This window comes from Vicia villosa, linkage group LG2, assembly GCF_029867415.1.
Source record: "Vicia villosa cultivar HV-30 ecotype Madison, WI linkage group LG2, Vvil1.0, whole genome shotgun sequence".
Classification (NCBI taxonomy): Eukaryota; Viridiplantae; Streptophyta; class Magnoliopsida; order Fabales; family Fabaceae; genus Vicia; species Vicia villosa.
Window position 1 is genome coordinate 218150830 of NC_081181.1, and position 144179 is coordinate 218295008.

The 144179-nt window shown below is 34.6% G+C and overlaps 12 protein-coding genes, 2 long non-coding RNA genes and 1 pseudogene across 17 annotated transcripts in view; 7 read left to right on the plus strand and 8 right to left on the minus strand.

Moving 5' to 3' along the window:
* The window catches only part of LOC131653929 (nuclear transcription factor Y subunit A-8-like), a 3445-nt gene extending 1809 nt beyond the window's left edge, over positions 1-1636 (minus strand). Inside the window, exons 1-2 of the mRNA XM_058924279.1 lie at positions 1503-1636; positions 265-542 (exon numbers count right to left, since the gene is read on the minus strand). Of these exons, the coding sequence (XP_058780262.1) occupies positions 265-511 (247 nt within the window). The 5' untranslated portion in view covers positions 512-542; positions 1503-1636. The remainder of the gene's footprint in view (positions 1-264; positions 543-1502) is intronic.
* A 3694-nt stretch (positions 1637-5330) lies between these two features.
* On the minus strand, positions 5331-14205 carry LOC131653930 (polyadenylate-binding protein-interacting protein 3-like). Of its 3 annotated transcripts, none has more exons than XM_058924280.1 (15): positions 14002-14205; positions 12656-12816; positions 12415-12576; positions 10455-10591; positions 10048-10238; positions 9055-9241; positions 8701-8937; positions 7866-7993; positions 7362-7425; positions 7208-7241; positions 6715-7004; positions 6478-6618; positions 6021-6116; positions 5884-5940; positions 5331-5619 (listed from the first exon to the last, which is right to left on the minus strand). In XM_058924280.1, the coding sequence occupies exons 2-15, from the start codon at positions 12786-12788 to the stop codon at positions 5590-5592; spliced, it is 1887 nt and encodes a 628-aa protein (XP_058780263.1). In that variant the 5' UTR covers positions 12789-12816; positions 14002-14205; the 3' UTR covers positions 5331-5589. The 3 variants fall into 3 exon arrangements, with proteins under 3 accessions (XP_058780263.1, XP_058780264.1, XP_058780265.1); XM_058924281.1 differs by having other exon boundaries at positions 9055-9232; positions 14002-14202; XM_058924282.1 differs by lacking the exons at positions 12415-12576; positions 12656-12816; positions 14002-14205 and adding an exon at positions 11805-12261.
* A 7696-nt stretch (positions 14206-21901) lies between these two features.
* On the minus strand, positions 21902-36755 carry LOC131653931 (uncharacterized). The gene is made up of 5 exons (XR_009299169.1): positions 36428-36755; positions 35083-35243; positions 25217-35003; positions 23874-24034; positions 21902-23794 (listed from the first exon to the last, which is right to left on the minus strand). It is a non-coding gene; the product is annotated as an uncharacterized LOC131653931 (long non-coding RNA).
* Positions 36756-42439: 5684 nt separating this feature from the next.
* Positions 42440-43352, plus strand: LOC131651346 (endochitinase EP3-like; annotated as a pseudogene).
* On the minus strand, positions 43234-48705 carry LOC131653933 (pentatricopeptide repeat-containing protein At2g13600-like). The gene is made up of 2 exons (XM_058924284.1): positions 48248-48705; positions 43234-48147 (listed from the first exon to the last, which is right to left on the minus strand). Exons 1-2 carry the CDS (start codon positions 48254-48256, stop codon positions 46690-46692), a joined length of 1467 nt encoding a protein of 488 aa, XP_058780267.1. The 5' UTR covers positions 48257-48705; the 3' UTR covers positions 43234-46689.
* A 10-nt stretch (positions 48706-48715) lies between these two features.
* LOC131653939 (uncharacterized) lies at positions 48716-49367 on the plus strand. Its single transcript, XR_009299170.1, has 2 exons — positions 48716-49082; positions 49185-49367. It is a non-coding gene; the product is annotated as an uncharacterized LOC131653939 (long non-coding RNA).
* Positions 49368-58826: 9459 nt separating this feature from the next.
* On the plus strand, positions 58827-60260 carry LOC131651347 (F-box/kelch-repeat protein At3g23880-like). Its single transcript, XM_058921011.1, has one exon. The coding sequence runs from the start codon at positions 58827-58829 to the stop codon at positions 60258-60260; it is 1434 nt and encodes a 477-aa protein (XP_058776994.1).
* Positions 58925-63849, plus strand: LOC131653932 (uncharacterized). Its single transcript, XM_058924283.1, has 2 exons — positions 58925-60262; positions 60528-63849. The coding sequence occupies exon 2, from the start codon at positions 61149-61151 to the stop codon at positions 63498-63500; it is 2352 nt and encodes a 783-aa protein (XP_058780266.1). The 5' UTR covers positions 58925-60262; positions 60528-61148; the 3' UTR covers positions 63501-63849.
* A 3889-nt stretch (positions 63850-67738) lies between these two features.
* LOC131653936 (endochitinase PR4-like) lies at positions 67739-68971 on the plus strand. Its single transcript, XM_058924286.1, has 2 exons — positions 67739-68364; positions 68471-68971. The coding sequence occupies exons 1-2, from the start codon at positions 67923-67925 to the stop codon at positions 68875-68877; spliced, it is 849 nt and encodes a 282-aa protein (XP_058780269.1). The 5' UTR covers positions 67739-67922; the 3' UTR covers positions 68878-68971.
* Positions 68972-70177: 1206 nt separating this feature from the next.
* LOC131653938 (uncharacterized) lies at positions 70178-71016 on the minus strand. The gene has a single exon (XM_058924288.1). The coding sequence runs from the start codon at positions 70857-70859 to the stop codon at positions 70356-70358; it is 504 nt and encodes a 167-aa protein (XP_058780271.1). The 5' UTR covers positions 70860-71016; the 3' UTR covers positions 70178-70355.
* A 394-nt stretch (positions 71017-71410) lies between these two features.
* On the plus strand, positions 71411-73348 carry LOC131653937 (protein THYLAKOID ASSEMBLY 8-like, chloroplastic). The gene is made up of 3 exons (XM_058924287.1): positions 71411-71934; positions 72040-72444; positions 72684-73348. Exons 1-3 carry the CDS (start codon positions 71584-71586, stop codon positions 72711-72713), a joined length of 786 nt encoding a protein of 261 aa, XP_058780270.1. The 5' UTR covers positions 71411-71583; the 3' UTR covers positions 72714-73348.
* A 408-nt stretch (positions 73349-73756) lies between these two features.
* Positions 73757-77988, minus strand: LOC131653934 (GTPase-activating protein GYP1-like). The gene is made up of 10 exons (XM_058924285.1): positions 77748-77988; positions 77319-77460; positions 77014-77206; positions 75835-75905; positions 75371-75508; positions 75186-75277; positions 74753-75024; positions 74464-74549; positions 74199-74300; positions 73757-74107 (listed from the first exon to the last, which is right to left on the minus strand). The coding sequence occupies exons 1-10, from the start codon at positions 77834-77836 to the stop codon at positions 73946-73948; spliced, it is 1347 nt and encodes a 448-aa protein (XP_058780268.1). The 5' UTR covers positions 77837-77988; the 3' UTR covers positions 73757-73945.
* A 7752-nt stretch (positions 77989-85740) lies between these two features.
* On the minus strand, positions 85741-89056 carry LOC131653940 (peroxisomal membrane protein 13-like). The gene is made up of 5 exons (XM_058924290.1): positions 88899-89056; positions 88404-88658; positions 87987-88309; positions 87351-87443; positions 85741-86286 (listed from the first exon to the last, which is right to left on the minus strand). Exons 1-5 carry the CDS (start codon positions 88921-88923, stop codon positions 86065-86067), a joined length of 918 nt encoding a protein of 305 aa, XP_058780273.1. The 5' UTR covers positions 88924-89056; the 3' UTR covers positions 85741-86064.
* Positions 89057-91201: 2145 nt separating this feature from the next.
* LOC131653941 (protein NLP9-like) lies at positions 91202-98301 on the minus strand. Of its 2 annotated transcripts, XM_058924292.1 has the most exons (6): positions 98026-98301; positions 96621-97650; positions 95412-95456; positions 94592-95338; positions 94218-94341; positions 91202-92831 (listed from the first exon to the last, which is right to left on the minus strand). In XM_058924292.1, the coding sequence occupies exons 2-6, from the start codon at positions 97542-97544 to the stop codon at positions 91867-91869; spliced, it is 2805 nt and encodes a 934-aa protein (XP_058780275.1). In that variant the 5' UTR covers positions 97545-97650; positions 98026-98301; the 3' UTR covers positions 91202-91866. The 2 variants fall into 2 exon arrangements, with proteins under 2 accessions (XP_058780275.1, XP_058780274.1); XM_058924291.1 differs by having other exon boundaries at positions 96621-98301.
* A 37069-nt stretch (positions 98302-135370) lies between these two features.
* Positions 135371-144074, plus strand: LOC131653942 (uncharacterized). Its single transcript, XM_058924293.1, has 12 exons — positions 135371-135564; positions 135803-135955; positions 136827-136925; positions 138333-138436; positions 139122-139906; positions 139989-140111; positions 140220-140308; positions 140388-140588; positions 141298-141738; positions 142483-142566; positions 142941-143195; positions 143331-144074. Exons 2-11 carry the CDS (start codon positions 135833-135835, stop codon positions 142980-142982), a joined length of 2091 nt encoding a protein of 696 aa, XP_058780276.1. The 5' UTR covers positions 135371-135564; positions 135803-135832; the 3' UTR covers positions 142983-143195; positions 143331-144074.
* Positions 144075-144179: the final 105 nt, after the last annotated feature.

Genomic DNA, 144179 nt, shown 5'->3' on the forward strand with positions numbered 1-144179 from the left:
TTGTTACTATTAGCATACAGAGCTACATAGACATGTTACCGATAATAATTTAAATAATATAAGTAATTAAATGTAACTACATGGGATGGTGTTGTGTCGGATACCAGACACACCTTTAATCTAAAGAGTCGATGCTACATAGAGATAGAGATGCATAGTACTACTTTGGCTTCAAAATTGGAGATATATACACCAAAAGCAGAACAAAATGGTAAACACTGGTTGACAAGAACGGAGTCACCTAATGAGTGTTTCAATTAATACCTGATTGTGATGAGTCAGTCGATTGAGTTGAAGATGAATCCAGTTCATGTAATTGAAAACTCAGTGCCTTACTCTTGTCAGGACATTTTTGTGGCAGAGCATCCATTTTGAAGCTCAAACTTTTGGACATGGATGCTTGTTGGACTTCGGGTTCAGAAGAAGTTCCCCATGACGGGCATCCGAAAACACGGTGTGAATTTGAATGAACAGAACATAGACCAGAGTCTTTCTCGCATAAACACTTCATTTTTTACCTCTTGGAACAACAATCCATTTACCTTTCAAATAAAATGAAAAATAGATATAAGAAACATGTATCCCGCTACAGCATTCTCACGGACTCATGTCAAATTGTCGTTGCATTATCAAAAATCAAAATATGAACTTTTCAAGAATTCAAATTAACATAAGCATACCGCATAAGGGAACATCATATCCATGTTACTAACCGGACAATAATGAAATAAAATTTGTATAAATAAGAACAAGGCCACTATACAAAAGCCCCTAATGTCTACAACCAGAGTTTATCACAAATGGATATAATTATTGTAAATCTCGGGTTGCCAAGTTCGATTCGTAATGATATAGAAAATCCCCTATGAATTAAATGTAAGGACTTCCATAGAGAATTATTCAAACAATGTATAAATTAACATTTCAACTCTTGAATCAACTTACCCTCATTTTTCCATACAAAAAAACTACATGCAGTACTTTAATCAAATGCCACATAGTGCACTTCAACAGCATCAATAATTCAATTGAAAAACAGAGTAAATTATCTATTTAATCAACATCAATCAAAAATTAAGTTGATAACTGCGTAGGGACATCAGATACAGAGACTGCGTCTCTCTGGCGTCTCTTTAGTTTCCTTGTCTTATTTGTATGTTTCCCTTTTCAATAGAGATGCAAAAAAGGTATAAAAGGAAGAAAAAGACAGTTTGAATAAACTAAAATTAAACATATAGAGTAGAATGAATGAAACCCTAAGGAAAAAGGAACTCTTTCCCAATTGAAGTTCAAAACTTTTGACACCTGAAATGGAAAGCTTTCTATAAATGTTAAATTCCCAGAATATACAAACAGAACAAATAAATAACCTATTGTATCAAATCAAGCATCAGCATATATAGAAATCATGCAACAAAAAAGAAGTATTAAAATCAGTTCAATAAGATTAAGGTAAATAATAGAAAGAAGGGAGAAAAGAAAGTTGAAGTGAAAAGAGACACCTTGGAAATTTGGTGGATTTAGGAGAAGTTGTGGGAAGAGATGAAACTTGAAAAAGAATAGATGAAAATTGTAATCTTAATAAGAAAAATGGAAAGAAAAAAGTGATGACTCATAGATTGACATAAGAGTGGTGGGACACTACTACTAATACTACAGTTTACATCACTCCAATGTTTTTTTTTATCTATACATAAAATAAAATAATAGTAATAATTAAAAATAAAATATGGTTAATATATTTTTTTTCTATTCGCACCGGTTTCGAACCACCATAGATGGATCACTAATCCGGCTCGTGTGTAGAGGCATGCGCACTGGCGAATCGAACTCGATATTCCCCGAGTACGTCCTTGGACGGGGCTCCTTGTCAATGGAGCTCAACCGCTTAATTAAAATATGGTTAATATTATTTATGGGAAATGCTAACAATAAAAGTTAAATAACTTTGATTGATAATTATGCAGAAATATCATATCATATCACACCGATTCAAATTTGGGATATTTTATTTATGTTGTAAAACGTGAGTTCAAAACTGCAACATCGTACACAACATTAAATTGTAGGGTATAGATTCGAACTCGTCTATGCTGCAGAACGCGAGTTCAAATTTGCAATATCGTACACAACATTAAATTATAGAGTATAGATTCAAACCCGCGACATCTCATTTAAGCGATTTTAAATCTGTGACATTTCATTTTATTTATTAATTTTGAGGGAAATTTCAACTATTAAGAACTTGATAGATATAAAATCCAACGATTGTTTGTGAATGTTTCCCGTTGTACTGGTCTCTTGGCTTTAGTGCTAAGTCTTGACAATGACAAAAACAATGTACACCGCACCACTAATGCACCAACTACACTCAACTTCCACCTTCCAACCATTTTATACTCTTTCAAATATTTATCATAATTAATTTTACATTAACGTGTTTAAAAATTGATCTCATCATTTAAAAATAGTAGTATATTCTATTTATATTCTATTTTTGAAAATATTTATACTTTTTAGATTTTTCGAATAACTAATATGTCTGATATATATAATGTTCAGGTATATTTATTATTTAATTTATTTAAAAAATAATTTTTTACTATAAATAAAATTAAAAAAATAATACTCTCTCCATTCTTTTTTATAAGTAAATTTTATTTTTTAGATTAATTTAATAAATAATATATTTAATCTATAGTCCAAATATATTATTTATTAAATGAACTTAAAAACATAAAATTTACTTGTATAAAAGAATGGAGATAGTGGTATTTACTTAATAAAATATTATTATTTTTATTAAAAAATATTTTAAATGAAAAACGTGAATGAAAAGGAATCTTGTTTTGTCACATTATAGAATCTGGTCTTATAAAACCTTTTTTTTTTTCTTGTGAAATGCATGACATTTTTGTTGTTTTGTGATGCGTGTTTTTATTTTTCTTTGGTGTTTGATTTTAATATAAACAATAATTGAAGTGATTGAACACTGATGCTCATGTTTCCACCTGGTATCAAATCCTACGGCTACTTATAACAATGATATATGACTACGTTTGCACTGTGTGTTTGATGTGAATGAGAAATTATGACTCATTCTCTTTGACAAAAAAAATACTCCAACTTATAATCTATTCCAAAAATAGATTAAGACAATTGAATTCTTAATTCAACATTTATTATATTAAATATTAAGTGTAAATGTCTTTCGGAATATTAGTTTGCACATGTATGACAAATCAATTCTTCAAAAAGGGACAAATTAGTCTCTTTTCTTTGTATTTTCTTTGTATCTTTGTTTGGTTCTTTTGCATCTTTGCTGCAACTGAATGTAGAAAGACTAAAATGTCTTCTTTTAGTTTAGTTCTATGAATCACAGAAACGTTAAACACGATCCCAACACTAAAACTCGATAATAATTTGAAAAAAAATTAATAAATTAAACTTATTCACTAATTTGAAAAAATTAATAAATTAAACTTATTCACAAGTGTTTGTGTAAGTGATCAACACCAACACAGACACGTCTTTTTTTCAAATGTGTCAGTGTCAAGTTTAGTTTCTATTTTTTTTAAATCAATTAGATTATCTAAAATTTCTATTTGAATGTATTGATAAGGTAAGGACTACGTAGTCCCTTAATTCTGTGACATAACACATAATTAACAGGGTGCCGTGGTGGACAAAAACATAAATAATCCATTATTTAGATGAGGGTTGAATTAAGGACTTTCAGCCAATGTTTTAAAAATCAGACCGGACCGGCCGGTCAGACCGGTTGAACCGGGAACCGGCCAGGTAATCAGTCTGGTTCGATTGTTGGATCGTATATGTTATTGAACCGGTGTGAACCGGTCAAAACCGGTGTAAACCGGTAAAACCAGAAAAATCGGTGATTTTCAAAAACCGGTGGTTTAAATGCATTTTTAATTTTTATTTTATTTTAAAAACTTAAAACAACATCATTTTAATTATTTTAATGAAAAATAAAAATAGAAAATAAAAATAGAAAATAAAATAAAAAATAAAAAAAGAAAATAAAAATAAAAATAAAGATTTTCGGATGTGATTAATTTTGTTGCACATGATTTTGATATTGGAGAAGGAGATACCAACATTAAAATAATTTTTTTTCTTTGAAATTAAATTTAGTAGACAATGAAGTTACTTTATTATAATTTATTTAATTAGATTATTTTGCAATTAAATTTTGTTTGCAGGTATATAATTTGTAATTTTTTACTATTTTATTATGTGTGATACTTATGATTAAAATTTGAATTTAAACTATGAACTTGTGAATTTATTTAGGATATGATATTTTTTAAAAATTTAAGTATCGGTTATATTTTGTAGAGATTGAAACATCATGTTCGACATGTTTTATACCTATATAATTTTGTTATAAGTTATAACGACCGGTCTGTTCAACCAAGTTATCCGATTTAATCTGGTTTAGTCATACGGTTCGACCAGTGACCTAGTACCCTCACCGGTTTGATGTTCGGTCCGGTTTTTAAAACACTGTTTCAGCAGCCATATTAGCTTATGGATGATAGACATGATTCATCAAATTTATTTGGAGGAAGCTCTTAGTCCTCGACTGAATTCCAACCATGATCATTCAAAGTTGACACACTGAACAAACACTTAAAAACAATAACATCGTTTAATTGAAGCTCTACCGCTCCAAGTTTATAACCTAGGCTAACTGCAAGCCTTCATAGGCACTCCAAAGTTCAGGTGCATTAGATGAACGCAAATAACTAGGCAAAACCACATAACATATTCCAAATTACTCTTTCACGCTCAGCCGGGGCATCAACCCCTGTCCTGTCAGAATTGACCTGCATCCATCCATCCAATCGCAGGAGGAAGCCAGCTACCTAACAGACACCTCCATAGGTCTATTCACACGAAGATTCAGGTTTCTCATTCCTAGAATATTAATAGTGGCACACTGCATGATAACCGACAAAAGGTTGGATCGTGAACCTCCTTGCCGCGCCACAACAAAAACAATCGCATATGGAGGCTCAAATTGGCATCCGATGAAAATTATTGGCCTCTCAGATCAATTACGAGAAATTGAAAGAAACCCATAAATGTTGCCTACAAAGAAGTTTGCTCTCACATTGGATGAAACTAAATGCCTCCAAACATACAACACAATCTCTCATAACACAAAGGATACTTCAAAAACTGTGTGATTAAAACGGCAATTACCAGCAATTAAACTGATACGGACAGTAGCAAACAAACATGCTCAAGTACAAGATGGACAGTAGCAAACAAACATGCTCAAGTACAAGACGAACAAGTAGAGATAAAAAGAAAATGTTGCATGGTATTAGGGAATAGAAAAGGTGCGGGGATAAATTTGAGTTGCGCTGTTACACAGATCAAAACCTGAAACCCCAAAAGATGTATGGGCTCACACAAGGTCATAAAACTATATCTCACAATGGACCATTTGAAATCTTCCCATGAGTTGTAGATATCTTCATTTATAACTGTTCAGGACATCCACTTAGTTTATTCTTTTTGAGCAAGGAGTTGATTTGCAAATAACAGTCAGTCAAGTCTTCAGTAATCACGTCCATTGTATGGCATTTCCTGCAAAATACCAATTTGAGAAAGATCCAGTTCCCAGAATATTAAGCATATGCCTCCTCCCAAAAGCATACAATTAATTGCATTTAGAATTGTTAAATTCCAGTTGAGGTGCCTAATTGACAAATAGTCATGTTTCACCAGAGTGATTTATGATAAGAAAGAATGCATCATGCATGATATATCAACATGGAACATTATGCATCAAGTTACTGAGATGGCTGATTTTATCATTTATGACAGTAGGGGTAAGATGAAAGCTCTTACAGGTAAGTAACTAGGCATGTATAAAGCTTGCATAGGATGACCATGAAGCTGTCCGTACTGCAATCAGATTGTAAGCAATTATTTGTAAAGCACCATTATTCTCATAACGAATAACGATTCTACAAGTGATTTCATACCTGCGGTGCATTTGGATGAAAATATGCTTGAGTTGGCATTTGGGAAACCTGTGAATTATACATGATAGGTTGTTGTCCGGTAAAAGTGGGTCCAGCCTGAAGGTCATATGCAAAAAGAGTGTGTGTGTGAGCAGTACCAAGGCAGAAAGGAAATCAAGTCAAACCCAACACATCTGCATAGTCTCGTTTGCAAACTACTTAACCAAATTTATAAATCACATCTCCAGAATATCAAATTAAAGTCCCCTATCCGCAAAACGGGGGATGAGTAGCCACCAGAAACTTATAATAAACTTAAGCACGTGACAGTAGTTATTGTGCTAGATGAGTTTGATACTAAGTCATAACTCTTTAGTCTAATGATGCAAGTCAAAATTAGCAGTAACACTTACGTAACTTCAATCCATAACTAAGCACTTCTACATATTCAATTCAATAAATACTCAGAATGACTTACCCCAATACTCATGGGCAGGCCTTGCATATTTGGTACAGTAGTTACATTAGGTTGAAAATAGAAGGAACTATCAGACACTGGAGTGGAAGGACGAGCAGGTGATGGAATAAAATTCTTTGCCGTAGGATTGGGCTTGAATTCCTTACAACATGAATAAGAAACAGGAGAAACTCAGACAATGGCAAATAATTTATAATGCAAGAATCAGCTAGTGAAATATTCCTTCTTGAACTGCACCTTTGCATTGGGATTCAAAGACGATTTTTCAGAAGACAGTGAACCAACAGATGAACTTGGAGATAAACCAGGACCAGAAGATGCTGCCACATCTCTCACAGAATCTGACCCAGATGATGCACCGACTCCGCGTGAATTTATATACTCTGTTCCTCCATTAGCTTTGCCATATGCTAAATCCCCGGGGGATTCCATCTTCTCATGAGATTTTGTTAAGATATGAGATGATGGGGCATAGGAGCTGGCATTAGGAGATAAGTCCTTCTTCAAGTAGAGTGATGTCTGTGAATCTGCACAAAAATTTGAGGAATACACATGATCGAAAAAGCAGACACAAAAATTAAGTCTCAACGCCGTTTAAAAGTACTGGAGTACTAACAGAAAACTTCTCAACTCCCTACATAAGTTAGGGAGTAGTTTCATATGCATCACTTCAGATGTAACATTTTAGAGCTGCTCAAATCTGAGGAAGCTGAAAGATTTTTTTACATACCCTCGTATTTAGACAGCTGAACATCCTCACATTGCTGCACCAATTAGAGAAGAAAATAAAAACAAGATTCAGTCATATTAGAAATACTATTAATCTCATGTGAGAAGTTTGTGTGGATAATAGTTTGTGCAGTAATGCTGAAACCTCAACTCACTAGATTTTCTTCCTTGGTGTTACCACTGGTTCCACGTAGATTTTGAACCGGGTTCTCCTGAAACCTGTAATGTTGTTGGATACTTGTGAAGATTTGTAATAAATTAAAGATGATACTAGTGTCCAAACGGGCACTGGCGAGCCCGTCTGTCCACTTTTTTAGTACGCACATGAGTAAAAATATAAATGGTATTTTTTGCTCAAATTTGATTCGTTTAAATTAATTAAGATAAAACAAATAAATGGTAGAAGATTATTGAAAGAAAAAATATATGTAAACTACTCTGAAAATGTTAGTGAGAGAAGTTAAAGTTTAAAATAAAAACTGAAAAGGGTATATTTGGGGAAAACTAGGCTACACCAAAATGGTGTTTTGCCTTTATATATAGTTATATAGTTATTGTTATAGATTTATGCTTGAAATGACATCTTTAGGAAAACAATACAAAGCATTAGTGGAAACAACTATTGATAAACAATCGTACAGAACAGATAAAGGTAACACCTGCTTTCCACATCCGAAGACGAGTAGCTTTTGGATGGGATTGCAGACGCAAACTGCTTAGCATGATCATAAGCACGCGTGCTGGTTAAATCTACACCAGTACTTGACTGAGATGACTGTTGGTGATCCTGCATACACAATATACACCAAGTATTGCAATAATGAGAAAGCAAAATAGCTACTTCTTTCTTAAGATGAGAGGAAAGAATGCAGAGAAGACAGCAAAAACTTGAAAAGAACATTGATATCAACATTTTCCTGGCCAAGGAAATATATATAGTTCTTAGTAGTATTTAGAAGTTAAATCTGCACGAATTTTAAAAGTATAAATTAAGACGCTTTGCCGGAATAGGAATATTAAAAATTGTGTAATATACAAAGTACTATATAGTTATATTGTATTAGTATTAGGAATAAGGCTAGGTTCCCATTGTAATGCCCAATTCTCTTCCCCTCCTCTAGAAGGCTAGGTCCTAACTGAATTCTGTTAGGCGTTGGTTACCATCAACCAACAATATATACCAAAGTATCAAACTAAAAATTAAAAAAAATTAATTAATTAGGCCAAACTCTAATATGGTTGGGCGTGAGGGGGTGTATTGGGAAGATCACAAGTCCCACCTGTGGTTAGACGTAGAGCCTCTAAAGTCTAAAGGATTTATATAGAGTGGCACGGGACCCCTCACCTTACAAGCCGGTTTTGTAAGGATGAGCTAGGCAAAACTCTAATAATTATAATCAAGAACTCCTACAAAGCACAATATGGTTGAGAAAATTACTGGGAATTACTAAATTCCAGCACTTTTGATGATTAAATAATGAAATGAGGATATACCATGGGAGAGGAAGTAGCCAGTGTATGAGCTCCATCATTGCCTTCTCCACAATTTATTTCACCAGACCTCTCATCGACTGAACCGAATTTACCACAAAAAGTCTCAGAATTGTATGAATCGATCAGTATATCTTCATTGTCCTCATATGTATCATCAACATGTTTACCCCTATAGACCGAAGAGAATCTTGTTTCTTCGTCAATATCAAAGTCTTCATCAAAGTGAAGACCTCTTTCCTGTTAAGAAAAATAATATAGTTAGCGATTTTTAAATACACAATTAAATCAAAAACTGCTGAAATTCACAAGTGCCAAAAAAAAAAGCAAGAACATGGGTACTTGAGCAACACTAACCTCAGCAAGATGAAGATCTCGAGTTTCCTCACCCTCGATTTCCCTTGCTATTCTTAAAGCCCGCACTTCTAATTCTCTTGTTTGTGGACCTTTTTCAAGCTTTGTTGTATAAAGTTCCTCATTGAATGTGCTTTTTACCCCGAACAGTGCCTTATTTGTTTCAAACTGGTCCCATCCCCTTAAAATGCTTAAAAAGAAAGGTTAAAGAAATTGCCTATGCAAAGCTAAATGGATATGCTGGGAAGAAATTGAAACATGAAAGTAAAAAAAGGAAAACCTGTACCTAACACAATGACAGTACTGAAGGGACAATTTCATATACTCAATCAAACCTCCCTCAATGATTATGGGTATGCCCCAATAAATAACCTTTTGATAAATCCCCAATAAAGAATCCTTAATTTCTATAAATGGTCATGGTCCTACAGCCTGAAAATATAAATGATGCAGCACAAGAAAGAAGTTGAATGCCCATCAAATGTCAGACAGATCTTTTGCTAAAATCAGGTTCCAAACACAAGAGTTTAGCGAATCACAACAGGTTGATTGGTCCCTAACAAGAAATATGGTTCCAAAAGTCACAAAGAAGAATTGGGAACGTATGCTTACACAGTTTGTGAAATTGATTGGTTTTATGGAGGCAAAAAGAAGAAAAGAACTACGCATAATATTACACAATATCTAGCCAGGCATTACTTTTTGTCATCTAATTTCCATTTGTCCATAATACCAAATATCAAGTCTTATTCATAACAATGGAGGAGAAATATCCTCAGTTTAGAAACAAAACGGTGTAAGACCAAGAGACCATTATGATATCAACCACTGGCATCTGGACTCTTATTCTAAAGAAAATTCCTAACATAGAATATAAAACATACATAGTATTGTTTCTCAATCTTCTAAACTCGAGAGAATAAAGGCAAGTTTAGGTGTTTCAAGAAAATAAATGATTTTATTGTTCATAAAATTTAATTCATTAAGAAAAATAACCTGTTCCACTGGCCATCAAAGATATTTTCCAGTTCAGGGCATTGTAGATCATCTTCATCAGGTACCCAGGGTTTTAGTTCTCTTCCTAGCTCAGCATGATGAGATTGAGATATCAATGAATCAACCATGATTTCCTGATATCTATCATGGTGAGGTTCACTAGGTAGGCCATCACTTGTAACAGCAACACCCTGCCATAATTGATAAACCAAAAGTATTATCAGGAAACAAGTGGCAATGTCTTACAAAAAATACTTCACTAACCGTAGAGCATAGATTAAACTTTCCAATACCATTGCCTACTATACGGAATTCAATAAAAATATTATGAGATTGCAAGCAGATATTTAACATGAGTAACTAGCAAAACTCCCGAATTAATAGCAAATACTTAAAAAGCGGCAAACCTGTGCTATAATTTGCACAAGTTCTTTGGCAGGTATAATTAAAATCTTTGAAGGAGCCTTGCTGATAAATTCTGCAGCAGGCTTCTGCCTTTGTGAAGAAGCGTCCTTTGTCAAGCGAGCCATTTTCAAAATGATTCCTAGAAAAGAGTATGATATACGAAGCATAGTAGGTCAAGTTCTCTATGATCAACAAATCAAATAGTGAAAATGGGAATAGTGATGTAGAACACAACATAGTCAATCCTAATCAAACAATAACTTCTAAAATAAAAACTCATTGAAAAATTCCCAAAATTAATTAATTATTAATTATCCTAAATAACATGTATATCCATTTTACAGTATATAACAGACACCAACACTTTGGGTTCTATGCAAGTCCAATGTCCAACACATTTTGATTTTCAACCCTTGTACAACACATTCCTTACATTATACTCCTTTCAGTGTCAAAATAAAAAACAATTAGCTCCAAACCAACACCTCGAGGACATGGCATGGACACCTAGCCGACACTTCCACTTGGCTAGACATGAAAATAGACATGGCTGGTACCAAAATTTTCAACAACAAAAAAGATGATGATCAATTAGCGGGTGAAAGACCCAATTAAATCCTTTTTAGCATTTTGGATGTATATGGATGGATTGAAGGTGCAAAACATAGTTCAATAGCTCATCACGGTTACAATATTTTTTGCAAAGAAATAGAATGTTCAAATTGAATAACTGGTGAGACTCATTATCATAGGAAAATTGCAATACTTAACAAGTCCTTTTGCTATGATGAAGAATATATAAATCTTGATTCTCAATTTAGATCTTTAATAAATAAGGTTCATATTTAATTTTATATGTATGCTACGGTATCCCTAGTGTTGTTAATATCGGATTGCAGAAAATATCGGATCACCAAAAACCCGATATGAGAAATATCGGATATCGTGACGGGCAAATAGCGGAAACCATAAAGGCGGTTAAAATAAATATTTATATATAAAATAAAACATGAAACACATATAAAAGCTACTAACATAAACAACTATTAAAAAAGTTTTGATGCTTCACCGCCACTTTCCATACTATAACAAATGTATAAAAACAGAGGGTTTAAGGACTTGAAAACAGAGAACCCAATGGAATGGAATGAAAAGAAACTAGTTTGAGAAAACTAGAAGAAATGAAACCAAAAAACAAAATTGAGAAGAAAACAGAAAAGAAATAAGAATTATCTGGACGAGATGAATGACCAGGAAGAATGAATGTGAAGAAAGAAAATAGTGAAGAGAAATTTATGGTGATGGACTATGACTCCTATTAGTCCTATATATAATCACACCAACTAATATACCTCTTCACATTCACTTCTATTTTCGAGACTACCAAGATTATGTTAATATCCATACAGCTCTCCACTTTATTACTCCCTCCATCTTACAATAGGTGTCCTCTTTGCAATTTTGAGACGGAGGGAGTATTACTTTACCTCTTCAAATTTTCACTTGATTAGTCTGCACCTCTTCACACTTCACAGCCTACTTACTAATTATTATTGGCCACCTCTCCACCTCTTCGTAGCCTACTTTTTCCTTCCACCTCTTCACATTCAATATTTCAATTATTTTTTAATATAACTTGTTAAAAAAAGATCAGAAAAATATAAATTCTGATATGAACTTCAAACCGGTATACCGGTATACTAGAAAACGGCCGAAATGCGGAGCGTCGCGAAATTGAAACGGAATATCGGATATCGTATCGGATAGGCAAATTCCGATATGAAAAACCGGTATATCGGCGATATAACCGATATTTAACAACAATTTCCTATATTTTGAATATTATAGGTGTCCACGCAATGTTTGTGCTACATAGTTCCCTCCAGATAGCTACGCGATAATACAAATAAATAGCTTTCAGAATCACCAAAACTACTAAGTACTAATAGAAAAAGAACATACCAAAATCTTTGTCTGTATTTGTTGCATGAAATATTCCAGAGTATATAGACCCATTTTTCACCTGGACCTCCACCTGCTGCCCAATTAGGCATGTTGTTAGATATACTAGTCGGTCATGTGAAGGACTTCCGTAACTATCACCTTTAATGCCATAAATCACACCTGTTATAACAAACAGAAAATATTAACATAGTGAATATTATGACAAATAAATAATAAATTATCCTGCTCCGAAGTTTACCTGTGCTTGCCAATCTGTTGGCATTTAATTTTTCAGATGGCATCTTATTCTCTAACTTAGCTGCACCTTCTCTGTCAGATTTACGACGGCCATATCCATTAGAGGATTTAGACTGCCCAGGTTGCAAATTCATCCTCACTTACAGCCCCTGCCCCTCAGATCTAGATAGAATACTTAGAATTTTAATTATAAATGTACTTTATATCAAATATGACAAAAGATAGAATGAAATAAACTCACAAGACTATAATCCCAAAGATTCTACTTAAGATTTCAAGAAAGAAAGCTATAAAATCAGACTAAGGACATTAGTTTTTAGGAGGAATTGCAGAATGGAAAGATTCCTGACTCCCTTCTGAATTCCTACTCATAATCCTAACATTGCCAAGCTATTTAATGTAGGATTATAGCATTCACTGAAATTTTCAGTTATTTCAAGCCCTTAATCATAAAGAAACAAATATCCGTAACTTGTATGATTGACTATATCAAAAAGCCTCTATGTTTTGACAAAAGTTAACTTAGACTCTTATGGTGTTGTTGACCATAGTAAATCTTATTTCCAGTTCCTCAAATCCAAATCCTCCTTTGAGAATCTATCATTTCTTTAAGGCAAAAAAAACCTACATTTGGATATAAGCCGTAATAGGACCAACAACCTTGAGTTCAAACAACAGTAAAAAATCACTAGAACAGGCTTTCGACACAGAGAGCAACCCAAATAACAGGCAACACAAAACCCTACTGAAAGGTGAGGTAAAATACAAATTTCCAAAAGAGTAGATGTAGCTATGAAGCACGGACATCAATCAAAAACACAACATCGATACTAATACGTCAACACCGATAATAATTTCAAGAAAAAAATAAATTAAACGTAATCATAAGTGTCGGTGTTGGTTTCAGACACTGACACACCTTTTTTCAGAGGTGCCGGTGCTACGTAGAGATGTAGTATTCAACATACAAGTCTATTCATAAATTATAACGCTCTAGGGATAATTTATGTTGGACTACAATTGGTGAACTCCATTACAGGATATTGCTAACTAAATCAAATCAATACCTACCTTTTAAGTCATTTGTAAACAAATTGTTAACTATTAAAGCTAGTACTTTTGCTGAATACGAAAACATGTTCGTAAGATTGCATATCATAAAGATTCAATGAAAGCTGAAATACATAAAACGATAGGGTTACAGTAACTGTAAGCGACTACAAGCCCTAGTTGGCGAAGAATGGTTCCATTCAGTTGTGCAATGTGAGTTAGGGTTTGAAAGGGAAAATCAAGCGAGGTGGATAAGTTCGAAGTGAGAGAGTAATTGGGAAAATCAAATTACCGAACCTTGGTTGAGAACGCAGTGGAGGTTGAAAAGATGAGTTGAAGATGAAACGTTTGGTTCGTTAGGGATTTGTTGATGATTGAAGTTGTGTTGCTTCGGTTGGTGACCGGAGAGGGAGGCGGTGAAAAAGTTTGAATATCTCCGGTGAGAGAGAGAGGTGGTGGTTTATCGGATTTTGAAGGGAGGTGCAAAACAAAAATAGCGCTGTAAGCATAAAACACTCAAAAAACCAACTAAGAGGTGATCTGGTGTGTGCGGGTCTACCATAGTATAGTGGTACTGAATTTGGACGGTTTGTTATAACGTAAATCACCACTTCATTCCTTGAAATGGTACGAGTCGCATTTATTTACACATGAAATTATTGAATTTTTTATCAATAAAATCCACTATTTAAAAAAAAAACTAAAATAACCCACATTTCAAATAATTTCCTAATATATTTCACTTTCAAAAAAAAAATCACTGAAGCATTGGTGTCAGGCGAATTGGCGCATGCACCTAAAATTAAAGAGGTGGCGTTAATTGAATTGACGCTTGTACCTGATGTTGTCAACTCAATTGTCGTTTGTGCGTAATTTTTAATAGGTGGTGTCAATTCAATTGGCTTGTGATTTTTTTAATAATGATTGATGGAATCAAAAATATTAATATTAAATTTATGATATGTTTACACACGAAAAAAAACACTAACGATGTTGATCTGGTTGGTTATTCCGGCCATCAGTTCCACACCCTCTAGGTATCCTAACCTGTGGCCCTAGTCCATATTGTTGATTCAATACTACAAAACACGCATACAACAACACTCAAGTTATCACGGTTCTTCCAAACACCGTGGTGACATCTTTAAACTAAGGCGCTAACACTTTTTTAACTAAAAATTGTTAGGATATAATAACAGTTCTTCTGTAAACCGTGGTGATACAATCAAGCTTTCACGGGTTCGAACCTCATCACCCTCAAATATTTTATTCCTTTAAGGTAAAGGCGTGCATTTGCTTTTTTACCTTAAGCTTTCACTACGATTCTTTCTTGTAACCGTTGTGAAATACTTTTCACTTAATAAAAATATAACACGCGGTTTATTTCGTTCATAACACAAAAGGATGTCCTAGAAAACGAGACGACCGCGATAGTAAAATCTTTATCCTCTTCGACTTATGATACATTACCATTATTTGTTTGTTGTTTACTTCTTGTTCGCTCTTGCCGTGTAATAGTACTGCTTTCTGAAAGTTCTTCGCTAGGGTTTATTTTTTCACATAATAACATTGTGATGTGTATTAGGTTGTTCTTATGCAGATTTTGTGACAATAACTTTGTGTAGTTACAAATTTATTATTGGGTTGTTTTTGGTTTTGGTGTTGTTAAAGGAAGTTAATGGCCACGAACACCGAGAGACAAGACATGCCAAGAGAACAAGGTATTCATAATGTTTATGTTCTTATGAATCTATATTGTTTATGTTTTAAATTTTGTGTATGAAGCATTTCCTTTATTTTTGTTTTGTTGCAACTGTGTTTTGATTTTATTCAAATTTAGTAGCATAGGATGAAACCTGATAGAATATTCATATAAGAATCATTAATCATTTAAGAAAATCCTAGATTAGATGTAACCTAAAGCTGAAAAATAAAAAACTGTAGAATAAAAATTTCATTAAATAAACTTACAAAAAGTTAGACCATGTAAAAACTAATAAAAAATTTCATTAAATAATTTTTTTATTAATCATATCTAAATTATTTGGCGGAGAGAATGTTTGACCAAGTATAATATGCTTCATCATCATCAGAATTGATGATGACTAGCTTTTTTACCATTCTTCTTATTGAATCCCTCTTCTTGAGAGCTCTCCTGAGTCTCAAAGGTTCGGTAGCAGGCTCTCTTTCAACGACTTGGACCTCTACAACCACATCAGCTTATGTTTTCTCGCATTGGATGAAGTACTCATTATGTGTTTTGGTTGTTCCTCTTCTCTTATTTCTTTGGATGGAGTTTCAGTAGAAGTACTCATTTTGATTCTTCTTCTTCTTTGATTTCTTTGGATGAAGTTCCTTTTGTATTTTGGTTCAAAGAGGTTTTCAACTTTTATATTGGTTCTTGATTCTTCCTTTTCTCTAATCTTTGAAAGTCTAAAAGCCAAAAGATTTACACGCATGTCAAGTTTCCTTCTAATTATTACTTCTTTAAATCTCCACGTTTTCTTCTCTTGGAAGTTGGAAAGATCTTCTTATGACTAGCTACATCGTGCTGTTGAATAATTACATCTCTTTGTTTTTTCAAATCTCTTTTTCCCTTCTTTGTTATTCCTTCAACTCCTTCTTATGCATAATTTGATGTAATAGAATTGTGTACATTGTAGGTTGATTGGTTCCTAATGAAATCGTGTCATTGATGTAATACAAGTTTTGATATTTAATTCACAAATTGGTGTATATTTTTAAAAGTAGAGAATTCTTTTTTTAAAACAACATATATTTTGACAACGATTATAAAAATTAATTGTGGTTGTATATTGAACTCCAGAATAATATAAACTCAAAAATATTGATGCTAAGAATCGAACCTGAGACCTTTAGGTATATCACAACGATTGAGTTAAATAACGTTGTGATATCGCGCACGCTTTCCAGTATACTAACGGTTCAAGGACCGTGATTGTAAGCAACACATTTACAACAACACTCTACATAATAACGTCAGGACCTGCGTGGTTAACTATATTTTCCAACTATTGTTAAGTGTCTTTTTCGTAGTAGTGATTCACCCCAAATGTTTGAGGATTTGAGGTCCCATGAACATCACCATAATGGGTTGGACCATTCAGTTAAGCCCAATAAGATGTCTCTATCCTAAATCATTTAGTTATTTAAGCGTTGCCCCGTTAAACATTAACATACAATGAAAATCCTAAACAACAATAATGTAGTAATTCTCTCATACTCACTCTCTCCGAAGACAATATCTGGAATCTTACAAAATACATCTCTCTTATTATTCTTAAATATTGTTCAATATAGTAATATGCTATAATTTGTGTCTATTCGGTTCAATTAAATTCATCAACTGAGCGATACATATGAGCAAGATTCACATCACGTCAAACATCATAGTAAAAAAACTTTACTTTTTCATTTTTTCTTTTCCTTTCCCGTAAATATCTCATAGTAATTAAGAGAAATTGAACACCTTATACTAACACTTTTATTCCCAAAATTAATTAAAGGTAACTTTTGTTTACAAAAAATGTCGTGGAATGCTAATATTTCTCCCATGCATAATCAACCCCTGAACCTGAATTTGGTTGCGATGATCATACTTTTATTCTTTAAGATTTTTATCGATGTTTTCCCTTTTAAAAAATAAAGTTCGGTGACGACTTCATTGCTTTAGAGCAATTACTTGCTCGAATATTTTTTCGTGCCCCATCACTATCACATACATGAGCTATGATTCTCTTATGATTAAAGCTTCCATGTTAATATTTATTGCAACTTCACTTTGCTATATTATATTTTTTACTTTATATTTTCTCTCTGTTATATATTTATTAACAATTTTAGAAATTAATTAATTAAAACTTACAAAAACAAAATTGAGAAATCTAACACTATTCATTTTAATGATATTCAAAATGCTTAAACATGTTATTTAAATTTATTTATACATTTTATTTAAAATATAGATAATTTAGAAAATTAAATATTTAAATGTGTTTCTCAATTTTTAATAAATATATGATATGAAATATTTTTTAAGTATCTCTCAATTTTTTAACAAATATATAATAGAGAAAAAATATGTATAAAATATATACAAATTTAAAATAATATTCATGAATATAATATTATTTTAAATGAAATATTTGCTTTGAATGTTCATGAATATATTTGCAATTTAAAATGTTGTACAATGAGCGCGACAATCCCTAATGGAGACATGATGTTAGAGACTTTAAGCTAGTTAGGGTATTGAGAGCTAACTCATGTGAGGTGAGAAACTACTATATAAGTGTGTTTCTTTGTGTTATTGGTTATTCTCCCCAACTCTTAGGTTGTGGTATTTATTAAGGTTTCCTTGGGTCTGGGCCAGAGAGAAATTACCCACACTCATTTGACTAAATACCTCTGGAGGAAGGAATTTGTCACTCCTTGGATTATGGAAGAGGTCATTATCCTTATTGACTTCCTCTTTGGAATTGTTGTAGCGAGACACGTCATACCCCACATATGTGGATAAATGAGTGAGAAAAGTAAGTCAGATAGGTGAAGCTCAATTGGACGCCCCAATATGGATACCCATGCGACTTCATGGCTCAATTTGGGCGGACTAAGACTTTGTAGAACAAATTTCCCCCGCGAGTGTGTTGGCATTTATTACCCCTTTGATGGACTATCATCTTTAAGGACCCCAATAAAATTATACTAATATATAATCCCTCAAGCTCGAGGGCTCGAAGAGGATGAAGTAATTTAATACAAGAAAAGGGTAATTTATTCTTGGGGGAAATTCTAAGTTAAGTACCTTAGACTAAACTTTGAGTCCCTCAAGCGAGACTTTAAGTTGAGTCCCTCTATAGAGACTTAAAGTTAAGTTCCTCAAGCGAGACTTTAAGTTGACTTCCTCTAGCGAGATTTTAAGTTGAGTCTCTCTAGCAAGACTTTAAGTTAATTCACTCAATCGAGACTTTAAGCTGAGTCCCTCAAGGGAGACTTTAGGTTGAGTCCCTTAATCGATACTTTAAGTTGTTTAAGTATGTCTTACTTTTATACCTTTGCCTTTGCGCTATTTGTTTCCCCTCCCTATATGAGGGTTTCTATAACATCGTTTCTCAAAGTTCCTTAACGATACTATTCACGACTTTGACAATATGTTTATTGATGAAAAGACTCATAATTTATGGCGATTAAACTTATTTCAAATTTCTTTATAATATTATTTTAAAATTTGAGGTGTATTCCTCGATATCGCATAGAGAAATTTGAATATGCTTTGGCAAGGATTCAAGTAGCAAGTTCCCTGATAAGACAACAAGGATCTTTTATTAAAGATTCCTAAATTGTATTGCCTTTTAGGGTGGCCTTAGTCATTACCTTGTGAAATCTATGCATGGGCGCCTCTTAAACGAAACTTGAAAAGTTAAGCCCTTTAGAGGACAGTTCTCTCAAGCATTTTTTAGGCGAGTTCAATTTTGTCTTTGTATCCTACACATTATTTATATTCACGTCTTTTGTAGGTCGGTTTGTATCCACGCCCCCTAAGGGTTTCTCTTTAATGCACATCTTTGTGCCTTTTGGCGATTTGTTACAAAAGGCTTAGTGGCTTTTCCGTTATTCATGGTTTAGGTGAGTTAGCATGTCACGGTGGGAATGATTCCCCGTTGGTGTTAAATGAGTGCTATTGAGGCAGAAAGGATTTTTCAGTGAAGGTCCATCGACATAATTACCCCGTAGGGCGACAATAATATTCAAGTGGAAGTTCAACAATGTATTTCCATATAGGATGACAAGAATTTTCTAGTAGAAGTCCAATAATATATAATGCCGTAGAATGGCAAATATTATTCACTAAAAATATAATAATATATTACCCCGTAGGGCGACAAGGATCTTCCTTTTTCCAACAATTATTTCTAGTTTTAACCGATCCTCTTCGGCATGTAGCTTTGCAAAAATTAAAATAAAACAAAAAAGGGGCACCTCATTTAAAAATCCTACCCACGCATGGCAAGAGAGTGACACCCCATTATTCAAAGAAGACTTAAATAGTTTTTTTTTTTTTAAATTACAAATAGCAGTGACAATAACTCACCTTATCTAACAATATGTGGATAGGTGTCAGCTTATAAAGCGGACGACTTTAAAGAAAGATTTAGGAGATGGAGTTCCTTTTGTATTTATAAGAAAGTTAAATGAGAAAAGGCCGGGTATATTTGGTTGGTAATTGTTTGGAGTTTGTGATTGTTTAGGAACATAATCATTTTCAAGAGTTTTGCGTGAAATACCCGAGACGTTGTTCGGAGTATCAAAACATTGGTTTGGAAGTGAGCGTTCATTGGAAATATTTCTCACGCCAATTGTCACTTTTATGAGTTTGACAAAAACTCTTTGTTTTAATTGGTGGACAATTTTCCCCCGCGATTTTGGCCGTTTCTTTGTGATCTTATTTTGAGAACTTTTGTTCTTTTAATATATCTTACTTACCAAAAAAAATCTAACAATAAAAATAATTAAATATAACATAACTTACGTCAACTTCCTGATCATGCCGATCTCACTTGATAAATTCATACTTTTGAAATTTATGTTAGCTCGTATTTTGATATCTCTGAAATAGTTTAACACATTTCAGCTCTTTGTAGATGACTTATTACCTTTTAACCCTTTGCATGCCTTTCCACTATGGAGAATTCAAGAAGCATTATAGAAACCGTAATTCAATTGCAAGATTGCAACGTAATCACCATCATATAAATACATGAGGTCTTTTTATCTATAATATAAGAAAATTAATGGTTGTGGAAAAGTTAAAAATACCCTTATATGGTTTTTTGCCAACACATTAAAATTGTGTTTTTTTGGTCTTTGCACCATAAATTCTTAATTTTATTATTAAAATAATACAACTCTTATATTTTATCAAACTTATCAAATCTCTCTCCATTCTCTATTTTTTTTCTCTTTATTAACTTTCTCACATCTTTCTTCCACAAAAAAAAAATTTATTATTGGTATATATTTTTTATATATAAAAAATGGTATTTATGATCGAAATATTTTTTAGTCAAAAATGATATACGGGAAAACTTTATTCAAAAAATCTATTATTGATCTAAATATCTTTGTGTACGAAAAGATAATATTGATCCAAATATTTTTGTAAATGATACTTAAATAAAAATAATATTTGTATACAGAAAAAATCTATTATTTACGAAAAATGGTATTTATGATCCAAATATTTTTTATTCAAAAATGATACACGGGAAAAAATCTATTATTGATCTAAATATTTTATTTACGAAATTTACTATTGATCTAAATATTTTATATACGAAATTTACTATTGATCCAAATATTTTTGTAAATGATACCTAAACAAAAATGAAGTTTGTATACGGAAAAAAAATCTATTATTGATCTTAATATTTTTATATACAAAAAATGTTATTTATGATCCAAATATTTTTTATTCAAAAATGGAATAGGCCAAAAAAATTATTATTGATCTAAATATTTTTACATACGGAAATTTGATATCGATCCAAATATTTTTGTAAATGACACCTAAACAAAATTAATATTTGTATATGAAAAAAATCTATTATTTATGAAAAATGATATTTATGATCCAAATATTTTTATTCCAAAATGATATACGAGAAAAAAATCTATTATTGATCTAAATATTTTTATATACAAGAAATGATATTTATGATCAAAAAATGGTATACGGAAAAAAAATCTATTATTGATCTAAATATTTTTTTATACGAAAATTTAATATTGATCCAAATATTTTTGTAAATGAAACCTAAATAAAAATAATATTTATATTATTATTTACAAAAAATGTTATTTATGATCCAAATATTTTTTATTAAAAAATGATATACGGGAAAAAATCTACTATTGATGTAAATATTTTTATATACGAAATTTACGATTGATCCAAAGATTTTTGTAAATGATACGTAAACAAAAATGAAGTCTGTATACGGGAAAAAATCTATTAATGACCTAAATATTTTTATATACGAGAAATTATATTTACGATCAAATATTTTTTATCCAAAAATGGTATACAGAAAAAAAATATATTATTGATCTAAATATTTTAATATACGAAAATTTAAAAATGATCCAAAATATATTTGTAAATGATACCTAAACAAAAATAATATTTGTATACGGAAAAAAAATCTATTATTTACGAAAAATTGTATTTATGACCTAAATATTTTTTATTCAAAAATGGTATACGAAAAAAAAAAACTATTATTGATCTAAATATTTTTATATACAAAATTTACTATTGATCCTAATGTTTTTGTAAATGATACTTAAACAAAAATGAAGTCTTTATACGAAAAAAAATCTATTATTGATCTAAATATTTTTATATACGAGAAATGGTATTGATGATTAGATATTTTTAATTCAAAAATAATATACGGGAAAAAATATATTATTGATCTAAATATTTTTATATACAATATAATCAATTATTTATCTAATTTTTTTTTAATATTTTTAATTAAAGTAAATGATGTATCCAAATTTACGTAACCGAACAGAACTCGTGCGTATGCACGGATTTGTTACTAGTTTTGACGGAAATTTCACTCCACATAAATACTAGAGGCTAAACATTTAAAAAGGAAAATGCCATTTTATTGGTATTTAATTTGCGTCTAAAATTAATTATAAATCCTTTCACAATAATCAGGTGGGAACATAGTACTCCTCATGAGTTGTAGTTTACAATTTATCGAAAAAGTTAATGACTTTTTTTCAATGTAAAATAAACATCACATGGTACCTTTATTATCCAAAGAAATGTGACTTTTTTCATGTAAAATAAACATCACATGGTACTTAGGTATTATAATAGGCATGCACAACTTTCATGTTGGTTGACATATTATTTTATTATTTTTTCCAAATTAAATAGTAGTTACATTATATAGGAACACTCTCATCATGTTAGTTTGTTTATTTATTTTATTTCTTTGTAAATCTTGATATCCGACCTTGCGACCGACTAATCTAAGAGGGATTAATCCCACCGTTCACTAGTGTAGCGGGGAAAATCTGAGATCGAAGCCATAGGATTGACTCGACTCAATATTTCGTTTGAAATCGCCACCACGCTTTATTTTTTCAAAGGAAAAGGGAAAAGAACGTAAAACCCAAAGTTTTGTTTTTAAAACAAGAAAGAGAACTCAGGTTCGGGTGTTGATTATACAAGGGGAAGGTTTAAAGCACCCCTCATATCTATGGTACTCCACAGGAACCTTTTTGAAAATTTGTGTCGTGTGTGCTAAAAAAAGGGTTTGTTTTATTTTTAAAATAAGCTCGGCAAGGCATTAAGCCTTGTGCCTACATACCTCCTCGGTGCAATGGAGAAGTCAGAGCTAATGTAGTTCCGCTTTAAAGGGAAAACAGTTTAAAACGAATAAACACTTTATCGTCGTTGGAGAGAAATACACAGCTATTGATCTTGAGCATGAGAACAAATAAGTTCTTTGCTTCGCAAATGAAAGAAGGGCTCCAACTCGGATAAAATCGACGAGTATGCCACTTGCTCTCTCACGCGGAAAAGATCTCATTATATCAATCAATTTCAAAATTGTGGGGTATAACCACTCGTTCCGACAATTAACAGTGTCTAAACTTTTGAAGAAAAAGCCACTAAGGGCAAAAAATATTTTAAAAAAAAAGGTTTGGAAAAGGTTTGCAAACATAAGAAGGTTTTGTAAAAAGGGAGAAGATTTTGAAAATTAAAGAAGGGGAGGAGATGAAGAGGCTATCCTATTGCGTAAAATAAAAGCTAAGGAAAGAAACGGTCTAACCGAAATAAGAAGCTTTCAGAATCACCAAAACTACTAATAGAAGAAGAACATACCAAAATCTTTGTCTGTATTTGTTGCATGAAATATTCCAGAGTATATAGACCCATTTTTCACCTGGACCTCCACATGCTGCCCAATTAGGCATGTTGTTAGATATACTAGTCGGTCATGTGAAGGACTTTCATAACTACCACCTTTAATGTCAGTAATCACAACTGTTATAACAAACAGAAAATATTAACATAGTGAATATCATAACAAATAAATAATAAATTATCCTGCTCAGAAGTTTACCTGTACTTGCAAATCTGTTGGCATTTAATTTTTCAGATGGCATCTTATTCTCTAACGCAGCTGCACCTTCTCTGTCAGATTTACGACGGCCATATCCATTAGAGGATTTAGACTGCCCAGGTTGCAAATTCATCCTCACTTACAGCCCCTGCCCCTCAGATCTAGATAGAATACTTAGAAATTTAATTATAAATGTACTTTATATCAAATATGACAAAAGATAGAATGAAATAAACTCACGAGACTATAATCCCAAAGATTCTACTCAAGATTTCAAGAAAGAAAGCTATAAAATCAAACTAAGGACATTAGTTTTTAGGAGGAATTGCAGAATGGAGAGATTCCTGACTCCATTCTGAATTCCTACTCATAATCCTAACAATGCCAAGCAATTTAATGTAGGATTATAGCATTCACTGAAATTTTCTGTTATTTCAAACCCTTAATCATAAAGAAACAGATATCTGTAACTTGTATGATTGACTATATCAAAAAGCCTCCATGTTTTGACAAAAGTTAACATAGATTCTTATGGTGTTGTTGACCATTGTAAATCTTATTTCCAGTTCCTCAAATCCAAATCCTCCTTTGAGAATCTATCATTTCTTTAAGGCAAAAAAAACCTACATTTGGATATAAGCCGTAATAGGACCAACAACCTTGAGTTCAAGCAACAGTAAAAAATCACTAGAACAGGCTTTCGACAGAGAGCAACCCAAATAACCAGCAACACAAAACCTTACTGAAAGGTGAGGTAAAATGCAAATTTCCAAAAGAGTAGATGAAGCTATGAAGCACGGACATCAATAAAAAACACAACACCGATACTAATACGTCGACACCGATAATAATTTGAAGAAAAAAATAAGTTAAACGTAATCAGAAGTGTCGGTGTTGGTTTCAGTCACTGACACGTCTTTTTTTCAGAGGTGCCGGTGCCGCGTAGAGATGTAGTATTCAACATACAAGTCTATTCATAAATTATAACGCTCTGGGGATAATTTATGTTGGACTACAATTGGTGAACTCCATTACAGGATATTGCTAACTAAATCAAATCAATACCTACCTTTTAAGTCATTTGTAAACAAATTGTTAACTATTAAAGCTAGTACTTTTGCTGAATACGAAAACATGTTCGTAAGATTGCATATCATAAAGATTCAATGAAAGCTGAAATACATAAAACGATAGGGTTACAGTAACTGTAAGCGACTACAAGCCCTAGTTGGCGAAGAATGGTTCCATTCTGTTGTGCAATGTGAGTTAGGGTTTGAAAGGGAAAATCAAGCGAGGTGGATAAGTTCGAAGTGAGAAAGTAATTGGAAATCAAATTATCGAACCTTGGTTGAGAACGCAGTGGAGGTTGAAAAGATGAGTTGAAGATCAAACGTTTGGTCCGTTAGGGATTGGTTGATGATTGAAGTATTGCTTCGGTTGGTGACCGGAGAGGGAGGCGGTGAAAAAGTTTGAATATCTCCGGTGAGAGAGAGAGGTGGTGGTTTATCGGATTTTGAAGGGAGGTGCAAAACAAAAATAGCGCTGTAAGCATAAAACACTCAAAAAACCAACTAAGAGGTGATCTGGTGTGTGCGGGTCTACCATAGTATAGTGGTACTGAATTTGGACGGTTTGTTATAACGTAAATCACCACTTCATTCCTTGAAATGGTACGAGTCGCATTTATTTACACATGAAATTATTGAATTTTTTATCAATAAAATCCACTATTTAAAAAAAAAACTAAAATAACCCACATTTCAAATAATTTCCTAATATATTTCACTTTCAAAAAAAAAATCACTGAAGCATTGGTGTCAGGCGAATTGGCGCATGCACCTAAAATTAAAGAGGTGGCGTTAATTGAATTGACGCTTGTACCTGATGTTGTCAACTCAATTGTCGTTTGTGCGTAATTTTTAATAGGTGGTGTCAATTCAATTGGCTTGTGATTTTTTTAATAATGATTGATGGAATCAAAAATATTAATATTAAATTTATGATATGTTTACACACGAAAAAAAAACACTAACGATGTTGATCTGGTTGGTTATTCCGGCCATCAGTTCCACACCCTCTAGGTATCCTAACCTGTGGCCCTAGTCCATATTGTTGATTCAATACTACAAAACACGCATACAACAACACTCAAGTTATCACGGTTCTTCCAAACACCGTGGTGACATCTTTAAACTAAGGCGCTAACACTTTTTTAACTAAAAATTGTTAGGATATAATAACAGTTCTTCTGTAAACCGTGGTGATACAATCAAGCTTTCACGGGTTCGAACCTCATCACCCTCAAATATTTTATTCCTTTAAGGTAAAGGCGTGCATTTGCTTTTTTACCTTAAGCTTTCACTACGATTCTTTCTTGTAACCGTTGTGAAATACTTTTCACTTAATAAAAATATAACACGCGGTTTATTTCGTTCATAACACAAAAGGATGTCCTAGAAAACGAGACGACCGCGATAGTAAAATCTTTATCCTCTTCGACTTATGATACATTACCATTATTTGTTTGTTGTTTACTTCTTGTTCGCTCTTGCCGTGTAATAGTACTGCTTTCTGAAAGTTCTTCGCTAGGGTTTATTTTTTCACATAATAACATTGTGATGTGTATTAGGTTGTTCTTATGCAGATTTTGTGACAATAACTTTGTGTAGTTACAAATTTATTATTGGGTTGTTTTTGGTTTTGGTGTTGTTAAAGGAAGTTAATGGCCACGAACACCGAGAGACAAGACATGCCAAGAGAACAAGGTATTCATAATGTTTATGTTCTTATGAATCTATATTGTTTATGTTTTAAATTTTGTGTATGAAGCATTTCCTTTATTTTTGTTTTGTTGCAACTGTGTTTTGATTTTATTCAAATTTAGTAGCATAGGATGAAACCTGATAGAATATTCATATAAGAATCATTAATCATTTAAGAAAATCCTAGATTAGATGTAACCTAAAGCTGAAAAATAAAAAACTGTAGAATAAAAATTTCATTAAATAAACTTACAAAAAGTTAGACCATGTAAAAACTAATAAAAAATTTCATTAAATAATTTTTTTATTAATCATATCTAAATTATTTGGCGGAGAGAATGTTTGACCAAGTATAATATGCTTCATCATCATCAGAATTGATGATGACTAGCTTTTTTACCATTCTTCTTATTGAATCCCTCTTCTTGAGAGCTCTCCTGAGTCTCAAAGGTTCGGTAGCAGGCTCTCTTTCAACGACTTGGACCTCTACAACCACATCAGCTTATGTTTTCTCGCATTGGATGAAGTACTCATTATGTGTTTTGGTTGTTCCTCTTCTCTTATTTCTTTGGATGGAGTTTCAGTAGAAGTACTCATTTTGATTCTTCTTCTTCTTTGATTTCTTTGGATGAAGTTCCTTTTGTATTTTGGTTCAAAGAGGTTTTCAACTTTTATATTGGTTCTTGATTCTTCCTTTTCTCTAATCTTTGAAAGTCTAAAAGCCAAAAGATTTACACGCATGTCAAGTTTCCTTCTAATTATTACTTCTTTAAATCTCCACGTTTTCTTCTCTTGGAAGTTGGAAAGATCTTCTTATGACTAGCTACATCGTGCTGTTGAATAATTACATCTCTTTGTTTTTTCAAATCTCTTTTTCCCTTCTTTGTTATTCCTTCAACTCCTTCTTATGCATAATTTGATGTAATAGAATTGTGTACATTGTAGGTTGATTGGTTCCTAATGAAATCGTGTCATTGATGTAATACAAGTTTTGATATTTAATTCACAAATTGGTGTATATTTTTAAAAGTAGAGAATTCTTTTTTTAAAACAACATATATTTTGACAACGATTATAAAAATTAATTGTGGTTGTATATTGAACTCCAGAATAATATAAACTCAAAAATATTGATGCTAAGAATCGAACCTGAGACCTTTAGGTATATCACAACGATTGAGTTAAATAACGTTGTGATATCGCGCACGCTTTCCAGTATACTAACGGTTCAAGGACCGTGATTGTAAGCAACACATTTACAACAACACTCTACATAATAACGTCAGGACCTGCGTGGTTAACTATATTTTCCAACTATTGTTAAGTGTCTTTTTCGTAGTAGTGATTCACCCCAAATGTTTGAGGATTTGAGGTCCCATGAACATCACCATAATGGGTTGGACCATTCAGTTAAGCCCAATAAGATGTCTCTATCCTAAATCATTTAGTTATTTAAGCGTTGCCCCGTTAAACATTAACATACAATGAAAATCCTAAACAACAATAATGTAGTAATTCTCTCATACTCACTCTCTCCGAAGACAATATCTGGAATCTTACAAAATACATCTCTCTTATTATTCTTAAATATTGTTCAATATAGTAATATGCTATAATTTGTGTCTATTCGGTTCAATTAAATTCATCAACTGAGCGATACATATGAGCAAGATTCACATCACGTCAAACATCATAGTAAAAAAACTTTACTTTTTCATTTTTTCTTTTCCTTTCCCGTAAATATCTCATAGTAATTAAGAGAAATTGAACACCTTATACTAACACTTTTATTCCCAAAATTAATTAAAGGTAACTTTTGTTTACAAAAAATGTCGTGGAATGCTAATATTTCTCCCATGCATAATCAACCCCTGAACCTGAATTTGGTTGCGATGATCATACTTTTATTCTTTAAGATTTTTATCGATGTTTTCCCTTTTAAAAAATAAAGTTCGGTGACGACTTCATTGCTTTAGAGCAATTACTTGCTCGAATATTTTTTCGTGCCCCATCACTATCACATACATGAGCTATGATTCTCTTATGATTAAAGCTTCCATGTTAATATTTATTGCAACTTCACTTTGCTATATTATATTTTTTACTTTATATTTTCTCTCTGTTATATATTTATTAACAATTTTAGAAATTAATTAATTAAAACTTACAAAAACAAAATTGAGAAATCTAACACTATTCATTTTAATGATATTCAAAATGCTTAAACATGTTATTTAAATTTATTTATACATTTTATTTAAAATATAGATAATTTAGAAAATTAAATATTTAAATGTGTTTCTCAATTTTTAATAAATATATGATATGAAATATTTTTTAAGTATCTCTCAATTTTTTAACAAATATATAATAGAGAAAAAATATGTATAAAATATATACAAATTTAAAATAATATTCATGAATATAATATTATTTTAAATGAAATATTTGCTTTGAATGTTCATGAATATATTTGCAATTTAAAATGTTGTACAATGAGCGCGACAATCCCTAATGGAGACATGATGTTAGAGACTTTAAGCTAGTTAGGGTATTGAGAGCTAACTCATGTGAGGTGAGAAACTACTATATAAGTGTGTTTCTTTGTGTTATTGGTTATTCTCCCCAACTCTTAGGTTGTGGTATTTATTAAGGTTTCCTTGGGTCTGGGCCAGAGAGAAATTACCCACACTCATTTGACTAAATACCTCTGGAGGAAGGAATTTGTCACTCCTTGGATTATGGAAGAGGTCATTATCCTTATTGACTTCCTCTTTGGAATTGTTGTAGCGAGACACGTCATACCCCACATATGTGGATAAATGAGTGAGAAAAGTAAGTCAGATAGGTGAAGCTCAATTGGACGCCCCAATATGGATACCCATGCGACTTCATGGCTCAATTTGGGCGGACTAAGACTTTGTAGAACAAATTTCCCCCGCGAGTGTGTTGGCATTTATTACCCCTTTGATGGACTATCATCTTTAAGGACCCCAATAAAATTATACTAATATATAATCCCTCAAGCTCGAGGGCTCGAAGAGGATGAAGTAATTTAATACAAGAAAAGGGTAATTTATTCTTGGGGGAAATTCTAAGTTAAGTACCTTAGACTAAACTTTGAGTCCCTCAAGCGAGACTTTAAGTTGAGTCCCTCTATAGAGACTTAAAGTTAAGTTCCTCAAGCGAGACTTTAAGTTGACTTCCTCTAGCGAGATTTTAAGTTGAGTCTCTCTAGCAAGACTTTAAGTTAATTCACTCAATCGAGACTTTAAGCTGAGTCCCTCAAGGGAGACTTTAGGTTGAGTCCCTTAATCGATACTTTAAGTTGTTTAAGTATGTCTTACTTTTATACCTTTGCCTTTGCGCTATTTGTTTCCCCTCCCTATATGAGGGTTTCTATAACATCGTTTCTCAAAGTTCCTTAACGATACTATTCACGACTTTGACAATATGTTTATTGATGAAAAGACTCATAATTTATGGCGATTAAACTTATTTCAAATTTCTTTATAATATTATTTTAAAATTTGAGGTGTATTCCTCGATATCGCATAGAGAAATTTGAATATGCTTTGGCAAGGATTCAAGTAGCAAGTTCCCTGATAAGACAACAAGGATCTTTTATTAAAGATTCCTAAATTGTATTGCCTTTTAGGGTGGCCTTAGTCATTACCTTGTGAAATCTATGCATGGGCGCCTCTTAAACGAAACTTGAAAAGTTAAGCCCTTTAGAGGACAGTTCTCTCAAGCATTTTTTAGGCGAGTTCAATTTTGTCTTTGTATCCTACACATTATTTATATTCACGTCTTTTGTAGGTCGGTTTGTATCCACGCCCCCTAAGGGTTTCTCTTTAATGCACATCTTTGTGCCTTTTGGCGATTTGTTACAAAAGGCTTAGTGGCTTTTCCGTTATTCATGGTTTAGGTGAGTTAGCATGTCACGGTGGGAATGATTCCCCGTTGGTGTTAAATGAGTGCTATTGAGGCAGAAAGGATTTTTCAGTGAAGGTCCATCGACATAATTACCCCGTAGGGCGACAATAATATTCAAGTGGAAGTTCAACAATGTATTTCCATATAGGATGACAAGAATTTTCTAGTAGAAGTCCAATAATATATAATGCCGTAGAATGGCAAATATTATTCACTAAAAATATAATAATATATTACCCCGTAGGGCGACAAGGATCTTCCTTTTTCCAACAATTATTTCTAGTTTTAACCGATCCTCTTCGGCATGTAGCTTTGCAAAAATTAAAATAAAACAAAAAAGGGGCACCTCATTTAAAAATCCTACCCACGCATGGCAAGAGAGTGACACCCCATTATTCAAAGAAGACTTAAATAGTTTTTTTTTTTAAATTACAAATAGCAGTGACAATAACTCACCTTATCTAACAATATGTGGATAGGTGTCAGCTTATAAAGCGGACGACTTTAAAGAAAGATTTAGGAGATGGAGTTCCTTTTGTATTTATAAGAAAGTTAAATGAGAAAAGGCCAGGTATATTTGGTTGGTAATTGTTTGGAGTTTGTGATTGTTTAGGAACATAATCATTTTCAAGAGTTTTGCGTGAAATACCCGAGACGTTGTTCGGAGTATCAAAACATTGGTTTGGAAGTGAGCGTTCATTGGAAATATTTCTCACGCCAATTGTCACTTTTATGAGTTTGACAAAAACTCTTTGTTTTAATTGGTGGACAATTTTCCCCCGCGATTTTGGCCGTTTCTTTGTGATCTTATTTTGAGAACTTTTGTTCTTTTAATATATCTTACTTACCAAAAAAAATCTAACAATAAAAATAATTAAATATAACATAACTTACGTCAACTTCCTGATCATGCCGATCTCACTTGATAAATTCATACTTTTGAAATTTATGTTAGCTCGTATTTTGATATCTCTGAAATAGTTTAACACATTTCAGCTCTTTGTAGATGACTTATTACCTTTTAACCCTTTGCATGCCTTTCCACTATGGAGAATTCAAGAAGCATTATAGAAACCGTAATTCAATTGCAAGATTGCAACGTAATCACCATCATATAAATACATGAGGTCTTTTTATCTATAATATAAGAAAATTAATGGTTGTGGAAAAGTTAAAAATACCCTTATATGGTTTTTTGCCAACACATTAAAATTGTGTTTTTTTGGTCTTTGCACCATAAATTCTTAATTTTATTATTAAAATAATACAACTCTTATATTTTATCAAACTTATCAAATCTCTCTCCATTCTCTATTTTTTTTCTCTTTATTAACTTTCTCACATCTTTCTTCCACAAAAAAAAATTTATTATTGGTATATATTTTTTATATATAAAAAATGGTATTTATGATCGAAATATTTTTTAGTCAAAAATGATATACGGGAAAACTTTATTCAAAAAATCTATTATTGATCTAAATATCTTTGTGTACGAAAAGATAATATTGATCCAAATATTTTTGTAAATGATACTTAAATAAAAATAATATTTGTATACAGAAAAAATCTATTATTTACGAAAAATGGTATTTATGATCCAAATATTTTTTATTCAAAAATGATACACGGGAAAAAATCTATTATTGATCTAAATATTTTATTTACGAAATTTACTATTGATCTAAATATTTTATATACGAAATTTACTATTGATCCAAATATTTTTGTAAATGATACCTAAACAAAAATGAAGTTTGTATACGGAAAAAAAATCTATTATTGATCTTAATATTTTTATATACAAAAAATGTTATTTATGATCCAAATATTTTTTATTCAAAAATGGAATAGGCCAAAAAAATTATTATTGATCTAAATATTTTTACATACGGAAATTTGATATCGATCCAAATATTTTTGTAAATGACACCTAAACAAAATTAATATTTGTATATGAAAAAAATCTATTATTTATGAAAAATGATATTTATGATCCAAATATTTTTATTCCAAAATGATATACGAGAAAAAAATCTATTATTGATCTAAATATTTTTATATACAAGAAATGATATTTATGATCAAAAAATGGTATACGGAAAAAAAATCTATTATTGATCTAAATATTTTTTTATACGAAAATTTAATATTGATCCAAATATTTTTGTAAATGAAACCTAAATAAAAATAATATTTATATTATTATTTACAAAAAATGTTATTTATGATCCAAATATTTTTTATTAAAAAATGATATACGAGAAAAAATCTACTATTGATGTAAATATTTTTATATACGAAATTTACGATTGATCCAAAGATTTTTGTAAATGATACGTAAACAAAAATGAAGTCTGTATACGGGAAAAAATCTATTAATGACCTAAATATTTTTATATACGAGAAATTATATTTACGATCAAATATTTTTTATCCAAAAATGGTATACAGAAAAAAATATATTATTGATCTAAATATTTTAATATACGAAAATTTAAAAATGATCCAAAATATATTTGTAAATGATACCTAAACAAAAATAATATTTGTATACGGAAAAAAAATCTATTATTTACAAAAAATTGTATTTATGACCTAAATATTTTTTATTCAAAAATGGTATACGGAAAAAAAAAACTATTATTGATCTAAATATTTTTATATACAAAATTTACTATTGATCCTAATGTTTTTGTAAATGATACTTAAACAAAAATGAAGTCTTTATACGAAAAAAAATCTATTATTGATCTAAATATTTTTATATACGAGAAATGGTATTGATGATTAGATATTTTTAATTCAAAAATAATATACGGGAAAAAATATATTATTGATCTAAATATTTTTATATACAATATAATCAATTATTTATCTAATTTTTTTTTAATATTTTTAATTAAAGTAAATGATGTATCCAAATTTACGTAACCGAACAGAACTCGTGCGTATGCACGGATTTGTTACTAGTTTTGACGGAAATTTCACTCCACATAAATACTAGAGGCTAAACATTTAAAAAGGAAAATGCCATTTTATTGGTATTTAATTTGCGTCTAAAATTAATTATAAATCCTTTCACAATAATCAGGTGGGAACATAGTACTCCTCATGAGTTGTAGTTTACAATTTATCGAAAAAGTTAATGACTTTTTTTCAATGTAAAATAAACATCACATGGTACCTTTATTATCCAAAGAAATGTGACTTTTTTCATGTAAAATAAACATCACATGGTACTTAGGTATTATAATAGGCATGCACAACTTTCATGTTGGTTGACATATTATTTTATTATTTTTTCCAAATTAAATAGTAGTTACATTATATAGGAACACTCTCATCATGTTAGTTTGTTTATTTATTTTATTTCTTTGTAAATCTTGATATCCGACCTTGCGACCGACTAATCTAAGAGGGATTAATCCCACCGTTCACTAGTGTAGCGGGGAAAATCTGAGATCGAAGCCATAGGATTGACTCGACTCAATATTTCGTTTGAAATCGCCACCACGCTTTATTTTTTCAAAGGAAAAGGGAAAAGAACGTAAAACCCAAAGTTTTGTTTTTAAAACAAGAAAGAGAACTCAGGTTCGGGTGTTGATTATACAAGGGGAAGGTTTAAAGCACCCCTCATATCTATGGTACTCCACAGGAACCTTTTTGAAAATTTGTGTCGTGTGTGGTAAAAAAAGGGTTTGTTTTATTTTTAAAATAAGCTCGGCAAGGCATTAAGCCTTGTGCCTACATACCTCCTCGGTGCAATGGAGAAGTCAGAGCTAATGTAGTTCCGCTTTAAAGGGAAAACAGTTTAAAACGAATAAACACTTTATCGTCGTTGGAGAGAAATACACAGCTATTAATCTTGAGCATGAGAACAAATAAGTTCTTTGTTTCGCAAATGAAAGAAGGGCTCCAACTCGGATAAAATCGACGAGTATGCCACTTGCTCTCTCACGCGGAAAAGATCTCATTATATCAATCAATTTCAAAATTGTGGGGTATAACCACTCGTTCCGACAATTAACAGTGTCTAAACTTTTGAAGAAAAAGCCACTAAGGGCAAAAGATATTTTAAAAAAAAAGGTTTGGAAAAGGTTTGCAAACATAAGAAGGTTTTGTAAAAAGGGAGAAGATTTTGAAAATTAAAGAAGGGGAGGAGATGAAGAGGCTATCCTATTGCGTAAAATAAAAGCTAAGGAAAGAAACGGTCTAACCGAAATAAGAAGCTTTCAGAATCACCAAAACTACTAATAGAAGAAGAACATACCAAAATCTTTGTCTGTATTTGTTGCATGAAATATTCCAGAGTATATAGACCCATTTTTCACCTGGACCTCCACATGCTGCCCAATTAGGCATGTTGTTAGATATACTAGTCGGTCATGTGAAGGACTTTCATAACTACCACCTTTAATGTCAGTAATCACAACTGTTATAACAAACAGAAAATATTAACATAGTGAATATCATAACAAATAAATAATAAATTATCCTGCTCAGAAGTTTACCTGTACTTGCAAATCTGTTGGCATTTAATTTTTCAGATGGCATCTTATTCTCTAACGCAGCTGCACCTTCTCTGTCAGATTTACGACGGCCATATCCATTAGAGGATTTAGACTGCCCAGGTTGCAAATTCATCCTCACTTACAGCCCCTGCCCCTCAGATCTAGATAGAATACTTAGAAATTTAATTATAAATGTACTTTATATCAAATATGACAAAAGATAGAATGAAATAAACTCACGAGACTATAATCCCAAAGATTCTACTCAAGATTTCAAGAAAGAAAGCTATAAAATCAAACTAAGGACATTAGTTTTTAGGAGGAATTGCAGAATGGAGAGATTCCTGACTCCATTCTGAATTCCTACTCATAATCCTAACAATGCCAAGCAATTTAATGTAGGATTATAGCATTCACTGAAATTTTCTGTTATTTCAAACCCTTAATCATAAAGAAACAGATATCTGTAACTTGTATGATTGACTATATCAAAAAGCCTCCATGTTTTGACAAAAGTTAACATAGATTCTTATGGTGTTGTTGACCATTGTAAATCTTATTTCCAGTTCCTCAAATCCAAATCCTCCTTTGAGAATCTATCATTTCTTTAAGGCAAAAAAAACCTACATTTGGATATAAGCCGTAATAGGACCAACAACCTTGAGTTCAAGCAACAGTAAAAAATCACTAGAACAGGCTTTCGACAGAGAGCAACCCAAATAACCAGCAACACAAAACCTTACTGAAAGGTGAGGTAAAATGCAAATTTCCAAAAGAGTAGATGAAGCTATGAAGCACGGACATCAATAAAAAACACAACACCGATACTAATACGTCGACACCGATAATAATTTGAAGAAAAAAATAAGTTAAACGTAATCAGAAGTGTCGGTGTTGGTTTCAGTCACTGACACGTCTTTTTTTCAGAGGTGCCGGTGCCGCGTAGAGATGTAGTATTCAACATACAAGTCTATTCATAAATTATAACGCTCTGGGGATAATTTATGTTGGACTACAATTGGTGAACTCCATTACAGGATATTGCTAACTAAATCAAATCAATACCTACCTTTTAAGTCATTTGTAAACAAATTGTTAACTATTAAAGCTAGTACTTTTGCTGAATACGAAAACATGTTCGTAAGATTGCATATCATAAAGATTCAATGAAAGCTGAAATACATAAAACGATAGGGTTACAGTAACTGTAAGCGACTACAAGCCCTAGTTGGCGAAGAATGGTTCCATTCAGTTGTGCAATGTGAGTTAGGGTTTGAAAGGGAAAATCAAGCGAGGTGGATAAGTTCGAAGTGAGAGAGTAATTGGGAAAATCAAATTACCGAACCTTGGTTGAGAACGCAGTGGAGGTTGAAAAGATGAGTTGAAGATGAAACGTTTGGTTCGTTAGGGATTTGTTGATGATTGAAGTTGTGTTGCTTCGGTTGGTGACCGGAGAGGGAGGCGGTGAAAAAGTTTGAATATCTCCGGTGAGAGAGAGAGGTGGTGGTTTATCGGATTTTGAAGGGAGGTGCAAAACAAAAATAGCGCTGTAAGCATAAAACACTCAAAAAACCAACTAAGAGGTGATCTGGTGTGTGCGGGTCTACCATAGTATAGTGGTACTGAATTTGGACGGTTTGTTATAACGTAAATCACCACTTCATTCCTTGAAATGGTACGAGTCGCATTTATTTACACATGGAATTATTGAATTTTTTATCAATAAAATCAACTATTTAAAAAAAAAAAAACTAAGATAACCCACATTTCAAATAATTTCCTAATATATTTCACTTTAAAAAAAAATCAGTGAAGCATTGGTGTTGGCAAATTGGCGCATGCACATAAAATTAAAGAGGTGGCGCTAATTGAATTGACGTTTGTATCTGATGTTGTCAACTCAATTGTCGTTTGGTCGTAATTTTTAATAGGCGGTGTCAATTCAATTGGCACTTGTTGTGATTTTTTTAATAATGATTGATGGAATCAAAAATATTAATATTAAAGAGTGCCCCAGGAGCACTCTTTAAGCATTCCTTATAAAGAAAAAATTCCTTAAATAAATGATTTATTTCAATATCCAATACATTGAATACATGTTATTTCAATAAAACAAACTATGATATTCTTTAAAAAAGTTCGTTATTTCCATTTGTAAAACATTAAATATAAGTATTACTTACCATTTCAAACTCTTAACAAGTGCCCCTGGGGCACTTGTTAGCATTTCCCTTAAATTTATGATATGTTAACACACGAAAATTAATTAAAAAAAAACACTAACGATGTTGATTGGGTTGGTTATACCAGCCATCAGTTCCACACCCTCCGATATCCTAACTTGTGGCCCTAGCCCATGTTGTTGATTCAATGCTCCAAAACGCGCATACAACAACACTCAACTCACTACGGTTCTTCTAAACACTGTGGTGACATCTTTAAACTAAGGCGCTAAAAATTGTTAGGATATAATAACAGTTCTTCTATAAATCGTGGTGATACAATCAAGCTTTCACGGGTTCGAACCTCATCACCCTCAAATATTTTATTCCTTTAAGGTAAAGGCGTACATTTGCTTTTTTACCTTAAGTTTTCACTACAATTGTTTTTTTAACCGTTGTGAAATACTTTTCACTTAATAAAAACATAACACACAATTTATTTCGTTCATAACACAAAAGAATGTCCTAGAAAACGAGACGACATCGATAGTAAAATCTTCATCCTCTTCGACTTATGATACATTACCATTATGTGTTTGTTGTTTACTTCTTGTTCGCTCTCGTTGTGTAATAGTAATGCTTTCTGAAAGTTCTTCGCTAGGATTTATTTTTTCACATAATAACATTGTGATGTGTATTGGGTTGTTCTTATGCAGATTTTGTGACTATAACTTTGTGTAGTTACAAATTCATTATTGGGTTGTTTTAGGTTTTAGTGTTGTTAAATGAAAGTTAATGACCACAGACACCGAGAGACAAGACATGCCTAGAGAACAAGGTATTCAGAATGTTTATGTTCTTATGAATCTATATTGTTTATGTTTTAAATTTTGTGTATGAAGCATTTCCTTTATTTTCGTTTTGTTGCAACTGTGTTTTGGTTTTATTCGAATTTAGTAACATAGGATGAAACCTGATAGATTATTCATATAAGAATCCTTAATCATTTAAGAAAGTCCTAGATTAGATGTAACCTAAAGCTGAAAAATAAAAAAACTGTAGAATAAAAATTTCATTAAATAAACTTACAAAAAGTTTGACCATGTAAAAACTAATAAAAATTTTCATTAAATAATTTTTTATTAATCATATCTAAATTATTTGGCGGAGAGAATGTTTGACTAAGTATAATATGCTTCATCATCATCAGAATTGATGATGACTAGCTTTTTTACCATTCTTCTTATTGAATTCCTCTTCTTGAGAGCTCTCTTGAGTCTTAAAAGTTTGGTAGCAGGTTCTCTTTCAACGACTTGGACCTCTACAGCCACATCAGCTTTTGTTTTCTCGAATTGGATGAAGTACTCATTATGTGTTTTGGTTGTTCCTCTTCTCTTATTTCTTTGGATGGAGTTTCAGCAGAAGTACTCATTTTGATTCTTCTTCTCTGATTTCTTTGGATGAAGTTCCTTTTGTGTTTTGGTTCAAAGAGGTTTTCAGCTTTTATATTGATTCTTCTGATTCTTCCTTTTCTCTAATCTTTGAAAGTCTAAAAGCCAAAAGATTTACATGCATGTCAAGTTTTCTTCTAATTATTACTTCTTTAAATCTCCACGTTTTCTTCTCTTGAAAGTTGGAAAGATCTTCTTATGACTAGCTACATCGTGCTGTTGAATAATTACATCTCTTTGTTTTTTCAAATTTCTTTTTCCCTTCTTTGATATTCCTTCAACTCCTTCTTATGCATAATTTTATGTAATAGAATTGTGTACATTGTAGCTTGATTGGTTCCTAATGGAATTGTGTCATTGATGTAATACCAGTTTTGATATTTAATTTCCAAATTAGTGTATATTTTTAAAAGCAGAGAATTCCTTTTTTTAAAACAACATATATTTTGACAACGGTTATAAAAACTAATTGTGGCTTTATATTGAACTCTAGAATAATATAAACTCAAAAATATCGATGCTAAGAATCGAACCCGAGACCTTTAGGTATATCACAACGGTTGAGTTAACTAACATTGTGATATCGCGCGCTTTCCAGTATACTAACGGTTCCAGGACCGTGATTGTAAGCAACACATTTGAGTGTTTTATGATTTAAGGTCCCATGAACATCACCATAATGGGTTGGACCATTCAGTTAAGTCCAATAAGATGTCTCTATCCTAAATCGTTTAGTTATTTAAGCGTTGTCCCGTTAAACATTAACATACAGTGAAAATCCTAAACAACAATGATGTAGTAATTCCCTCATACTCACTCTCTCCGAAGACAATATCTGAAATCTTAAAAGATACATCTCTCTTATTATTCTTAAATATTGATCAATATAGTAATATGCTATAATTTGTGTCTATCTGGTTCAATTAAATTCTTCAACTGAGCGATACATATGAGCAAGATTCACATCACGTTAAACATCATAATAAAAAACTTTTTTTTCATTTTTTCTTTTCCTTTCCTGTAAATATCTCATAGTAATTAAGAGAACTTGAACACCTTAGACTAACACTTTTATTCCCAAAATTAATTAAAGGTAACTTTTGTTTACAAAAAATGTCGTGGAATGCTAATATTTTTCCCATGCATAACCAATTCCTGAACCTGAATTTGATTGCGATGATCATATTTTTATTCTTTAAGATTTTTATCGATGTTTTCCCTTTTAAAAAATAAACTTCGATGACGACTTCATTGCCTTCGAGCGATTACTTGCTCGAATATTTTTTTCGTGCTGCATCACTATCACATACTCCCTCTGTCCAAAATTATAAGAGAAAATTACTTTTTAGATTCATTGAATAATTAATGTATTTGGTCTATATAAAGACCAGATACATTAATTCTTCAATGAATCTAAAAAGTGATTTTCTCTTATAATTTGGGACGGAGGGAGTACATGAGCTATGATTCTCTTATGATTAAAGCCTCCATGTTAATATTTATTACAACTTCACTTTGCTATATTATATTTGTTTCTTCATATTTTCTCTCTGTTATATATTTATTAAATTTTTTAGAAATTAATTAATTAAAACTTACAAAAATAAAAATTGAGAAATCTAACACTATTCATTTTAATGATATTCAAAATGCTTAAATATGTTATTTAAATTTATTTATACATTATTTAAAATATAGATAATTTAGAAAAGTAAATATTTAAATGATTTTCTCAATTTTTTAATAAATATATGATATGAAACATTTTTTTAAGTATCTCTCAATTTTTTTAACAAATATATAATAGAAAAAAATTATGTATAAAATATATACAAATTTAAAATAATATTCATGAATATAATATTATTTTAAATGAAATATTTGCTTTGAATTTCATGAATATATTTGTAATTTAAAATGTTGTACAATGAGCGCGACAATCCCTAATGGAGACATGATGTTAGAGACTTTAAGCTAGTTAGGGTATTGAGAGCTAGCTCATGTGAGGTGAGAAACTACTATATAAGTGTGTTTCTTTGTGTTATTGGTTATTCTCCCCAGCTCTTAGGTTGTGGTATTTATTAAGGTTTCCTTGGGCCTGGGCCAGAGAGAAATTACCTACACTCTTTTGAATAAATACCTCTGGAGGAAGGAATTTGTCATTCCTTGGATTATGGAAGAGGTTATTATCTTTATTGACTTCCTCTTTGAAATCGTTGTAGCGAGACACGTCATACCCCACATATGTGGATAAATGAGTGAGAAAAGTAAGTCAAATAGGTGAAGCTCAATCGGATGCCCCAATATGGATACCCACGTGATTTCATGGCTCAATTTGGGCGGCTTAAGACTTTGTATGACAACTTTCCCCCGCGAGTGTGTTGGTATTTATTACCCTTTTGATGGACTATCATCTTTAAGGACCCCAATAAAATTATACTAATATATAATCCCTCAAGCTAGAGGGCTCGAAGAGGATGAAGTAATTTTATATAAGAAAAGGGTAATTTATTCTTAGGGGAAATTCTAAGTTAAGTACCTTAGACTAAACTTTGAGTCCCTCAAGCGATACTTTAAGTTGAGTCCCTCTATAGAGACTTAAAGTTAAGTTACTCAAGCGAGACTTTAAGTTGAGTTCCTCTAGCAAGATTTTAAGTTGAGTCTCTCTAGTAAGACTTTAAGTTAATTCGCTCAAGCGAGACTTTAAGCTGAGTCCCTCAAGGGAGACTTTAGGTTGAGTCCCTCAATCGATACTTTAAGTTGTTTAAGTATGTCTTACTCTTATACCTTTGCCTTTGCGCTATCTGTTTCCCCTCCCTATATGAGGGTTTCTATAACGTCGTTTCTCAAAGTTCCTTAACGATACTATTCACGACTTTGACAATATGTTTATTGATGAAAAGACTCATAATTTGTGGCGATTAAACTTATTTCAAATTTCTTTATAATATTATTTTATTATTTGAGGTGTATTCCTCGATATCGCATAAAGAAATTTGAATATGCTTTGGCAAGGATTCAAGTAGCAAGTTGCCTGATAAGACAACAAGGATCTTTTTATTAAAGATCCCTAAATTGTATTGCCTTTTAGGGTGGCCTTAGTCGTTACCTTGTGAAATTTATGCATGGGCGCCTCTTAAACGAAACTTGAAAAGTTAAGTCCTTTAGAGGACGAGTCTCTCAAGCATTTTTTTTAGGCGAGTTCAATTTTGTCTTTGTATCCTGCACATTATTTATATTCACGTCTTTTGTAGGTCGGTTTGTATCCACGCCTCCTAAGGGTTTCTCTTTAATGCACATCTTTGTGCCTTTTGGTGATTTGTTACAAAAGGCTTAGTGGCTTTTCCGTTATTCATGGTTTAGGTGAGGTCGCATGTCATGGTGGGAATGATTCCCCGTTGGTGTTAAATGAGTGCCTATTGAGGTAGAAAGGATTTTTCAGTGAAGGTCCATCGACATAATTACCCCGTAGGGCGACAATAATGTTCAAGTGGAAGTCCAACAATGTATTTCCATGTAGGATGACAAGAATTTTCTAGTGGAAGTCCAATAATGTATTATCCCGTAGAATGGCAAATATCATTCACTAAAAATATAATAATATATTATCCCGTAGGGCGGCAAGGATCTTTCTATTTCCAACAATTACTTCAAGTTTTAACGGATCCTCTTCAGCATGTAACTTTGCAAAAAATCAAAATAAAACAAAAAAGTGGGCGCCTCATTTAAAAATCCTACTCACGCATGGCAAGGTGACACCCCATTATTCAAAGAAGACTTAAATAGTTTTTTTTTTTTAAATTACAAATAGCAGTGATAATAACTCACCTTATCTAACAATATGTGGATAGGTGTCAGCTTATAAAGCGAGCGACTTTAAAGAAAGTTTTAGGAGATGGAGTTACTTTTGTAATTATAAGAAAGTTAAATGAGAAAAGATCGGGTATGTTTGGTTGGCAATTGTTTGGAGTTTGTGATTGTTTAGGAACAGAATAATTTTCAAGAGTTTTGCGTGATTGTTTAGGAACAGAATCATTTTCAAGAGTTTTGCGTGGAATACCCGAGACGTTGTTCGGAGTATCAAAGTGTTGGTTTGGAAGTGTGCGTTCATTGGAAATATTTCTCATGTCAATTGTGTGACTTCACCGTAGAAGCTCCCATTTCTTAATCACATAATCTCTTTTTTCTTGGGTTATGCTTATAAACACACATAACATGTAAAATGTTGATCCAGTTTTTTGCAATATAGAAGAGATTGATGGTGCGTCAAAGGACTACTGTGATGAAACCAACACAGAGTACCCTTGTGTCCCTAACAAAGGTACTACGGTCGTGGACCGCTTCAATTAACTTGGAACTACAACTACGGACCAGCAGGAGAGGACAATGGCTTTGATGGATTGAACTCTCCTGAAACAGTGGCTAATGATCCTACAGTGTCCTTCAAGACAGCATTATGGTATTGGATGAATCATGTTCACTCTGTCATGATAGGCCAAGGCTTTGGTGCAACCATTAGGGCCATTAATGGTCCATCTGAATGTGATGGTGTAAACTCCGTGGCAGTTACGGCTCGTGTTGATTACTACAGGCAATATTGTAGTCAATTGGGTGTTGCACCTGGTGATAATCTTAGATGCTAAGCTACCTAGCAACACAACACATATATTTGATTTGATGATTCTATACGCAGTGTGAATAAATGATACCATGCATACACAGTTCAATTTTCCTTTTACAATATATTAAAATGATACCGCATATTAATTTGATCATTGTTATTGCTTTTCAGAATATACTCGTGAGTTCAATTTACTTCTAAGCAAAAGAGGAAAATATTAAGTATAATTTCGATGACAACTCGGCAATCTTAACTAAAAAACGAAAAATAGCCTAGCTAATAATACCAAGCGACAGTGTTTTACAAAATAACAGAATTCAAGCATGGTGTGTGAAGAAACAGAAAATATAATCAACGTACCATGCTTTTGGCCTCCACTGATCAATTTCCATCACGATCGTCTTGAATAGGATTCCAGTGTCTGTGCCAGAAGCGCTTCTTCTACCAGGAGGAGTCTGTCGTTTCTGCTCAGAGCAAACAACTAAACAATGAATGTCTAGCATAACATGTATCGGTTCAATTCATCGGCGGTGCTGGCTCCCCTTAACTTCTTATTTTCAGAATTTAGAAAGAAGGAAGAGCAATGACATGAGATAATCCAAGAATAAAAGCTAGGTTGACTCTACAATGCTACAAGTTGTTGGCACAATCTACACCATAATTTTACAAGTATATTGACATTATTTTAACAGCATTGATTACCTCCAAAATTTTCATTTCATGGCTTAATTAGGAGAACCCCCACACCCTAAAAAAATTTGCACCATTCTACATTAGTAATAAAATACCAGGTTTCCATCAAGTTTTTTTTCTTCGAATTAGTAGGACTAACACTGCCTGATATGTTATGTTCTCTACTCTCTAGTAGCAATGCAACCAAACTACACAAATGAACAATTGGTTCATTTCATACAAAGAAAAGAGTTATACATCATCACATAGAGGATAATGCATCCAAAATATCTTCAAATTCTAAACTATCTTAAAGTTTATAGAAAAATCATCATCATCATCATCATCATCATCATCATCATCATCATCATCATCATCATCACTCAATAAGTAAACATATGATTACTAATACTTAGAGATTAAAATGTTACATGGATGGAAAGCAGAACAAACCTAGGTACCTTCCTTTCAAGATCATCACCACACCACACCAAGAGCTTTTTGCTTCCAACTCTCACTCTGTTGCTTACTCAATCAATACAGCATTAAAATCCATATCCAATTAGTACTGAATAAATGAAATTTGTTAATATTTAAACTAATAATCCGTTTAATACTATGATTTTTTATAATATTTTTCTCAATCCTTAACCCTATACGTTACTAAAAAAGGCAATATATTAAAAAATACAGCATTAGAATTAGAATTTAATCATGCTGATAAACCTAGAAAAATAGAGAGAGCAACACCAAATGCATTTCAAATAAGAAAAAGAAGACGCATGGAAATCCACCAACAAGACTAGAAAAATTCATTAAAGAAGTATAACCACATCTTTTTCTTTCCCTACCATCATAATACTCCAAACTATTTTTTTCATCACAAAATTTGCCTCAATAGGATGAAGAACATGTTGAGGTTCCTTTGAAAAGGAAATCTCGAGCAAAGAAGGATCAAGAATATACGAAGCATAGCATGAAACTGTATGATGTGCAAATTAACCCTACTTCTGCCCAAGACATGGAAGATGATGTGGGGCCAATAAACACAACTTTCCCTGAATCAAACATCCTGAATGCACACTGTTGGAATTATAAAATATTGGAATTATAAATTTGTATTTAGGAGTCAATTCATGTACCTAGGAGTCTATGCCTAGAAAATTACATACATGTATCTAGGAACTAGCAACATCCTTGAAAATCTTATCTTGTATTTACTCTCTAGTGTGTATATAATCAAATTACTTGAGTGCATTAGGAACTCAAGCATTTTACCAAATATTCAATTCTCTACATGGTATCAGAGCCTCGTTTAAGATCCGGTGGGCCACCTTCTATGGTTTCCGCTATCGGGCCACCCACCATTTATTTCCGCGCTCCAGTTGTCTAGTCCTGGGCGTGAGGGGGTGTGTTAAGAGTCCCACATCGGACAATATATGGCCTGAACATGTCCTTATAAGTGGGGGCAATCCTCACCCTACAAGCCGGTTTTGTAGGATTGAGTTAGGCCTAACCACCAAGAAGAAATTTCAACATGTCCAACAAGAAAATGTCCTTGAACGTTGCACTTTGAATACTTGTGCCGTTTAGTCCAATTACTCCCACTACTCAAAGAAATACTCTCCTATTTAGCAAAAGCCTCCCTGAAAGTACAATTTTTAGTCTCTACCACCCATAACAGAAAAAACCTTCCTGATAGCATGATGTTTCGCCCTACATACACCTATCTCCCAGTCTTTCTTAACAGCGTATATATTATAAAGTTGACAATAGTATACAACCATATGCAAAATCATAATACATATTAAAGTTTCTGCATATCAGAGACACTTCAAGTGGCTCGAAGCATGAAACAGATTTTGTTTGCTAATGCGAGCTAATTCTTATTTTGCTAAAATATAATTATAGTAAATAGATGCTAGAAAAAGACATACCATGGTTTACAAAGGCTACTTTCCCAGTCAAATTATTTTTTCTGCCATCACTTGAGCTCCCTAAAGTGTCATCCTAAAGGGAACTTGAACTTGAACTACGACCAATCAGCTCCTTCTTCTATGGCGAGGCTTATAATATGGCCTTCTAAACTATTAACTTGCATAAAAATCTTTACAATCAATCACCTTGACAGAATTATATCCAAGTCAGATCTGTAAAATATCACAGATCCACAAAGCATGCTTTATTTAGGCAATATCTATGGTTCTCGGGAAGTAAAATTCAGCCATATTTTGTAAACAACTAATTATCAACAGTCATGCACTGATTAATGCCGTGAAAGTAATAGCTTTTTTCATCATAAATTAGAACATGCATTCCACGTGAAGTGAGTAAATCTATGCTTGAATATTGCTATCCCCTATTACATAGGGTGAAACTTCCATAATTCCAAAGTAAAGCTTTTTTAAATCTGCAGAGGTTTTATTTGAACGTTGATGGGTAACATACTAAAATCATCAACTGCAAAGACATGAACTTGGTTATCTACTGTTAAAGTTGTGGGATTTTAGGTAAAATACAAGTAAAAAATATTATCGACAATAGCTTGATATTGGCTTGATCCAAAAAAGCTAAATACTAATTCCTATTTATAGGGATACATAAACTCAGCCCTAAATCAAGAACAGATCATGATAATAATATGTACTAATATAAAATCTGATCCTAAGATATTTTTTAATATTCTAACATCTCCCTCTACCTATACCCAACTCCAGGCAGACTTTCCCTTAACCCTTTGTTGCATAAGGCTCCTAACTTCAGATACTTCGTTCCATAAACCTTTTCTTGCATAGATATGTGCTAGAGTTAAATATGGAGCTGCATTACACGGTTCCATCTTAATGAGCTGATTAGCAGCCTCTCTTCCAAGCTCTACATCTCCATAAATCTTACAGGCACTCAAAATGGAACTCCATATTATACAAGTAGGATCATAAGGCATTTCCTCCATTAAATCCCTCGCCTTCCTTAGATTACCATTTCTTGCATAAAGATCAATCAAGCAAGTATATTGATCTATATCAGGTGACAGCCCGTAATCTGTTCTCATTTTGTTGAAATATTCCTCCCCTTTGTCAATAAATCCTGCATGACTACAAGCTGTTAAGACAGCACTAAAGCAGACATGATCAGGAATCAACTTCTGCTCGGTTAATAAATAATCAAAAAATTCCAAAGCCTCTAAACCTCTTCCACATTGAGCATAACCCATGATCATGGATGTCAACAACACCGTACTCTTCCGAGAAGTTTGATCCAACACATGCCGAGCCTCATCAATGTCACCACCCTTTGAATACATATCAATCAAAGCACTGTCCACAAACACATTCTCAAAACCCATTTTAATGACCAGAGAGTGCACTTGTTTTCCTTCTACAAGCACTGCAAGACGGCTGCAAGCACTTAAAATCGAAGACACAGTATGATCAGTAGGACTCATATTTCTCCCTCGCATTTCCACAAATAGTTTCAGTGCATCTTCGCTATACAGATTTTGACAATATCCAGAGATCATAGTATTGTATATAACAGTATCCTTCTCACTCGTTTCATCAAATAATAACACAGCATCATCAATCCGTCCAAAACTCGCATAACAATCAACCAATGAACTAATCACAAAATTGCTAGTATCAAATCCTCCTTTGATGACATGAACATGAAGACTTGGACAACAATCAACGATTCCATTTTCCCCCACACACGCATTAACAACACTAGTCAAGGTAAAACAATTAGGCCTAATACGAGTTCCTAACATCTCTTTGAACAGCAAGAAAGCCTCTCTTCCTAATTTGTTTGCTGAAAATCCAACAATAAGTGAAGTCCATGATACTTGATCATGTACTTTCATGGCTCTAAATACCTTCCTTGCATCCACAATGCAACAACATTTTGCATAGAAATCAACAAGTGCAGTACTAAGGAACATATTATCTTCATATCCGGATCGAATCATATACGAGTGGATTTGTATGCCGAAATGCCAATTCATGGTTTTTGAACAAGAGCTAAGTGCATTACAAAGAACATACTCTGTTGGCTTTTCCATTAGTCTAGTCATTCTGCTTAATGAATCTAGTGGTTGGTAGGTACTTGCACTTTTAGAATGCTTTCTAATGTAATCATGTTTACAAACTTTGTAGAAGAGTTTCTGCATCAAAAAATCAGCAAATTTTTTTTTTTAAGATTATGCATAATTTTCATGGTTTAATCTAAAAGCTTTGAAATAGTGTGATGATTAAGCAATTTACCCTTATCATGAATTTGAGAAGGACCTGTATCAGGAGGAACTATATGAAAGTAGGTCGTCGGAGAAGGGGTTTGGCGGCGGCGGAGGGAGATTTGAGACAAGGTGTAGTAATCGATGCAAAAGCGTGTATTTTGAACAGCGGCGGTGGGAACAATGCCGTTCGCGGCGGAGCTGAGGGTGGAGCGGTTGAGGTATGGGAGGTGAGATAAAGATAATGTGTAGTAAGTGTATGATATTAGTGTGCGCGTTAAATAGATCTACATTGTCTACGTGGATACCTTCACCATCTTTCCTTATTCTAACTTCTGTTTTCATCACCACTTTTTATTGCATGCTTTGGAAAGACAAAATATTTTTTAAAACCAGTCTAAATAAAGTATCATCATTACTCTGCATAATGTTCTCACTTCTCATGATCAATGCATTTTATTTCAAAACTTTTTTTTTAATTTCTCTCTCCCAGTACCTTTCCATTTCTTTCTACCACTGCTCTATCCACTTTATTTCCTTCTTCCTATTTTCTTTCTTCCTCTTCTTTCTTCATCATCTTTTATTATATTTTCTCTCTTTCAAAATAATTTACAAAAATGGTTTACGAAAAAAATTGTTTATGAAAATGATTTATAAATATTTTGATTATTATTTCTTCTCCTTATTTCTATTTTTTCAGAAATGGTTAACATAAATTATTTCTTCCAAAAATTCTTGCAAACTTGAAGAAAAAATATTTTTATTGATGCATGGTTAATGATTGGTTTGACTCATTATTTTCTTGATTAATTTTTTAAATAGGTTTGTTGAGGAAGTAAGTGTTCGTCTTCTTCATCCGAATTCAGGTAAGATTTTTTTTATAAAAATTGTATATTTCGATTTTGTGATTGTCCTAACAATTTTATCCCCATTGACATGATAATTTTTGCTGTCTTACTTTGTAGCAGAGACTATTGGATAGAGGTTGAGGATGAGATTCTTGAAGAGTTGGAATTTTGGGTTAGATTTTTTGATTTTGTTAATTATATGTTGAAGGAATTTGTTAAGAAGGATGATTGTGTTTAAAATTTTGGTTAAAGTTCTTGATTTATCTGAGTTTGTAGATGAATGTGTTAGAAATATGATTGAAATTTTGGTTGTTGTTCTTGATGTTTCAGGAAATTTTTTTGAATGGGGATGAATGTAGCGTAAGAAAATTTGAGGGTAAAGAGGAAAGAAGGAAAGAGAGAGAAAGAAAATATGAAAGAATGAGATAAAATAGAATTGAAATCTAAGTTTAGGTGGGAAAGGATAAGAATGAAATCTTGGAACACCTATTAGGAGATGACACCAAGATGGAGAGATGAAATCCTATGAAAATTAAAGATAGTAGATATGACTAGAATCCTGAGCAATAAGTGGGAAACAGGATTTAGAACATGATGATGATATTAATAGCATCTATATCTAAAATATTAACAATTAATAAATATCTTTAATAAAAATTTATTATCATTTATCGTCATATATTTGGAAATGTTGAGCAAACAAATCATTATTTTTTAATATTTTATTTGTTTTATTAATTTTTTATTAATTGTCTTTTCCATTAATTTTTATAATTGTCAATTAATATCAAAAGACATAAAGAGTAAGTTTCAACTATATTTTTATAGTATTTAAAAAATATATATTATATACCTAGATTATTATCTTCTTTTCAAAGTTAAGACATTTAAAAAAATTTAATTTTTTATTCTACTATTTAGATCTACAAAATTATCATAAAAATTAATTTTTATTTTGCTAATTTTTGGGAGAGAGAAAAGACATCTATATAGAAAATAATTTTTGATGAGATCTCCATATTTAACTAAGTTTCTATAATATTTTTAAGAAAAATTCTTCATTTTCAAAAAAACATAAATATAATATACCTAAATTATTTATCTTTTATTTAAGTTAAGAACAAAACTATAATTTAATTTTTATAAACCAACTAAAAAATTGTTTATTTTTAATTTTTTTAATTTTTAGATTTTAAAAAACATTACCATAAAAAACATTAGCAGTTATCCAATTTATTCCAGTTGTTCGCACTGAGATAAGAAAGAGACATGAGATTGGCACATGAAAAAAAAAAGGAGAGAGAGACGTATGCATTTATATTGTTTAGAAACATTAATTTCAAATTATTATTTTTTAATTAATAGAAATAAATAAAAATGGTAATATGACGATAAAGTCTGAATGTTTGAAAAGATAATATCAATAGTTGCTAAATATTTTTTTTATTCTTTTCTTGGAAAGACAAATATAATCTAAAATATTAAAAATCTTCCATCTTAAAAAGACAAATATTTAGTTTCTATTTGCTTCTAATATTTGCTTTCTTCTATTTTTTTTATTACATTTCTTTAGCTTCTATTATTCACATATTTTATAATAAAATTGTAGTTTATATTAAAAAATCTTATTGATTTAAATGTTTTTACGAATATCAGACATTTTTCTATACATTTAATTATTATTTTTTTACAAGTATCAGACATTTTTCTATATATTTAGATTATTATTTTTTCACGGGTACCAGACATTTTTATAAATATTCTATTATTATTTTTTCACAGGTACCGAACATTTTTCTATATATTCAATTATTATTTTTTCATGGGTGCCAGACATTTTTCTAAACATTCAATTTTTTTTCACGGGTACCAGACATTTCTCTATACATTTAATTATTATTTTATCACGGGTGTAACACCCCAAATCTACCCAACAAATATTTAATAAAATCAGTGTGCGGAAATTCAATATACAATTGGGATGTCACATTCAACATAAAACAACAAACAACTTAATCGCATATATCATAGATACATAGCACATAACTCGGATGAACCGATAAAACCTGTTTACTCTTTTAAAAAATAAAACAACTTTTATTAATAATAATAATAATATCAATTATTCAACTTCACTTCGCATAATATTTTTATTAAACTAAAACAACTTCACCAACATCATATTACTTCATAAATTCCACTTAAAAGTTAACAACTTATAGTTATAACAACAATTAAAAGACAATCGTTCATCCCCCCACTAAGAATCATCACTATAATTTCTACTAATTAAATTAATCAATTCCAACGGTATAATATTCTAATTAATTTAAACCAATTTCTTCACTAATAATAATTATAATTCTTCTCAAATTAATCCTACTAAGGCTTAATCCCAACAACCAACATAAAACATCAACAGTCAAAAATCAAAACATATTTCTAAAACTCGTATAGCACGCGCCGCGAACCTCTCTTTGCGCCGCGAACACCACAGAAACCTTCAGTTCGCGCCGCGTCCAAACCTTGGCGCTTACCTGCGCTGACAGCATCTTCCAACAAAATTAAAACTCAATTTTCTTCCTTCGATTCCAGTACAATTCAATTTCGACCATCACAGGAACATAGCAATATTATAGTTATACTCCACCAACATCTAGCAATTTTCTACAACTAATTCCTCAATAATAATAATTAGGCTAAATTACAGTTTTGGTCCCCCTGTTTTAGGTTTTTCACGATTTTGGTCCCCCTATTTTCTTTTTAAACAGTTTTCGTCCCCCATCCCAATTTTGTCCATGAACAGTGCATGAACAGTACATGTCTGTACATGAACAGTTGCATCAAAATTGGGATGGGGGACCAAAATTGTTTAAAAAGAAAATAGGGGGACCAAAATCGTGGAAAACTCAAAACAGGGGGACCAAAACTGTAATTTAGCCTAATAATTATAAACCCTAGGTTAATTTCCCACAACCATTGATTGAACTTTTATAACTTTATTCACCAACGTCAATCAATTTCAACATTCAACAATACAATCACAACACACAAAACAGAGGCAATCATACAACCATAACCCCCACATATCATTCATCATAATCCCGTTTATAGAGCTAGAACCCCACCCTTACCTTAGATATGAGATTGCTCTACTATCCCGGTTGCCATAGCTTATGCCGCCGCTTCCAACTTTTCTCCGAAAATCTTTTCTAACAACGTGCAGAGACGCACCAAAAACATGTTCGGAAATCGCTTTGTCAGACGGACTTAAAATCATCAAAACGAAAATCGCTCCAGTCAGAAGTTACCTCTACGAGTCTGGAACGTTTTGTCAAAGAACCGCGATGATCCAACAGTTGGATTGGGAGAAACGTCCGTTTTACTAAGGTGTCTGCAGAAACTTGCTGCGAAAATTGGACTTCCTCTAGCTTTTCTCTTCCGTCATAACTCTCTTATTCACCTCTCCTCCAAACCCTATTCCTCTTTGTGTTATGATAGCTCTTCCTTCTTCCAATTCTAAATCCAACATAGTAAGATTATTTTATTTAATCACTTAAATAACTTAATTGGGCCTAAGTGACATACCCCCTCCTTACTTCGCAACAACTCAAATTAAACCCAAAGTTATTTTTAAGCTCATTAATAAAATAACACTTCAGCTTTATTTCACCAAATTAATCCGATTAACTACCATGCCAACTTAATAAAATTATTCCGACTTCGTCGATAAAATTCGAATTAAATACAAATAGTCCAATATTAATAATAGTATTATTTCTACTATTATTTCTTCAACGAAATCAACTTTATTAATTCTCCGACTAACCGAATAAAATCCGACTTTAACTTAATAATTCAAATACGCTTCCCAAAATAATACCTACAATTTTGATTAATCCACGAACTTTGATTAAATCCAATGATTAAATTCTTAAATAATTTAATTAACTAATTAATTAAATTCGGGGCGTTACAACGGGTACCGGACATTTTTTTAAATATTCAATTATTATTTTTTCACAGGTACTAGACATTTTTCTAAACATTAAATTATTATTTTTCACAAATACCGAAATTTTTCTATGCATTTACTTATTTTTTTTTCACAGGTACCATATATTTTTCTATACATTCAATTATTATTTTTTCACGGGTACCACACATTTTTCTATAAATTTAATTATTATTTTTTTCACATGTATTAAATATTTTTCAATTAAAAATATATATCTGAAATAAATGCGCGTCCCATATTAGAACCCGTGCGAACGCACGGGTTTGTTACTAGTTTCTTTTGAAAGAAAAACAACCTGGCTAAACGTACAAAAGAGAGAGAAAAATTAAAAAATTAGGGGAAAAACACCTCAATACTCTAAAATACTATTCGAAGATGTATTTTCGAAGGCATTTATATTCTAATTTTAAATATTCAGATATTCATCTATGAAATCACCATTTTTTAAATTTATTCATTTAAATGTTGGATTTAAAATGTCAAATTTTTTTCAGAGATGCATATTCGAAAAAATTCTTTTCAAAAAAAATTTGGGATATGGATTAGTTTGGATATGCATATCCGAAGTATTCTAATATTCCTTTTTTTTTTAATTTTATTTTCAAAAATATTGAATTTTTCGGATATACACATATCCAATAATTTCAAGATCAAAAATAAAGTTATTTTAGAAATTTCATTGCAGATTTGTAAAAGGGTATATGAGTGTAAAAAAAAATTCTCAAAAATTTAAAATTAAAGAGGTTTCTTAACTCATCCCATCGGATTTAAAAATATCTTAAGTAATTTTAAAAATATCATTAAAAAATTAGGAAATATATTTTTGATTGGCACCCTCTCAGTCTCACATACAACTTTTTTATGTTTGAAATAAGTTCTATTTTTCTAAAAATGCATTTTCAATTTTTAGTTTTATATATTCAGTAAATGTTTTGCTACTTATTTTATTTTTTGTGTGGGGTAAGTGATTCAAAACTCAATTATCTAGAAATAATTTGTTGTTTAGAAATAAATTAGTTAGAATTTTTGTATGATGAAAATATATATATTTATTTAAATTAAAAAATAGTTTTATTTAAAAATATGAAATTAATATTTTTTTTACAATTTTTCTCTGAAAATGAAGATAAAACTATTTTGATTTCTTTTTTAAAAAATAAATAAATTTGACGATAAAAGCTGGGGCCTTTAGTCCAACTTTAATTTCAGGGGTCATTTATATGGTGAATTACTTAATGGGAGGTCTATTAATTTTAAAACCTCTACACTACCAAATATGTGAGTCATAGTCAAGTTTTGAAGTTTCATATAGATTTGGTGGTCTCTTGTTAAACATTTGCTAGAATCGGAAATGTATTTTTGAAAATTTTCGGAAATGTATTTTTGGAATAAATTAAGTCGTAAAATAGGGTGTATCTAAAAAACAAAAACAAAAATTGTATGTGTATGGGTGCATTCCAAAAATGCATTTCTAATTTTTAGGAATATTTTTGAAATTTCGCGTGGTGCGCTAGAAAAGCATGAGTTAAGAAATTCTCAAAATTAAAAGGCACCGAAGGCCTGCTCCTAGAAAACAATGAAAGAAAGACATTTCTATCAAAACAACCGCTCTACTCTACGTAACACCATCTAATTGATAACTCGATTATAGCTCAAACCGTCATACCCACTCTCAAAACCACTAAACTACATTGGATCAGATCAGAAAAATTGATTCGCTAAAGGTTTAGACAAATGATAGAGTTCTGAAATCATTCAGAGAAGAAGAACGAGTTCAAGGTTGGCCTGTTGAGAAAATAATGTAAAGCCAAAAAAATATTTTCCCACCACCTTCACGTTTGTTTGTTGACAAATTAGAAAACAACTTATCATTACACACAGATCAGACGGTTCAAACCATTGCATCAAAATCATAACCAAATCTCCCCTAAATTTGACTTTAACTTCTAAAGATAAGAAAAACTCAAAAGGAATCTCATACTCACTAGGAAGATCCCATTGTACCCCTAACCACTTAAGGATTCTATATTATGCTCTAGAAGCTAAATTACAAGTAATAAAAAATATGAAGCAGATTCCAACCTAACCCCCGCATAAGATACAAAATATCCTTAGGGTCAACTATGACCTTCCGCTTGAACATGTTCTCACTAGAAGGGAGCTTATCCAGCAAAAGCAGCCAAAATAAGACCACCACCTTAAAGGGGGGCTAACCTACCCCAAATAAAAGGACACACCAAGTTGTTAGCGAGAGAGGCGAGGTTTGTTTGTGTTTTGTAAGCAAGCGCGTCAGAATAAATTCTATCTTTAAAATTATTTCAAATTCACATATCACTCTCCTCACTAAGTTGGAACTCTTGAAGGACTGAAAAAAAGTCGGATACCAAAGGTTCTTTATGAATGAAGAATGGTCTCCTTCATCAAAGGTGCCACGAGATCCTACCCTCAACCTATCTCCTTATCTCTCCCACATATTTCTCTAGAATTGGAGAGATGGGAAATAGCTTTTCACTACCAAAATTCAAGAAAATTGTGGGGGTTGATAAAGTAAAATTACGTCCGTTTGAACTTCCGTAATTTACGAAAATAGTAAATTTGACTGCCGCTAGGAATAAAATGGTGGTTTTATACTAACTGCCACACAAACCGTCGTAATATACAAAGTATAAAGTGTCAGTTTTATTTTGTAATTAACGACACTTTTAACTCACACAATCTTCACTATTTACCTTTAAAAATAGTAAAATGTGGTGTTTTTAACCGCCGCAATATACAGATTTTTCACACAAAAAAATTGATAACTTATCATTTGTTTTTAAAAATTGTTCTGGTAGAACACTTTTGATTACCTCCCGGAAGAAGATCCCGGCGAGGTCACATTGGAGTTTGTAGTGACTTGCTTTAGGGATTTGAGCAGCACATCTAATGCGAGCTCTATAAAATATGCGTCTTGCTTATTCCTCGATTAGGAGCCCTATTTATAGCTGCTGGAGTCATAATTGCTCTCATTGATGGAGATACCTTGGATTCCCTCCATAATGAGCGAACTGTTGTAACTCCCGCCGTTTTTGTTTTAAAGAGCCGTAAACCCCATAACGGCAGGGCTTTCTAGTCTGCGCTCGACGGTTAGGACCGGCCTGAATGGGATATTAAAGGTCCATCTGTAACGCCTTACATGCTGACTTGCAGGTACCATCTACGATTGGATGAGAAGTCCACATCCGAGTTAAGCGTCTGCTCCGTCCATGTGCTTTTGCCGAGTTGTGCCAATAGTCCCCTTGGGACCGCTATGCTTTTATTCATTAGGTGCCGACTTGCTGAGCCGGCCCAAAACTCCTCAAATATGTACAAGCCTACCAATCTAGAGTTCCGTAGGGACGAATATTTTGGTTCCCTAAAGGTTGGTCTTGGGCCGCCCTAGCAAATCGGAGAATTGTCCTTACTCAAGAGTCGAAATTGAGTTGGCGTGCGATTGTGGATTTTCAAGACCATTGAAGGGTTTATCTTTCCAACACGTGTTTAGTAATGATGGTTTTTATTGGGAAACGTGTATCAGTTCCATACCTTTATTAACTTCTTTAAACCTTAGTTTAGAGATTCTAAACGTTTCAAACTCTTCCATCTTCCTCACCAACTAGCATAATTGTTCCTCAAGCAAAGTCTTTCTCAGAAACAAACCTTTCTCCTCCTTCATCGTTCATTCTCCAAGTAAATTTTTATCACCTTTTTACTTGCTTTTCTTATATGCCGTGAAATATCCATTCTTTGGAAGAGCATACTTTGGTGTGGGGGGGGAAATGTTTCTGTACCCCTAACCCGTCTTTGTGAGAGATGGATCCTTTACTAAGGATCATGCATGGACTTTGTGGGGGGAGCGTGCGAACAAAAGAAGTTCGGTGACCCTTAACAAAATAGGAAAACTACGGGAGAAGTGCCACATTTCTTCCACTGACAGTGAAGAGGATGTTATTGTGGAAGCTTGCGAGGAAGGCAGAATGGTGGGCTCGTTTCCCTCTCAAGATGCAGAGGATGACTTTTTCTATTTCTACTTTGGATCGTGTCGCGCGCGGAAACGACACCCTTTCCAAAAAGAAAAGGTGTGTCCAGTGACTCCTATGGGGTTTCTCTTTGTTTTGAGAAAAGAATGCGTAACACGAACTTTTAATCTATCCTACGAATAGGAAGAGGAAAAAGATCTTAATAAACCCTAAGTTGGTTAGGTCCGGGGAGCACCTAGGAGAGATTCTAAGGATCGGGAGGTCGGTTATACAGAGAGAAGGTATTAGCAGCCTAAGTATCAGTAGTACTCTACGGGAGCGCTTATGTATTTTTATCCGGGGGTTGGTTGTGTTTATTGTTTATTGGGAAAGTTTCTCCTTTGTGATAGGAGAGAGTGAATTGATGAAAAGACAGGGAAACTGTCTATTTTTTTTTTGTTTGCTCGCAAAGATTCCTTGTGAATCTCATGCCTACATATCCCTAGTGGAAGTCAGAGCTTTTTGTAATTCGGGGAACTAATAGGGAAATGCCATGAATTTTTGTGTTTTGTTTAAAGCCCAAGATTGAAGCTGAAAGAGTTTGATCTCTAATGAGAAAGAGACAAGTCGTCATCTTAAAAGAGTGATATCTCTATTATTCCACCATAAACATTTTTGAAAAAACAACCATGCATTTTATTTATTTTTTTCAAAAAACCCGAATAAATATATACCTTTTTATTGGTTATTTAAAAATATCCAAAAAAAAATGTAAGCATTTTTACTTGTTATTTCGATTACCCATAAAGATTCATAAAAAACATGACTTTTTACCGTTTTTATCGAAATATAGTATGCGATAAAAATGCGTATTTTTCACCAAAAAACAGTATGAATGAAAAATTTTGATAAAAATTAATATTTATTGGTCATAAATGCAGTAATTTGCTCCGAAAAATATGTTAAAGTTTAGAGGTTTTCAAAAACTTCAAAATATTATAAAGAATTTGTGAAATGAAATTTTCATATATCCGTTAAAGTTTAGAGGTTTTCAAAAACTTCAGAATATTATAAGAGATTCATCATGTCATATAACTTTTTAAAAAATAACAGTGTGACTTGATATTTAACATGGTCGTGATTGATTGACAGTGTAAAAGTGTATATCCTTCTTTTCTCATATTATAATGAATTTATGAAATGAAATTTTCATTAGGATTAATATGATACATAATAAGAAATTTTGGGGTGCCGGATCAAGCTCTATAGGGGTGATATGATAAATTCTCGTTTCATTAAAAGTAAATAAATCATATCAATTTTGGTATTTATTTGGATTCTTAAAATTGGATTTATTTCTTTTTTTATCATTAATATTTAACATTTTCACCAAATCAAATAATAATAAATAGTTAATTAAAGCTGAAATTTTATTTCGTAGTCTAAAATCATGACTACTCTAATATTCTTTTTTTTATTTATTTGGTCAATAAAAACATTAAATAAAAAATCTCAAATATTATAATGACTTGACCAAAAAATTTATTGACCAAATCGAAACAAACAAATATTTTTAGTTGGCCAAAATATAGTTGTTTAACACATATATCAACCAAAAGTTTTGATCATGCTAATACGTATTCAATAAAATCCACTGAATCTATTTTTAGTGGTCAAAATATAAATTTTAAAACTTTAAATTTTACATAATAATCGAATTACAAAATAAATTGAACTAGTTGGTCAAAATATAAATTTTACATAATAATGGAATTACAAAATAAATTGAACGCAGCAGCCAATGTCACAAACCTAGTCTTAATTCTTAAGAAAAAGACTGAAAATGTTTACCGCATAAGATACGATTCTCAAGTAAAATTTACCTGCTTCTTACTTGTTAATCGGTCTGGATCGGTTTTGAGGCAAAAACTCATTCGTACCAGCGTCTCTCAAATGTCGCCCGGAGGCCTTCCTGAAGAACTTATCACAGAAGTCTTATCAGTCCTTCCTGTGAAATCTATTTTACGATTCAAATGCGTCTGCAAGCCATGGGAATTTCTCATCTCTGATCCTTTTTTCGTCGAAAAGCATCGTCATCAATCACAAAAACGAAACAAGCATCTCGCGCTGATCGTGTGCAGGCCTTTCACGCGTAGTGCTGAATATTATTATGACAGGGACTGTTCTGTCGTACCATTTCCCCTCAACAGATTACTACTTAATCCATCCATAACCATTCCCATCCTTCCTCATCACCGATTGCGATATAAGCGCTGTTTCCGAGTCATCGGTTCCATCAATGGATTGATCTGTTTGTTTAATTCTTATAGAACTCGCAGCGGTCCATATGGTCCGTATCATCGAAACACCTGGTTCCGTTTGTGGAACCCGGCCACCAAGACAATATCTCAAAAATTAGGCTCAATTATCCATCCCTCTATCCATCCATATTATTCTGGAGAAGATCGATCTAACTATCTCAGGTTTGCATTTGGTTATGATAAATCAACAGACACTTACAAAGTAGTGGCATTCTGTCCTAACGAGGTGAAAATTTTCAGTTTTGGTGATAATGTTTGGAAAACTATTCAATGTTTCCCTGTAATTCCTTTATATCATGTGGTTGTGGTTCGCCATCAACACCAGCGTGTCAACGAAGGTGTGTATTTGAGTGGCACTATTAATTGGTTGGCCATTTTAAATTGTGAATACTTTTGCACATACATCGAAGATCTAGATGTTCCAAAAATGGATCAATTTGTGATTATCTCGCTCAACCTGAACAAGGAGACATACCGTCGGTTGCTTCCCCCGTGTATAGAGGATGTCCCGTATATTTTGCCAACTATAAGTGTGTTGAGGGACCGTCTTTGTTTTTCCTACCATATTGAGACTACTCATTTTTCTATATGGATGATGATGGAATTCGGAGTCCAAGAGTCTTGGACTCAATTTCTTACTATTAGTTATGTGGATCTTCAAATTGATTATGAATCCCGTCGATATGGTTATGATTATCTACTCTATCCACTGTGCCTTTCTGAGGATGATGACACAATAATACTATCAAATAGTCACGAAGAGCAGGCCTTTCTCTATAATTGGAGAGAAAATAGAGTAGAGAAAACTAGAATTACCAACAGTGTATTGTGGATGTTTTCTCCTACCTATATCGAAAGCTTGGTTTCCACTGGTGGTTGAAAGTAAGTCCCTCTTCATTATTTTATTTGTTTGAAATCGTTGATCTCTTATAATACTAGACTATCTGTGTATTGCTTTTATGATGGCTTAGGCTATCATATTCATACTGTTAAATGATCATATGTTAGCTATTCTTTCATGTTTGATAATATTAATTCTATGATCTTTATTTCTCATAGGATGCAATTTTGAGAATTATGCATTCATATTTTCCATTGCTTTTAGATATTTCTCTAATGGGTACTATGGGTCCATTTTGAATCATAGGACGGAAACCCCAATTTCAAGCCCATTAGACGTTGTTGATGGTTGCATGCAATATGGTAAGAAGAAAGGGAAAAAAAAAAAGAGAGAAATATGCCGGAATTTATAGTCCTCTTGATGTTTCTTTTGAGACCTTTGCAGAAATTTAGTGAATTTGTCACTAACTATGTGTAAGGATGCAAAACTCTGTAATAGATATTCTTGCAGTTGCATAAGTTTAATTATATGTTTGTTTCTCACCCTTGTGTTTGATAGAGACCCGAGTATGAGTTAAATAGGAAAAAGAGCTATTATTGTAATAAAGAGTGTGGTGAGGTTATATGGTACATAATGAGTGGGGTAGGCTGCTTAGTTGGCAAGTTTGTTATGCCTCTTAGCAGTATATAGAGTGAGGTGAGGGAGTGTGGGGATTATCATGGAAGAATATAGTTTGTTATGAACAGTTGGCTTCAAGCCTCTGTAGGAGCTATGCTCTGTGGGCATTAGGATATTCATCCTCTTGCATTTACCTTTCCTCTTGCATTTACCTTTCAGTTTTAGAAATAATACACTATTTTTCATATTTGTGCATTTTAATCCATTTCTTATATATTCTCTAAGTTGCGGATTTTCGGGTTCGCAACAATGGTCCGACCTGCCGGATCCGACGGAGAGCCAGTGATATCTACGAAGGTGGTTCCTAGATTCGACGGAACAGAAGATGGTTATTGGTGGCTGATCCAATTAGATCGGTATTTTGAGGCTAACACTTGGCTTTGTGAAGGAAGAAAGGTGGGATGGGTGACTGCATTTGGGTTGTGTGGTAATGCTTTTACCTGGTGGCTTTCTTGGAAGAAAGGTAAACAGGATGTCACATGGCAGAATTTTGAAAGGGCTTTCATTATGAAATTCATCCCAGATCTGTGGGAGATGATGGATCCTGCAGAAGTTGAGGAGGAAGAAAACCATGATTATGTTTTGAATAAGACTGCAGAGAGCAATTCAATGCCAAAGGGTGCCGAGAATCAATCTGTGCTAGATGTGATGAACAACACTGGAGAAATTACGTCTTGCAATGAATTACGACCAAGGTTAACACCTCAGTCAGAAAAGATCGCAGAGATGGTAACGGAGAAGAAAGAAGTGAATGAGGTACAAAGAGGAAAGAATCAGGTGTTTGTGTTTAAGCCTCCTCTGTCGCCGGAACCGACGGACTTGGGTTCACCAATTAAGACTTTACTTGAACCAAAGCCACCTGAACTACTCCCGCTGGAATTAAGTCCGTCAGATTCGCGATACTCTGATCAACTCACGACAACACATCCACGGGGAGAACCGCCACCCAAACCCTCAGATGGGTCGATTCTGGTTGGAGGCATATGTGAGACAATTCTTCCTCAATCGGAATATTCAATCATAGTTCACCGTGTAATAACGATGAAGTCACTGCAGAACGAGTTAGAACGGGTGCGTGTAATAGAAGATCCGACCCGAATGAAAGAGGGAGATATAAGGGCAAATCTGTCATTTTGTAAGTTAGGTCAAGACTTAAACATAATGGGCCTGGTCCAATTAGATGAGGTCATATCACTACTGGGCCCAATTGCAATGGGTTGTAACCAAGGGAAATCCTATAGAATCTACACAAAGAGGCACATAACGCAGAAACCTGTGTATTTGGATTCCAATCCTCTGTTACGACAATCCAAACCACCGCCACTGCCAATTCTTCATGTTAAGAATGTAAAGTGGCTCACACCCAGTTTGGATTTGACAAGCGAGATGTTATTTTTGATGGGGGTACATATCATAAAAATAAAAAATGGTTATGTGTGTTGTTTTTCACACTTACAAAACGCAGAGCTAGTGACTAAGCAACGAGAAGGTTCGACTTCCGCTAAGCAGTATTTTCCCCAATCCATTGCTCCAAATATTAATCATGAAGGCAGTGGGATGAGCTCTCTTATTTTCACAAATGGGTTACAGAGGAGTCTCGGGAAGGAACTCGTAGAATTTTTGGGAAGAGGAGCATCATGGGTTCTAAAACTGAAGATTAGCAAGAAAGAGAAACAGAAGACTTATGTGGCTACAAGGACAAGGGCGATATCCAGGTATGAGAGTAGTAAATCAGTACATGTTGCTACAAGAAAAACACTTGATAATTTTGGTCAAAGTGCAAATGATGTCCCTTTGGAACTCGATGAACATGAGCCAGAATTTCTTCTTCTCATAAATGTAGAGTCTCCCTTCATGGAGAAGTCTCTAATAGCTGCAGACCATACACCTAAAAGGGTTAAGACTGATAAGAATATGCTTTCCTATAATATCCTGAGAATAAAATCATTGACCAACATATTACTTGATATTGAGAAGGAAATACAAGCATTGGGTGTTGAGCTAGTCTTAATTGACTCAATACTTGCAGCTTCAAGGAAAGAGACAAGTACACCTACTGATTGTGCTTTGATAAAGCCATCAAGACACCACATGTTTGGAAATGTAGCACTTGCAGTATGTTATGTTCTGGGTATTCATAGGTTTGCAATGGAACTAGATGGGTATGATCAAGGATTGGTAACAAGTACAAGGTCTATTATTGTGGTCAATTACATGGTGCCTAAACCAATTTTGGTCAGTATTGACCCACTTCAAGTTCTTGAGGCAATCAAAAGAATTTTGGGTTGTATATATCCTTTGGTTTCCAGAATTTTGTCTTATATGGGACCTGTTTTAAATAAATCTATAGAGAGGAATGATGGTTTTACAAGGGGGCCATTAGGTTTGGCAATTATGTCGTTGTATTACGTTGTACCGATCCGACAATGGGATCCAGGAGAGTTCAATTTTCCTATGGCAGCTACAACTTGTGACTACTGTTGGAACGGTTTGCTCAACTTTGTATTTGATAGAGGCAAGTTTGATGGATGCAAATTTCAACCTTGGGGACAAGGTTGTTTTGAAGGGGTGGGTATTGATAGAGACCCGAGTATGAGTTAAATAGGAAAAAGAGCTATTATTGTAATAAAGAGTGTGGTGAGGTTATATGGTAAATAATGAGTGGGGTAGGCTGCTTAGTTGGCAAGTTTGTTATGCCTCTTAGCAGTATATAGAGTGAGGTGAGGGAGTGTGGGGATTATTATGGAAGAATATAGTTTGTTATGAACAGTTGGCTTCAAGCCTCTGTAGGAGCTATGCTCTGTGGGCATTAGGATATTCATCCTCTTGCATTTACCTTTCCTCTTGCATTTACCTTTCAGTTTTAGAAATAATACACTATTTTTCATATTTGTGCATTTTAATCCATTTCTTCTATATTCTCTAAGTTGCGGATTTTCGGGTTCGCAACAGTGTTCTTCTGTGAATACTATAAGTTGAATAAGTTCATTTTGATGACAGTTTGATGCAGATTGTGTTGAAATTCAAAGAATGATATGCCAAAGTGTTATGTGCAAGTTTTCAAAATGTTGCAGAGTGGTAATTGTTTGTCTGCATTGAGATTACCACCACTTCACTTTTATCTTAAAGCTGTCTTCCTTGTTCTGCTCCATGTTAATCTCCAAACATAATATTACTTCTTATTATTCATATACTTTCCCTTATGCTTTGTTTGTATTGATGGAATTGGATGGAGCGGAGCGGAATGGAATGGAATAAAATGATATTCCGTTGTTTGGATAATTTAAAAATGGATGGAGCGGAGCGGAAAGGAGTGGTATGGATTCCATTCCATTCCATCACTTACCACCATATTCCTTCCCCTCCGATTTGGGCGGAATGAATAATTTGTCTTATTCTGTTCTAAAATTTCTAAACAATGAAATGGTACATTCGTTCCGCTCCGTTCCATTCCGCTCCGCTCCATTCCGCTCCGTTCATTTCGGGATATCCAAACACAGCCTTAGAGAAATTCCTTGAAGAAAGAACTTGGCAAATAATTTTAGAAAAGATGCACCTTGACAATCAAATGTTGTATCTACTGGAATACAATAAATACTTCAGACTTCAACCAAACACAAGTGCTTCCTACAACTTTAGTTAGCATGGACCACTTTTATGCCGTTGCGAATTTGCAACATTCACTCATTCGATTTTTTTAGGTCGTTAGATTAAAAAAATGTATAAAATTTTAAATTTTTTTTTTATTTAATACAAATTAAAAATTATATTTAAATTTAAATCGTTTAATCCAACTATTAGAAGTGTCGAGAATGCGTGAATGCAATAAATGGATAAAATTTTAAAATTTTAATATTTTTCATTTAATATAAATTAAAAATTATATTTAAATTTAAATCGTTTAATCCAACTATTAAAAGTGTCGAATGCGTGAATACAGCGAATTGTGACCGCAGTGAATCTGTTTTCAGTTTGCGTATGTTTTGCAACAAAGATTTTTCATCCATTGGTAGGTCTATTTCAACTCTAGGCATACTCCCCTAAACTATTATGTCCAATTTAGAAAGTCAAAAAGAGTATTTTTTATAAATAATTTCTATAGATGAATTACATACTAAAATTTCAAAAGGGATTGAGAAATAATCGTTGAAAAAAATAAAATAATTAAGAATAAATCAAAAAAAATTAGAATTTAAAATATTTATTTGAACTCTAGTTTTTCAAGTTATTTAAATTTTAAATTTTAAATTTTTTAATTTAATGAAAAATAAGATGTAATAAAGAAAAAGTTAATAAAAAATATTGATGATTTTAAGAAGAAAGAAAATGACTCAAGAAAGAGCTAAAATACCAAGTTGAAATTTATATTTTTGGGGTGTTTTTTTCACTTAAATTGATTAATTAAATTGTATTTGTGCTTGTATTAGTAACAACCACAACTTTATAAAATAGTTGAAGGATTTATTGAGCTTCTTATAGATTCAAAAGTAGTTGGTAAAAACATTTTGAATTCTGGACTAAGAAGTATAACTAGAATGTCATTGGTACATTAAATTCAACTGTTGCTCAAACTGAATTGGAAGGTGCAAGTTTATCATATTTATCGTAAGTCGAATACTTATGCATATGCACTTGCTAACATAGAGTGTGATCTTTCTACTACAATTTTTCTTCTTTTATTAATTAATTGATTGTATTAGAGTCTCTATTAATTGCTATATAATTTATTTTTTTCAAATTCGGCCCATTCAGCTTATCATATTTCTTCTTTAAGTCACCATCATTGTTTCATTATTTTAAATTTCATCAGGATTCTTCATCAATTCGATCATGTTAACATTTTCTCTCTTCTAAAATAATATCCAAATCATAAATTGAAAAATATATTACAATTAGAAGTTAACATTCCATTTTCGTGTTTTAAGAAGATTGGACACCACACAAAAACACATCTATTATCTTCTTAATACGTAGTCATAATAATCATGGTATAGGACTAACTATTAGAAGATTAGTTTGAAGAGACTTGTTTTGAAATTATCATACGACTCGATATAAGATCTAACCAATTCAAAATTTCAGCCCACAATTTCGATTGTTCAAGTCTAACAAATAGATAAACCTTTGTTAAGAAACTGCACACAAGAGCCAGACACCGCACTCATATCAGTCTTTGGAGTCAATTCAACGGTCTTTCGTATTACAAGACACATTTGTTGGGGTGATTAAAATGTAGTTTTTATATAGGCGCAATATTGCTCCACTTCAAAGCATGATTCATTCTATTCCTACAAATTACAAATCTCAGATCTCACTTAAATGTCGAAGCAATAACCTTGCAGACACACGTTCTCTCTATTTATTGGAGACTCCATTATCATGCCATATAGATTCCATGCTAAACTTTTTAAGTTGCTCTGCCCCTCTAGGATTTTGATTTTGCTACTTATCTTGTTTATTATCTTTTATCACTTAATGTTTTATTAATTGAGTTTCCTCTAAGTTCGATCGTTGTGTCTATATTGTGTCATATTATCTCAAATATCATTTACACCTAGGGCTGCCAAAATGTCCCTCAAAGATATTGTGTTGGAAAATCTTGTGTTTCTTATCCTTTAAATGTCACCACTTAATCGGTGGAGCCCCTTGTGGCTTCTTCTCTCCACTCTCATCTTGACTCTAACATCAATAACTAATACTTTATATTTAATAGTCAATATCTCTCTTAGTGTAACTTTACCGTCCAAACAAATATTCTTATTTTATTTCCTAATAAGAAATAAATCTATATGAGAATATGTTACCCACTCTTGAATATGATAAGATGCTCATATTTTTACTAAAACATGTATTAGCTATAATAAGACTAAAAGTTGACGAAAAATCTAGCACGAGTTTACCATCCACATTTTTACTTCCCAGAGATCATACCTCTCATGTACTCCCTCAAAGCCTCTCGATGCGCTCCCTGCATGCCTCATTAAGACCCCCTTTAAAAAATTGATCTCCTTAAGTATATCATGAACTAAACCTTCTAAAAAATTGATCTCCTTAAGTATATCATGAACTAAACCTTCTAATTCCTCTCAAATTTGAATTTTAAAATGTCCTCAACATGAGGTGCGTAAACACTAATAACAACAAATCTGTCTTGTTCGACTACTAATTTTAGGACTATGATCGATCTTCTACCCTTTTATAATAACTCTCACCCAATTTTTCGATCTAAATTTTCCATTGTACCAAAGCTTAAACCCCAAACTATGTAATTATTTTTCTTCACTCGTCCACTTAATTTCTCATAAGCATGTAAAATTGATCTTCCTCTTAATCATAGTGTCTATACTTTATGTTCTAAAATCTCACACTCAGTAACTACCTTCTTTACACACTCCCGGTCACAAAATTGTGGAAACTTTTGCTTATTTTTCATTGCAGTGTTCCTTTCTCTATTTAATTGATTAAAATTTTCATAAATCTCTTCAAATATATATATATATATATATATATATATATATATATATATATATATATATATATATATATATATATATATATATATATATATATATATATATATATATATATGAAACTCATTTAGTGAGATGCATGTCAATTTTATTATTTTATTAATAATAATAAACGAGTGTTATAAGCGTGTTTGATAACATCCCTCTAATTATGAAATAAGAGACTGTTGGTGCAAAAATGTTTGACTTTAGATTGATAGACATACTATGGAGAAGGAACCGTAATGTTTGACCATTTTAATAAACACAGCCGTGTTAACTTTTCTGCAAGTAAAACTAAAAGTCCATCCACTAAACATCCCACATGCTCTCTAGAAAAGGATTGGAATTTCAGTCTTTGACATGTTCAAACTCAAACGTCAACCACATAACTAAACAGTACGTAGCATTTCTTCATTGCAAATTCTCAACCACAACACCTACCAATCAATATAAATACAAAACCCTCCACCAGCTTATTAAATAACTTAAATTCACTCCCATTCCTCTCAAGATGATGAAAAACAAGTCATTAAACATATCAATAGCAACACTTGCTATTGCCTTTCTTATTGTGATTATAGTACCAAAAAATGTGAGTGCTCAAAACTGTGGGTGTGCTGAAGGGGTGTGTTGTAGCCAATATGGTTATTGTGGAAACACTGATGCATATTGTGGCACAGGGTGCCAAGAGGGTCCTTGTAAAGGAGGAAATATTCCACCTAGTACTCCTAGTCCTAGCAATGATGTTAATGTTGCTGACATTGTCACACCAGAGTTTTTCAATAGTATTATTGATCAAGCTGCCTCTAGTTGTGCAGGAAAGAGCTTCTACACAAGAGCTGCTTTTCTTGATGCACTCAATTCTTATAACCAGTTTGGTAGAGCTGGTTCTTCCGATGACTCCAAACGCGAGGTTGCAGCTGCTTTTGCACATTTTACACACGAAACTGGACGTAAGTATTCAATAAATTTCATGTTTCTTAAATCTTAATCACACATAATCTCTTTTTTTTTTAGTAATGTTTATGAACAGACATAACATGTGAAATGTTGATGCAGATTTTTGCTATATAGAAGAGATTGACGGTGCATCAAAGGACTACTGTGATGAAAACAACACAGAGTACCCATGTGTCCCTAACAAAGGATACTACGGTCGTGGACCAATTCAATTATCTTGGAACTACAACTACGGACCAGCCGGGAAGGACAATGGTTTTGACGGATTGAACTCTCCCGAAACAGTGGCTAATGATCCTACAGTGTCCTTCAAGACAGCTTTATGGTATTGGATGAAAAATGTTCACCGTGTTGTTAACCAGGGCTTTGGTGCAACCATTAGAGCCATTAATGGTAAACTTGAATGTGATGGTGCAAACCCCAACACAGTTAAGGCTCGTGTTGATTACTACACTCAGTATTGTAGTAAATTGGGTGTTGCTCCTGGTGATAATCTTACTTGCTAAGCTACCTAGCAATACAACACATACAGATTATATAGTACAGTATTTGATTTGATTTACGCAGTATGGATAAACGATACCATCTATACACACACAATTCAATTTCTCCTTTTACAATATATTAAAATGATATCATATATTAATTTGATTATTGTTATTGCTTTTCAGAATATACTTGTGAGTTCAATTTACTTTTAAACAAAAGAGGAGAATATTAAGTATAATTTGGATGACAACTCTACAATCTTAACTAAAAAACAAAAAAACCTAACTAATACCAAACAACAGTGTTTTACAAAATAACAGAGTTCAAGCATGGTGTGTGAAGGAAGAAACAGAAACATTAATCAAAATACCATACTTTTGGCCTCCGTTGATCTAGTTCCATCTCAATCGTCTCGAATAGGACTCCAGTGTCTGTGCCAAGAGTGCTTCTTCTACAAGGAAGAGTTTGTCGTTTCTGCTCAAAGCAAACAACTAAACACTGAATGCCTAGCATAACATGTATTCATTGGTGGAACTGGCTCCACTTAACTTTTCATTATCACAATGTAGAAAGAAGGAAGAGTAATGACATGACATAATCCAAGAATAAAAGCTAGGTTGACTCTACAATGCTACAGGTTGTTGGCACAATCTGCACCGTAATTTAATAAGTATATTGACATTATTTTAACAGCATTGATTGTTCCAACAACTAGAAGCTTGTTTTCTACTTGTGAAATTACGGAATGATATGACTTTGACATTGGTTGCAAGATATGAAAACCAAAAAACATACAGGAAAATTACCTCCAAAATTTTCATCTCATGCTTTAATTAGGCAACCATTTCTCAATTGATACATACCTTTGACTTTGAGATCCCATACATATATGTTAGGCGAACCCCACTTTGATTAGTCAAAAGTTATTCATAGTCAAACATATGGCAATATTCTGAACAAGATACAGAGGATGAGTTTTGGTGTATTTGACCAAGGTAACAAACCCTAAAAGAGTTTTTTTAGGGCTTATTACTTTCTGTCAAATAAAATACCATGTTTCTATCAAGTTTTTTTCTTCGAATTAGAAGGACGCTGCCTGATATCCCACAAATGGGAATTGACTACATAAATCAACTTTCGCCATAATATTCTATATAGGATCATGCTTCTAACAACCTAGCATTCACATCATTTTGTAGTTGATCCATATCACAGAAATTCAACAAAGTTTTACGCTGGCTGCCAACTGCCTTACACAATCCTCTCCTTTTATTCGGGCTTGGGACCGGCTATGCATAGCAAAACTAGCATAAAGGATATACAACATTTGGTCCATTCCATATATGAACTCCTCCAAGAAAAGAGTTATACAATACAACATTTGCAATTGCAAATTCACCTATTCTTATGCAATACACCACATAGAGGATGATGCAACCAAAACATCTTCAAATTCTAATCTATCTTAAAATACAGCAATAGAATTAGAATTGATTCATGCGGATAAACCTAGAAAAATAGAGAGAGCAACACCGAGCGAGTAAGCTCCAACGAAAGTCCCAACCAGTGCCGGACCAGGGTGAGCGACGGCACTGATTCCAACGATTCCGGCAACACCGACGGGAACTCGTAAGAGAAGCGCTTTGGTGGCGGAGGACACGACGGCGTCCGTGTAGAGGTAGCGAGCCCAATCCTTGAAGAGCGGGAGTCGGAGGACGTCGTTGCGGTCGTGATCGGGCGGGAGGACATGGCGGAGGGCGGAGTCAACTTGTGTCCGATCGGGAGGGGATGGGAGCCAGTTGCGGATGAGTGGATAGTGAGAATCGGAGAGGATGATGTGGATTTGATCGGAAGCGGTTTTGAGCTGGTAAGGTAAGACTCCTGGGAAAGTATGGTCTGTTAGAGAAAGAGATTGGGAGAAGACTGAGTCGCATGCTGAGTCAAATTGAGTCGAGTTTTGTAAAGTGTTGTTCACTCGCTTTGATGGTGATAACCCCATCTTTCTATCCGAGATTTCAACTCTATCGGATTGCTTCGATCGAAGAATCTGCAACTAGCTTTTTCTGGTGTTCATCAAAGGAGTATGTTTGATGATTACTATTATTTGAAGATTATTCCACTGGTGTATTTTTTTAAGGTTCCTAATTATTTTTAATTAAAATAAAAATAAAAGATATTTTATCATATATTATGCAATCTTAATATAAAGATGTGAAACGTTGAATGTATTTCTAAGAAGAGGAGTGCTAGCAACACTCTCTTTTCAACACTCTCTCCAACACTCACTTTCTTATTGGTTAGAACATATATGGGTCTCTCATATTGAAAATGGATCCCACATAAAGTGATAGGACCCACACATGTTTGAACCAATAAGAAGGTGAGTGTTGGAGAGAGTGTTAAAAAGAGAGTGTTGCTAGCATTTCTCTCTCTAAGAATTCTAAATGACTACTCCTACAAAGAAGATATTTTGTGAAAATATCTCCAATTTGATGACGCAAAATGACATGAAGTATGAAATCATCGAATTAAATTAAAAAAAATGTAAAACATTAATTCATGGGTACTACTGTAATACACATAGAGGGAGATAAAACTGAACCGGTTCAAAATTCTCCCCAAATCACCATTTTCATCGTTCTCCACCTTCTCCTTCTTCTTCAATCCTCTCCCCGAAATTTTCCCCCAATCTCTACCAATTTCTCTGTCTCTACATCTCCAAGATGATACTCAGAGCAACCGGTTCAATATTCCGAACAACAGAGCTTTTCCCAACCCCAATTTCAATCAGCAACAACAACAGAATCAATTACTATCACTTCCTTAACAACCATAGAAGAACCAAAGCAACAACAGTAGTTTGCGGTCTCCGTTCATACCAAAAAAGAAAGCCACCGTCAATGGTAATTTCAAAAGAAAGCGTTTCAGTAATTCACGCTCTCAAACTCGCCAAAAACTCCGACGAAAAACTCAACCAAGTTCTCAAGTCTAAACTCCTCCGACTCTTGAAGGCTGATGTCTTAGACGTTTTGGCTGAATTGCAAAGACAAAACCAACTCCATTTATCTCTCAAGGTAACAAACAACTTTCTGGTTAAGCACTTATAGAATAAGTGATTATTATTATTATTATTCGAATTGAAGTTAATTTTAGTTTTGTGTTTCATGATTGAAGTTTAGGTTTTTGAGTTTATTATTGGTGATGAGGAAGATAGGTGTGATGATACCTTGTTACTGTCTTTGTATTCTGACATGATATTGTTATTGGGGAAGAACAAGATGATTGAGATGGCGGAAGAGATGTTTGATCGGGTGGTGGAGAAGGGGTTGAAGCCGGATACGAGGTTGTTTAATGAGATGATTGGGGTTTATTTGCAAGTTGGTAATAAGGAGAAGGCGATGGAGGTTTTTGGAACGATGAAGGGTTCGGGTTCGGGGTGTTTGCCGGATGAATTGACTTTTACGATATTGATTAGGAGTTTGATGAAGAATGGAGAAAATGAGCTGGTTGAAAGTTTGAAGAAAGAGAGTTTTGACTATGTTAATGCACCTGGTAAATTTGTTCAGAAAGTCCAGCAGATACATGTGAGTTTCAAATTCAATGGTTTTTAGGGTGGGAATCGGTCGTGCCAACTAACAGGGACATACGGCCTATTCTACGCAGGCCTGTCTAGGTTAGGATAGGCATAGGTTTTAATATTTTATAGCAGGCCAAGCTTACAAGTCTAGCTTAGTCGAGCCTATTTCCACCTCTATGATATGCTATGCAACTATTGTTTTTTCTTTCTCTGGATTTAATTAGATGTGATTTCTGTTTATTTCAGGCAAAAAGACGTGTCAATCTGGTTGTGTAATTTCCTGCGTTGATGGGGGCTCTAGTGTACTGGTTTTATCGGAGATGCTGCGTTCAGTATTCTACACATTCGAGCTTTTCAATTCAACATTATTTTTGTGCAAATACTGTTAGTGGCAACTGTCAATTTGGTTGTAATGATGGCATATGCGAATGGGATAGGCACTAATGGTTTTAGAATGGTTAGGGTAGCCAAATTATATATAGTTGTGGGTTGTTGCAATGTTAGTGAGGGCTTTGGCTAATATGCATAAGGATTTATGATCTTGTTGAGAAAGTCATGGTAGATTTTTAGATGGTAGCATTAAGAGTAAAAGTTTTGCACTTATCAACTAAGCAAATCATTATTGACATTAAATCAGATAAGACTCTCAAATCAAGTATAATTTGACAGAACTGTCTATTAACTCCATTGGTTGTTAAAATCATACTAGATAGTGATGGATAGTTGAGGCCGGCCATGACCAAAAAGCCCTTGTGGCGCAATTTAGTTCAGCTTTGAGGATGTTATTGGATGGATTGAAATTACTCTTAAGATTTAATCGGTTTAAAGGGTCATTTTCAGTTTTTAGCTTGAATATCAGCCCTAACTTTGCTTCACCTTCCTCCCTCTCTTTCTGCACAGTCATCGTGTTCCTCCCTTTCAGCCGCCATTGCCGCCGCCCTCCCTCTTCAGTTGGTTTTCCCCCATCAACTCTGTTTCTTCCTCTCTCCCTCATGTTTCACTGCACTTTGTTTGTATTGCATCTGTTTTTATTTGTATTTCATCTATTTTTACTTTCTTCATTTTAAATTTACTGCAATCTGTTTCATTTTATCTCACCCTGTTTTTATTTCATATGCATTATTCACACTTTTGTTTTTATTTTCTTCTGTATTTCATGTGTATTAATACTTCTTTTTTTCTTTCTTTTTTTCAAAAAAATATCAAATTGCAGTCATCCTGCTATACAATATTTCACTTCTAGGATCGGCCACTCCGTGCCGCTATCCAGTATTGAATATTCTGATTGACATTGCTAGACATGAAAAAATAATAGCTTCTATCTCAAGTTTATTTTTACCTTTTCCTTTACAAGATATTACATTGCAAAACAAATGTAAAATCGGTTTTAGAAAAATAGAGATCATCTATAAGAAACAAGCATCACACACCAAAGGGGGAAAGAGTCTAATGGAATGAGGAAAAGACTGAAAATAGAAAAATTAAATACAGAAACTCAGAATTGACATTTAGGTAGCCAAATGGCTAGGAGAATTGTTGAACATGCTGTGCCACATAAACGCTCGAGAGAGTACCATCTCCAGCTCCTGATCAGTCCAGTTCTGAGTTGGAAGGTGTTGAAGGAACATTACTAACTCTTGAAAATCAAGCTTCTGAATTTCGTCTGACCACTGAAAAAGCAACGATAGAGATTAGAGAACATTTACTTCTCTACTGTATAAAAGAAATACTATGCAAAAGCATCATGTTATACAGACTCACCGTAAGAAGAAAACTCGCAAATATGTACACAAGGAAGTCTGGTAAGGCATCACCTTCGGCTAGATATGTGTCCCAAAGGCGCGTGACAAGTTGGAAGGGTAACTGAAAACATAAATCAGACATCAGACTTAAAAAGCGCAAAAGCTGTGTCAATTTTGTTTAGTCCATTATCCCTTGAAACTTAATATGCAGTCCCTATATTAATTATAGAGATGTTCTTCTGTAGAAATTTATTAAACTTTTAAGGAAAAAAATCAAAGCAAACCTCGCGGATTAGAAGACAGTTGAACCAGCGGAAAGCAAATTGAAGAAATTCCAGTCCCTGATTCTCCATATGGCTTGAGACAGGTTCTGGTGCAACTCAAAGTTTCAGTATCAGATTGTATACGGACATATACAGATAGTAATATATCGTATAATCGTGTAGTAATAACAAACAAAAAATTAGTTGGTTTGGTAAAACGAATGCCGATCCAAATCTCAATCCCAGATGCAAAAATAGGGTAATTAAGTTCACACTTGAAGAAAATAAATAGGCCTGAGAAAAAGGTTACCATCAATCCTCCTGACCAATTCCTTCAACTTAAAAACAAGCCTTTGAATTCCCGGTTGAGCAAATGTGTAATGGTCTTGCATACCATCAAGCAATTTCGACAAGCACCAATAGCAGTCAGCCTCTACATTAGAGATTTTATCTGAAGATAAATCGGACATTGTCCAAGTATCTATGCTTCCTTCTAAGTATTCAGATAGGAAAACAACAAAAAATGGCGTGACAAGGTCATTTATCCCCTGAACATATCCACTTGCTGGATGCCGAATGGCCCTGGCAGAAGATGAGGAAATCATGTAAGCAAAATAACCATGATAATAAAAACTTGCAATTTTTGCAAGCAAAAAAACCATCTTTTAACCTCAAAATTCACAACAAAGAATACTAGGATGAAAATAATAACAGGACCAAGAAACAGGTTATCTGTAAAATACCATGCGTAAAGAATACGCTCCAGTGATTTCTGAACTTGAGGTTGTTGGAAGAATGAAACATCAGGTACAGTTCTTGGACAATCAACGCCAATCTAAAAAAAATGTAAAAAAAAAAAAAAACATTACAAACAGAAGAATATGTTTTCGTAGACAATCAAGAGTGGCATGTGTATAATCAAGAATACCTGGCGAAGCATGCTGATTTCATCATCTGATCGTTCTGTATCAGGGATATCATAGTACTGAGAAACACAATCAAGATACTCGAGCCGCTTCCTTCTCAAAACTCCCTCCCTTCTATCTGAATTAGTTGGTGCATATCCCTGTTGTCAGTTCATCTTTAAATTTCAAGAAGAAAAGAAATTATCCATGGAAAAACATGGTGTTGACCTATTAGCTTAAAATGATTATCTATAGTGCCCCAAACCCTCATTTTTAATTTTCAAAATCCTCTGCATGGTCTTATTTCATAGCAATTTGTATATAAGCAGCATCAAATCTCCATGAAAGAATAATTCTGCAACCCACTTTTAATGATTTGTTTAGATATCACCAAAATATAACAAGAATACATATACCCTAATGAATTATAATCTGAACTCCAAAATCCATTGTATAGTGCTTCTATAAGATCATATAGCATGCTTACCAAGAGAACTCTCCACACTGTAGGACGCATATAATCTGGAACACCACTCCAAGCTAATTCACGCAATTTGTCTACATGATAGTTAAGGAAGAAAATTATTATGGTTTGCATAATCAGTTTGGCATTTGAAAACTGGAAAACTAAATAAATAGTATTGAGAGATAATTTGATAGAACACCATGGCCCAATGGATTTGATGGCTTAATCATTGGGCCCAAGTCACACACTTGCAGCATCTAGAAGGTTGAGTCAGTTAGGATATTCCCTGGTTTTTAGGGATTTTCTGTTATAAGCAGTATTGTCGATAGCGGATTGCGGTCCATGGCGGAGAGCCAAAATCCCGCCATACCAGTCGCTTTGTGAGGCCATTTCAGCAGATTATGGCGAGAAAACATATCAGCCAATATTTACCATTGTGGCGAGCCCAAAAACCGCCATGTATATCTGCCATAGCAGCCATAGCGCCGCAATTTGATAACACTTGTTATAAGAGAAAGGGGAGGGAAAAGAGTAGGCATTCAGAAAGTTTCTTAGAAAGTTGATAGGAGAGTTACTCTCTGGTTTAGGAGTTCATAGAACTCTGGTTTACATTTTGTGTTTCATCCACCATTGTAAGAGCTTCAAGCACAACCGTTTGCAGTAAATAATACAGTTTTTAACCTATTTTTTCTGGTTTCTATCATAATTTCTTTACAACATAAGCAAACATGAATTGTTAGAGGCTTAACCACTTGACAATCGGCAATATTTTGGACAAAAATCAAGAGAATGAGAATGAAAGATACTCAAGTAGTAAACTTCACTTTAGTGTGTTATGGCTTCTTGTTGTGATAGGAGCATTATGTCTGATTATGCTAAAGCAGTAAATGGTGAGACAGGTACATAAATTTGTACACAGTGACTACTAATTAACAGCAAACCTAAGTTCATAGAAAAATCTACAACTAAAAAACTGGGAGAGAAAGTTATTTATAATAGCAATGTTTCAGTTTTTCTTACAACTTAAGTTGAACCCTGCATCGTATAACAGTATGTATGTTTATCTGGACATACAGCTCAGAATTACATATGACCAATATGATACTTTCATAATTGGAAGTAGTCATTTGGGAAAAACGAATAATTAGTCAATAAAGTTATATAAAAAAAAATATAGAAATACAGAAGTTAAAACTATACCTAATATAACCACTGTTCCAGAAAGCGCCTTTGTGAACTTCATAACTCTTGCAGAATCAGTAGCTCTAGCACCCATGGAAGTTTTCCGTACTTGTACCTCCTCAGACGGATTCTCTACATGCGAGGTCGAAGTTTTTGATTTACTATCAACAGTAATACCACCAAATGATTTGCTTCCGCTTCGAACTTCCTCCTGTGTTAATAGTAGAACTCACACTTGATGATGTGCTACCAATCAGTCTTATAGAAGACATACAAAACAAGACATATCATAAATAACCACAAAATATGAATACAAAATTCACCTCTACTGTCTCAATTGCGCGATTACTTGTACCGGCATCACTATAACTCCTTTGGAAAGTCGGCGAGCATAAGCTTGAATTATCGATCGGATCCCTCGGGCTCAATAATATTTTCCCAGGAATACTACGACCCTTGAGTAACCTTAACAAAAAAAGAACATATCAAACATATAAATCTATAAACCATAAACCAAACAAATTGTTCACAATACTAGGAAGAAGCTATTCAATTTGAATACATGAAAATTAGGGTTAGTAATCAGACACAGACAAATTATTCAAATTATTCAAAATCATTGATCTTAATGTTTAAATAATCAACAATTGAAGATCAACAAACAAATCGAGTAGTGTAATTGTGAAGATCATGAATTTTCCTGAAATGCTGATGATTTAAGAGGAATTGGGAGAGAAAAGAAAAGAACATACCCTTGAACATTTCTGAGGGTTTGGTTGAAACGAGAATCGAGGATTCCTATGGTAGTGTCTTTGTTGTTGTTGTTATCGTTGTTCTTCATGGTTGATCTGTAGTTAAAAGTGAGAGTGTTGTTGAATTGAGAGCTTAGAAGTGATGAGTAGTGAATGAGTGTAGCAAGCAAGGAACATCATCGACACTCAACCAACCAAAATAACATCCTTTCTTTAACTCAACCAAAGCTCTCTTTCATTTTTATTTTACTACCTTTTTGCTTTTGTTTAAGGTTTTTTCTTTTTTCTTGATTAAATCATTTTAGAAATTATCTATATTATTATAATATTATTGTGTTTTGTTTTAATTTAATTCATTGTTACAATTTTATAATAATTTTCGATTGGGTGTTATTGTTATAATTTTATTTTGTATATCAAAGGAGGAGGACATGAACACATTGTGGATAAATATTCATTAGCAAGAGGGTTAAAGGCAATTATAGATGGATTGTGAAATTTCCTAATAATGTGTTTGGAAATATCTTTTAGTACAAAAGAGGGTTAAAGGCACAAAGAATACGATAGAAAAATATATTGAGGGAATCTAACACGATATTTAAATCATTCGATTAAAATTAGCAAGAATGAGAAACTCAATGTTGTTTATAGTAAGGTTATAGTTAGTTATCTAATCTGCACAACAATTTTCTTGTAAAATAAGGTTGAATTTGATGTGTCTCTTACTTAGATTCTTCCTTATAATTATATGGATTATGGTTGGAAAATTGTACTCATTGCTCACCTCTTAGTTGACCATATTTATTAGAATTTTAGAGTCGTTATCGACTACTAGATTTGTAATTCTTTCTTGTCAAGCTAACTAAATCCCATGATTCATTTCTCACATCTCCACAGTTAGAGCATCACATATACTGTTTTCTGTGCATAACCCCTAAACTAGTTTTCGATAGAGTTCCTAAACAAACATCTGCTTCTAACGGTAGACGTAATCTTCTGTATGCACCATTACAACTGAGCTTTATCCAATTGCTTTCTAGACGATACTATTGAACATGCTCAAAGGGGTTGTAACGTGAAAGTTTTTGTCCTTTTAGACTCAACTGGATTGTCAAATGATGACACTCTCACAAGGTACGCCTTTGGTCAAGTACTTTTTCACTCAATAACAAACAAAAACTTGATCATAACCATGACTTCAAATAAACCATGTAATACCTTTTTATCATGCCATTGTTCATGACTTTTTTGCATGTTTAAATAATCAATAAGTCAGAAGACGAGAGGAAAAATATTAAGAGAATCTAACATGATCTTTAAATTATTCGACTAAGATTAAGAAGAATGAGAAATCAGTTGTTGTTCAAAGTAAGATTATAGTTGGCTATCTAATCTACACAACAATTTTCTTCTTGTAAAATATGATTGAATTTGATATGCCACTTAATCCATCCTTCTAATTCTACGGTGTATGGGTGGAACTTCTGTGCTCAAACACTAAGCCAGAGATTTTATACAAATTCTAAACAAAGTGTTTATAATTACAACAAGATGTATGTGATATACAATCAAAGGTACAAATAATACAGCCCGCGCAGAGACCTTAGTTCTTGAGATTTCTAAGATATACAAATGTAAGAATCTTCTCACCAATATGTGTAGACACAACAACTATGTACAGAAGTTAAAAGTGCAAAACAATTCTTATTCTTGTTGTGTCTTCTTGTTGCATTATCTTGTTACTTCCTTTTTGAATCTTCAGATCCTTATATGAGAGAACAAAAGAGATGCTAGAAGTTACTTGCACAAGTGTCTTTGCTAAAGAAATAGTTTTCAAGAGAGAGACTTTGGAGTTTGTACTATGAGGATCTTCATCTTTTGGGTAATCTCTTTATTTTTTCTGTCTTTCTTAAGTAAGATTGTCCATAGGCATTGAGTGGTTGACCGAAGAAATCATTTCACTCAGTCTTGAGTCTTGTGCTAAAACGTCTAGTTGACTTTCTCCATAATTTCAATATTCGGATAAGATGGCACTGCTTTTGCACAGAGTACAGTAAGTGACTGCTTGTACCTGTGTTTCCAACAAGGCGCTTGAAGCTCAATTTGAATATCAGATTCTGAGTCTGTTTTGGCGCCAAGGTTTTATTTGAAATCCAGATTTTGATCATTTGGAATCTAAATTTTATACTTCTTCTATACAAGCTAATTAACTAGATACACTTTAAACCCTCGGTTCCTACCCCATTGTAATGCGGGTAGAACCTACGCAACCCCTTAAACTTTGCATCATAATCAACAACATTCATGTTTCCTTGCTTCAGCTCAAGGAACTTGATTTCCTTCTTGCTACGAACATCAGCGGGAAAGTTCTTCTCAAGGAATTCATTCTTGAAGTTCTCCCTAGTGACCTAAGTACCTGCAACTTCGATCCTCTGACGAGCATTGTCCTACCAATACTCTACTTCCTTAGTCAGCATGTGGTTACCAAATACGACCTTTTGTGTAACACCCCGACTTTACATTATAATTTAATTATTTAGCTTAATTGAGCGATTATATGTGTGTCTTGCTGGAATTATAGTTATTATTTACTTATTCTAGATTATTATGTTATTTTTGTGTTTTCTGGGGTTTAAGGATATTTTGATAAATTAATAAATAATAGAAATTTATAGCATTTGAGGATTGAAGATGTAGAACCTAACTTGTTCCACCACTGTCCTTTTGACAAGATCTAAAAGAGATAGCTGTGTAAGAGGCTAAACGCAAACACAACCAGCAACACAATGAAGTTCTAGAAGAACAAATTAGCTAAACATAACTAAGAAGAATATACAATAACAAATATCGAATACAGAATATGAAGAAATACATGATAAATAAAAATATGCAATTTGACATGCAACTATACAACAAAACACAATTATGTGATCAAAACTTCTATGAATGTGTGGAAGATTTAAATAATGCATGAAACAAACACAATAAGGGTCTGTTTGATACGCAGAGACATGACATGATATAAAACAAGATAAATATAAGATATGATACATATAGGATAAGATTTATCCTATCATATGTTTGGTTCACACAGGATACCAAATATAATATATATATAAATGTTAGATGAGCAAAATAAAAGTATGTATATATAATATGTAAATGACAAAATTACCTTAGCAAAAAAATATATTTAATTTAATAAAAAATAAAATTAGTATTCATATTTTTAAAATTATAATTATTATTTTATTTCTAAATATTCTAATTTATTAAGTTTTAATTTTTATATTATATAAAGCTAAAAATTACCCTTATGACAATCATACATGTTTTTTAAAAATTATTTATTAATATTTTTAATTTAATATCAAATTAATCTTTATTTATATTTTGTCATATTTAATTTTTGATTTTAAATTATATTTTATACGGGTAAATTAGTTAATTATTTTCTTATCATATTCTTCCGGATTCTAACCCAGCTCATATTCAGGATAACAATTTGAACTACTGAGGCAGGATAGGATAAGTTACATGATTAACTTATCATATTTTGTTGTGTCATCAAACACTAGATTGAGATAAGATATGATACATATATCATATCCTGTCTCTTATCTTGTGCACAAAACGGGCCCTAAATCTCCAACAATATACATTTAAAAAGATATTAAATACAACAGATGAACAAGCATACAACAACTAATGAATGGATGAATCAATCTCAAAATTTTCCAATGCACACATCCAAAATCTCAAAAGTTCAAGTTTTCAAAAATCTTTTGGCATTTTACTTTTGACGCGACTTGAATCACTCTCAATTATGATTCTTGTTCCACAAAATCAATTAATTGACTTAAAGCATAATGTTCATACTCAAACATAAACAATTTGAATTATGCATGCTAAAATATTGATCCAAAACACATTCCTCAAAATGCACAATTGAAGAGGAGACTCAAATATAAGACTACATACAAAGTAAAGCTTAAAGGACAAATAACAAAACCACAAAGAGATATCCTCATTAATGTATCAGAGACATGCAACTTCATTTATTAATTAGATAAGGTAAATAGTATAAGTTAGTCAATGCATTTAAACAACATAAATTGGAAGAATAATTGGAAAAAAAATTGAAAACATCATAGTTCTTATACATATACCCCCCGATCATTTAACACTAAATTTACTTGTAGTTTTTTACCTCCAATATTGATTTGTGAGTATCCAATCTCTCTAACTAAACCAATTACATTTGCTGAAATAGTGTATAAAAACAATAGTTATAAGAAAAGTTAAAACGACATGTAAGAAACTGGAAAAAAAAGAACATGGACATTAAAAAGTTGACCTATTAATTGATTTTTCTTCCACTTCCTGATAAAATTTCACTAAAAAATTGATAGATTTTGAAGGAAATACATGCTTGTTCATATTTCCAATAATATTTATGTTCAGGGGATGAAAAGCATGTGATTCAGCTAGAATTTACAATGGTGTATGTCCCATTGACATTGAATTAAATGATTTCTTATACATAGTAGGAACAATGACATGAATATGAGTCCCTATAATAAGAGGATGAGGTTGTACCGGTTGACCAGGTTCTTGTTGTCGATGATGATGCTACTCCTACAGATACAGAGGTCACAACTCGTGCTTCTACAGAGGCATTTGTTCACACGGATGGAGCATTTCCTGGAGGACCTAGTGATCGATCTGTACTCATAGGCTATGTTGACCATGTCGCATACAAAATATGATTGAGAGAGATATATATGTTGCAAAATATTTATTATGGTTCGGAGATGTGTTGAAAATTTACTGATATTTTTTTTAACTTTGTTTCCTACAAGAGCGTCTGCCGCTGAAAGTCACATCTCACGGGTCGAAGCTAAAGAAATTTCCCCTGAGTCTGATGTTTGCGTATGTCAGGCGTATTGTTTTTTATTTCAGTCTTCTAGAGTTCGCTCATTGCTTATTGACCATGCTCGACGCCATCCTTTTGTCTGCTTTTGTTGAGCGGTGGAACTCAGAGACATCTTCATTTCATCTTTCATTTAGGGAGATAACTATCACTTTGATGATGTCTCCTCGTTGTTTCATCTCCCCATTGACGGTATATTCTTTATTGGTCCTACTATTAACCAGACGAAAGTGTTACTCCAGGTTGCAGAGGATCTGTAAGTCCCTAAATATGTCATGCTAGCAGAGTTTGATGCTAACAGTAGACTTCACCTTCAAATGTCTTGGTTGCGGGACAAGTACCAAGAGCTTGTGGAGGCAGAGAGGTATGAGACTGCCGCTAGGACGTACATGCTACATCTGATGGCACGTACTCTCTTTGCGGATAAGTCAGGTGTTTACGTTGATGTTTGATACATGTGGTTGTTCGGTAGCTTAGATACTCCATGGTAGGTTTTAGGAGTAGCCGCCTTGACCATGCTATATAAGACACTTGAAGTTGTGATTGTGCTTGAGACCAGACAACTTACTAGTTATTTGAGTCTATTCCAGGTATACTAACATTTGTTAATTATTTTTATTTAATTATTTCTTGTGACATTAATTAGTTTTTATTTCTCCAGTGCTAGATATATGAGCATTTCCCCATAATCTGTGATAGGAGAGTGCAGTATGTCGTAGCAGACACTCCACGGGCGAAGAGATGGAAGGTAGGCAGGCAGTTCTGGATGGTGTTGCAGAGTATAGGAGGGGATTGGATGCTCTGAAGGTAGATGATATCGTCTGAACGCCATACACTACTCACCGGGCTCATCGTGCATTCGACGATACTGCATTATATTTAGGGCATTTGAGGTGGGAGACCTCGGTGGCTAGAAACTTTCCTCAGAGGTGTCTCCGAAAGTATGGTTATGTCTAGCGCATCCCTCGACCAATTCCGAAGGTTCTAAAATGAGGCATTAATAGATAGTTTCAAAGCCACATCATCAGCTCTTCTCGTGACATTATATCTAAGGCATTGAGCGTTCAGCACCCTTCGCAGCGTGAGGATGGATACCTGGAGTGGTATCTCACTATATCACATCCTCGCCTCATACCACATGCTGCAGGCTCTTCAGATACTGGAGAGCCTTCTGTTGCTAGGGTTTTTGATGCTGAGATGCCGGTTGACGACATGCCTCCACTACCACCTCTACCAGGCTCAAATGATCAGGAGCTTCTCCAGATGATCATCGTTATTGTGGATAACCTCATGGATTTGGTAAACTCGAATGATGAATTTTTTACAGGATTATCATGTGGAGCACACGTGGTCCGTGGAGGCCTATTTAGATTTTTGATTTGATAGTTGTATCATTTGTATATTTTATGACTCAGACTATTTCTCACACTACTTTTATTGCATAATCGTTTGGCGATTACATATTTCGATTTGAAGATGAACATAACATAAGACAGTACGTCAATCATAAATTAAAAATAACTAAACATGAAAACATAGATACTACCATATGATTTTGGATGTTTCATTATCTCAATTATGTCATCGACAAATCTTAAAATCTGCACATCAAACTCGATCGACCCCTTAGTTATCCTACGGCGAAATGATTTCCACATTGCCGTTACATCTTCATCGGTCTTCAATTCAATCAAATTGTATTTCACCCTTCCATTACCATCAATCCAATCTTCACGAAACTCGATTTTTTTTCACCATTCTGTTATCGGTATCAGACAACAATTCATTCCACTTATCTATCAAGCTAGCAAGAGATGATGCGCCATGTAGAAACTTGAACTCAACAGGAGGATTGTTTATGTTGAAATACACTTCTGCCTTGATCAAAAATTGAGAAAGATGCATTTTTTGAGATGTCTTTCTCTATAACATATACCCCTATTTATACAACTTTGGATTCATTCTAAACCACACAAAAATATCGGTGAAATCACAGTCCTAAAAAATTGTCGACAAAATCCTGATCGGTTAAAAATTTGGATTCAATACATTTCCGAAATTTCACCTTTCAACTAAATTTCTAGTACATAATGCAAGATTTTAAAATTTTCAAAAAAAAAAAGTGTAGAGTACCAAAAATTTCAAATGAATTACTGAAAATTTTATTGATAACCGAAAATTTTCAACATAATACCAAAAATTTTGTTTGGAAATATTGTTTTTCAAGAAAGAGGTATTTTGGTGTTAAGAAAAATTGGAGTGTGTGAGATATAATTTTGGGAGTGATAATTTGAATCCTCCCAAACCTGGCAGCAAGGTTACCTTAACCTTAACATGAACCATCTCGAAAACTGGTATGCATATTATGATATTCTGATTATAGAGCTGAATAGAGTTTACAAGACAGTCCTAATCTCTCAATCGAGTTCTCAATGAGCAATATCCCCTACACTACACAACGATGCATCCATCTAGAACCACCGTGAACAACACATCTGCCAGTTAACCTTGGCGCAATCCAACCACTAATACAGCCACAAACCACCCGTTTCCACCTTGCACCACCACCGAAACTCAACTTCTAACCTTGAAATGCCATTCTCATCCTTCTCCATTGAAAATTGCCCACACCATACTTTCTACTATTATATGCAACAATTACGATCATTTCAGAGTTTGAAGAATGCATATCTCATTATTTCTTCAAACTTCAATTAAACCCGCAAGTGCGGGTCAATTTCACAAATAATGAATGTCCAACACAAGATTGATGAAAATAATCTAAAGGGAAAAAGAGCTTAAAAACAAGATGAAAGAAAGAACACATTCAACAAAGAAGGGGGAAACAAGCAGTTATTTCGTCTAGCCATAACCAACAATTTGCAACCCAACTCGTGTTACAACTCTTTCACATTGGTTTGCCCCTAAAACTGGCTGAACTTTTTATTTCCCAGGGACTGGCAATGGATCTTGCCTAGGTTTAAATCACCTCAAAAAGTTAAATAACTTTACAAATAATAATAAGATTGCATAAATGGACTACATATAAGAAAGAGCAGATTTAAAGAAATGGAATTTAAGGTCCGAAAAAACATAGGCAGGCATGCAAGATTACATTCATTCTGGACACAATTTACTTAGAAATCACGGCGTCCTGCATATTAAAAGTAAACAATTACAGGGTATAAATGCAGGGATAATATCTCATCATCTGAAGATCCCACTTCTAGTAAAACGAAGAACAAATATTGGCAAAGAAAGACAGAAAACTGCAATTAAATCTAGGATATACATGAATTCTGCAGCCTCAGTATCTTCATTTGAAATGCTGATGTTTCTCTCTTTTCTTTAATGTACTTGAACACTCTTACTAAATTCGTCAAATCATTCACTGGTGTCATTTCCCCAGACATTGTCCCAAGAACCACTTGGAGCAGTCTTTGCTCCCTCAATGTAGTTCATGTTTCCAGAAGGATGTTGTTGTCCGTGAAATGGATGTCCATTTGGACCTTGCGGGTTAACCTTCTTGGGCTTAGTTTTGACCCCGAGCAATCGCAACACAAATCTTGCTAGCTCTCCATACAACATGCCAGAGCGATCAAACAGCTGCAGCAAACACCAAGTGATCGTCTAAGATAAGAATAACTAATAAATCCAAATGAATATCACACAAGGTAAAATGAGTGCATTCATGTGAAATACTGAAATAACAGATCCATCAAGCAGAATGTCATTAAAATTTAAATTGGATTTTTTTGGTTATTTTCATATCTATTCTTCATAAAAGCAGGAGAGAGTTGTTCTTGGTTATGCCTGGAGATGCTGTTATTCATCATGCATGACGGGTATAGCCTTAAAATGTTTAAATCTAGAGAAGTTAACACATTACAAATCAGGTTTCAGCTATGACGTCACTTGTGCATTGATATAACTTCTTGATTCAATGATTCTCTTAAATTGATTCCACAAACCTCAATTAGCATTATACAATTTATATCCAAAAATGTTCTGTCCAAAAACTATCCCTTTTTAATAATTTGACACCAAAAATTATGCTACCTGATAATATCCAAAGGATAACAGTTTCACCAACTTTCCAATATGAGAAATTGATTTGTTTAATAAACTAAAAATCAAGCTCAGGGACCTACATAACCTCATAAAATCGTCTTGGACTCCACATGGAGACTTGCAAGAGTTTACTTAACACAAAAACAATGGATAAAACATCTGTCAAAGTATATAGCACAATGTATCATGTGCATAGTAAATATTTAAAACTAAGTAAATCATAAATCAAATGATAGTAATGAATTAGTAAGCAACCATTATATTAAATTGAGACAGGTTCACACAACCATCACAAATGCACAAATGCACAAATCACAAGGTTCAAAATTACTAGCCAGTGAAGGCTTGCGGGGCTTGGTTTCCCAAGCTAGTGAGGGATCCAACTCGATAGAGCTAGAACTCATCAGGGTTGAGTTCCATTACCACGAGATTGACAACCATAAAATAACATCCAATATCAGTCCATGTTTAAGCTTCAGTGTTAAACCAAAGCAAAAAACTTCACAACAATTCAAAACACACAAATAGAATATATAACTATATAAGATTTGATTTTTTTTACTTTAATTTCAATCACAAGAGAATGACGAACACCAAACCTGGAGCATTGCGGTCATGAACAAATGGAAAGCCTGCGTGTTCTGGTCTATGAGTATTGATATCCGGCCAAAAAAATTAACCACACCTTGCATCTGACATTAGAGAGGAAAAAGGTTCAACATGTGCCATGCATATATTTGGAGAAAAAATAATAAAAAAATCAATATTCATATTAAAATAATCCAAAGGGGATAAAAAAGAGAGAAGCAGCGGCACACAACGGTAAGACTAAGCAGAGTGCACAAAGATGTACCTGAATACAAATATACAATGTCCATGATCATATGCAGCTTAACTAACTGGATACTTCTAGATACAAGATTTATTACACGCAGTTAATATGATTATTGTTTCTATTGTGTGCTGTCTCATGTGGCTCCCAAGGCAATCCTAAGTTCCTAACTAATATCATATCATGAACATGAAATTCTGATTTTTGCTAAACAACAGGCAATGCCAAAATATATTGCGCTGAATACAGTTTAATTTGAAAAATTAAGAGAATTTGATGACTGACCATCACAACACAAAATATATGTGACATAACAATCTAGCTAAACAAAATGGGACAAACATTGTTGATCAATAATCCCTATAGAAGAAAAACAAAGTTCTGAAAGTATCATATGGCTCACCACACGCAGCATAGAAATCCAAAATCCAGGCGGAGATGGAGGTTCATTATACGGATTATTGGGATCTTGATCACCATAAGGACCAACTCCCATACCATAACCACCCATTTGACCCCCAAGGCCACTGTTATACATTCCACCTCCTCCATACATCCCAGATGACCCGTAAAGCCCTCCGCCATATCCTCCTCCTCTGTACATACTATTCCCATACATTCCACCACCATACATTCCTCCAACTCCTCCTAACCCACCACCATAAGAAGATCCATACATACCTCCAGACCCATATCCAGAATTATAATTCATTGTAGACCCATATCCTGCATATTACCAAAAAAAATAAAAATTTAATAATAATAAATAAAAATGCTTTTCTTAAAATAGGCAAACAATGAAATAGCCATACATACTCACCTCCACCTAACGCGCCGCCTCCGTAGGTTGTATTTCCGTAATTCTGCTCCCACGGCCTCGTGGGAACAGGTCTGGCGAGAGTACTTCTATTGACAGCTGCATTTCTGTCAGTACTAGTAACAATCTCCCCGGGTTTCGCAGTCCCGGAAGCCTCAACAACATCACTCGTGCTTCCACCTGATGGCGGTTTAAACGGTGCCCCAGGGCCCGATGAAGAACCCGCCCGTTCCCACGGTTTCGGTGGAGGATTACTTCCTGCAATTCAATTATATTCAAACAATCAAAACATTGCAAAATTGATTCCATCTTCAACCTTGTGAAGATAAATTAGAAACGATTAATTGAAACATGATTGAAATTCAATGGATATGATCGATGATTGTAATTAAGCGATGAGGTAAAGGCAATTAAACGCAAACCCTAACGGAGGATTATGAAAATTGTGTAATCTATGATGAATTAATCGATTAAAAAATAAGCAGAAAGAGAAGGAACCTGATGGTTGAGAATTGGAAGCCATAAATCAATGAATTATTGAAGAAGGGGGAAAATCATATATGGTTATTATGTAAACCCTTTATGAGCGATTGTTGGATATAGAACAAGAATGGAAGAACAACGACAAATGCTTACGTCATCGTCGAACACATCTTCTACACTCGGTGGATGGGCCCTACCAGCTGGCAATCTTGAATCAACGATTAATATTGACTTAGTTAGTTCAGATTTTATTAATATATTACTCTCCCTTTTTCCTTTTTTTTTTTTTAAATTATTGATTTATTTATTTTCCTCTATTAAAAATAAGTTTTGTCATTAACTAGTTAAAAGATAAAACTTTCGTTGGAATATAATGAGACTGACCTGGCATAATATGAGTTCAATGGAAATATATTCAGGGGCTCTTTCACTGAAAAATCAAAATATTATCATAATACACTCTCTCCATTTATAAGAAGAAAAATAAAACAATTTATAAGGAAAAAATAAATTTCTTAAAAAAATAAACAATTTATAAGAAAAAAAATAAACAATTTATAAGAAAAAAAATTCATATTATATTATATATTTCTTAAAAAATAAAAAATAAAATGTATTTTTTTAAAACATGTTTTATAAAAATATCTAAAAATAATTTTGATTGATGGTTGTTTAAGGAAAAAATGAGAGAAAAATAAATTAAATATACAAAAATATTTAATTTTACCTAAAAAATATTTTTTTTTAGAATAAATTATTTAAATAAAATAAAATTGATGTATTTTTCATAATTTGAAAAAGGGATTTTTTTTCCAAAGAATAATTAATTAGCTTATATTATTCAAGTTTCTTCCTCAAAAAAATAATGATTAGAGAATGATATGATATGATATGATATAAATTAGGATAATGGAATATAAGATAGGACTTATTCTATCATGTGTTTGACTCACACAAAATACTAAATATAATATATATATATATATATATATATATATATATATATATATATATATATATATATAACAAAATTACCTTGTAAAACAATTATATTTTTTTAAAATTATTTTGTAAAATATTTTAAAATTTATAAATTAATAAGAAAATTAAATAATTTAAAAAAAAAATCATTGACACAACTAAGTAAATAATTTTAATTTTTCTTAAAAAATATTATGAACTATATTATCTATGTTAGATAAGCAAAACAAACAAATATATATATATATATATATATATATATATATATATATATATATATATATATATATATATATATATATATATATATATATATATATATATATATATATATATATAAAATATGTAATATGTAAATGACAAAACTATCCTTGCAAAAAATATATATTTAATTTGATAAAATAAAATAAAATAAATATTCATATTTTAAAATTTTATTAATTATTTTATTTTTTAAATATTCTAGGTTTTAAGTTTTTATATTATATAAAATTACAAAATTACCCATATGACAAAATAATACATATATTTTGAAAATTTTTTTTTTTTAGTTGAATATAAAATTAATCTTTATTAATATTTTATCATATTTAATTTTTTATTTTAAATTATATTTTATAGGGGTAAACTAGTAAATTATTTTCTTATCTTATTCTGCCATTCTGCCGAGTTCTAATCCAACTCATATTCAAAATAACAATTTAACTAGTGTGACAAAATAGGATAAATTTTAGGATTAACTTATCATATCATGTTGTGTTATCAAACACTGGATTGAAATAGGATATGATACAAATATCTTATCATGTCTCTTATCTTACGAACCAAACATACCCTTATTTCTTTCTATTTGTTGTTTTTAGAATTTAAAGTACTACAGGATTAATTACTATTTTTGTTCAAATTATTTATTGCAGAAAAAATAGCTATATTAAAATATTTAATATTTAAAACTATTATAGTTAAAATAAAAATAATTTTATATGCGAACAGTCTTACAATAATTATAAAAAAATGAGCAGCAGTTAAATTTTAACAAAATAACCATTGGTAATTTGTGTTAACTTTACAAATTTAATTGAACTTACTATTATATATACAAACTAGAAGACTAAAATAATTTTTAAATATTATTCATAAGAAAATGGATATCAAATAACTATGTGAATCTATATCATCAATTAGACCTTACCAAACAATTCTTTAGTTGATAAAGGTTAATAAAGAGTAAGAGCTTTACAAGTCAACAACACTGAACAAACTCTCCAAAACTTTCTTTCATACATACACTTCAATATTGGTATGTCACTGTCAACAGATCATTGAAATCAAAGAAGCAACAAAGCACCCACCAAAATACAGAATTATATTACTTTTTATACATGTATACTTATTCATAGAAAATAGTTGGTGTAATCGGCAAATTTGTCACTCCATAACTCAGGATTCAGATTTTTTTTCATACAACATATCTGTACACTTTTTTTTGTATGTATTGTCATCATACTTTAATTATAACATCTCTTGGTAAAAATATATACAACAAACTGACATTACATTCCAACACTGCAGAACTATTTACCTCACTCCTCACTACTACTATGAATTTTTGTGTTTCTGATATGTGTGTGTGTGTGTGTTCAATGTATACAGAATCAAAGAGGCAGCCATGTGAATAAAAACTCTCATCTGGTGGAGTTTTGAGAGAATAAATATGCACAAGCAAGAGAGACTGTTTTCATGATTTGAATCCGCGACCTTTAACCTTATCATGGCGCCAAAGCTGACTAGATTCAACATTCAACATGCAAGTGCTACCATATAAGCCGAATGTTTCAAGAAACTGCTTGGTAATGACAATATTGGATGGTTTTAGCTAAAGCATGGAGACTAGCAAACCTAAAATCCAAACTCCTTTGGATGCAGAACCTCCATAAGATTGTGAAAATATCATCAAAAAGTAGAATTGTCGCATTGAAGCTGTTGATCATCTAATATGATGCTATGAGCTGCCTCCCAAGTAGCAACTGTTACTGCCGGAGCTGCCTAAAATGCAAGGCATATCACGAACAAGAAACCTTGCATTCCGTGTCCCCATATCATCCAATATTTCTAAACACTCTTGCAAATCCGAGTCGTTCACTAACATCACCCATTCTTCTTCATCATCTAGATATTTGAGCTGGAATGTCCCGTATTGCAGTTTGAATCTTGTTGCAACTTCTTCGTATAGTTTAAAACAACCTGTGGATGGATCAAATTTGAAACGAATGGTGTCTTCTCCGTATGTAGCTTTCACGGTGATTTTTGTCCCGCTATCAACAATGGTTGATTTGGCTTTGGACTGCTTCTGGTTCTCAAAGTTCTGGTAACTAGATGAACTCTCATGCATGATTGAACCCGAGCCACTAGATGAGTCTGTCAAGCTTGAAGAAGTAGGATTGTTGCGTTCAACAACCTCATCATCCCCATCCGCGTCACTGTCCATGTCATCAGCAACAAAGGAGCTTCTCTGGCCAATAGCATTACCTTTTGCAACAACAGAACTAAAACAAGCTTGTTCAGGAAAATCATGCATTGCAAATGATTTTGAATCTTCACTGCAATCAATCATAGATGCGTTGGTTCCCTTCAATTTTCTATCCAACTTATTTGCCGAATTTTCACTTTCACTACAAGGTGCCAGAGGCACCGAGGCAGCATCTTCTGAAATAGGCTCAGAGTCTTGTGTAGTACTTTTCTCCGGGAAAAGGAGATTTTTACTTTCATCAATTTCTTGGATGGTTGTCCCTCCTGCCACAAATGCTCCCATGGTAGGATCAAACTTTAACCCGCCTTCAACTCCCTGAACAGAGTCAAGCACGGTCTGAATTTTCTTCAAAGAACGGTTCACTTTATTAATCTTGCGGGATGGCCATCTTGAAATTCCGTGATGCCTGCATATCCTTTTCAGAGTTGTCGGGCAAACTGCTCAAAGAAAAATCAATGGTTAAAAACAAATATGTTTCAATAAATAAGAATACTTTCAGAAATATAAAACATATTTAGACAATGAAAGGGCATTTTTTGTTTTAATAGGACAGTTATGGTAAATAGATGTCAATTTAAATCGTTAGATACAATGATGATATTGTTATTTAACTACACTAAGCTTTGAAGCTGTCATACTGTACGTCTCACTTTGTAAATATCTTTCTTGTATAATATATTTCAATATAAATTTGACAATCAAGTGATGGTTGTTAATAGGTGTAACATGCAATCAGAACCGTTTAAACAGTTCCATCATAGAGGAGCACTATTTGGTCATTTTCTTGTTGATCATGCGAAAACAGCAACAACAACCAAGCCTTATCCCATTAAGCGAGATCAGCTACATAGATCAACCTTCACCATAATATTCTATCCAGGATCATGTTTCTATTCAAATTGTTAATCTCGATTTTTTTTTTAAGAACTTCTCTTAGAATTTTTCTAGGTCTTTCTTTACCTCTAGTTGTTTAACTTCTCTCCATTTGATCTACTCTCCTTACCACAGAGTCTACAGGTCTTCTCTCCACATGCCCAAACCGTTTAAGTTTATTTTTTACCGTCTTTTCTACTATAGGTGCTACCCCAACACTCTCTAATATTGTCATTTACAATTCTATCTTGTCTAGTCTTATAACACATCCAACGCAACATCGTCATCTCTGCTACACTTACTTTATTCTCGTGTTGATTCTTAACCGCTCAACACTCTCTCTATAACATAGATCATGTGAAAACAATGCTGTAAAAACTCTTGTCATTGTATGGGGAAGTCTTAGGTATGTGAGAGTTAGGAAGGAAAAGCAACAGGTGTATGTGGCATCGATCACGGGCAGATGATGGGGTAGAGAAGGTTGTGCTGGTTTAGGGCAGATGATGGTGTAGAGAAGGATGCGCTGGTTTAGGGTAGCTATAGCTGAAGGTAGATATAGTGTGGTTGGTCTACGGAGGCTTTGCTTTTCTGCTGGTGCTGTTAAGGCGTTAGGCGTATAATGTGGATAAAAGAAAGGTGTATACTGGTTATAGCAAGAAACTAAAACAAATATCACAAATACAGATCCAAACAAAAAATAAATTAAACGTATTACCAATTTAAATTGCTGCATTTGAATTCTATTGTATTTTAAATTATCTAATATTTTAAACCACCTCATCCAAACATATAACATTAAGGTATACATTTCAAATTATGGTTAAGACCCATCTATATAACTCAAGCAAGTGCAGATATGATATAGATTGACAACCGTCGCCATAATCCAAAATTAATAAGCCAGGTCAATAAAAATACAGAAATTATGACAAATAACGTTGGAGCCTAACCACCAATGCTTTTTGCAGCATCCTTCAGACTACCAGAAAAGTATTGTTGGAGAACACTCAAGCTAACTTTCTTCTCTGATGTGCTTCTACTTTTCTCGCCTCGCTTTCTCGATCCATTTTTTTCCTGCACCAAAAAAGTTGAAATATCAGGAAACACTAAAAATAACCATACCGTAAATAATATACAAAAGTTTATCAATTTGTTGACCCTTCAGTATACTCCTTTATAGCATAAATGAAGTGTGATAGAGTAATAGAGGTTTAAAATTTTTGGTCCCCTGATCTACTCCATGATTCACAATCATTTCTAACACATGCTTCCTTAGATAGAGCGGTCAAACTAAAACTCATGCATTAGGGTCGTAGATGTGAACCTGGTTACAAGAAGGCTCTTTTCCATTGTTCCTCAGGTCTGAAGACTCCGACAACAGCTTCTGGACAGAGCTATGGTTTTCATTTATTAATGGCATCTGAGAATTTCTCATGGATGAGGGGGGAAAATTCAGGACTTTTTTTTTCCGAAACCCCGCGTGTTTACATTCTATTCCTGATAGTTCAGCACCTGAAACTGTCCTCAAACTCTTACAAATTCTCTGCATGGTACCCGAGAGGTTGTCTAATAAAAGTTGCTGTTCTGAACTTCCTTTCATATTGATAGGCAGAAAGAATTCCAATATGTAATCATCATCATTAGTATAAATACTCCTTAGCCTGATTGCAACTGCAGCATTCAAATTGAATTTACGTGCATGATGAACAAGCGGATACTCACTAATATCATATGTTTTCACGTCAGAATAGAAGTAAGGGTGATGTGATTGAAGAGCTTTCCCAGCTACACCTTTCCCTTCCTCGAGAGGATGTTCAATGCATGCACGCACAAATCCTTCCATCACTCTATCAGTTATATAGCAAGCTGACTCTTCGATACACAGTATGCTTTTCTCTTTAGAACTTGAATTACCCTCTTTAATTTGTATTCTAGTAGTTTGTTCTCTTGTGCCATCAGTGTGAAAACAGGGAATCCATGTTAGTGCCATTGGCAATCTATGTGCATGACAAACAGATCGTAACACATCAATTATCTCTGTTAGAGCAGCTCTTTTATTGGTCGAAAGACACTGCAGAAGAAGAAACAATATTCTAAGAAGTGCAAAACCAGTGGATAAATAAAAAAGATGTTAAATAATATACCTCGGGAAGCAGCCGAATAGGCATAGTAGTCCTTAAATTTACAAGCTGCGGAAAAACATGAGAAATACATTTATCATTATCCATTACTACCTTCAGTTTTGATAAAATATTTAAATTTATAAAATATAAAAATGCATCACTTCTAAGAAATTGAAGAGTGCATCAATAACTCTGGATAGACTAAGATATGTGGTGGTCTTTGAAAGATCTTGGCAAAAGATACTGAGGTTTCTTGGTCAAGTGAATGTAAGATTTGAAATAATGCAACTAATCATAAATGTGCCTCAATGAACATTTGATGTGTCAAAAGTGTCAAAACCATATCTTTATTAGGGAGCTATGTAGCACCGACACTTCTGAAAAAATGTGTGTCCGTGTTCATGGCGGACACCTGCACTGACACTTGCGATTACGTTTAATTTATTCATTTTTTCAAATTATTAACAGTGTCACCATGTTAGTGTCGGGGTCGTGTTCGGGGTGTCCGTGCTTCATAGTTAGGGAGCACGTCTCAACTATAGGGATTTTATTGTGTAGGAGTCCTATTTATATTTCCTTATTCATCTTGATCATTTGTATATATATCTGATGTATCGTAAACATAATTCATTCAATGAAATATATTTGACCCTATTTGTTCACAGGATGCATATACAAGACAATTATAGACTGGAAACACATAAGGTCAATGAGTTTTAATTTTTGATTTTAGCTACGATCCCTAATGCAAAGAAAGGACACGAAACCATCCGATACACATCCATAGAAATTTTTCTACCTAAGTGCCCCTAAACCATGGTGCGGAACAACATTGTACATTATTATGTATTAACCAATCACCAACGAACCATACGATACTTTGCCATCTAAACTACAAAATTCTCCACAATATCTTTGTATTGAGACATCCAAGTCCTCAATGGTAATGCAAGAATAACAATGTATTTGTGCAACACATACCTGCCAAAATAAATTCCAAACAAGTTTGCATCATTTTGTGGGCAAAATTCCTTAAATACTTAGCAAATCAGGGCAATATAGATCCAAATGAATTCGTAGTAAAAGGTAAACAAATTGAGGGAAAAAAAAAATTCTGAACTGTAAGTGAAGGGAACATGTTAACTTGCATCAGACTCAACACAAAAAGCAGTGAGGCATGCAAAGTGCAAAAGTAAAAGCTCGAACGAAAACAGCAACAGAAATGCCTACCTGAAGTGAACGACAAATAATTTCCAATTCTCTGTCAAAATCAAGCTTTTCCTTCGTAGTGACAAGTTCCAAAACAGCACAACATGGCAGTCCAGATTGCAGATCAAATATGGGAAAAGCAATTGATCCACGAACATCGTGACTTCTTGCCTGCTCAACCCTCAAGTACTCACTTGGATTGTAATAACCAACATTGGAAGTCCATTCAGGAACTTTAGAGATAAAAACACGACCGGGAAGTCCCGGTAAACAGCCTGGTTTTCCTTCTGTGGAAAATATAAATGTCCTTGACACTTCTCGATACCCTGCAAGCATTTGATCTAGTAAATAAGGTTGCTCACTCGTGCTTAAAAAGATTTGACCATCATGTTTTATCGGTACCCAAACTTGCGCCAATATTCCCCCACCAGCTGATTCTTTAAAAAACGACAAGGCTTTCAGCATTTTTTCATCAAGAGATAAAGTATTAACATGCTGCATAGAATCATCGATTTTTTGCTTAGAACTTAAGTTATTTGCATCATTGTTGTTGTTATCTAAGAAACCACGTAGGGTGTCCATTTTCTGACGCACAACTCTCTCCGCAAAAACAGGTGAGCCATCCGAATTATTGTAATTTCCACTAACTCCTGTCATATAGAATTGCCCGCAATTCTGTTCAACTGGACTGAATCCATCCGGTGACTGATATAACACCGAGGCAAGAGACGGAATCTCGTTAGCCATAATTTGATCAGTCATGGATGGACCAGAATACAAACCAGCATAATTATCAAAGTTCATGAGCTCGGAGAAGCTGCTAGGCATATCCTCTGACGCCAAATTACCTATTCCACCATCTAATGATGTTAAACCTTCCAACTCAGTTCCCGGAGACTGCCAATACCCAAATCCTCTCCCCTTAGGATAAAAAGGGTACTCCATACTTAGGTTAGTGATGAAAACCGATCGAACTAGATCAAAATTTCGAATCCCTCTACGTAAACAAAACCACAAGACAAAGCTTCTTTGTTACCAGCATTCTTGAAGCCTATAAGGTTGTGTACTCAAATCAGCTAATTTTATAATAAAAGCAAATTAAACAAGAGCAATTTAGCATAACCCCTATATAAAAATTTCCAAAATCTAGAATTTCAATCTTCAAAATGACACAAGAAGCGAAACAAATGCCTCAAACAACAAACCATGAAAATCCAACTGAAAAACACAGCGAAATTAGGGTTCCCAAAAAATTTGCAAAACCACAATTCATGAAGTATGAAGATTGTAAATTGTAATTATAACATCATGTATGTAATGCAAATAGTTAACAAGAAGAAAAAACAAAAAAGCTCAAAACTTTACAATCAAATTGGGGAAATGTTGAACCCTAGAAATGGCTTTGTTAAACCAATTGACAACCGACCTTAAAATCCTCGAAGGTGACGAAACATTGTTTCATAAAATTCATCAAAAAAAAGTGGCGTTTCAGGTGTGAAGTGAAGTGAAAGCAGTTAAAGAAACGGGTGAGAACTGTTTGGTTGCTAAAAAAGGAAAGAAAAAACAAAGCATAGTTCGGACGTAAGATTCAGAAATTGAGTTTCTAAAAATGGTATGACGATGTTTACAAGCCGTTTTCTATCTTTCTACGGTGTTCCCTACCATGTTTTCTCATCATTTTCCTTCGGGTCAAACTTTATTTTTTATTTATAAGAATAAAATAAATTAAAATAAAGGCTTTGTGGGTCTCAACTTTGTTGTTGGTGAGATTTGTGAGAATACTTAAATACCCAAGGGAATATTATAAGTGAATATTTTGAGTTTTTTTCAATTTGTTATAGAAGTTGATGTTATATTAGGATGTAAGATTTATCAAAAAAATACTAAAAGTTAAGGAAAAAAATATTAAAAGTTGGGTTTAATGGATATGCACTGACAGTGTAAAATAGTTTTACACTGTCATCCAATAAACAAGCACCAATTTGCCATGTCATTAAATTTTTTTAAAAATAAAAGAATGTTTTAATTAAATACATAGTTGTGATTGGTTGACAGTATAAAACTATTTTACAGTGCATCACCCTTTTTCTCTTAAAAGTTTAATCTATATGGCATGTCCCATATAAGCAGTAAAAAAAATTGCTATCACCATTAGTACAAAGTTGAAGTCCAACAAAATTATATGCCATCACATTTTAGTTATTTTTTTTCCTATATGTCATTAATAAAATAAAGAGAATTTCACAATCCACTTCTTTGAACTTATTAGTCATCTGATAAAATTTCATTTATGTCACTGCTTCCGTAGATATATTTCTGGAAGTTTTTTTTTTTAAAAAATAGTTTTTTCTGTAAATACATCTACAGAAGCATTAAAATATAATGAAATTGGGAATATTCCAAATTAATTGGAAAAATCCCAAATTAAATGAAATATTTCGTAGCCATATCTACGAAATTTTTTGAAAATAGAGTATTACGTAAATATACCTATGGAGTATTCTATTATATTTTAGAGAAATGCTGATTGTTACGAAGCATTAATTAACGAAACACAAGAATGACACTAAACACGGTCTATGTATCAGCAAAAAGTCAAAGTTATATATTTTGGTAAGTTATTATTTGTCTATCGTGTGTTTCGTTTCGTACGATATAGCATGGCTCTATATTTTAAATCAATTACATTTCACTCCAAAAGTTAATTTTTATAACAAAAATGAAACATCAAATTATAATAAATAAAAGTAGTGCAATTGAGGTTTTTCAATTACTTTGATTTCATGAACTTTATTAATTTGAGAATTTCTTAAGTATAATTATGTTTTAACGCTTTCATGGATGTACTTATAAAAAAAACCAAATTTAAAAAAAAAAAAAAAACAAGTGCTTTCAGAGGTACATCTATGAAACATAGAGACAATTTTGACAACTTGCATGATGGGTGAGAGATAAAGGCATGGGATGGGATAAGATATTTTTAAAATAAATTATTTCATAATATGTCGTATGTAATGGGAATCAGTTTGAGAAGAACCTTTTTAGTTTACATAAAATTAGTAAATTAAGATTCAATAGTAAATTCTATAGATAATTCTTAAGTTCTTTGATTTTGGTTTAATGATGGGATAATACACGAAAACAATATGTTGTCTAAGGACGTGACCATCATAAGTGAGATGTTTTAGGATTTGAATAGTTTGTATTTTATTATGTAATATTCATTAGAACTTTATAATAGGGTTTAAGTGTTTGAATAGTTTCTATTTGAATATGTGGTATTCATTAGACTTTTATAATATGGTTTTAGGGTTTGAGTCTGTAAAATCTTTAGGAGTTTTTTTTTTTCTTAGAGGATAAATGCTTATAAATTGCGAGTCTTTGAAATTCAACAGGTCAACTTCTCTAGTAAGACATTTTAAACGGAAATTTTTTAATATATCATATGGATTATTAGCACACTTCGTGAAAATATAATAATATTCTTAGATTTTGAAAATGTATCTACGGACATACCACAAACATACAATTCATTCAATTTTGAGTTATGCTCCAACTTTATGAATAAATTTATTATGAAAATATATTTTCAAATAATCTCCAAAAATATATTTTCAAAATTTATTTTATTTGACAGCGAGCATGTATTGTTAGACGGTTAACGTCTGACGATTAGTCAGTTTAAACGGTTAACATTGTTGGGTTGATACGGTGTGTGCCACCATTCAACTAATTATATATTTTCTAAAATATAAATAATTTTTGGGCCAATTTTTATATTAAACTAATAATTTTCTCAAAATCATTAAATAACATTATTTCTGTTTTTTGAAAATGAAACAAGTAAAATGAGCATAATTAATATAAATAAAAAAATATCTATCATTTCATGAAACACTCATCTCTTTCATATTTATCTAGAAAAATTCCAAAAGACATAGCATCGTTCAATAATCATTCATGTCATAAAGTATCATTTAATTATATTAAAAAAATATATTAATCAGCCTTCAAGAGATTCAAACAATAGAAGTAGAAATTGCTAAAGTTGTATCAAAACAAAACCAGTGAAATAGAAAATGAATAGACTTGTAGAAATTAATTGTGAACGTATGATGGACTGGGACTTTGAGATATTCGTCCCGCCAAAATCTGTCGTCCGTCTAAGTTTGCTCCGCCAAAGTCCGCCGTCCCTTAAAGATCATCTCACCTATTTGTTAAGTTCGTCTCGCCTTAAGTCCGTCATGTTTTAGTTAATTCTAATAATTCAAATTCTTCGTGATTTTATTTTATAAATTTATTTGTAAATATATGCAATATCTTTTTAGGTACAATTTGTTTAAAAGATACTTCATAAAAAATTGTTCTAAAAAATAAGTGAAAATTTTAACTAAAAGGTAAAAAAAGAATATTAATCTATTTAAAAAATGAAATGAAAATAAATAAATAGGCGGGCAAGTCCGCCGTCCGCCAACCCGCCACCTTGGCAGGGCGGGCATGATTTTTATGTCCATTTTATTTGGCGGGCTTAAGATGAGCAGGGCGGGCGGCCCGTTTTACCACCCCTAGTTTTATAGTATGGAGAAAATTTTACTTTGTACCCCTACAATTGTCTTTGTATCGCTACAATTTTTAAATAATGGCAATTTTACCCTTTAATCCTTTTAACCATTTTACTTTTACTAATCATAAAAAAATGAAAATTGTACCCTTACGCACGCCTCCCGAAACACTTTCAGCAAGTCATCTGATATGTAAAACAACAAACCGGAACACACTCCGTAAGACTTTCGGTTTACATCAACAGCGTTCCGGAAGACTTTAACAAAGTGTTTCAAACCAAACTGGAACACTTTGTTATAGTCTTCCGGAACGTTGTTGATGTAAACTTGAAGTATTTTCTTAACTCTTCTATAATGTTTTTGCCTTTTATTATTTTTTCTCTTTTTTTTCAGATATGAAAATTCCGCTCCAGATTTTCCAGAAAAACGAGACAATTGTAGATACCACTGGCGTATTCACAGCTACTCAAAGATTTGTTACACGAGAAGAGGTTATTTGATGGATTAAAGAGACTGGTATCAACAATAAAGTGACTGTTATTATCACCCGTTCGAACACCGAACTAGGCAAGAGAGGAATAAGCAACAAAGCGATATTTTGTTGCGATAAAGGGGGGAAATACAAGGACAAAAGTGATACTCAAAGTGCGACAAGGATACTTGGATGTCCATACAAAATCAGGTCGACTCCGACAAAAGATGGGTCCGGGTGGAAGGTTGATGTAAAATGTGGAGTTCATAATCATGAATTACCAATTAGATTAGAAGGTTATTCCTTTGTTGGTAGGTTGACCACATATGAGAAGCAGCAAGTTGTTGATTTGACAAAGAGACATGTTCCGCCTAGACACGTATTGATTTTCTTGCAAGAGCGAGATCCCAAAAATGTCACTCGGATCACGCAAGTATACAAGCATAATAGTGTGATAGAAGCGGATATAAGAGGTCCAAGAAGTGAGATACATCATTTGCTTAAGCTTATAGAGAAGGCGAACTATGTTTACTAGAGCAGAAAAAGAGATGATTCAGAAGTTGTGAGAGATGTTTTTTAGGCCCATCCAGATTCAGTGAAGTTGTTGAATCTTTTTCCATCTATATTGATTATGGACGCCACATATAAGACAAACAGATATAGACAATCTTTGTTTGAAATAGTTGACATGACATCGACCGAGTTGACATTTGCTGTTGCATTTGCTTATATGGAGTGTGAACAGACGAAAAGTTATTGTTGGGTCTTGGATAAGCTGAAGCAACTGTTTATGAAGAAAGATGTGTGTCCACAAGTGATTTTGAAGGATAGATATCTTTCTTTGATGAAAGCAGTTGAAGTTGTGTTTCCTACGACACATAACTTACTATGTCGATTTCACATTAACAAAAATGTTGGTTCAAAATGCAAGGAATATATGGTGAAAGACATGTAAGAGACGATAGACACATTGTGGAAAGATGTTAAATGGACTAGTAATGAGGTTGACTGTAGTCAACGGTTGCAACATCTTGAGCAAGCATGCTTTACTTGTAGTGACTTCCTTGATTACGTGAAAAACTCTTGGTTGATCCCACATAGGCAAAGATTTGTTTGTGCATGGATTGATCGAGTGCTTCATTTGGGTAACACCAAGACTAATCGATATGTCATAATTGTTAGTCTTTTTAGTATGTATTAATTTTTACGATGTTATTTTTTTTTGGCATACTTACTTTGTTTTATTTTTAGGGTTGAGTCTACACATTGAAAGCTAAAGCAGACGATAGCGAATAGTCTTTGAGACATGGTCAAAGTTTGGGAAGCTATGAATTCCAACTTGAAAATACAAATTGGTAACATTCGAGCTTCTTTTCAAAAAAGTTTTTATGAGCTTGACTAACTCGAGTTCATAATTGACATGGGCCAATAAATTTCTAAGTCTCAATTGAAGCCCAAGAAGGTAAAACACGTGTCTAATTTTTAGGTCTACTACATATAAAAATATAGAGAATTTCTTACATCACCCTTTGGGGTTCTTAGGCACCATGTGCATTTTTAAAAATACCCCCTGCTTCCGGAGGTGTTTCTCCTGACACACCTTTTTTTACTCAACGTTGGTTTGTTTTGTAAGTGCATCTACAGAATAATTCATGTTATGTATCTCCGGAACCATTTTTGATAAATTCGTGTTAGAGTCTCTTATTCTCCCTCATTCTTAATTTTTTATCTTCCAACTCTGTCAAACCTCAAAAAAAGAATCCCACCAAACTTTCTTTTTTTCACTCGAGTTCGAGAGCGAGCATCAACTTCAACGGTCAACACACTTCAAATCATTCAAAGCTCAGTATAATCGGTAAGTTTTTCGAGTTTCTGAGGTATTTTCGAGTATTTCCCGTAAAAGAGTTGGAATATACTTTTAGGGGTAAAAATCCTTAGATAGTTTTAGAAACATAGTTTAGAGACAATGAAGGTATTGTTTGTTGTCTTAAACGGACGACCAGGGCCTTAAAAAATGGGTTTTCATGGGTAACAGACGCCATTTTCGTGATTGTTGGAGTTGCAGAAGGTTCCATAAATGCATTAACAAGTTGACGTTAGGGTATTTCCCTAGATGCAGCTCTGGAACAATTCAGTGTTTTAAGTACTGGGTACTTCCGTTTATGTATCTACGAAAGTTTTCCACATGTTTATATATGAAAGTAAAAAATACATTTTTTTGTTTTTTTTAATTTATTTGTAACGAATTCTAATTTATTGGTTATACCTTGCAGACTTTATGGCTAACACAGAGGACCGACTTTATATGGATGGGTTGCACAACATGCATTCGTCCGACGTGCACGGAGCCATACACTTGTTAACGGTTCCGTAGGTGCATCTGTTTTAGCTATTCCAGCACAACCTACAGTTAAGGTTATGCCTAGTGCATAGGGTAGTCCACAACCTAGTGCACAGGCGCCGTCTATAACACCCCTTTTCTAACCCCAAATAATCGCTTGCAACTTCACAAAGTAAATAAAATGCATAAACGAAAGGGCGTCACATGTTATTTCCATAGCAATGAAAACCCGAATCCAAACATACAAACATGCACCTGATCCATTAACACAATTTAAAAACCTCATGTTTCATAGATTATGCATAACACACGCGGAATCACAACTCAAGTAATTTCAATGAATATATCTCATACTATATCCATCTACCAAATCATATTAACACAATTAACTCATATATATATATATATATATATATATATATATATATATATATATATATATATATATATATATATATATATATATATATATGTATGTATATATATATATATGTATGTATATATATATATGTATGTATATATATATATGTATATATATATATATATGTATGTATATATATATATGTATATATATATATATATATGTATATATATATATATATATGTATATATATATATATATGTATATATATATATATGTATATATATATATATATATATATATACATATATATATATATATACATATATATATATACATACATATATATATATACATACATATATATATATACATACATATATATATATATATACATATATATATATATATACATATATATATATATATATACATATATATATATATATATATACATATATATATATATATATATATATATATATATATATATATATATATATATATATATATATATAATACGAATTTAACAACTAGGCAACATAGTCATCAACACAATATATCTAGAATACCATGTTAATTACAAGAAAGGTAACAATATTCAAATATTCAAATATTCAAAACATGAGTTCAAAATAAAAACACCAGTGTTACATGATCAGAGCATTTGACTCACTACCTAATCAAAACGATATATCTAAAAAGCTCCTCGGTAAAATCCCCGTGTAAGCACGATACTCGTCAGAACATACGCGATGTCGCAATGAACATCATTCAAACAGAAGGGTGAGAATTCACATCATAATGAATACATACAATATGTATAATGAATATAGCATACAATGGCATAATCATTCATCAAACTTCCTTATTTGAACAAGTTCCACAATGATTGCACACAATACCTTTTCCAATTATCACACAAGCGAATCACATTAGTTCAAGCAGTCACATAACACAAAATGCAACTCAAAATGCAAATAATGCAACTCATGCATGTGGTACCATTGTGAATATCAAGCTCACTGCTCCTGATTTAAAACTAGAGCCACGCTTCCGATCCGGACAAGATCAAAGCCATCAAATATAAATGTATAGCCCACTGCTTCCTAATCCATAAAATAAACAAAGCCGCATCTATTTCCACACAAGGATAAAAGCCAACTCGGAGTACAATCTCCCCATGAATGCATGTACAACAATGTCCACAACATATACAATTAATATTATCATACAACCTTAATTATCCAAGCATATCTCAATAATTCGCACAGTTTGAATCATCCACCAAAACATTGTACAACATGCGTCAAGTAATCATTCACAACAAAGTGCATTCAAATAACATATATTCATTCACACAAATCATGAATATCATATAACATATTCACAAATAATATTCACCATTCACTAAATCATAACGCACGTAAAGATAATCATATGTTGTTCACACAACAACATCATAATTAATTCATCAAGTGCTAACCATTCTAATCCTATCATATAGATAATCGCATTAGCTTCCTAATGCTTCGAACGACACATAAAACGGAGTTATGGATCAAAAGTTACGCATCTCATAATTTTGCAAAACAGGACACTTTCTCCCGGCGAAAGAAATGGCTCGCCCGACGCTCCAAGACAGAAACTTTGTCACAAAAAACCCCCTCTCGCCCGCTGGTCTCTCCCGGCGAAGACTCCTGAGCACACACTCGCCCGATGAAGCAAGATGCTCGCCCGACGAATCACACCAGACCCAAAAAAATCTGTGCATTTTCAGCATCTTCCACACCAATCCAAATCCGACTTTAACTAACCAAAACTCATCCAAAAAGTAATTTATCACATGTGAGAGGTTCCTAATCATGTTTCTAACCATGGGTTATCATTATAACAACATTAAACATGATTGATTCACAAAATCTCATGGATTCAACATAAACCCTAACATGTGAGATCTATGAAATAGAGAGACGATTACCTAGCATACAACTATTCATTGCATACATATATTCAAGATAATGAAGATTCTCCCCCTTACCTTAGATTAAAATTCTCTCTTCTTCTAGTTACTTCAATCTCTTATTCTTTCTCTTCTCTTCTCTTGAGCTCTCTTTCTTCTTCTTTTCTTCCAAAATAGTTATGACATCTAAAACCCTATTTTCTTACTAACTTTCTCTTAAGTTAATGGGCTTAGTAACCTTACCACCTATTATTTCTATTCCTCAAATTAGGCCCAATAACATATTATCTCATTATTCTACTAATAGCTCAAATAACCAATTAACATAAAAACACTCAATTAAATTATTATCACACAACATAATAATTAAATAATTATACTAATAATGAAATAACTATTAAATATATAAAATAGAAAAACTGGGATGTTACACCGTCCACTTCCACTTCTTCGGGATAGGTCTGTTCCCTTCCTGCGGATGATGTTTCTCCGGTGCCACCTCCAAAGGGTGATGCTCCACTGTAGGAAGATGCTGATGACGATGAGGATGCGCCTAAGGGTTTCTCGGGGGGTCCATATGATGTGTCCCTGCTGACAAGGTACGCCGAATATATTGCCACGTCCCCAAAAATCCCACGTGATAAGCCTTTAACATTTTCTTCCACGTCATCTGACTTCAACGGTACATTAAATGAAAAATCTAAAACACATATTCAAAACTGTTTGACAACTAGTAACACGGTACAACCTACACGCGTGTCAGCCTCGGGCCCCTCAATTCCACTTTTCAGCCAGACTCCATTAAATTCTCAGGTTCAAAACACCTTAATCCCCTTTTACCTACTCTTACAAGCCTCTCATCAACTCCCTCCCCATTAACTACTCCTGACCGTAACTTTATCCCACTTTCCCATGCAAAGCATTTTCCCAAGCCATTGAAACATGCTTCCCACAGTTTTATTCCATGCTCTCATGCAACCCACTTATTATCCAATCAAACTCCATCCAAAACCATTACAAAAGTACCATCATCCCTACAACAATTCGGTCCCCTATCCATAGTGTTACCTCAATTAACCTCGAGGACAAGGTTTTCAAGAAGGAAATGAGTATTGTTAAGCAAACCACATTAAAGCCCAATAAGCCCGTTAGAGATAAAAAATATTTGTTTGTTGAAGGACTTTATTTAGCAAAAGAAGAGTGCAGTTGGAAATTTTCTCTAATTTTAGTAATTTTAGTATGTTCTAATGAAGAGGCCTTTGGCCATTATGTCAGTTTAACCTAACTATTGATATTGTAATTTTCTAATTTGTCAAGTTAAGAAAAAGTTAAAAAGTTTTGTTTATGTTTATCTTCTCTTGCAACCCTAGATCTGATATAGTTTTAGTGTAGTCTATCACAAAAACACATGTGTCTTACTATATATCAATTAATAGAATATATTGACAAATGCCCTAAATTTCCCTTTTCCGTTAATAAAATTTATACTACATTAGAGATTATTTCGTAACTAGTTAATGAGATATTTATTCTCATTTCTCATTTTAAACAACAAAAATGTGACACAAATTACTAACTTTCCATCTCACAGAACACTATTAGCACAATACTAATTTTTTTAATCAACATTAATTGAGTCTATATGATTATTATTTATTTTATAATTAAATAATTTATCTCAAATTTACATACATGTCTATATACATTTTATATCGTATCAAATTGGATAATACTTCATAATTGTGTAAACAACTAATTTTCCATCTCACGAATCATTATTAGCACAATATTTATTTAATACAATTAAGTTGCTTTGATAATTACTTATTTTACATTTAGACAACTCATTTCAAATTTATATTTGTATTTAAATACATTTTATATTTTCTATCAAATTAATAAAATTCATATAGATGCACATGTATTTTGCTGGTATTCAAAATAACAACTATAATTATAGATAATTTCTCACCTCACCCCTTAGATCTCTCACGCATCATTGAATTGACAAAATTGCCCCTAGTTACATAGATGTATCTCCGGAAGTACCTTTTTTTACATTTGCGTCAAAATATTTCGTAGATGCACATACCGAACACTCTGTAGGTACACCTGCAGAACAAATCCAAAATCAGGAAACCAGAAAAAAACGATAAAAGAAACATTCATAAATTAAAATCAACATTACATCGAAATTTCAAACAGACAATTAAATACTACATCTAAGAAATTACAACAGTCAAAACAATTTCATCTGATCCATGCATCATTTGAATGACATCAATGACGTTTCCACTTCATCCCACCAACATCTCGTTTCTTTGGTCACAAGTGATGTCTTTGTTCTAAACCTATGAATTCTTTTGATGACTTCGCCAGGTTTGTACTCCCCCTCTAACCAAGACATCAGAGCCCTTTTTAGTTGGTCCAAGGAATGAATGTGCCAAATTTTCATCTGGATCGGGGGTTTGAGAGGAGAAAAAACAACACGCCCGTCCCTTTTGAAAATAATTTGTTCTGGAGCGGGTTGCTTAGACGATGACCGCTGCCATGATGATGAGCTAGGAGATGCCATAAACTAATTCTCTTGAGAAATTGTTGTGTTTGTGTGTAATATAACACTAGAAACCCTAACTTTATAGAAAACATTGGTGCATATGGACCACACATTTTTCTGTCACAGAAGTTTCGTAGGTATATCCATGGAAGTATCTTAGATATTTTGCTTCCATAGGTGTACCTACGGAAAAAACCCATAATTTTTAAAATTAGAGCCTTCCGTAGATACATCTACGGAACTTTCCCTGTTATTTTTTTAACAGAACTGAATAATACAGCAGTAGTAGTAGAAGTAAAACACGTAAACACATAAATTAATACTTGATAAAAAATGATTATATTGTAATGTTAAAGAGTGCATATATTACACTTTGAAACAAGAAATACATCAAAAGAACTATCACTGGCTAAATCTATTGGTGGTTCTACTTTTGACTTTTCTTTATTCGATTCCTTCTCAATGTTGATCAATCTTTCAAATTCGTGCATCCTATCAACAAAAAGACCCGGCCACGTCTTGGCATCTTTGGTATAATGACGGTCTCATTCTGGTGACTTAGGTGGTATGGGGCATCCCGGGTTTCAAGTCAACTTGCACAAAGTGATTCGCTTTTGTAAGCCATCCAATATACATGATGCGAGCATTTGAATTTGTAGGCGGTGCGGAATGGGAAAAAGGTTTGCGAAAAACCATAACGCGTCAAGTCAATGCACACCATATCATAGGCGCATGCAATAAGATGTCTCATTTTCAGGAATTTCATCCATTTTGACACCGGTGCGTAAGGGCCCATCCAAGGCACAAGAGTTTCGTTAACTGCTTCAAATTTAGTTTCCTCTCCAAGTAACCGCGTGTACGATTCTCTATGCATCTTCAACTCTTGGATGAGTGGATGACAGACAACCGTATGGCTACCATCTCCATTACTAAGCAATACCGAGACGGCTCGGTAACCGCAATTAACGTCCCCCGCAACATCTACGATCCGCTCGATGTAAGGGTGCATAAAAACCGGAATCTCTTTGATGAATGGAATGTCCGGTGGAATAGGAGTCTCTTCGATGATTGAAATTTTTAGTGGAATAGGTGTCGGAGGCGGTTTACTTATGCGAGCTCCTTTGTTTCAACTTTTTTGATATTTTTGAGATTTAGGAGTCGGTGAGTCGGGAAAAAGTTTATCGACGTGCTTACAATAAGAAGGAGATTGTGTAGTAGAGTTGTCATTCGGTGTAGGCTTCAATTTCTTGGGAGAACCCTTTGTCTTAATCGGTTGAGACAGTGGTTTCATGTCGGTTGTTTCGAGATATCCAATCTTCTGCAATTGTTCTTTGATGTGGAGTTTTATGTTGTCATCGACCTTCGAAAACCTCTCTTGTGTCGCTTTCAATTTGGAAGTAATGGAGATATTTAATTTTTCTCCTTTGACGCAATCATCATCATCAAAACTAAGTCTTTTCCAATGAGGGATAACTTCGTCCATTCTTATTGGCTCACCTAGTCTCGCTTTTTTAGAAATAACACATGCACTCGGGAGACCATACATTCTAGTAATAGTGCAATCACACTTTACACTATCAGAACCGAAAGTTTCACCTTGTTTGGCCTCGTGAAAAATATAGTTTAACCCGGCCAGAGACACATTGCCGAACAATTAAGAATAAAAAAATTTGTCCCAAAATCGATATTCCAACACCTTAATGCTCCGATCAAAAGTGGTTTGTATCTCATTATGTTGGTTTTTGATCATGAGATTTACGGTGTCTCAATCTCAACACAAGTCACCCTTGCTATTAGCCAACCAATTTTTCAAACTATCATGTGCCGATTCAATTCTATTGGTGGTTGTATTCCTAAGGTGTCAGATATTATTGGTCCATGCACACACAAACTTTTCATTCACCTTATCAAGAATGGTGCTTTCAACATATTTCAATAAATCCGGGTACTTTTCACACATTTCGAAATTGAAAGACAGAATCGACGTATAATTCTTTTGTCGAAGAATTTACAATACGAGTCCATGCATCCATTATTTGTTCAACAATCACACTGGGCTTCACCGATTTTCCACCACTGGTCTCTACTTGTTTCGTCCCAACCGCAGGTTTAACCTTACTTCTCACATTACATGTTATGTGATATCGACAAAGTTATGCATTAGAAGAAGGAAATACCTTTGCCACCGCATTCATCTAAACGATATCGCGGTCCGTAACAATCGCCTTGGGCATCTCGACTTGTTCCTTCAAAAGTGACTGACACACCTCTAATGCCCACATAAAATTATCCTTTTTTTCACACTCCAAAAAAGCAAAACCAACAGCGTATGTCTTATCGGTGGATGTAACACCTATCATATTAAATAACGGAAGTTGATACTTGTTGGTCTTGTAGGTAGAATCAAGAAGAAACACTGTTGGGAAAGTGTTGAACAACTTTATCAAATCTGGATGAGTCCAAAAAATATCTCGGACCATAACCCCATCGTCGCAAGTTTTGTACCGCGACACGTATTTGTTATCATCCAACAACTTCAACAGTTATTCCATCTCACTTCTATCTCCCCTAATTGCCTTATTATTGCGGTACCAGATGTTATACACTTGCCTTATATTTGAGATGTTTTCGCGTTCCTTCCGTTTTAACATGGCAAGTATTTTTTTGGTTGGACAAGATTTAAGGACATGTCATTAATACATGTATTCTCTTTCGATTTGAGCCGACATACACTAAGAAGTCCTTGTAATTTCTCGCACATGTCATGGTTATGCAAACCACAAATAACATTAAATCTCCACTTCTTGCTAGCCACCATGTAACCACGAATTTCAAATGGACACTCGCATTTTCTAGTACCCGTGTCGTCTCTTTTAAACTTCCTTAGAGGAGGATGGTATTTCCCGCTTCTTCCACACAACATTGTTACGAAAGCGTTTCTTCTTGCCGTACCATTATCTCATCTTCATATTACCGCATCAAAACCAATGTCAGTTGCATTCCTACAATCCATGTGAGCATTCTTTCCAGATCATCAAACTCTTGTTTGTTATTAAAGTCACCGCCAACATCTACCTCCTTTACAACTACCTCTTCAACATTCAGAGAAACATCGACTGAAGGAACTAATTCTCTCGAGAAATTATCGGGGTGCATCATACATATTCGTAATCAATAACATAAATAACACAAAATTACAAGACTGATGCAAAAAAACAACACAGACACCTTCCATAGATGCACCTCTGGAATGTGTTCATATTCCACACGTTTCGTAGTTGTACCTACGGAAGCAACATAAATTTTTTTTTTGCAGAAAATTCAAGCATAACGTGGACAATATAATGGATAAAGATAACTATTTACCTGAAGTTGAGTCTTCTCTTGCTCCCTTTAATTTGTTGCACCAAAAAGTTTGAGCTTTGGTGTAGAAAATGATATTGATGAAGTGTGGTTTTTTAGGGTGGTGAGAGTGAGTGTTGAAGACGGAATGTGACAATAGAGAGTGATCATGTTGGTTCAAACTATATCAGATGCTTCCGTAGGTACATCTACGGAATATTCTGGCGCTAAGCCATTTCATAGATGTACCTACGGAACAATCCCTGAATTGAATTTATTTGTAGTTTTTGCCAACAAACACTAGTTTAAAATGCTTCCGTAGATGCACCTACGGGAAAAATAAATTTTTTGAAAAAATAGGTGCTTCCGAATGTGCATATACAGAAGCATGAGACATATTGGAATTTCACCAAGTAGCTAAGAAATTAAAGGATGGATTGAGGAATTCTCTAATTATATAATCATTCATAATAAAAAAGCTAGATGAGAACTTTGGTAAGTCTGCCAAGTGTCATCGTTCTAGCTCACATGCTATTTTAAAAGTTTCTATGTAAGGTAATATTTCTTTTTTGGTTTTTAATAAATTTTATTGCTTTTTAATATTTATTTTATTTTATTATATTTTAAGAGATGCATCCACGTGAATAAAAGCTTATCCCCTTCTTCATGGGATACATTCCCCCTTTCCCATCTTTTGGTTTTTCCAGGCAAAATACCAGCCACAATTTATGGGCTTTTCTCGAAAATATCACGATAGATATATGTAATATGGTGAACTGACTTTTTATATTTAAGCAAACAATGTTGCGGTGAGCAAGAGTCACCACCGACTTTTATTTTATCCAAATGGAAAGGCAAAAAGAACAGGAAAGACCTTTGAAAGATTTTGAGTTCGGGGGGTAGGTTATACAAAGGGAAGGTTTAAAGCACCCTCTGTATCCATGGGCTCTTAATTGCTTAGCTCACTTGTTTGTTTGAATTGTTTGAAAAGATTTTGAATAAGGACTTTAGCTTGTAAATAAGCGTAGCCTTTTGAATTGATTTGAAAATGAGGTGTGAAAAGCATTTTGAATTTTGAATTGAATGTGAGCAAGCATTTAAGAACACCTACCCTAAGATTGTCTTTTTGTTTTTTAAGTCTTTCGGGCGAAAGGATCTATCCATACCATGAGAGGGCAGGAAGTCTTTCAATTGGATGTGGAAGGGTCATCGAAGTTATCGTTCGCCACAAGATTGTCCCTTGCCATAAAGAGGGCGGGTAGTCTAAGGGAAGGATATAATAGTCATTTTTAAGTAACAGGCGAGGATACCTTAACAATGGGGACGAATCATCATTTACCAAGGCAACATCGAGGGACAAAATTGATGATGAATGATCTGAGGGCAACATTTGCTTTAGGTATCCTCGGAATCGAGGGACTTGACTATTTTTTAGTATAATTAGAGGCAACAGGCAACAGGTAACAGGCAACAAGAAGGGTTACCCTAAAGGTGTGTGGGTGCACAATCAGGTGATTAATATTCAGATAAATTTATCTTGTAATTAGTGATGCTAATTCAGTTCAAGGCTTGCACTCCCTAAAATTACTAACCAGATGCAAAAATTAAAGGCAAAACTTAATGTCTTACGCTATTATAATAAACACCTGCGGGAAAGGGGAACTACAATAAAAACCTGTAGGGGAATGCGGAAATTAAAAGGCGGAAAGTAAAGGCAGAAAATAAGGGAAAAATAATTAATTTAAATATCTTGAGCCTTCATCTCGCCTTCATCTCTCCTTGATCAACCCTGAAAATTACGAATGAAGAAGAGAAAAGTTAGTGCATTAAAGACCTCAACAGTTGTAATGTAACATATCAAAAATTAAAATTGTAATAATTTAGGCAAACAAATAAACAGGCAAGGCAAAAGGCAAACCCCGAATGGGATAAAAGTTAACCAGGGTTAATAAAAGAAACAGGTAGGGTTAATGGGCGACACCTACAAGTAATGAAACTTTTTAGGATTAAGGGAGAACAGTGATGAGTAGTCATGATGAAAAATAGTTAGCCAAAATAAAATCAGAGTTTAAAAATATAAAAAATAATTAATTAGCCCGAAATTAAATTATTACCCTAAATTAATTATTAGCTTAAAAACCCTAACTTAATTATCTAATTATTTAACCTAATTAATTTAATAATAAAAAACTAAATATAAATCTAAAATCAATTTAAAATTATTAACCTAAATTAAATTACTAACCCTAATTAATTTAAAATTATTTTTATATAATAAAAAAAAAAAGGAATGTTGAATTTCAAAAGAATTAGTTGAAAGATTTGAATTAGTTGAAAGATTTTTTATAAAAAAAGTAGAAAACTAAACAAAGGAAAATAATAAAAAAACAAAAAAAAATATTAAAGCACTTAGCTTCGCTTAGGTGTGGTGCTTCCTGGATGGATCACGATGCACCTGCAGCCTTATGAGTGATGGATTGAGAAGGGCTATGATCTGATGGCCATGGATGGAGGGTGTATCGTGAGCCTTCATAGAAGGGCTACGTGGAATCTGCAAGCAACTTATAACATGTAAATTGTAAAAACTAGAGCGCTGAGGGTAAGGATCGAACCCAGGCCCTCACGCTTAACATTCCCACGCTTCTACCAACCAGGCTATTTTCTCATGATGTCAATGCAATTACCTACAAACAATATAAAAATAATAAAAGATTCAAATTTCCCACGCACGCTGATGGCTTCTTCTTCCTCGTTGGAACTTTTTATAACACAACTCTTTGGCAACGGTTTTTACGCGTGGCCGTAGACATTCAATTCCAAAACCTGCAAATACTCATCAATAAACACGAAGAGATAATCCAGATCAAACATAATCAAGCCCCTGAACATGAAAACGCAATCAATTTGGATTAATTGGTCCTATAACCGCGTGGCCCCAAATTGAAGCTCATGAACCCTAACTATGGTGAAATCCCCATCCTGCGATAAAAACTCAATTAAACTATCCATAAAGAACCGAAACAGCATTAGGAATACAATTATGCAATCAAATTTCATCCATGATGAGTAAAATATAAGAATAGAAAATTAAAAAAAAACTATAGCAAACCATGAAGCATACGTGACGGTTCTTAACCCTTTGAATCTGACGATGATTGGAATGGCTTCAGAGGTGTACTAGGAACGTATTGGAACCTTCAGACCTCCCTGAGAAAGGTTACAATCTGGGATTTGAATTTCATTTTTTTCTTGAAATTCCAAGAACTCGGCTATGGCTTTTTTCCAGAAAAACCGCTCCCCCAATGCTTTGATCATGTTATGGTCTTATAGTACAATGAATTAGGTTAAAGAAAATCTCAAAATATCCATCATTGAGTGATTGAATCTTTGATTGAAAATCAAATGCAAAACTTTCTATTCTTGACTTAATTACATGCCAATTCATTTCCAATCACTTGCCTCACCTTTAATCACAATATTTGATTGATCTTTGACTGAAAATATTCAATCATGCGCTTTCTTCCAATTAATTGGCCTTTTATTTAATTTATTTTAGTTTAATTTGAATTTTCATCAATAAAATCCAAAATAAATAAAATAAATAATAGAATAATGCATGGCTGGGCTTATAAGTCGTGGGCCTTGTTAGAAACATGTTTCAAACATAAAAGATGGGCCTATTTGGAAGAAATTTAATTTTGCTCAATATTCACTTTATGCACTTTCTCAAAATTGGTCAACTTCAACAAGTCATAACTCTCTCAATTTTTATTGTATGGAAGTGTTATAGGACTTTTTGGAAAGCTAAAGATGTCCTCTATAAGCCACTTTGGAACATATTTTACATTTGAGGATTTTGTCTTGATGATATGGCTCCTGACATAAAACTGCTTTTTGCGATCTTCTAGAAGGACTTGTAATGTTTTGGCTCATATTTCCCAAATGGTGCATTTCTGGCCTTGGCTTGTGAGAGAAAAGTTGTAGAGAATTCAATTTCCTTCAAAATAGGCTTTGGATGGGAAATTTCTGATGTTCCATGTGAAAGTTATGGCTTGTCAAAGTTCAGTTGACTTTAGGTAAAAAAACCCTGATTTAGAAACTTTTGAGTTTTGTTGATTTCTGAGATTTTCTTGATGAATCATGATCAACCCTTTATCAAATGATGAATGTTACTTCAAAATGTTGATGTTGACCAAAAATCAGGAAATTTGATTGTGGTTTGATCATAGTTTGACTTTTAGGTCAACCAATTGATTATTGATCATTTGGGCCATTGACTGAGCAATCCTTTGAATCAAGGCTTTAAATTTGGCATGAGTATCCTTTGAGGCATGTGAGAGGCCATGAGGACCACTTGAGGTTTCAGAACCTGATTTTACTTTGAGATAAGCAAAACCCTAGTTGGAGGGTTTGTTGTTTAGGAGAGAGACTGCATGCTTCTTTCTTGTGTATCTTTGAGCATTTGAAAGTCAGATGGACTGAAATATGAGTAAATATGATGGGAAAATTTTGGGGTATGACAATATACAATTTGAGTTTAGGTTACTCCTTATTCTCAACAGCCATTAGTCTGCGACTTTTCAGCTCAACAAATTGCATTCACGATACAATTTCTTCAATGTTGCATTCTCATCTCCTAAAACCTAATAAGTGCATCATCAATTTCAAATTGAAGGTTTTTTCTTTCAACTATTTGTATAAATATGTGCTATCTAATTTCGAGATATTCATCCCCTTCGAACCCTTCATCTTTTTTCTTCACTCTCTTCCGCTTATTATTCCCTTTCACTTCCATTTTTTTTTTATCGTTGAATGAACCTACAACAACCTTTAACAATTTTCTAGAAAATCCAAATTGAAAATTTCTTCCTATTTCAAAATTTAGGGTTTAACACTTTTGGTATTTTTTTCGTTGAATGTGTTTTGTTGAATGTTAATGTGAAACAGTGATGGAGAACGCTTTTGCGATTACAGACCAAAGACAAAAGATAGAGCAGTATAAGCACATTCTTGCTGTTGTGATTTTGTCAAACGATATCGGTCAAGCTAGAAAGTTCATAGATCACAGTAAAATCTCTTTTCTAAGGGTTTATTTATTTTGATTTTGTTTTTTGTTTTTGTTTTATTTAGTATTTGAGAGCGTTGTGAGTTTGAATTTTGTTTGGTATTTTAGTATTATGAGATGATGTTCCTTTAGTGGTGTCGCGGCAGCTTCTGCAGAGTTTTGCTGAGGAGTTGGGGAGATTGATGTCGGAGACGCAGGAAGAGATTACTCATTTTTCATAAACATGTGTCTTAAATGCCCAAACTCTAACCTGAAACTGAAAATGTGGGCTGAGAATTGGACTGGATGGTTAGTAGTGAATTTTTCTATTTATATAACTTTGTTGCTTGAATTGAGTACTCTATTCCCTTTGAAGTTTAATTCTCCAAGTTAACAGATGGGCTCTGTTCAAATTCTGCTATGTTATATCGCTATAGTCGTTATTTAGCAACATTGAATCATATCTCCCCTTTTCAGATGCTCACAAAGAAAGTTGGCACACTAACAAAGGCTATGGAAGTGGAATGGAAGAAAATGAAAAGAGAAGCAACCGGTGTTCTAAAAGGTTCTTTTGTTATGATTTTTAATTTGAATGAATGATACATTTTACTTCTATAGTTAACCTTTTAACACTGTTAAAAATTATTGCAGTGTGATGAAAGAAACATTGGACATTCTTTATGTTGAGAAAATTGGAGGTAATTTATTTATCAACGCATATTGGACAAAATTGCAGTGTTCTTTTTATGCAGTTTTTGAAAGGTATGAAGTTCTTAATATTTAGTTGAATACATTATTCTAATAAATTATGGACAAGCTCAATATCCAGCGATAAAACCTTTTGAAGTTCGCAACCTGATATGTTTTGAAAACTGAAGTTACACCTAATGGATTTAGATAGAGTTGTAATACATTTGATACATTTGAGTCTGTATTGCAAATATTTTAAAATAATCTCTCTCCATTTGAATAACTTTGATTTTTTTAGATCAAGCTTTTTAAATATTTTTATTTGTTAATAAACTAATTGATTTATTTTCTGATTTATTGATTTAAAGGATTGCTGTAAAGGAATTGTGAGATTTAAGAGGTAAGGAATATTTATTTGTGGAATTTGATTCCTTAAAAAAATACAATGTTTGAAGAATTCATAGTGAATTTTAGTTTTTATACTGATTGAATGAAAAAATACGGCAGTGTTGCTGTTTATGTGGTGGTGAGTTCAGATCCTCTATTCCCTTCGTAAGAATTGTTTTCATCAATCAATCATCCTTTTGTTAGTTTAAAAGAGATTTTGGAAATGGCTCTGGCATGCATTTGGTTGATTTTAGAAATGGCTCTGGTATGCATTTGTAATTCAATTAGAGGTTGTTAAATTATATCAGTTAAATAGCAAACAAGAGTTTTAAATTATTTGGGTAAGAATTTTTCAAATATTGTTGATATCTATCCACTATGTGATGCAAAACTATGTAGACCGATCTTCACACATACACTTATTTTATTGAGTTGAAATGCATGACAAATAAGGAATATTTTAGAAAGTCTAGGAAGTCAAAATGCTATGCCTAATTTCTAACATTATGCAAATTTTCTCTTTTTTTTGTGTGTGCATCAAGTATCAGAGCCTTAAATTCATCTAACGTGGATGTTGTGATGAAATTATATGTAGATTCTGAATTTCTTACATTTTGACAGAGAGCTCATTAATTTCAAATTTGAAGAAGAGGGCCATTGATTCAGATAATGATGAAGAATTGAAATGTTGATTTATTTGATTTAGTTTTTACTTTGTATTGATCTATTAATGTTTTAATTTGGTAAAGTATGATTTAAAATTGTTTGGGGGCAATTAAATGGTTTTGATTTATTACTTAAAAGTCATTTATATTTCATTAAAACCCTATTTTGAATTTTCAATGAGTAGTTAAAATTGAATAATTAATCGTAACCGACACGCCACGCCTCTATTTATCTTCCTGAGCATATTGTTGCCAGTTGAACTTTCGTAATCGACACGCCAAGCCTCTACTTATCTTCCAAATAGTTAAAAATTTCCATCGAATTTTATTTTATAAATTTCTCATTAAGTTGATCATGGACAATTTCCCATAAAAATAATTGTTAAATTAGATTAATTGGAAAATTATAAAAAAATATTATATTCCAATTAATCTAATTTAACAATTATTTTTATGTCATTTATTTTTATTCAATTTATTTTATAAAATTTGTTTTAACATATCATAAAAAAACACCAAAAGGTATTTATTTGTTCGTTATATAATTTTTTGGTTTTATACCAATTAAAAAAAAATTTAATTAGGATTGAATATTAATTTTTTAGTTTTATACCAATTATTGTGGTATAAATTTGGTTTTATATCAATATCAATTATTATTCAGATATAAATTTTTCTTCTCATTTTGTGAGCGCGTCAAAAGAAAATTTATTATCATTTAGTCCCATTAAAAAATGATTCGGATAATACTTATAATAATTGTGTAATTGATACAAATACAAAACATAGACGGGAGTAAAAGATACAGATCCTTAACATAAAAATACATTAAATTTTATATTTATGAAATAAATTAATTATTTTGTATTATTTTATTGAAGATTACCATTAGAATTATCATTATTTTTGTTATTTTTATAAATGTAGGTATATTTAACATTATATTTTAGAAAGTGATCGTACCAGATCAGAAGAATCGTCGTAGGCTGCTCGGACTGGATCTTCTAGGAAGGAGGAGGGGGGGTGTACCTGCAAGGTACTCCAATGCCAAAGTAAGTTGACGAGCAAAGGAGCGCAAGTACTAGCTAAGAGTGAGTAAGAATTGAATACCTGACCCTCTAGTCAAAGAGGGTATATATAGCCCCCAGCGCTGGGCCATGATCTCGCTATTGGGTTGGATTCCCAAGCCCAACTAGGAGACTGCCAGGTTTCCTGAGCGGAAATATCGGAGGTGCGTGTACGCCCTCTGTCCTGGTTAACCGCTCCGAAGTCCAAGGGAAGACGCGGTCTTTTAGGAGCCACGTAGGATCCTAGTTACTCGGAGGATTGGATATGAAAGAGCCCTGCGCGGAGCAGGGTCCTCGGCAAGGATGATGTCCGGGGGAGAGTTAACGCCGAGCGCGGTGTTGGTGCCGAGCAAGGCGTGTCGGAAGGCCATGAACTATACATGGGCCTCTGAGGCTTATTGGGCCGACAGCGGTGTTGGGCCTAGCCTTGGCCCAGTCCAGAACAGGAGCCCCCCAAGTCGGAGTTTTCTGGTTAAGAAACTGTGACTTTGCTTCTACGCTCGGACCCCCATTTCTCGTGGTTGCTCGGTGGATCGGTCCTCGTTACATATACGCGCTCGGAGGAAAATCCAGTGGTGGGCGAAACGTCGCGCGTGGGAACCACGCGCTGACGTGGCATAGGCATTGATGGCCTAGGGTCTAGGAGGCGGCGCCTGTCAGGAGAGGTGACGCTTCGCCTTCCGAGCCTTTTTCCTATAAAAGGGGGCGAATTCTCTCATAAGGGAGTTTTCCTTTCTCTATTTATCTGCTCGGCTTCGATCAAGGGTTCCTCGGAGAATAATTTCCCAGCTCGTTCATCATATCAAGATCGTTGCTTAGCGAAGGATTCTCCCCGGCCATCTACATCATGTCTGCAAGTAAGTTCGTTTAGCCTGTCGTTGCTTTACTATTTTCCATAGGATTTGTGTTTCGCTTTCGAGGTCTTCGCCATCGTCATCCTCCCCGGGTTATCTAAGCGATGCCCGGGGGTCAGCGTGGGTTGGCAGGCCGGAGTACGTTGGCGTTAAACTGCTTAAGATAAGCTTTCCGGTTGTCGTGTCATCTGTGAGTCCTCGGCTGACGAGCGTTGTTCCTCGATGGGGTTTGGCCGGGGGCTCTGCTGCTCCTGCTCTACCCTTTCGCTTGCCTTGCGGTGGAAGGGTGGATTTGATAGACTATCGAATTCACTTCTCCCTTCTGCGTGCAGGTGAATCAGATTCGAGCGCTACCTCAAGAACCGGCTCGGACACCGACTCGACGACCAGTGATTCCGACAGCTCGACGGCAACTAGTTCCGACGTCGAAATTATTGAGGAAGATGGCACTCCCTCGGCCGAGGGCGCTCACACGGGATCCCCTGGTTCGAATGCCGAGGGAGGGGTTTCCCCTATGCCGTTATTCAGTTATGAACATACCGTTGCGCCCGATTGGATAGCCGAGGAGGCTCTGTCCGCTGTTTCTCGGTACACCGCGTCTCTGGATGGGGCGTTTACAGAAATCGAGGTCCTGGGGGAAGGAGATCCGCCCAATTATCAAATAGGTTGCCCGTCTCCGGACGAACGCATATGCTCTCGGTTTGCCGGGGACGGATTTGCGATGTACGATTACGTGTTTAGGGAGCACGGCTTCCGGTTACCTTTCTCTGATTTTCAGGTTTCAGTTATGGCGTTTCTATCTCTGGCGCCGTCCCAAATTCATCCGAATGCCTTTGCTTTTATGCGGGCATTCGAGATTGTTTGTGATTATTTGGGTATAGGTGCAACGTCTGCGTTGTTCGGAAGATGTTTTCGTGTTCAACGACAGGCGTCAAACGGGCGGTACAGCTGGGTTTCGTTCAGGAACGCCGAGCGTAAACTCTTCGGAATGTATACTGATTCCGTGAAGGGTTTTAAGGATCGATACTTCGTTGTCCGCCCCCTAAGTCCAACGGCCTACTCTTCGGTGTCGGATATGGTGGCCGAGCGGGATGCCGAGGGGGAGATAGTGAGGGATGAACATGGGCAGGAAGTAAGGGAGTTCTGCACGACGTTTCCGTTTTTCTGGTGGAAGGGTCATTTTGCGTCTCCTCCGAAATACTACGCTTGGGAGGACGATGATTTGGATGATCAAGACCGGGAGTCATACTCGGTCCTCTGCAAATACGTAGATAGCTTTACCATGTCTCGTTGGGTGACGAGGAATGGAGATCCCATACTGAACGAGGACGGGGTGCCGATCACGGAGCAGCGGCCTATTAATACCAAGGCTTTGCTAGCTTGTCGGACTCCGGAGGAGATCCGGACGTTGTTAGGTTGTGTCCATTTACCTTGCTTTGTGATCTCCGCCCGGCATTTTGCTAACTTGTTTTTCTTTTCTTTGCAGAGGCTATGCCGGAGAAGGAGGATAATATCCTGAAACAGGCTTTGGATGCGAGGAAGAATCAGAAGAAGAAGAACCAGGGAACCGGAGCTGGAGAGAACTCAGGCTCGGCAGGCTCTCCTCACAAGATTCATGTCGACGAGAGGTTACCCAAGAGATCTCGTCCTTCCGAGGGGGGACGTCCAGATCAGTCGAACCTAGGTCCCGGGCGCGCCTTCGTGTTGCCTTCTTGCTACAAGGATGGAGGCTATTTCGAGAAGATCCCCTTGGCCACCTCACAGGACGAAGCTCGTCGGATCAGTGATATGGACTCCCCGTCCCTTCAGAAACAGTTGGCGTGCGACAGTGCCGCCGTGGTGAGGGTCTTGGAGATGGCCCAAGTGTTGGCCAGTGGAGGTTCGGGCTCGACCGAGGCCCTGAAGGAGGCCGAGGCGGCTAAGAAGGTGGCCGAGGACAAGGTGAAGGCCATGGAGGCCGAGCGCAAGGAGTTGAGGAAGAAGGTCGACGCGATCCTGAAGCAGAAAGACGCGGAGGTTGCGGCTGAGAAGAAGAAGCTGGCTGACCTTCGACTTGAATGGGCTCCCTCGGCTGACGAGTCGCCGGATGTGGCAGCTCTAAAGTCTAGGGCTGAGTTTGCGGAGAAGATAGAAAGCCTGAAGATAAGCCTGGCCGACATGGCCGACGTCGGTTTCGAGCGCGCTCTTAACCAGCTGAGGCTTCTGAACCCTGGTTTGAAGGAGGATAATGTTGGGCTCTCTTCGAGGATCGTGGATGGCGTGTTGGTGCCTGAGTCCCCGGGGAGCGAAGAGTAGAAAGTGTAGTTCGGGGCCTGCGTGTCCGTCTTTCTCGGCCTGCGTGCCATTCTTTTTGTTGGGCTATGCCCGGATAATTTTTGGGGCCTGCGTGCCCGGCAATGATTGTAACTTTTGACATCGCCGGCCAAGTTGGTCGGCAATTTTAATGTTTTACAATTCTGCTTGCTTATATCTGTTTGTTTTCACTTTCGGCGTTATCATTGTATGCTTGTTCTTTTTGATAACTTTCCTGCTGTGGTTGTATGACGAGGTATTCCCTCTATACTTAGAGTATTTTGCGATTGTTCTAGGTAACTGATGACTTATGCTCGGACATGCCGGAGAGTCACCAGTAGACTTGTGATATTATTGGTTTTGTGGGCTATGCTCGACCTAGATTGATTGCCCGGGCGTGTTGAGTACGGGCCGGGTGCGCAGAGCAGGTATGCGCTTTTAGCGAGCGCGAGACCGCGGTTGCGGCCAAGCGTTCGCGGCGTGAACGATCCCATCGCGAGCTGGGGTTCTGCCATGCAGGTACTTCCACGGGGGGTCTAGGTGTAGAATCCGCCGAGGGGTCGGTCCATCTATCCGACGAGAGGAATCGATCGTTGCTGTCGTGGAATACTCACGTCCGTACCGACGACGTGGATCCGTGCCCGTCCGTTACCTGAGTTTGGGTTAGAGGCCGGGCGTTTTAGCTTATGTTTAACTGTAATAACGTCTGAGTTTTTCAGCGTTCCAGGGTCGAGCAAGTTTTTCACCGAGAAGATTCTCGAGGTAGTAGGCGCCGTTCTCGGTTTTGTCGTAAACTCGGTACGGGCCTTCCCAGTTTGGGGCTAGCTTGCCTTCGCGCGAGTCTTTCATGTTTCTGCGAAGTACTAGGGCGCCGATTTCAAATTCGCGCTTTATAACTTTGGCGTTATGGCGAAGAGCTATTTGCTGTTTTAGTTTAGCTTCTCGGAGGGCTGACCCTGCTCGGATCTCTTCTACCATATCGAGTTCTTCCCTCATGGCCTCGTCGTTAAGTTCTTCCTCGAGGGGGAACTCGGTGCGCCGAGAGGGCTCTCGGATTTCTACGGGAATTACGGCTTCGGTGCCGTAGGTTAGTCGGAAAGGAGTCTCGCCTGTGCTCGAATGGGGCGTCGTCCTATACGCCCAGAGTACACTATGTAGTTCCTCGACCCAGGCTTTTTTGGCTTCGCCGAGTCTTCTCTTTAATCCTCGGAGGATGACTCGGTTGGCTGCCTCGGCCTGTCCGTTCGTCTGAGGGTGCTCGACTGAGGTGAAGTGTTGCTTCGTGCCGAGCTTGGCCACAAACTCTTGGAATTTTTTGTCAGTGAACTGGGTGCCATTGTCGGTGATTATGGCCTGAGGGACCCCGAACCGGGCAAGTATGTTTCGTTTGTAGAAACGGAGCACGTTTTGAGATGTGATCTTGGCAAGCGCCTCGGCTTCTATCCATTTCGTGAAGTAATCGACGGCGACCACGAGATATTTATTTTGGTACGAGCCGACCGGGAACGGTCCGAGGAGGTCCATTCCCCAGGTGGAAAAAGGCCAAGGGGAGGAGAGGGATTTAAGCTCGTTGGGGGGAGCTAGGTGCATGTCGGCATGCCGCTGACATCTGTCGCATTTCTGAACATGCTCCTTGGCGTCCTGCTGCATAGTCGGCCAATAATAGCCGGCTCTGAGGGCTTTCCTCGCTAGAGATCGGCCGCCGAGATGCTGGCCGTTAATCCCTTCGTGAAGCTCTTGCAGTACTTCCGTTGCCTGTGAGTCGTCGATGCATTTCAGAAGGGGAATGGAGAAGCCGCGCCGATAGAGTTTATTTTCGATGACTGTGTACGAGCAGGCTCTCCTTTTAACGGCTGAAGCTTCCTTTGGATCATCGGGGAGCTCGTCGTTCATGAGGTAATTGTATACCGGAGTCATCCAGCAATGGTCGTCTCCGATGGCAAACACTTGTATGGCCTGCGCGTTTTTGCCTACGCTCGGGTCGGACAAGATTTCTTGTATCACCGATTTGTTCCCTCCCTTCTTTCTCGTGCTTGCGAGCTTGGATAAGAGGTCGGCCCTCGAGTTGTGTTCCCGAGGGATGTGCGCGACGTCTGCCTTTGCGAATCCTTTCATCTTTTCTTTGACGAGCGATAGATACTCGGCTAGTGTGTCGTTTTTGGCCTGGTAATCGCCGCTAACTTGCGACGCGACCAGTTGTGAATCGGTATAAATCACGACTTCCCGAGCGCCTACGTCCTTGGCAAGGCGTAGGCCTGCTAGGAGGGCTTCGTACTCGGCCTGGTTGTTCGATGTGGTGAAGGAGAGGACTAAGGATACTTCGATGACGAGCCCCTCGTCGTTCTCCAAGATGATACCGGCTCCGCTGCCCGCGTGGCTTGAGGCGCCATCAACGTAGATGGTCCACTTATTCTCGGTGGGTGTTGGGGAGTTGGAGATCGTCGTCATCTCGGCCACGAAGTCGGCGAGTGCTTGGGCTTTTAGCGCTTTCCTGCCCTCGTATTGTATGTCGAACTCGGACAGTTCGAGGGACCATCTCAGCATTCTTCCGGCCATGTCTGGTCGGCTGAGAAGCTGTTTGATCGGTTGGTCTGTCCGGACGATGATAGTGTGGGCGAGGAAGTAGTACCTCAGTCTTCTGGCGGCCGTTATTAGGGCCAGCGCGATTTTTTCTATCTGTTGATAGCGGACCTCGGGTCCTTGTAGGGCTTTGCTAGTGAAGTACACTGGCTTCTGCCCGTCTTCCGTTTCTCGGATCAGGGCCGCGCTGGCCGCCTCGCCAGAAACGGCCAAGTAGAGATAGAGGACCTCGTTGCTGTCTGGTCGGGATAGCACCGGGGGTTTGGAGAGCACTTGTTTGAGGTGGGATAATGCTTGTTCGCATTCCTCGGACCATTCGAAAGGTGCTTCCTTCCGAAGAAGCTTAAAGAATGGAAGTGCATGCTGGGCGGATTTCGCGACGAAGCGGGATAATGCCGTGAGCATTCCGTTTAGTACCTGGATGGATTTTTTGTTGGTGGGAGTAGGGAGGTCTGAGAATGCTCGGCATTTATCAGGGTTGGCTTCTATTCCTCGTTCTGTTAAGTAGAAGCCGAGGAATTTGCCCGCCCGCACTCCGAAGGTGCACTTCTCTGGATTGAAGCGCATCCTGCAGGACCTGGCCTGCTCGAAGACCCGCTCGAGATGTAGCGTGTGGTCGGAGTCTTCTCGAGATTTGACGATCATGTCGTCCATATACACCTCGAGCGTGTCGCCGATTTCTCCTCGGAAGACCTTGTTCATCATCCGCTGGTAAGTGGCTCCGGCGTTTTTGAGTCCGAAGGGCATTACGTTGTAGTAATAATTGCCCGATTCGGTCATGAAAGCCGTGCATTGCTTGTCGCATTTCGCCATGGGAATCTGGTTGTAACCAGAATAAGCGTCCATGAAGGACAACAGTTTATAGCCGGCCGAGTTGTCGACCAGTCTATCAATATTAGGTAAAGGGTAGGCGTCCTTTGGACATGCCCGGTTAACATCAGTATAATCAACGCACATTCTCCATTTTCCATTAGATTTTTTAACAAGTACAACATTTGAGAGCCAAGTTGAATACTTGGCCTCGGAAATAAAATTTGCCTCTAGGAGGTCTTTTACAGCTTTCTCGGCAGCCTCCGCTTTCTCGGGAGACTGCCGACGCCTACGTTGTACTACGGCCTTGGCGGTTGAATTGATGGAGAGGTGGTGACAGGCGACTTCAGGGTCGAGTCCGGGCATCTCTGCGGCGCTCCAGGCGAACAGGTCGGCATTGGCTCGAAGGCAGGCTACGAGTTGCTTCTTCGGCAGGTCAGGGATGCCTTTGCCGATCTTCACTGCTCTGTCGGGGTTGTCTCCCAGGGGGATCAGCTCGAAGTCTCCGTCGGGGACAGGCCGGACGGGATGAGGGGCCTTTGATAGTGTCTCTTCCCCGGTCTTCAGTTCTTCCTGTGTAAACCTTGCGTCGAGGTCGACTGAGCTGACGTTGGCCGTTGGAACCTGATCTTCCCGAGGATGCTTGTCTTCGGCTCTTGGTTTTTTGTTGGAGCCGGTCGGAGGAGCGATCAGCTCTAGTCCTTTGACGGAGGCATCGAAGATCCTTCTCGCAGCTTCAATGTCGGCGTTGATGGTGGCCACTTTCCCTGTCCTCGTGTAAAACTTCATCTTCAGATGAACTGGAAAGACAGCGGCGACGTCGCCCTTCTCCACGGAGGCGCTACAGGTCACGCTCCTATTCCTCCTCACGCTCACCGCCGAGAAGATACCGTCGGCGTTCCCCGTCCTCTTCAAGGTCTCCCCCGAGAAGACATCGCCGCCGGAGGACTCGTTCCCGTTCTCCACACAGAAAGAACAGGAAGAACCAGAAACCTGAAACCGCTGAACAAAGAAGCCCCTCCCCCGAACAGGGCCGTCGGGGCCCCTCCAAAGCTGCGACGGGTAACAACCAAGAGGATCCCCGACGAAACAGGCACTACAATTCACCAGGACCGAGCGACGAGGAGGACTTCCGCAGCCCCTTGTCCGCCAGTATCCGGAGAGCCCGCCTCCCTCGGGGGATGGAAAAACCGCCAGTGTTAGACCAATACGACGGAACCACTGACCCCGACGACCATATCCGGAGCATCGAAGCGGTCATGGACTATCACGTCGTCAGAGGCTCGATCAAGTGCCGCATTTTTCCGACCACCCTCAGGAAGGGAGCGATGAATTGGTACAGGAACCTCCCTTCGAACTCCATCCATTCTTGGACCGAGCTCAAAGAACTCTTCTTGAGCCACTTCACAGCCTCCCGACGGCAACCGAAATCGGAAGACTGCCGACGCCTACGTTGTACTACGGCCTTGGCGGTTGGATTGATGGAGAGGTGGTGACAGGCGACTTCAGGGTCGAGTCCGGGCATCTCTGCGGCGCTCCAGGCGAACAGGTCGGCATTGGCTCGAAGGCAGGCTACGAGTTGCTTCTTCGGCAGGTCAGGGATGCCTTTGCCGATCTTCACTGCTCTGTCGGGGTTGTCTCCCAGGGGGATCAGCTCGAAGTCTCCGTCGGGGACAGGCCGGACGGGATGAGGGGCCTTTGATAGTGTCTCTTCCCCGATCTTCAGTTCTTCCTGTGTAAACCTTGCGTCGAGGTCGACTGAGCTGACGTTGGCCGTTGAAACCTGATCTTCCCGAGGATGCTTGTCTTCGGCTCTTGGTTTTTTGTTGGAGCCGGTCGGAGGAGCGATCAGCTCTAGTCCTTTGACGGAGGCATCGAAGATCCTTCTCGCAGCTTCAATGTTGGCGTTGATGGTGGCCACTTTCCCTGTCCTCGTGTAAAACTTCATCTTCAGATGGACCGTGGAGGGTACGGCGGTTAGCTCGGCCAGTGTGGGGCGCCCGATGATGCAGTTGTACAATGTCTTGCAGTCGATTACCAAAAACCTGGTTTTGACTTGCCTGGACGCTTCCCCTTCCCCGAAGGTGACAATCAGCTCGACGTAGCCCCATGGTTTGGTGGTGGCTCCGTTAAAACCTTGGAGGTCGGAACCCACATAGGGAGTGAGGTGCGAGTCGTCCAGCTGAAGTGTTTGGAAGAGGTGGGAGTACATAATGTCGACTGAACTGCCTTCATCTACCAGGACCCGTCGCACATCGAAGTTTGCCATTCTGGCTCGGACGAGAAGGGGAATGGTGGCGTTTGGAGCTCCGCCGGGCAGTTCTTCGAGGTAGAAAGTGATTGGCTCTGACTTTCCTCGGAATTTCCGAAGAGTAGGGCCGAGATCGGCATTGGCGCTGAGTAGCTCGTCGAACTTTCTCTTGACTGAACTGACCGTGAGAGAGTCGGGGTCCCCGCCGTTGGAGATGACCATAGCGGTGGGGAAATGTTCCCAGGTGCTGAGGGCGGTCGTCACGCCGAGCGAAGGGATGAAGTCTTCCGGTCGGGTTACGGACAGTGCGACTTGAAGCGGTCTGCTGTCTGGTGAGTTCCCCTCGTCCGAGTTTCGAGGGATGCCTCTTCTGGGGGGTTCTCCCTTCTTGGTGTATCTTGCCAGGTGGCCCTCTTTGATCAGGGTCTCTATGGCATCTTTGAGATTTATGCATTCGTCGGTCATATGTCCGTGGCTTTTGTGGTACTTGTAGTACTTGGACTTGTCTGTCCCCGGTCTTGTAGGATTTGACTTCGGGGGCCTGATGTTGGATTTCTTGAACTCGGCGTTCTGGCAGTCGGCCAGGATTTTCTCCCGGGAGGTGTTCAAAGGAGTGTAGTCGTTGAAACGCCCTGCTGGTCCTCGCCGTTCTTTGACATCTCGGGATCGGTCGTCCCTTCTTTTGTCTTGTCCTCGGCGCGACCCCGGGTCTTCGAGGTTTGAGTTGCGAGAGGCACCACTGCCCCTCGGGGCTCTGATTGCGGCTGCCTCGCCTTCCTCAAAATCGATGAATGCCTTTGCTTTGTTGAGGAGGTCATTCATCGAGTGCACCTTCTCAATCTTAATAGCTTTTTTGAAGTCACTGCCGGGGAGAAGTCCTCGCTCCAAGATGTACCTCTTCATGTAGTCTTCTGTCTGTACTTGGACGGCCTCCTTGTTGAATCTTTCAAGGTAATCTCGAAGAGGTTCGTTGGGTCCTTGTACTACGGCCTCGAGATTGGCTTCCGATTTCGGTTGCCGTCGGGAGGCTGTGAAGTGGCTCAAGAAGAGTTCTTTGAGCTCGGTCCAAGAATGGATGGAGTTCGAAGGGAGGTTCCTGTACCAATTCATCGCTCCCTTCCTGAGGGTGGTCGGAAAAATGCGGCACTTGATCGAGCCTCTGACGACGTGATAGTCCATGACCGCTTCGATGCTCCGGATATGGTCGTCGGGGTCAGTGGTTCCGTCGTATTGGTCTAACACTGGCGGTTTTTCCATCCCCCGAGGGAGGCGGGCTCTCCGGATACTGGCGGACAAGGGGCTGCGGAAGTCCTCCTCGTCGCTCGGTCCTGGTGAATTGTAGTGCCTGTTTCGTCGGGGATCCTCTTGGTTGTTACCCGTCGCAGCTTTGGAGGGGCCCCGACGGCCCTGTTCGGGGGAGGGGCTTCTTTGTTCAGCGGTTTCAGGTTTCTGGTTCTTCCTGTTCTTTCTGTGTGGAGAACGGGAACGAGTCCTCCGGCGGCGATGTCTTCTCGGGGGAGACCTTGAAGAGGACGGGGAACGCCGACGGTATCTTCTCGGCGGTGAGCGTGAGGAGGAATAGGAGCGTGACCTGTAGCGCCTCCGTGGAGAAGGGCGACGTCGCCGCTGTCTTTCCAGTTCGTGAATTCGGTCATCCTGAATTCTGAGGAGGCTGTTCGTCAATTGTATTTCTTTGAGTAAGCGGACGGTGATGGGGTCAGCATCCTCGGGAATGTTGAGCGGTTCCTCTTCTTCCCCATGACGGGCTCTCCGCCTCTCGGAGGTGTGGGTGAATGAGGAAGCATGTTGCCCGTCTCGGGGGTCGGTCTCATTCACATTCTGGGCATGTTCTGGCACGTTGGTCGTTCTGATCTGCTCGCCGTTCTGAACGTGCCCTTCTGGAGGAACATGGTCAACATTCTGGACCTGTTGTAGGACCTGCAACAGCTGGGTGTCCTGGGTTTCATGCCCGGACCTTTGTCGCCGACGATCCCCCCGACGATGATTAGCTAGCTCGCGGGAGGATTCCTCGATCAGCTCGTGAAGGAGGAAAGGGTCAGCGCTTGGGATGTTGTTGTTGTCAGCCATGACGATTGGAGATGATTAGCTTTGATCTTTGTTCTTTAAAGATGGGGAAGCAAGTTTCCCACAGACGGCGCCACTGATCGTACCAGATCAGAAGAATCGTCGTAGGCTGCTCGGACTGGATCTTCTAGGAAGGAGGAGGGGGGGTGTACCTGCAAGGTACTCCAATGCCAAAGTAAGTTGACGAGCAAAGGAGCGCAAGTACTAGCTAAGAGTGAGTAAGAATTGAATACCTGACCCTCTAGTCAAAGAGGGTATATATAGCCCCCAGCGCTGGGCCATGATCTCGCTATTGGGTTGGATTCCCAAGCCCAACTAGGAGACTGCCAGGTTTCCTGAGCGGAAATATCGGAGGTGCGTGTACGCCCTCTGTCCTGGTTAACCGCTCCGAAGTCCAAGGGAAGACGCGGTCTTTTAGGAGCCACGTAGGATCCTAGTTACTCGGAGGATTGGATATGAAAGAGCCCTGCGCGGAGCAGGGTCCTCGGCAAGGATGATGTCCGGGGGAGAGTTAACGCCGAGCGCGGTGTTGGTGCCGAGCAAGGCGTGTCGGAAGGCCATGAACTATACATGGGCCTCTGAGGCTTATTGGGCCGACAGCGGTGTTGGGCCTAGCCTTGGCCCAGTCCAGAACAGAAAGTATAAGGAATTATTATTGATTTTAGAATCATTAAAAATAATTATACATTATTTAAAAATCGTAATACTACTATATATATGTTAGGGATTTTTATTCTTTAGAACTATTTTTTATTAATAAATAATTTAATTTAGTTTTATACCTCACTCAATCTTATTGAATAAATTCATATTTATACGGGTTTTAGTTTATAATGTGTTTTAGTTTATAATTAAAAGACAATTTAATATTTATAATATATATTTTAATTAATATTAAAATTATGCAAATTGAAATTACACATTATTGTATACATATGGAAATTGTATTTTTTTAAATGTGCAAACAGGTTTTAAGTTATGCAATCTTAATTTTTTCATTATTTTAATATTAGTTGACTATTCAGATTAAACGGTCGAAGTTGGTCTAATTGCAATAACGAGTTGTGATATGCCATAATTTATATTTTAAATTACAAATGCAACTTATATCAAAATTATTTATATCAATATATTTCTAATTATTTTTTTAAAATTATAATATGATATAACTTGAGTAATTTTTATTTGATTAAATTATTAATGAACTAAATGATTTTATATGTTTTTGTGTTATTTTTTATTTACCGAGTCAATTTTTTTTTTAAACTTACACAAATTATTAATAAATTAGAAATGCCCAAGTTATTTTATAATTTACAAAAAAAATAGTTAAATTAATTTTTTATGTATACTATTAATAACAACGACATTTTATTTATACAATAGTAATTTTACTATAAGTAAAATTTCTAAATTATAAGTATTTTTAAAATATTTCTTTTACTTAGAAAATATTTAACCCGTGCCTCGCACGGGTCTAAGTACTAGTTGAAGTAATTTTTAATATTGTGGTTCTGGGTTGGTTTTATGTTACCGCTTTAGATTCGTTTCAAAACTTTCCAGATCCGATTTCGCTGAATCTGGTTTTGAGAAATGACTCACTGGCGGGAGGGTTTGGATGCAACTCGGTTTCGATTCTTTCATCTCCTTCTCCGACGTGTTTTTTGCTGCTTTTAAGCCTCATATTCTCTGATGCCAGTTTGTTGATTTATTCTCTCTTGAATCTCTATTTGGTTCTAAATCTGTTGAGATTTGCAGGTTTCAAGATTTCGTTTGTCTCCATTGCGTCAGGGAATTTTGGTTTCTTCAGATTGTTGTGGTGTGTGGATTCTAGCTCCGGTTCGAGTTTATCACCCCTACTATTTTATTTTCCGCTTCAGTCGACTGTGATTAATTTCAGACTGTGTGGTCAGAAATGACAGTGATTACTTACCGCTGTTTGTGAGTAAGTTGTTGGTTAATGAAGTCGTTATCGTGTTGGCGGTCGATTTCTTTCTCCATTTTCAAAATCTGAGTTTAGTGATTGTCTATTCATATATCATTTTTTTTGCAATTTGGTTTCGCGCCGCAAGTGGTTCGCTAGATTGTACATGTGATATATGGATATATATCTCTAATTCTTATTTATTTTAATATTGGATTAGACTCTATGGGCCAGTTTGTTTCAGTTTTAAAAAAATAGATTTTTTCTTTGTATTTTTGAAAATAAATTTTCTAAAACCGCTTTTCAAAATATTACAAGTTTTTTTATATTCGTTTTTTCTAAAATTAAACACTTAATTTGACATCCTATAATATAACCATATATAATTGAAGACCAAAACTTAGTCAAAATCATAATTTTTTCAAAAAAGTTGTATTTCAAAAATAATTTTTATGAAAATCTATTTGAAATAGCTTTAAAATTAAGTGATTTTTTGAAATTTTGATATCTAAATTTTTTCTCATAAATAGATGAAATACCTAAAATCATATTTTAAGAATAATTATTCAAACAAAATTTTCATTTGAAGCTTTTATAAAAAGTTTCTGCGTAAAAATTTTTTTCACAAAATTTGATAACACTATAAAAATTATTTAAAAAAAAGCCAAAACAAACGGACCATATGTCCCCTCAATATCTTGTATTGTTGTTTTTAATTTTATTGGATTTCTAGTTAATTAAAAAAAATTTATTTATTATTTTTCCTATTCTTTGATTTAATGACAGACACTTAAATACGACTAGACTAGATTAATGTGTCATAAAATTTGTATTCAAAGTAACAAATCTCTTATTTTAATACTTATCTAGTCATTAATACATGTCCCATTATGCCATTGTGTAAACGAAACTTATTTTATAAATTAATGTGAGTTTATTTTTCGGTGAAAAATTTATTGCTTCCACCTATAAGCAACTAAGACATGTACTCTTTAAATTCTCTAACAAAAAAAACTAATAAAAAAATTCTTAAAAAAAAAAATCAGAAAACTCTTGTGAATTTAATCCAAAATAGTAAAAACTAGGTAAATATAATAATTTATAACACTAATGATTAATGATTAAAAGTTTATAACTTATAGTTTATGATCGATGATGGATGATTAATAGTTTATAATTTATAATTGATGACTGATGATTTATCGCTGATAAGCATGTAATTAAAGTATTTGATAAAATTAACGGTTAAATTAGTTAATAAATAAAATGACATGAAAATTATTTAATATATAATTATTTAATTTAAATTAAAATAAATTATAAAAATAGTAGCGAGTTTTAATTAAAATAATAAAAACAAAAGTGGAAGACAAAAATGATAAACTATAAGTATAAGCTAAAACCCTTATTGAAATATTGACTGAAATATAAGTTATAAACTAGTAAGTTAAGCTATAATCCCGTAATGAAAAGACTGTTATCAAACAAGTCTTTTATTACCATAAGAACTTATAAGTTATAAGTTAAAAAAAAGTCTTGTCAAATAGAATACAATAGAATTCAAATTTGCAAGATATCCATCTGAATTCACTTTAAATTTGAAAAAGAAATCATTTTAATTGAGTTTATATTCAAGTTTGAGTTTTTATAAGCTATGCGATTCCACCTTATTTATATTTAATTTATTATTTAGTTTTTATAATTTAGAATAGAGGTTGTGTTATAATATTTTTCTATTTTACTTTTTATTATACTATCATTTAAAATATATGTTTGAAAATTTTTAATATATATATTTTGGAATGTAATTTAATATTATAGAAAATATTATTTCTATTAAAAATTAATTATATCAAATAAATAAGAGTAGGACAACATATATACCACGTCCACTGAAATCAAGATCAATTAAAAATATTTGTTAGAGATTAAAATTTAAATTTAAGAAAGATTAAAACTTTCTCCGCTTTGTTGCCATGTTTAGACTTCACTAATATTTAATAGTTTAAAAATTAAATTAAGAAGATATCAATAATTTCAAGATTAAATTAATAATTTTGTATCACTCCTACTTTTATTTTCTTTCTATTACAATTTTTGAAAGGATATTATCTTTTTATTAAAAAGATTCTTCTTACATTTTTTATTTGACCCATTCTTCTTACATTTTCAATTCTCACCTAAAATACACCATATTAGTAGTAGCAATAATATATTTTTCTATATTAATATATACAACCCTTTCAATAGACGAACTCATAGTACCTTAAATTTTTATTTTCCAAATCTCACCTAATAAAACAAGACTTAAATCTAGATTGTTGAAGTCACACACTCATTTGGCCGAAGATGCTGACTTATGTATATTTTATATTTCATCAATTAATTTTTTAGAACTACCCTTTGGCTTTTAGAATAAGCCCTAGTCAAAAAAATCCATTTAAATAATCTAAACGCATTTAATCAATTAAAAATAAAACAGTATTTTTCATTATTATATAAAAAACAAACGTTACTTTCATAATTTCATTCATTCAGTGTTATTATTAGAGGGAAATGGCGAATGAAGCAAGCATGGAGAAGAAGAAGCTCTTCACGAATCTCTGAACTTCAATTTTCTCAGATCTCTCTTTTGATCATTCGTTCAAATTCGTATCAATCAATTCGAATCGTTCTTCTACGATCCTTTCGTTTCGTTTCATTCCTAATCGGTTTTCGGTATGGTTTTCGTTTCCTCTTTAAACCTTCGTTTTCCGATTATTTTTTACGATCGATTAGTACTGATTTGTTCTGTATATTGATATCGAGTAATGTTTGGTTTATTTGTTCGTTTGGATTTTGGAAATGTTAAAAATTATTGTTATGTTGTTAGGAAATAGGAATGGAATGAAACTGAGAAATTAGGGTTTTATGTGATTGTTTAATTTTGTTGACATTGTTGAGTTTTGTGGTGGAGGTTGCTGAGAAGGTGTGAGAGAAGATTCTGATGTATTGTGAGAGGGAGGAGAAGCAATGGAGTTGTGGAAAAGCTGGTACTGTGAATTTACGAAAAGTGAGCTCATTAGTGCGCGACATTCGAGATCCTTGCCTTTCTCATTCTCCTGTAAAGGTTGTGCTGTAACTGTAAGACTGCACTCTGCTGGGTTTTGTTAATTTATTTGCTTTAATTCTTGTGTTTGTGTGTGTGTGTGTTTGTTGTACATTGTTTTTAACTCTAACAATGATTTCCTCTGTGTAAAACGGGATGTGGATAATCAGCCAAATGTATGGTCTGTAGTTTGATGTTAGTTCATCGAGTAATGATGCCCTAGAACTTCAAGGCCAATTGCACTTTCCAAGGTCCTTGTTGTATAATGGAATGCATATTGAGATTGATACTAGGTGAGAAATACCGGCAACATACTATCTAACAACACTTTTTCTATGAGCAGAAAAATCTCATGCGGACCCCCATAAGTTATGTGGGTTTCATTCATCATGTTAAGATTCTCATATTGAGTGAGATATGATCAGAATATTACTTTATAAGTGGGAGGCATCCCTTATCTTAGAAGCTGACTTTGTAGAGATGAGTTAGGTCTAACTTATTTATCCAATATTCATTTGGCCATCCACTATCAGGCCACTCACATCATGTTCCTAATATCAAAAGAGGATGTGTTAAAAAGTCCCACATTTGATGAGATATAATTTGAAAATAAATTTATAAGTGTAGGACATTCCTCACCTTGCAAGTCGGTTTTGCAGGGTTGAATTATGCTCAACCCAGAAAGACCTTATTTAGTGCTACCTATTCCCATTGTGGTGGCACTCATAGGGAGTGTGTTGCTAACATTTTGATTGTGGGATATTCCTATTGACATCTCATTTGAAACATTGGGCATCAGAAGGGACCTTGTTGTTTAAAGTAGAAATAGAATGTTTTTCATAAAATTACTTGTTTAATGGTTTTTGTTACTATGATCATCATCATGGAGCAGGTAAACAGAATGCTTAAGCCAGACATATGGGAAGCTTTGTCTGATAGTGAAGGAAAGGTTTTAGGATTCCGGAAGGCACTGAAATTGGTGGTGTTAGGGGTACGTTGTTATTCAAGAGAAGTTCGCGTTGTTATTCAAGCTGAGTTCGTTTTTCTATATAATATCATCACCTTCATCAATATAGTCATTTTCTTCATTTATGATGCTGCATGCTCATGAATTTGGTGTACCTTCTCTGTTTTACGGGGTTGAAAATATTACCGGTTTGAGTATGGTGATCGGCTCAGTTCCCATAAGCAAAGTCTTGTGTAAGAACTGAGTGAACGTAAGGAATAAGCCTGCCCCTCCTGGAGAGAGTTTTGTCCCTTAAGTATTGTACATATAGATGCTGCTTTCATTTTTTTCTTAATTTTTTCAACAAATAACTCGCTCAATCAATAAGAATGTTGTTTCCAGTTGTCACCAATTCATTAATAGAATGAGTCAATAATTAGGTTTTGTTATTTGTATGACCATAGCACTTTGTTTATATAAGCACGAGTCTTCGCCTTTTGGGTTCTTGTCAAGCTATTCAACAACAGCTTTTGCTTTGTCCGATCACAAATCCATAATCATGACTACTTCAACTTTGTTTCTGAAAATAAAATAAATTTATTCATTAAATTATTTTTCTAAACATTTGCAAATAAATATTACTCTTATGTTGATAGCAATTTGTTTGAATAGTTCATAGTTTCTAGACTTTTTATTGGGTTGCTTTTGGTGGTGAAAATACAGCACATTGAATGTGCACCAGGTTCAATCTGTCTAGCCCTTTCGCATGCAGAAATTAAGGCCTGAAAAAATGCATCTCAGCTATCATATTTAATGAGAATTATTTAATACACTGAACGCAGTCTAGGTTCAACCCATTTATCTTGGTTGCTTTGGATACAAAAATTGAGGCCTAATAAGTTTCTTTTTATTTCATATTTACTATCTGCATATCAAATGGTTTTTATTAATTTTTGCTGATTGCTGTATAATATACCCAGAGGATATGTAGATCTAATACTCAACAAGTAACACATCATGCAACCTCTACACTATTAAATTTTTTAAAAAATATCATCCTTTCAGTTGTGGGTGCTAAGATCCTGCATGCAATAGGCATCCTATATATGTTCAAAGTACTCTTTATATTGACTTGGGCAGTGCTTCCTGCTTGAGCTATCATTTGCGATTAAATTAATCATAGTTTGTTCTGAATCTACTTTGATTCACGAGTATATCTAAGCCTTGATGTTTGGTCCATTTTCAATCATAATAATAGGCTATTTCACGGTCTCATTAAAATAATATAATTAAAAACAAACACCCTCCCTTAAGTCATGAGCAAATTCGTGTTTAATTTTCTTTTACACTGATATTAAAATATTCAAATGTACCATGCAAGTTGAGAATTTCTTCCCAAAATCGACGCTAGTTCTTTTCTGATTTATTTCCTTTTCTTCCCATGTCTGTTAGGGTGTAGATCCATCAATTAGACCTGAAGTTTGGGAGTTCTTACTAGGTTGTTATGCACTGAGCAGCACTGCTGAGTATCGAAGAAGGTTGAGAACAGCTAGAAGGTGCAGACCAATCCACTTCCTTAATTTCTTTATCTCTAGTATTTACTGGATATTATAGATACTTATTTTGCATTTGATGAATATTGAACCTATTGTCTATAGCCTAGAAAGTCACAACTTAGAACTTGCCAATTAAACATATCTGTCATGGATGCATGTGGTCATATGTCAATGCATTCATGAATACATGATGTAGAATTGTGGGAAAACAGCTCCAATAATGTTGCCCAGTCTTTTAGCCCATCCCAATTAAAATAATTTTGTTTTTGTTTTTTTTGTTTTTTTATGATGTTTCATGGATGGATAAGATTCTATCAATCAGAATTCCTTCTCTTATCAGGGGCAGGCTTTAAATTGGCGTGAGTAATTCAATGGAAAATCAATCAATTATTCTTCCAATTTGATTTTCCTAGGTGGGACTTTATTCCAATTTTGCAAAAGGCTACAAGATGATTTCTTCCGTGTCTAAACCTATGAATAGGTTCTCTGCAAAGGCCCATAACAATTCATTCCTTTGAAATCTGTCAGGCAACTATTTTTGCTGTCAATGGAAGTGTGGTTGTAAAACCCATTTAGCGTTCATTGGAGACATGATTTGTTTCAGCTTCTGTACTGTAGCACCTTTCTTGGATTCTTGAATATGTAGTTATTACTTATTGACATCCTTGAGAAATTGCCATTGCAGGGAGCTTTATAGGAACCTGGTTAAGCAATGTCAAGCAATGCATTCAAGCGTGGGTACTGGTTCATTGGCATATGTTGTTGGAACCAAAGTTATGGATATGAGGACCTCCTCTAAAGATGAACATAAGATTGAAGCTAAACTAGAAAGATCAATATCTAATGATAATAATGTTGAAGTTGAACAGTGTCATGGCAGGAGCATTAGTTGTGCCGAGGCAGCAAACACACGTCATCATGAAAGCTCTGATAATTGGGCTGACCAAGTTAGTTTGAGAGCAAGCATAGGTAGTGCAATTTATGATTCTTCTGGTTATCTATGCTGCAGTTCCCCAAAGACAGGGAGAGAACCAGATGGATCACATAATATGATTGACAGTAGTTTTGATTTTCCTCCTTTACCTGTCACCAATCTCTTTGAAAAGAGCGATGAAGATAAAAACTCGGTCACAGAGCATGGCAATAAACTTTCTCCACAACATAAACTAAGTTTAGAAGATGACTCAATGCATAGCTTCGATGTCAAGAACAATGTAGACTTAGTTATTGAATCAAATGGCCAACCTCTTACTACCTTCCATCCTGTAAACTCTGAAATAGAAATTGCTTCAGCTGATGAAGATGAACCAGAATTTTCATCTGACAATCCAGTTTATGAAACACGGATAGTAAATCAACTAAAAATATCAGATGCACCACAGCCAGCGATGACAAGTGCCTCGATGTCTCAAGGATGGGCTGCCAGTGAAGATAGAGTATCAGAATGGCTTTGGACTTTGCACAGGATAGGTATATAAGTTGTATACTGTGTTTGTTCTTGAATGTTTTATTCTGCTTTTGTTTCATGCTAACAAGCTTAATCCTTTTCTAGTTGTTGATGTTGTGAGGACCGATAGTCATCTTGAATTCTATGAGGACAGGAGAAATTTAGCTAGAATGTCGGATATCCTTGCTGTCTATGCATGGGTTGATCCTGCAACGGGGTATTGTCAAGGTTATTTTTTTCTGTAAATTTCTTGACTTCTTGCCAATATGCATGATGCTGGTAACACTAGTTTTAGACCCAAAACTTACCTTCTTTTTACTGGCTATTGGATTTTAGGTATGAGTGATTTGCTGTCTCCCTTTGTGGTAATCTTTGAGGATAACGCGGATGCATTTTGGTGTTTTGAGATGCTTTTGAGAAGAATGGTAATTGCGAATTCGGATAAGATTCAAGAACATAACTTTGTTTGCAGTGACTGACTTGTTTGCTTTGATCTATCTCCAGAGGGAGAATTTTCAAATGGAAGGCCCAACTAGGGTGATGAAGCAGTTGCAAGCATTATGGCAAATTCTTGAGCTGTCAGACAAAGAACTTTTTGCCCACCTATCAAAAATTGGGGCTGAAAGCCTTCATTTTGCATTTCGTATGTTGCTAGTTCTCTTTCGGAGAGAGTTATCGTTTAATGAAGCTCTTTCAATGTGGGAGGTTCGTGCAACAACATTCTTCCAACCCCCTACCCCCACCATACACAAAAATCCCACTGATTGTTTACACGTATTATTTGTTCGACAAAATAATTTTATTATTAGCAAATTAGTCCCTTCTTTAGTAAACAAAATAATTTATGGAACACTCATTTGGAAAAGAAATTGAAAATGGATATCAACTTGGAAAACTACAACTTGTTTAATCCCCCACACATTTTTTTTCAAGCTTTTGAAATTCAAATAGAAAGTTAATCCTAGAGGGGAACCTACTCACTTGCATTGTATGTATGCTTCTGCTGGAAGCGATATGGTTGCTAGTAGTGAACAAGAGTGAAATTTCCTACTTTTAAGATTGATTGCTATCGGTTCAAAAACACGCATATCTATCTTTTTTCTTGGAGGTTGAGTTGCAATTTAAGTTTTAACAATAAGTTAAATCAAAGGCAGAGATTGTCCTTCCATACCTTGTGAGTAGATACAAGTTTATTGGGGTCTCATCAAAATAATCATATGATTTTTGAAGAATAGATACGAGTTAGTGTTTTTTTTTGGACACAACATTGCGCATATGCATTTGAAAGTATTGTTGCAGAAAATTATGCCTGTAATTCTGAAACAAACAACATTTTGTGCCCTTTATTAATAACCTTTTCGATACATCATTGGGTTAGTCTGTTGATACACAATAGTAATCTTGTAAAATGCAGATGATGTGGGCAGCTGACTTTGATGAATCCTGGACATATGATTTAGAGGAGAATTGTCTGGAAGCATTGGATTTACATCTTCCCAAAGACTCAAGCAGTCACATAAAAGAAGCAATTGCTGATTCTGATGATGATAGTATCAAGAGTGGTTCACAGTCAAATCATAATGAAAATGACAGCACAAAAACCAGCCCGCAGCCACATCATGGGAACACTGATCACCCTGTATCTGATGTCAAATTCAAGTTGCAAGCATCCAATACCTTTTGTGGCTTGGCAAGGAATATCTGGCCAAGAAATGGCCGAGTTCAAACGAGAATAATTTCCTCCTTGGCAAGGAAAGGAAACGATGAATTAGCCACCTTCTGCGTTGCAGCAATTCTTGTTTTAAACCGTCAGAAGATTATTCGAGAAACCCATTCGTTCGATGATATGATAAAGGCAGGTGCATTGATATTTTGTTTTTATCCCGCAATTAATGACCACTTATTAAAATTATAACAATTATATTCTCAAATTACACTTTTTTGGTGTTTTGTTTATCATGTCTGGTGTAGGGTACCTTGGTTTGGACTTTGGATTATGTTTTGATCTGGATTCTGGAAATATAAAGTTGGAAGTGTATTGATTTTGTTGTTGTTGTGAATCTTTATTCTGCTAAGCACTTTATATTACCCTGATGTTTTCTCAGTCATTTGCACAATAATGACATCTCGGGGTCATTTTTTGATGTGTCTGATGTACTTTTCATACATGTACCTTTTATACGTGATTAGAGTTTGTACCTATTATAGTTGATAATTTCCATTTAATAATAGCTTTAGTTCTCTTCTCTCAAGTACTTTCTCAGTTAGGTTTCAAATGACGTGTGAGATTATGATTCCCTTAACCCTGGACATCTGATTATTATTTGTCTGACTGAAACTCTTAGTTTATCTTCTTTTATTTTGTCCAGTTTTAAGTCCCTCTATGCTGGTTGTCCTGAATCATTACTTGAAAACCAATACATATGCTTAGTGATGCCCATATATACTTATACTTATGCAACATGTTCACAACTTTGTTTTTATGGAAGTTTTCTTCTACGCAGAGTTCTTTAATTCACCATGCAGAGAGGGAAGAAAGGAAATCAGCCAAGGATATTGTGCATTTTCTGACTTAATATTTCATGATTATATATTACAGATTTTCAATGACAATATGTTGGAGATCAATGTAAAAAGATGCATAAGAACAGCAATCAAACTCCGAAAGAAATATTTTAACAAGGCAAGTCCTGAATTAGTTAATTTTCTCTACTTGCTCCTCATAAAAGAGGGCAATAAGTTCTTTGCTAATTTTTTTTGGCAATGTTCAATATTTTTATTTTAATCTTTTAGCGATAAAATAATTTGTGGAAGTACGACTACTATGTATTGTTATTGATCTATGTCTGGTTTTGATGAACTGCAATGCTTGCATTGTTTAGCTCTAATGTTTCTGTATTCATGCAAGATAAAATTAGATAAAATCAATTGCTCTTTGCTGTTCTTTATTCTTATGTGGCAGTGCATTTAGAACGATCTTCCCTCCAAATATATGACTTACTTTTATCTATATCTCGAAGATTTCCGTGCTGAAATTAAAGTTTAATCCCTCGACAGGCAATCAAGAAAAAGAACCGCACTGCAGAGAAAAGAGACTAGGGTAATATCATTTTTATACGCTCTTAAGGCAAAAGCACCGAAAGGCACCGGGGAACACTTATGCGGCCATGCTTTTCCAAATTGGATCCCGGTGTTAATTGTTTTATTACTTATCCACTTTGGATGGGAGACTTTGTAGCTTAAAGTGTTTTTGCTTTTGGAGTTTCGTCCAGCTGTTGTACCCTCATAGTCATCATTACTCTTTTTTATGAGGTAATTTCACCTTATTCTGCTTTACATTTTGCCTGGTCGCTTAACTTTGGATGCTTTTACATGGGTTCCTAGATAGTCTTTTCCAACTATGCTGTTCGTACAATTCAGTTCCAATTTTTGGAAATTTGATGCCAGGATTAATAATGGAAAAGGCATATTTTACAAGGCTCTCGTTCTGAAAGCTTTGGGCAAAGTTATAAGGAGTAAACAAAGAAGTTAATAGGTGCATCTGTGGTTGAAGGAAACAAGTATGTTGGGAGTTTATGGGATTATGACATGCCGTTGCTTCTATTTGTTTGAAACTCAACCCTGAAGCAGTTAATTTATAACTTAAGAATGTCACATCTTCCCCATGATGAAAATTGTGCAGCCCTTTAAATTGCTTCGCCAAGGCTGAATGTGGCTAATGGAATGAACACTCCAGTCCCTGTTGAAGAGATTCTGGGACTTTAATATACCTGTTTCATACTTGCTGTGTCTCATTATAAGTGTCTTATTTGGAATATTTCGGTCTCAAATCAATTATCACTTTTGAATATCAAAACATATATTTGCATTTTATAATAATATCCTTATTTAATTAAATAGTCAACCTACCTATTCCATTGCTACTACTTTCAACCACTTAATTAATTTGGGTATTTTAGGCTATACAAAATTTTTATTTGCAAAATTCAAAATAACTAACCTTTATCTTAAGAAATATGCACGATACAAAGAGACACTTATAATGAAACAGAGGGAGTGCATTGCAAAGGATTTGTCTTTCACCCACTTAATTGCATTTGATTGTTAGTAAATTAAATTTATGTCTGTGGTTGATTAGTTCCACACATTATCCATTTGACAATTCACTAGCTTTAGAAGCATTGCTGATGATATTTTAATAGTGATTTTAATTTATTGAATTCTGGAATCTTTCTCTAATTGATTTTGGATTGTTATTAAATGGCTAAGTGTTGCGATTGGTTAGAAACTTTGTTG

Excerpts from the sequence above, each read along its gene's own strand:
- LOC131653938 (XM_058924288.1), bottom strand. The coding sequence starts at position 70,859 with ATGGGGTTATCACCATCAAAGCGAGTGAACAACACTTTACAAAACTCG.
- LOC131653930 (XM_058924280.1), bottom strand. The coding sequence starts at position 12,788 with ATGAATTTGCAACCTGGGCAGTCTAAATCCTCTAATGGATATGGCCGT. Across the intron at positions 8,938-9,054 it reads GAGATCTTCATCTTGCTGAG|GAAAGAGGTCTTCACTTTGA; the intron begins GTTAGTGTTGCT and ends TTTTCTTAACAG. Across the intron at positions 7,242-7,361 it reads ACACCAAGGAAGAAAATCTA|CAATGTGAGGATGTTCAGCT; the intron begins GTGAGTTGAGGT and ends TAATTGGTGCAG.
- LOC131653942 (XM_058924293.1), top strand. The coding sequence starts at position 135,833 with ATGTATTGTGAGAGGGAGGAGAAGCAATGGAGTTGTGGAAAAGCTGGT. Across the intron at positions 138,437-139,121 it reads AGGTTGAGAACAGCTAGAAG|GGAGCTTTATAGGAACCTGG; the intron begins GTGCAGACCAAT and ends TTGCCATTGCAG. Across the intron at positions 141,739-142,482 it reads CGTTCGATGATATGATAAAG|ATTTTCAATGACAATATGTT; the intron begins GCAGGTGCATTG and ends TATATATTACAG.
- LOC131653936 (XM_058924286.1), top strand. The coding sequence starts at position 67,923 with ATGATGAAAAACAAGTCATTAAACATATCAATAGCAACACTTGCTATT. Across the intron at positions 68,365-68,470 it reads TTTTACACACGAAACTGGAC|ATTTTTGCTATATAGAAGAG; the intron begins GTAAGTATTCAA and ends ATGTTGATGCAG.
- LOC131653941 (XM_058924292.1), bottom strand. The coding sequence starts at position 97,544 with ATGGAGTACCCTTTTTATCCTAAGGGGAGAGGATTTGGGTATTGGCAG. Across the intron at positions 95,339-95,411 it reads CTATTCGGCTGCTTCCCGAG|TGTCTTTCGACCAATAAAAG; the intron begins GTATATTATTTA and ends CTTCTTCTGCAG. Across the intron at positions 92,832-94,217 it reads TGCTGCAAAAAGCATTGGTG|TTTGCCCGACAACTCTGAAA; the intron begins GTTAGGCTCCAA and ends TTCTTTGAGCAG.
- LOC131653932 (XM_058924283.1), top strand. The coding sequence starts at position 61,149 with ATGGTCCGACCTGCCGGATCCGACGGAGAGCCAGTGATATCTACGAAG.
- LOC131653937 (XM_058924287.1), top strand. The coding sequence starts at position 71,584 with ATGATACTCAGAGCAACCGGTTCAATATTCCGAACAACAGAGCTTTTC. Across the intron at positions 71,935-72,039 it reads AACTCCATTTATCTCTCAAG|GTTTTTGAGTTTATTATTGG; the intron begins GTAACAAACAAC and ends ATTGAAGTTTAG. Across the intron at positions 72,445-72,683 it reads AGAAAGTCCAGCAGATACAT|GCAAAAAGACGTGTCAATCT; the intron begins GTGAGTTTCAAA and ends TGTTTATTTCAG.
- LOC131653934 (XM_058924285.1), bottom strand. The coding sequence starts at position 77,836 with ATGAAGAACAACGATAACAACAACAACAAAGACACTACCATAGGAATC. Across the intron at positions 77,207-77,318 it reads GCGCAATTGAGACAGTAGAG|GAGGAAGTTCGAAGCGGAAG; the intron begins GTGAATTTTGTA and ends CTATTAACACAG. Across the intron at positions 74,108-74,198 it reads TTGCGAGTTTTCTTCTTACG|TGGTCAGACGAAATTCAGAA; the intron begins GTGAGTCTGTAT and ends TTGCTTTTTCAG.
- LOC131651347 (XM_058921011.1), top strand. The coding sequence starts at position 58,827 with ATGGAATTACAAAATAAATTGAACGCAGCAGCCAATGTCACAAACCTA.
- LOC131653940 (XM_058924290.1), bottom strand. The coding sequence starts at position 88,923 with ATGGCTTCCAATTCTCAACCATCAG. Across the intron at positions 88,659-88,898 it reads TTCCAATTCTCAACCATCAG|GAAGTAATCCTCCACCGAAA; the intron begins GTTCCTTCTCTT and ends ATTGAATTGCAG. Across the intron at positions 87,444-87,986 it reads GGATTTCTATGCTGCGTGTG|ATGCAAGGTGTGGTTAATTT; the intron begins GTGAGCCATATG and ends CTCTAATGTCAG.